General features: G+C 45.5%; 1 protein-coding gene across 1 annotated transcript; it reads left to right on the plus strand.

The window, feature by feature from the left end:
* Positions 1–17,140: 17,140 nt before the first annotated feature.
* Positions 17,141–86,910, plus strand: ccm2l (CCM2 like scaffold protein). The gene is made up of 10 exons (XM_070896184.1): positions 17,141–17,294; positions 21,218–21,391; positions 55,428–55,511; positions 57,784–57,967; positions 61,390–61,526; positions 61,617–61,752; positions 70,841–70,904; positions 71,020–71,167; positions 77,919–78,057; positions 86,139–86,910. The coding sequence occupies exons 1-10, from the start codon at positions 17,265–17,267 to the stop codon at positions 86,399–86,401; spliced, it is 1,359 nt and encodes a 452-aa protein (XP_070752285.1). The 5' UTR covers positions 17,141–17,264; the 3' UTR covers positions 86,402–86,910.
* The last annotated feature ends 45,976 nt before the right edge of the window (positions 86,911–132,886 follow it).

Genomic DNA, 132,886 nt, shown 5'->3' on the forward strand with positions numbered 1-132,886 from the left:
CTTGCTCCCTTGTAGGTTCTGTAACACACTGTTCTAAGAAACAATCCCGTATGCATTCTATGAATTCCTCCTCAAGGCTACCCCGTGCGATTTGATTTGACCAATCGATATGTAGGTTAAAATCCCCCATGATTACTGCCGTTCCTTTTTCACATGCCTCCTTTATTCCCTTGATTATTGTCCGCCCCACCGTGAAGTTAATATTTGGGGGCCTATAAACTACGCCCACCAGTGACTTTTTCCCCTTACTATCTCTAATCTCCACCAAACTTTGATTCAACATTTTGTTCATTAGAGCCAATATCATCTCTCACAACTGCCCTGATCTCATCCTTTATTAACAGAGCTACCCCACCTCCTTTCCCTTCTTGTCTATCTTTCTGAATTGTCAGATACCCCTGTATGTTTAATTCCCAGTCTTGGCCACCCTGCAACCACGCTTCTGTAATGGCCACCAAATCATACCCATTTGTAATGCTTTGTGCCGTCAACTCATTTACTTTATTTTGAATGCTGCATGCGTTTAGGTAGAGTGTTTTAATACTAGTTTTTAAACCATGATTTTTAGTTTTGACCCCTCCTGCAGCCCCTTTATATTCATACATATTGTCCCTTCCTATCATCTTGTGGTTTACACTTACCCCAGTGCTACTCTGCTCTGTTGCCTCCTGCCTTTTGCATTCTTTCTTGGGGTCCTGTTCATCTAAACTCTCACCCACTCTAACTAGCTCAGAGCCCTCTCCTGGGTTCCGAATACTCCTCGCATTGAGGCACCGAGCTTTCAGGCTTGCCTTTTTATTACACTTTGACCCTTTAGAATTTTGCTGAACAGTGGCCCTTTTTGTTTTTTGCCTTGGGTTTCTCTGCCCTCCATTTTTACTCAGCACCTTTCTGTCTTTTGCTTCTGTCTCCATTTTGTTTCCCTCTGTCTCCCTGCATTGGTTCTCATCCCCCTGCCATATTAGTTTAACTCCTTCCCAACAGCACTAGCAAACACTCCCCCTAGCCCATTGGTTCCGGTCCTGCCTAGGTGCAGACAGTCCGATTTGTACTGGTCCCACCTCCCCCAGAACTGGCTGGTTTCACACAAACACCTCACTATCTCTGTGTTGAGAATTTCCAGTTTTTCGATGCGTAATTCAAATCAACAGAGGTTACTGGGGATTCCCAGTGAAGAGCAGCTGTGACGTCAACAAGCTTTCCAAGCAGCCAATCAAAGGGCAATATTCGCACAGACAGCGAACCATGATGTGGATAAGCTCCTAAAATTTGTGCTTTTAAAAAATGTTGGAGAGAGCAAATCAAAGATTGGGGCTCTCACATGGGGAAAGGGCAAACCTGAAATAAAGATGGACAAACTTAAATTTTTTTTTAAATTTCTTTAAAAAATTAATTTTTCTCATAATGGGAAGATTTTACACGGCACAAAATCAGTTTTTCAGGGCACATAACCATTGTTTAGCCATCAATACATTGTTAAAACCCTAGTTACACCTAATCCCTTTGGGTCTAACCTTTAGTGGGGAATTTAACAACGTAATTACTGTGGAAGAGCCAATGTTTCCATCAGTTTCCGCGATTTGAGACATTTCATTGATTGCCGGCTCAGTGGGGAGGCGGGGGGCAGAGCACAGCCTGTGGAGGAGCAGGGAATGACAGACCGCAACATCAGGATTTCTACATTAGGCTGCGCATGTACTAAATCCTGAAGTTGTGGTCTGTTTCAAAGGTGAAATGATAGCGAACGCTGCCAGTTCGCCGTCATCGGGACCACAAATTATGGGCCAATAATTTTAATATATACAAATATCTAGATTCATTGTTTGTAACACATTCCTACTTAATACCATTGTGGAAGCACCGTCACCACAAGCACTGCTGCAGTTCAAGGAGAAGTCCGATCATCAACTTCTGATGCCTAATGGGGCTTTACCAACCTCTCCCATATCCGAGAACTAATATAAAATATATGAAAGATAATCAACTTGACTTTTTAGTCATTATTTCTTTCTATTTCGGTTGTTGGTGATTGCAATACAAATTCCCATACATAGTCCAATGGCATGTTATTACTTATATGCCTAACAATGCACAAAAACACTCCAGACTTCTGATGGACCAAGTTCACGTGCACTAGAGATACAACTGTACATCATAGGTTCAAACGGCACTGTCTTTTACTTCTACCACTGTCGTTGACATATATGAAACCTCGGTAAGTTTTATACAATACTGGCAAAAACTACTGCCATTTAAAATAAGAATGTAGAGAGGAAAGACAAGTACGTGTAAATAAGTCCATAATTAACAAAGGTAAGGCTATAATGAATATAGCTTATAAATGATCATAGAATCATTGAATAGTTACAGCACAGAAGGAAGTCACTTGGCCCATCGAGCCCATGCTGGCTTTCTGCAAGAGAAATTTAGCTAGTCCCACCACCCCCCGCCCTTTCCCTGTAGCACCGCAAATGTTTTTCTTTCAGGCACTTATCCAATTCCCTTTTGAAAGCCACGATTGAATCTGCCTCGATCACTCTTTCAGGCAGTGCATTCCAGATCCTAACCACTCGCTGCGTAAAAAGGTTTTTCCTCATGTCACCTTTGATTCTTTTGCCAATCACCTTAAATCTGTGTCCTCTGGTTCTCGACCCTTCCACCAATGGGAACAGTTTCTCCCTATCTACTCTGTCTAGACTGTTGTGTATGCAATAACAGTTAGACTGAGTATTATTTAACTCCAAGAGGTATGACCTTGGCTCTCCTTTATTAAGGCCCAAAGTGACTAATATACAAAATGGCTGGCATTTTATACTTGGGCTATGCATGCAGCCCAATGGCCTCCAACAGTGACGCCATCTAGTGGCTAGTGATCCCAAAAGTACATACATGACAATACCCCCCCACTGAGATATTAGCACAGTCTTTTACAAATTGAGATGGTCCAATGTTTTACGCTCCCGGATTGACCATCTCAGTTCAACTCCAGCCTTCGGTGAGTGTTCAGAGTCTGTTGTGACTTGTGGCTGGGTGGCTGACCTGATGGGAGTGGCAATGGCCATGTCAGAGATTGAAAGTCCATTTTCATTGAACATGTCAGTGATTGAAAGTCCCGATTCACTGATGACCACTAGTCCTCTGATGACTGGAGGTAGATTGGTTGACCGTCGATTGTCTCTTCCTCCGACTGTTCCGGTTCGTCTGTGTGCCGCAGCTTTGTCTGATCCATATGTTTCCTGCATGTTTGCCCATTTTTGAGCTTGACATTAAATACTCTGTTGCCCTCCTTGGCCATGACAGTACCAGCAATCCACTTGGGAGCCTGACCATAATTCAGAACATATACAGGATCATTTACAGAAATATTACGTGACACAGCTGCGCGATCGTGATATCCTTGCTCACTTTGTCTTCTATGTTCAACATGATTATTCAAGTCAGGGTGTACAAGAGATGGCTTGGTCTTAAGACCTCTCTTCATCATTAGTTCAGCAGGCGAAACCCCGGTAAGTGTGTGTGGTTTTGTCCTGTAACTAAGCAGTATGCATGACCGGCAGGTCTACAGTGACCCTTGGGTTACTCGCTTCATACTCTGCTTTATGATTTGGACAGCACATTCTGCTTGCCCATTGGATGCAGGTTTGAATGGTGCTGACCTTACATATTTGATACCATTGAGTTTCATGAACTCTTGAAACTCCTGACTGGTGAAGCACGATCCGTTGTCGCTAACAACGATGTCAGGCAGACCATGTGTCGTGAACATGACACTGAGATTCTCAATGGTAGCTGTGGATGTGTTGGATGACATGATTATACACCCTATCCTCTTCGAATATGCATCCACCACAACTAAAAACATCTTCCCCAGGAAGGGATCTGCAAAGTCTATGTGGATCCTGGACCATGGTTTGGACGGCCACGACCACAGACACAGCGGCGATTCCGCTGGTGCTTTGCTGAACTGCATGCAAGTGTTGCACTGATGCACAGATGAATCCAGCTCATAGTCAATTCCCAGCTGCCATACATGAGACCTGGCGATGGCTTTCATCATTACAATGCTGGGATGTGTGCTATGTAGCTCATGTACAAATTTCTCTCTCCCTTTCTTGGGCATAACAACACGATTGCCCCACAGTATACAATCCGACTGAATAGACAGTTCGTCTTTGCGACGAATGTAAGGTTTGTCTCCTCGCACATTTGCTTGAGTATGGCAGACCAATCACCTTTGAGGATGCAACTCTTCACCGCCGATAAAATCGGGTCCCGGCTGGTCCAGGTCTTAACTGGTTGAGCCGTGACAGGGGTTCCTTCACTCTGAAAAGCATCCATAACTAACAATAGGTCCGCCGGTTGTGGCGTTTCCACCTCCGGTGTGAGTAACGGCAGACGGCTCAAAGCATCGGCACAATTCTCGGTGCCAGGTCTATGGCAAATGACATAATTATAAGCGGATAATGTCAGCGCCCATCTCTGGATGTGGGATGAAGCATTTGTATTGATACCTTTGTTTTCAGAAAACAGTTAAATGAGCAGCTTGTGATCTGTCTCCAGTTCAAACAGGTACTGATGCATCTTTTTAACCCCATACACACAGGCTAGTGCTTCTTTCTCTAACATGCTGTAGGCTCTTTCTGCTTGAGACAAACTTTTTGAAGCATACGCGACTGGTTGAAGTTTACCCGTCACATTAGCCTATTGGAGTACGCAACCAATTCCATATGACGAAGCATCACAGGCCAATACTAACGTTTACATGGGTCATAATGTACTAACAGCTTGTTAGAGCAAAGCAGATTAGTGGCTTTCTCAAAAGCTCTGTCTTGAGACGCACCCTACACCCAGTTGTCGCCTTTTCTTAGCAGCATGTGCAGTGGTTCTAATAAGGTTCTCAATTTAGGTATGAACTTACCGAAGTAGTTGAGTAGATCCAGGAACGAACGCAGCTCCATCACATTCTGCTGCTTGGGTGCATTCTTGATGGCCTTGGTTTTCGCGTCCGTGGGCCTGATGCCGTCAGAAACAATTTTCCTCCCCAGGAATTTGACCTCTGCTGCCATGAAGATGCACTTCGAGCGTTTCGTCTGAGTCCCACTTTGATCAGACGATGTAGAACCTCTTCCAGATTGCTCAGATATTCCTCGGAGTCACGACCTGTGATCAGGATGTCATCTTGGAACACGACGGTTCTGGGAACAGACTTCAGTAGACTGTCCATGTTCCTCTGAAATATTGCAGCAGCCGAGCGAATTCAAAAGGACACCTGTGATAAATAAACAGTTCTTTATGTGTGTTAATGCACGTAAGTCTCTTCGACGTCTCGACCAGCTCCTGTGTCATGTAGGCCGACGTCATGTCCAGTTTGTTGAATGACTTCCCCCTCGGCTAGCGTTGCAAATAAGTCATCAGACTTCGGTAATGGGTACTGATCCTGTTTCTAAACCTTGTTGATCGTAGCCTTGCAATCTCCACAGATTCTGACTGTGCCATCACTTTTCAGCACAGGAACAATGGGTCTGGCCCATTCATTAAATTCAACCGGTGATATGATCACTTCACGGTGGAGTCTGTCCAGTTCGATTTCGACCTTCTCCTTCATCATATACGGAACTGCCCGAGCTTTATGATTGACGGGTCTTGCATCCAAGTCCACGTGGATCTGCACCTTGGCTCCCGTGAAGTTGCCGATGCCTGGTTCGAACAGCAAGGGGAACTTGCTCATACTTGGGCACATGTATCTTTCTCCAACGACAATGCCTTGATATCATTCAAATTGCATCTGATTTTTTTCAAACCAGTTCCTGTCGAACATCGTTGGCCCATTGCCTGGGATAATCCACAGCGGTAACTCATGAACCGTACCGTCATACGACACTTTAATTGCGGCACTGCCAATCACCATTATGAGTTCTTTGGTGTACATGCACAACTTGGCATTGACTGAACTCAGCCTGCGCCTCACAGCCTTAGTATCCCACAGCTTGTTGAATGCCCTCTGGCTCATTATCGATTGACTCGCACCCGTGTCCCGTTCCATCGATACCGGCACCCCATTAAATTTCACTTTGATCATTATCGGTTTTGTTGTGTATCTGTAAAGCATTTACTCCCATGTTCCGCCACCAGGGAGCTCATCCCCTGAAGTCCCAGGGGATCCCAGCATCCCTTGGGAGCACTGTATATAAGCCGGCCCCTAAGGCTTGTTCCTTTCTCTGGAGTGTCTTTTTTAAAGACTGAGGTCACTGTTACTTTAACCTCCCTGTGTGCAGCTTCATCTGTGTTAGGAACACAATAACTGGCAACAAGAATACGAATCCAACGCAAAGATGCAGCAAACTGTGGGCATCCTGGAGAAGTTCTCGGAGGGTGAGGACTGGGAAGCCTACGTCAAACGGCTAGACCAGTACTTTGTAGCCAACGAGCTGGACGGAGAAGGAAGCGCTGCAAAAAGGAGAGCGGTCCTCCCCACAGTCTGCGGGTCACCAACCTACAGACTCATGAAGAATCTTCTGGCTCCGGTGAAACCCACAGATAAGTCGTATGAGGAGCTGTGTACACTGGGTCGGGAGCATCTTAACCCGAGGGAGAGTGTGCTGATGGCGAGGTATCGGTTCTACATGTGCCAGCGATCTGAAGGTCAGGAAGTGGCGAGCTACGTCGCCGAGCTAAGGCGACTTGCAGGTCAATGTGAGTTTGATGGCTACCTGGAGCAAATGCTCAGAAACTTTTTTGTACTGAGCATTGGCCACGAGACCATCCTACGAAAACTTTTGACTGTAGAGACACCGACCCTCAGTAAGGCCATTGCAATAGCACAGGTGTTTATGTCCACCAGTGATAACACCAAACAAATCTCTCAGTACACAAGTGCTAGCAATGTTCATAAATTAACTGGAACTGTGTTTGCGAGCAGAAATGTACACGGCTGAACCTACGAGTCTGCAACTGCCAGCAGGCCTCAGGTGACCCAGATGACTCGGAGTCCTCAACAAAGGATGAATGCAAGGCAATTCACACCTTGTTGGCATTGTGGAGGCTTCCATTCAGCCTATTTATGCTGCTTCAAAGGGTATGTTTGCAAGAGCTGTGGAACAATGGGGCACCTCCAACGAGCTTGCAGACGAGCTGCAAGCTCTGCAAAACCTGCTATCCACCACGTGGCAGAGGAAGATCGGTCCAAGGTGGATCAAAGCAATTTCGAGCCTCAGAGAGAGGAGGCAAATGCTGAAGTACACGGGGTGCACACATTTTCAATGAAATGTCCACCTATAATGCTAAATGAAAAATTGAATGGCTTACCCGTAGCCATGGAACTGGACACTGACGCTAGCCAATCCACCATGAGTAAAAAGATGTTTGAGAGACTGTGGTGCAACAAGGCATTCAGACCAGCCCTGAGCCCCATCCACACGAAACTGAGAACATACACCAAAGAGCTTATCGCTGTCCTGGGCAGCGCCATGGTCAAGGTCACCTACGAGGGCACGGTGCATGAATTGCCATTCGGGATTGTCCCAGGCGATGGCCCCACGCTGCTTGGAAGGAGCTGGCTGGGCAAAATCCGCTGGAACTGACATGACATTTGAGCGCTATCACATGGCGATGAGGCCTCGTCTACCCAGGTTCTTAACAAATTTCCTTCCCTTTTTGAGCCAGGCATTGGAAACTTTTCCGGTGCGAAGGTGCGGATCCACTTGGTCCCAGGGGCACGACCCATTCACCACAAGGCGCGAGTGGTACCTCACATGATGAGGGAGAGAGTGGAAATCGAGCTGGACAGGCTACAACGCGAGGGCATCATCTTTCCAGTGAAATTCAGCGAGTGGGCCAGCCCGATTGTTCCAGTACTCAAAAGTGATGGCACGGTCAGGATTTGTGGCGATTATAAAGTAACTATTAATCGTTTCTCGCTACAGGACCAATACCCGCTATCTAAGGCAGATGACCTATTTGCGACACTGGCAGGAGGCAAGACGTTCACCAAGCTCGATCTGGCTTCGGCCTTCATGACGCAGGAGCTGGAGGAGTCTTCGAAGGGCCTCACCTGCATCAACACACACAAGGGACTGTTCATCTCCAACAGATGCCCGTTTGGAATTCGGTCGGTGCAGCGATCTTCCAGAGAAACATGGAGAGCCTACTCAAGTCGGTACCATTCACGGTGGTCTTTCAGGACGACATATTTGTCATAGGTCGGGACACCACCGAGCACCTACAAAACCTGGAGGAGGTCCTCCAGCGACTGGATCGTGTAGGGCTGTGGCTGAAGAGGTCGAAATGCATCTTCATGGCAACAGAAGTGGAGTTTTTGGGGAGAAAGATCGCGGCGGATGGCATTCGGCCCACAGGCGCCAAGACAGAGGCTATCAGGAACGCATCCAGGCCACAGAACGTCACGAAGCTACGGTCTTTCCTGGGACTCCTCAACTATTTTGGTAACTTCCTACCGCGGTTAAGCATCCTTTTAGAGCCCCTACATGTGTTACTGCGCAAAGGTGAGAACTGGATATGGGGAAAAAAACAAGTAATTGCTTTTGAGAAAGCCAGAAACATTTTATGCTCCAACAAGCTGCTTGTATTGTATAACCCGTGTAAAAGACTTGTGCTAGCATGTGACGCATCGTCGTACGGAGTCGGGTGTGTACTACAACAAGCTAATGTTGCAGGGAAGTTGCAACCTGTCACCTATGCTTCCAGGAGCTGGTCTAAGGCCGAGAGGGCTAACAGCATGATTGAGAAAGAAGCATTAGCGTGTGTGTTCGGGGTAAAGAAAATGCATCAGTGCCTGTTTGGCCTCAAATTTGAGCTGGAAACCGATCACAAGCCCCTCACATCCCTGTTCACTGAAAACAAGGGGATAAATACTAATGCCTCAGCCGGCATACAAAGGTGGGCACTCGCGCTATCAGTGTAAAACTATACCATCCGCCACAGGCCAGGCACCGAGAACTGTGCGGATGCTCTCAGTCGGCTACCATTGCCCACCACGGGGGTGGAAATGGCGCAGCCCGCAGACTTGTTGATGGTCGTGGAAGCGTTTGAAAATGATTAATCACCTGTCACGGCCCGCCAGATTAGGACTTGGACCAGCCAAGATCCTCTGCTGTCCCTAGTAAAAAAACTGTGTACTGCATGGGAGCTGGGCCAGCATCCCCGTTGAAATGCAAGAGCCATTCAAGCCGTTCCAGCGGCGAAAGGATGAGCTGTCTATTCAGGCAGACTGCCTGTTGTGGGATAACCGCATAGTGCTACCAAAAAAAGGGTAGGGAGACGTTCATCTCGGATCCCCACAGCACACACCCGAGTATAGTAATGTTGAAAGCGATAGCCAGATCCCACGTGTAGTGGCCCAGTATCGACACTGACTTAGAGTCCTGTGTACGGTAATGCAGCATATGTGCTCAGTTGAGCAAGGTACCCAGAGAGGCACCACTAAATTTGTGGTCCTGGCCCTCCAGACCATGGTCGAGGATCCATGTGGACTATGCGGGCCCGTTTCTCGGTAAAATGTTCCTGGTGGTGGTGGATGCTTTTTCAAAATGGATTGAATGTGAAATAATGTCGGGAAGCACCGCCACCGCCGCCATTGAAAGCCTGAGAGCCATGTTTTCCACCCATGACCTGCCTGACATACTGGTCACTGACAACGGGCCATGTTTCACCAGAGCCGAATTTAAAGAATTCATGACCCGCAATGGGATCAAACATGCCACCTCGGCCCCATTTAAATCAGCCTCCAATGGGAAGGCAGAGCGGGTAGTACAAACCATCAAACAGAGCCTTAAACGAGTCACAGAAGGCTCACTCCAAACCCGCCTGTCCTGAGTACTGCTCAGCTACTGCACGAGACCCCACTCGCTCACAGGGGTGCCCCCGGCTGAGCTGCTCATGAAAAGGACACTTAAAACCAGACTCTCGCTGGTTCACCCCAACCTGTATGATCATGTAGAGACCAGGCGGTTGCAACAAAATGTAAATGATGGTCGCGCCACTGTGTCACGGGAAATTGATCTGAATGACCCTGTGTATGTGCTAAACTATGGACATGGTCCCAAGTGGATCACGGGCACGGTGATAGCTAAAGAAGGGAATAGGATGTTTGTCGTCAAACTAGACAATGGACACATTTGCAGAAAGCACCTGGACCAAGCGAGGCTACGGTTCACAGACTGCCCTGAACAACCCATAGCAGACACCACCTTTTATGAGCCCACAACACACACCCAAAGGATCAACGACACCACGCCGGACCAGGAAATCGAACCCATCACGCCCAACAGCCCAGCAAGGCCAGGCTCACCTAGCAGCCCTGCAGGGCCAACAGCACGCCAGCCCAGCGAGGGCACAGCCAACACACCAGAACAGACATTTGTACCGAGGAGGTCCACCAGGGAAAGAAAAGCTCCCGACCGCCTCACCTTGTAAATAGTTTTCACTTTGACTTTGTGGGGTGGAGTGATGTTGTGTATCTGTAAAGCATGCACTCCCATGTTCCGCCACCAGGGAGCTCATGCCCTGAAGTCCCAAGGGATCCCTTGGGAACACTGTATATAAGCTGGCCCCTAAAGCCTGTTTCTCACTCTGGAGTGTCTTATTAAAGACTGAGGTCACTGTTACTTTAACCTCCCTGTGCGCAGCCTCTTCTGTGTTAGGAACACAATAGGTTTGCTCTTTGTTCGGACCGAGTACAGTCCATACAATTCCTCCTCTGGTATCTCGGATTGCATATCCGGATCCATGCTAGTCTGACCATCATCCTCCATGTGGTGTGTCGCAGCACGCTCATCTGCGGACACTTGCGCTGAAGATGCCCCACTCTCAGAGAGCCTTTGCAACTATATTGCTTAAATCAGTATTGCTAGTGCCAGTGATTTCTCCCACAACACCAACATGGAGAAATCGGATGCATTCCCGCTGGTGGACTTTGGGCAGCCACAGGTTTTGCGTACGCAGTTGGGTAGGCTCTGCCTTGTGCCGCTCTGCTGAACGCCGAATCAATCATATTTACTGTACTTGCCGAGTCTCGATTTTTCACTGATATCTGCTTTAGACTTCTATCCGTCGTCATGCATGACTGAGCAATTGTGATAGCCGTGTTCAAGTCCAACGTCTCCACCGCCAGTAGTTTATGCAGGATTACCTTGATAACAAAGAAGTCCCGCAGCATGTCTGCCAACACAGCCCCGAACTTGCATAGTCCCGGTAGACGTCTCAGGTTGGCAACAAATTCTGCTGCATTCTGACCCTCTGAGCGAACCTGCGTATAAAATCTGTATCTCGAGATGATGATGCCTTCGTCTGGCTTAAGGTTGTCCTGTACCAGTGTACACAATTCTTCATACGTCTTCTCTGTTGGACTCACAGGCAGAAATAGAGTCTTTATCAGACCATAAATTTTTGGACCGCAAACCGTGAGGAACACCGCCCGGCGCCGATCTGCGTCACCCACCTCCTCCATTTTGTTGGCCACGAAGAACTGGCTCAAACGGCTCACAAAGTCTGCCCAATCTTCTCCTTCCAGAAATCGCTCCAACAATCCAATTGTGCTCATTTTTGCATGCAAAGGTTCTTGTTGCCTCGTCGCCAAATGTTGTGTATGCAATAACTGTTAGACTGAGTACTGTTTAACTCCAAGAGGTATGACCTTGGCTCTGCTTTATTAAGGCCCAAAGTGACAAATATGCGTGCGTGCAGCCCAATGGCCTCCAACAGTGATGCCATCTAGTGGCTAGTGATCCCAAAAGTACATACATGACATAGACCTATCATGATTGTGAACACCTCTATGAAATCTCCTCTCAACCTTCTCTACTCTAAGGAGAAAAACCCCGGCTTCTCTAGTCTATCCACGTAACTGGAATCATTCTCGTAAATCCTTTCTGTGCTCTCTCGAAGGCCTTCACAGTATTCCTAAAGTGCGGTGCCCAGAATTGGACACAGTACTCCAGTTGAAGCCGAACCAGTGTGTTATAAAGGTTCATCATAACTTTCTTGGTTTTGTACTCTATGCCTCTGTTTATGAAACCCAGTATCCCGTATGCTTTTTTAACTGTTTTCTCAACCTGTCCTGCCACCTTCAACGATTTGTGCACATATACCTCCAGGTCTCTCTGTTCATGCACCCCTGTAGGATTGTACCCTTTAGGTATATTGCCTCTCCTCGTTCTTCCTTCCAACATGTATCACTTTGCACTTTTCTGCGTTAAATTATATCTGCCACGTGCCCGCCCATTCCACCAGCCTGTCTATGTCCTCTTGAAGTCTATCACTATCCTCCTCACTGTTCACTATACTTCCAAGTTTTGTGTCATCTGCAGACTTTGAAATTGTGCCCTGTACTTCCAAGTCCAAGTCATTAGTATATATTAAGGAATATAGTGGTCCTAGTACCGACCCCGGGGAAGATCGCTGTATATCTTCCTCCAGTCCGAGAAACAACCGTTCACCACTACTCACTGTTTCCTGTCACTTAACCAATTTTGTATCCATGTTGCCACTGTCCCTTTTATTTCACAGGCTTGAACTTTGCTGCCAAGGCTTTTATGTGGCACTTTATCAAACGCCGTTTGGAAGTCCATGAACTCCATGTCAACTGCATTGCCCTCATCAACCCTTTCTGATACCTCTTCAAAAAACTCAATCTAGTTAGTTAAACACGATTTGCCTTTAACAAACTTGTGCTGGCTTTCCTTAATTAATCTACACTTGTCCAAGTGACTATTAACTTTGTCCCTGATTATCATTTCTAAATAATCCCCACTACCGAGATTTAACTGACTGGCCTGTAGTTGCTGGGTTTATCCTTACATCCTTTTGTGGGTGTAAGGATAAACCCAAAGATAAATTATGTGATTTATTGTTGAGACAGACTTTTCTTAATCAAGATTACCAAAGTTATTGTTTTTAAAATAACCCTGAAGCTAGGAGAATTAACTATCACACAATACTGTTTTTAAACCAGCATTTCTGCTCCTTGGAAATAAATAAATATTCCAATTACTGTATCAACCCTTCTACTGTCCTCCCAATTAAGCTGATGTCTATTATTACTGGCGAGTAACACTAAAATACTAAGTCTAGAGCTAATAGGGTAATTGAAGTCTGCTAGTGTATTCTGTTTGAGCTGGGCGAGTGGAGCATCATGTATAGATCAAAGAATCAACGAGGAAAGTAGAAAGTAGCATTATCCAACAATCCTCTATGGGGTTTGGTGAGTCATTGACTGTTACGCTCAGTTTATTTTCAGCAACTTTTTTTTTCATCTCAACAACTTGATGACCACTTCTGTAACTGAAACCTATGTCTTCTATTCTCAAAAGATGACCTCAGTCTAATCATTAGCTTTGATTACCGTAATGTGCTACATCTGTGAATATTGGAGTTGATCTACAAAAGATTAATAAAACTCTTTCAGAATATTGACTTCAGCTTTTTCTTAGTTTCTTTGAAATAAATTATTTCCTCAGATGAGTCTAACCCTTGTCCCATGGTAAACAGTCCGCATTCTTGAAGTGTAGCTTATGTGATGAGATATCACTGGTAGAATACATGATCTTCACACAACTGTAGAGTCTGATATCCCTGCCAGAATTGTCAATCACTGCAAGGTTCTCTTTTGACAGTGCTGTCAAGCAATCATGATTGTAATGGACTATCAAAAAACAATCACCTGACAATGACTCCATGGAATACGAATGAGAACCTAAATACACAGGCCCTGAAAATCCACAGATGCTTGGGTCCTGCATCCCAGGATAAGTACCAGTATGCACCCACCTGGGATGGAATCCATTTCTAACCCTATCTGACTTTCCAGCGAGAGGGGAGATCCTCTGTTTTGTTTGGAAATGGCAGGTTCCCACACAGCAGGGGCACATCTGGACATCCATCAATTTTGAGGGACTGAAAAGACATTTAAGAGTGCCGGGTTCTCCTTCCTGCACCCACCCACCCCAGACAAAAGCTATAGGTGCATTGCATATAGGGGGCACTGTAACATATTAAGGAAAGTTGAAGATTTTTCTTTGGTGGTCCAGGCCTCAATCCTGGCCTGGACCCTGAGATGTGCTCCATAAGATCCAGTTGTTGGGAAGGTGCACCTGGTCTGACCAGTTGTACCTACAACGATCATATGGTGGGTCCCACTTAAGGCCAAGTTCATTGGAGTTCCAACATTCGGAGTCCCTGCCCCTTCTTAGATTGTTAGCCATATTTGGGAGTGGGCAGAGGTTCTGCCTCCAACAGGCCATAAAGGATACCTTTCCAATGGACTCCCGCTGAAGCTTCGACTGGAATGGCTGTAGACCTTTGGGCCCACATTGTCTAGACTCATGGAATTTTACTCTTCAGCCCATCGCACCTGTGCCAACTCTCTGAAAGGCTATCCACATACACCCATTACCCTGACCTGAACCCATATCCCTTAAAATGTTCTTTCGCAAATAATAATTCCTTTTAAAAGCTGTTTTGGATTCTGTTTCCAACATTTTTTCTAGTAGGGCATTCCTTATCCTAACAACCTTCTATGCTAAAAAAAACAAAAATTCTTATCCTATCCTTACATTCTTTTGATGATGATCTTAAATTTATACCCTCTAGTTAGAGAATCACCAATCGGTTGAAATAGTTTATTCTTAGCAAAACCTCTCATAATTTATAATATCTCTATTAGATCTCCTTTTCACCTTGTTTGTTGTAATGAAAAGAGGCTCTGTTGCTCTAGTCCCTCCTCATGACTAAAGCTTCTCATCCCTGGGATCAGCTTAATGAATCTCTTCTGCAACAGCAGTAGGCCTTTCAGCTCCTCAAGCCTGTTCCTCCATTCTATTGGATCATAGCGGATCAGTAGCTCAACTCCATTTGTCCACCTTTGTTCCATATCCCTTGATACCCTTACTTAATAAATATCTACCAATCTATATGGCCCTGATATCCTTCATAAAGTAAGGCACCCAAAACTAGAAATCATATTCTAACTGCAGTCTAAGTAATGGTTTATATAGGTTTAGTGTTACCCTTTTGCATTAGTACTTAATGCTCCTATTTATAGAATCGAGACTCGCAAAAGTTTTTTTATAGCTTTACCAACTTGTTCAGCCACTTCTAAAGATTTGTGTATCTGAATTCTTAAGTCTCTCTGCTCCTTGACACATTCTAAAGTTTTACCATTTAGTGTATATCTTCTCTCCTTATTCTCCTTCTCAAAATGCAGCACTTCACATTTCTCTATGTTAAATTTCTTCTGGCGTCTATCTACTAACTTGTCTATGTCCTCCTGAAGTCACTTACAGTCTTCTTCACAGTTAACCATCCTCCCTATTTTTGTGTATCTGCAATTTTTGATATTGTGTCCCCATAATCCAATTGCAGATTATTTATATACATTGAGAAGAACATTTGACCAACACTGACAGCTGGGGACAGCACTGTTAACATAATCCAGTGTGAAAACATTATTAACTACTATTCGCTGTTTTCCACTCTTTAGCCAACTTTCTATGTATTCTGCCATATTTCCTTCAATAACAGGTGCCATAATTTAGTCAATGTGGCACCTTATCTATTTCCTTTTGAAAATCCAAATGGCCAGTACCTTCATATACCATTCAAATCATCTTTAACTTATCTAATTCCTTCCCTTTTTTGCACATTGACTGTCTCCTGTCTTAGATTTTGAAACTATGGCTTCGATATTGGTGGCTTTACCATCCACAGCCGCCTGCTGCTGCCGACTGTCGCCTAGCTTTGCCTCCGGTCTCCCCTCTGTGTCAGTTTCCACTTGGGCTGGAGCGGGCAGGAGGGGAGTACCGCCGGGAACCGCCTGCTGACGGCTGCTGGTGGCCAAATAGCGCAAGTGTCCTCCCGCTCACCGAGCTGCCAAATTGGTGCAGGCGGGAGTCGGCGCCAGCAGGGGGAAGGACCACTGCATGGAGGCAGATCTAACCCCGACGGTAAGTATGAAGACCTGCAAAAAAAGGGTAGTGAACATTTTTTTAAAAAATTTTTACAGCGACTCACCTGGATGGGATCCCGTCTAGGTGTTCCGGTGTTTTTTTTTTGGTAATGGTTTTTACTTTTCAGAGTTCCCCCCTCCCTGGGCCCAACTCCATCCTCGGTGGCACTTGGGCGGCAAGCTCAATTTCCACCGAGATTGAGAGCATCCGCCCACTGCTGCCCAGATTGACAGCGTAAGCCATTATTTTGCCGCCGGGCGGTACTGCCACCCCTTTGGAGGAATCTTCCTGGCAAAGTACCGCCTAAGTGGACCATCAACAGTCCTTTGGGCGGCACTTGCGCAGGCCTTGGGTTTCACCAATTTCGGGCCCATTGTTTTTATTGCTTTCAAAATATATTTAGATCAATTCAATTTTGGTCACAAGGATAACAATTTAAATGGACTAAGGGCACGTTCTTGGAAACAGGATTGAGAATGTAGGAAAAAGTAAATGTCACATTTTTAATTAAGTATTTTTAATCAAAGATGAAGGGACAATTTCCAAACTTTACAGTCCCCTAAGCCCATGCAACCATGGCAGATGTCTAGAACTGTCATTTTTAAATAATGGTATTAACATGGTGACACCAAACCTTGGTGATTATTTTTGCACAAACGTGCCATTGGTAATTGGGTTGGATAAAAGATTTTGATCAACAAAATTCATTGAGGATGGGATAAACATTGAGCCCAACAAAAGTCTCAATCAAATATAAATCGGAAATTGTGAAATCAAAAGGATCTCCAAATGCTTTATTTATATCTGACATGTTACTGCAATGACTTTGCTGAGAAAATGGCTGACATTGGGAGTCATTTCCTGCTCTACTTTGTGTGCTATGGTAATGGAACAATACCAGTTAGTGGATAGGAGGGACTGAAAGGGCACATCCACAGGAAGTGACTATACAGCCCTTCTGGTGATGTAAGGAAATCAGTGCAGCATTTACAAATGGGTTCAAATGAATGTATCACTATTTTATGAAATATTCATTTATTATTTATTAATCTTACAAAAAGTCAGTGCTCATGTCAAAATAGAAATATATTTTTAGATGCATCTAACAATGCAGACATGGATATTGTATAATATTTGCTAGATTTGAATAGGCTGATGTATATTGTTATCAGTCCCAGGAGAGGAAGAACTGTTAAAAGTTTACATCAGAACTTATTTGGTGGAGTCAACCAAGAGTTTCTTGCGAGTAACAGCACAAGAACAAATCAAGAAACTTCAGGAGTTCAGAACAGATGTGAAAACACGATGGATGTAGAAATCAAGAAAGGAAAGAAGGTAAAAGTTTTCAAAATTTGACGTTAATCTTTCATAAATTCGTGCAAAAACTCATTATAACTGGAAACATTTTAAAGCTGTTGTGTACCAGATAAAATGCAGGATTTAGAAGTATACACACCCACAGTTTCCTTTAGGGAAACTCACATCCATCAAAGAGTAGGGAATGTACAAGCTTTTCAAACCTCTTTCAGAAGAGTGAATCAAAAAATATAATTATGCTGGGAAAATGTAACAATTAGGTGTTGTATTAACCCAATGTTATAATTCTTCCCATAGAAGAATAAAGACCTGCCATAGCTTCAGCACATAATGTGTGTGGGTCTTTTTCCGTTCAAACAATTGTTTGGATTATTTTAAGAAATGGCTGATATTTATGGTAATCAAATCTGCATGCAGTTACTCGGCGTAAGCAGCTTAAGTTAATGGTTTAAGAATTTTCTCTGTGCTGCAGAAGTTCCTTTGTATGTCACTGAAATGTTTTCACCGGACTGTAGCAGACAAAGGCAATAGTGATAGCAGTGATATTGTTCAGTTTTCTGGTGAAGTTTCTGTGTCGGCGATTATTCAGCCTATGCTGCTCTCTATTTGTTCAGCCTATGCTATATTGTAAGGGTAAAACAAATACCCAGTTTTACACTAGCTAAGATTTGCAACAATATATTCTTTTATAAATAAAAGATTCTGACTGGACGGCTTTGTTTGAAGTAAATAACACATTAACAGTGCAGTAAACCCGTGGTTTCTTCACTAGCCAAGAGGAAGGTAACTCCATGAAATTAGTACCAGCACTAATAACTAATAATCCAAAGAGTACCTTACTGGCTGTGATTCATGCTTTAAATCTTTTTTAGTTTTAAAATTGCCCATTTGTAGGGTGTCACTGTGGAGTCGTGTATACAATCAATTGTAGCTGTAGACTATTTTGGCATGCGAGGATCTCCCCTGAGCATTAGTATCCGCCACTGGAGAGGAATGGGAAGGTTGTTGTGGGTGCACTTATGATATGCCCAAGCGTGAACTATAGAAAATGGAGGCAATTTTCATCTGTTGGTGTTTTTTAATCAGTCTCGGTTTAATATCAACTAATTGCCCTCCTCTTTAAAAAGATAATCTGTTCTCCAAGTGGCATTGTAAGCTCCAGGCGACGACAGCCAGATGAAAAACATTTGTGCATCTCACAGTCCAGCTACTTACAAAGGGCCTAACAGCAGCCTGGCCTGTCTCCTAATGGAAAACCAATACAAATTAGCAAGAGAAATTATCGCATTAGTGAACCTTCTGGCTTATCACTTGAGATCTCTAGAAGACACGGGCTGTTGCTCTGCCAGTACATAAAAGGGAGAGTACAACCGCCCACAGGAATCAAGCTTTATTGAAGCTCTCATCTCTCATAACTACCCAAACCCAACAGGTGAGATAGGTGCACACACACCCTCCAGACTAGCATGGCTAGTGGGAAATCAGAACGCCAGGGAAAAGTAAACAATTTGAGATCTGGGTTAATGATACACAATGTAACCACAACATTGAGGCCAACAAACAAGTGAGTATTGGCTTCTGTAGTAAACATTGTGCATTGATTTCATAGAATGTTACAGTAAGTAATAGATCATTTAGCCTATCAAGTCTGCGTGAGGGCTTTATTCCATATGATCCACCTAGATTAATTGCACTCTCCTGCTTTAAAAAAGGACCTTGCATTTATATAATGTCTTTCACGACCTCAGGATGTCTCAAAGCAGTTTATCATCAATTAACTACTTTTGATGTGTAGTTACTGTTGTGATGCAGGAAACGGGGTAGCCAATTTGTGCACAACAAGGTCCCACAAACAGCAATATGACAATCTATTGTAGTGTTGTTGGTTAGGGATAAATGTTGGCAAGAACACCAAGGGCACTCTCTTACTCTTTGAATAGTGCCAATGGATCTTTTTTATCCCTCTGAGAGGTTTCATGTCACATCCGAAAGATGGCACCTCCGACACTGTTATACATGGACACTCCTGGATACACTGGGGGGAAAAAACTTCTTTTCACCACAAACATTTCCCACCCCAGACTATTTTTTGGATGATCAAAATCTCCTACAATTATAACTCTAATGTTAATACATGACTCTCTAATGTGTACACAGTTACTCACAGTTTTCTTTCCACTGTTTGCTGGTCAATAATATGCTCCCAGTAATTATTGCTCAAGCCAAAGAGGTTCTATTTAGACCAAGGGGCAGGGTGGGGGGGGGAAGAGGGTCATGGGAGCAGGGTTAAATTGGCAAAATTCTGAAACCCCAACCCCACCCCACTACGAATATGCCTATTTCCCCGATGGGTTAGGGGCGGCTGAGTAACCCGCTCGGGAGAGGCCGGTCAGTAATTATAATATGTTAATGAGGCTGCATTCCTGATATTTTAGCAACCCTTTAAATATAACGGCTGCAGGCCTGGTTTCCCAGGGCTCGACAAACCCGGCTGCTAACGGGCGGCAGAAGCTGCCCGATCCAGCAACTAAGTGCTTCTTCAGCATTGCTTGTGGGCCAGGAGGAGCACGAGTGCTTCACCATGGTCTCCCAGCCTCCCAAGCATACCTGCCATGATCACTCCCTCCCTGCGATCTCCAGACAACCGCCCTGTGATCTCTCCCTCGCCCCCACGATCTCTACCGCTCCCCCACCCCGTGATCGATCCACTCGACCCCACTTCCCCCGCCCCGCAATCGGCTGAACTCCCCTCCCCCCTCACCCCCCAGTACATGTCCACCCCTCCTTCCTCACTGCCATGCTCCCAGAAGACGCTAACGGAGCGCTAAAGGGTTTTCACCCGGGCACAGTAGCCAGAGCGCCCCCTCCCCCACCCCAGAATTGCCCCGGGGCTCTGCCGGCGAAAAGTGGTTTGCGCCATGGCCTGCGACTAGCGCATTAGCACAGTGCACGCACGCACGGCGATGACTTCATCCGCGCCAACTCCTTATCGGCCCACACCGACCCCTTTGTGCCCCTCAGGGAAAATTGCCCCGCGGGACGGGAGGTCGGCGTGGGGCTATGCCATCAACAGCTTCCCAGTGCGAAAAGCTGTGGTTCCTGTGACGCCCTGGCCGCCCTTAAAGGGGAGGTGGTAGAGCGGTAGTCTCCATCTTTTTTCTGTCGGCCGATTTTTCAGTCGGCCCGACAATGGTGGCTGCTAGTGTGCCCGGGCCACCAGCATGCAGACCGGCATCCCCTCTCGGGTGCCAGGCCACTGACACGGCCGACACTTCCCTGGTGGCCCAGTGGGCGCCACCAAAGAGGCTGCAGTATTCACAGCAGCCCTCCTCTTTAAAAGAAAGGGAGGGACGTTGTGACACATCAGCATGACGAGGCACTTCCTCATCGCGTCGCTCAGCGTCACGCCCTCCGAGCACCACGTGAACACTCCGTTAGCGCAACAAACATTTCTTTCACTCAAAGAGGCCAATTCCACAACTGGGCCAGTATTTCTTGCACCAGGGCAAAAAAAAAACATCGAATTGAAATTGACCACCCCAAACCCAGTGCGGGGCAATTTCGGCCCTTAACATTATTAAATGAAGAAGTATAAGAAACTTGATGCTTCAAATGTGGAATTGTTTTGCCACAAGCCCTGGTTGAAGCAAAGTCTATAAATTCTTGAAAAAGAGAAGTAGGTAATTGCTTGGAAAAGAGGAATATCAAAGGATATGGAAGCAAGCAGGCGAGTAAGATTAGAACATTCGCTCATGTGGTAAAAAAAAATACTGGCAAATTGCCTAGGTGTGACTGTAGTATTTTATGATTTTAGGGCACCTTGCTTAGAAGCTTTTATTGCATTTATTTCTGAATTCAGGCAAATCACCTCTTCAGACCCCGCTTGTAGGGATAACGAGAACAAACTTTTTATGATATTTGGTTCTTCATGTGACTTTCAGGGATTTGTGTCTCCTATCAAGAGGCTGGTGTTTCCTAAAGCCGACAAAAACAGGAGGCAGCAGGACAGAAGCAGTGTGTACAGGAGACCTCTCCATTCTATCCCTCTCTTCCCTCCGGAATACCTGATCGATCCTGAGATCCTGCTGCATGACTATCTGGAGAAAGAGGTCAAAGTAGGTTCAGTTCCATCACCTAATATCTCTTGGTCTTTCAGTCATTAAATAAGTTCAAAAGCAAAATACATTATTCTCTAATTAACAGTCTCTTAGGATTGAAAAATATATACAAAATGTTATGAGGAAAGGACATGTAACGGGGTTAGAGTAGACAGCTCCAGTTCCAGAACTAAAACTGGCAATGACCTGATTGGCTGAATGGCCTTTTTCTGTGATGTAATCTCGATGATTCAAAGTATGCAATTAAATCTGTAGTGATAATGTTATAAATGGCTGCCAAGTTTGCCTGATCCTCAGTGCAATCACTGTGACTAGGGATGGTTTTCTAGACCAATATGTTGAGGAACCAACTAGGGGGGAGGCCATCTTAGACTGGGTGTTGTGTAATGAGAGAGGATTAATTAGCAATCTCATTGTGCGAGGCCCCTTGGGGAAGAGTGACCATAATATGGTGGAATTCTGCATTAGGATGGAGAATGAAACAGTAATTTCAGAGACCATGGTCCAGAACTTAAAGAAGGGTAACTTTGAAGGTATGAGGCGTGAATTGGCTAGGATAGATTGGCGAATGATACTTAGGGGGTTGACTGTGGATGGGCAATGGCAGACATTTAGAGACCGCATGGATGAAGTACAACAATTGTACATTCCTGTCTGGCGTAAAAATAAAAAGGGGAAGGTGGCTCAACCGTGGCTATCTAGGGAAATCAGGGATAGTATTAAAGCCAAGGAAGTGGCATACAAATTGGCCAGAAATAGCAGCGAACCTGGGGACTGGGAGAAATTTAGAACTCAGCAGAGGAGGACAAAGGGTTTGATTAGGACAGGGAAAATGGAGTACGAGAAGAAGCTTGCAGGGAACATTAAGGCGGATTGCAAAAGTTTCTATAGGTATGTAAAGAGAAAAAGGTTGGTGAAGACAAACGTAGGTCCCCTGCAGTCAGAATCAGGGGAAGTCATAACGGGGAACAAAGAAATGGCGGATCAATTGAACAAGTACTTTGGTTCGGTATTCACTAAGGAGGATACAAACAACCTTCCGGATATAAAAGGGGTCAGAGGGTCTAGTAAGGAAGAGGAACTGAGGGAAATCTTTATTAGTCGGGAAATTGTGTTGGGGAAATTGATGGGATTGAAGGCCGATAAATCCCCAGGGCCTGATGGCCTGCATCCTAGAGTACTTAAGGAGGTGGCCTTGGAAATAGCGGATGCATTGACAGTCATTTTCCAACATTCCATTGACTCTGGATCAGTTCCTATGGAGTGGAGGGTAGCCAATGTAACCCCACTTTTTAAAAAAGGAGGGAGAGAGAAAACAGGGAATTATAGACCGGTCAGCCTGACCTCAGTAGTGGGTAAAATGATGGAATCAATTATTAAGGATGTCATAGCAGTGCATCTGGAAAATGGTGACATGATAGGTCGAAGTCAGCATGGATTTGTGAAAGGGAAATCATGCTTGACAAATCTTCTGGAATTTTTTGAGGATGTTTCCAGTAAAGTGGACAAAGGAGAACCAGTTGATGTGGTATATTTGGACTTTCAGAAGGCTTTCGACAAGGTCCCACACAAGAGATTAATGTGCAAAGTTAAAGCACATGGGATTGGGGGTAGTGTGCTGACGTGGATTGAGAACTGGTTGTCAGACAGGAAGCAAAGAGTAGGAGTAAACGGGTACTTTTCAGAATGGCAGGCAGTGACTAGTGGAGTGCCGCAAGGTTCTGTGCTGGGGCCCCAGCTGTTTACATTGTACATTAATGATTTAGACGAGGGGATTAAATGCAGTATCTCCAAATTTGCGGATGATACTAAGTTGGGTGGCAGTGTGAGCTGCGAGGAGGATGCTATTAGGCTGCAGAGTGACTTGGATAGGTTAGGTGAGTGGGCAAATGCATGGCAGATGAAGTATAATGTGGATAAATGTGAGGTTATCCACTTTGGTGGTAAAAACAGAGAGACAGACTATTATCTGAATGGTGACAGATTAGGAAAAGGGAAGGTGCAACGAGACCTGGGTGTCATGGTACATCAGTCATTGAAGGTTGGCATGCAGGTACAGCAGGCGGTTAAGAAAGCAAATGGCATGTTGGCCTTCATAGCGAGGGGATTTGAATACAGGGGCAGGGAGGTGTTGCTACAGTTGTACAGGGCCTTGGTGAGGCCACACCTGGAGTATTGTGTACAGTTTTGGTCTCCTAACTTGAGGAAGGACATTCTTGCTATTGAGGGAGTGCAGCGAAGGTTCACCAGACTGATTCCCGGGATGGCGGGACTGACCTATCAAGAAAGATTGGATCAATTGGGCTTGTATTCACTGGAGTTCAGAAGAATGAGAGGGGACCTCATAGAAACGTTTAAAATTCTGACGGGTTTAGACAGGTTAGATGCAGAAAGAATGTTCCCAATGTTGGGGAGGTCCAGAACCAGGGGTCACAGTCTGAGGATAAGGGGTAAGCCATTTAGGACCGAGATGAGGAGAAACTTCTTCACCCAGAGAGTGGTGAACCTGTGGAATTCTCTACCACAGAAAGTAGTTGAGGCCAATTCACTAAATATATTCAAAAGGGAGTTAGATGAAGTCCTTACTACTCGGGGGATCAAGGGTTATGGCGAGAAAGCAGGAAGGGGGTACTGAAGTTTCATGTTCAGCCATGAACTCATTGAATGGCGGTGCAGGCTAGAAGGGCTGAATGGCCTGCTCCTGCACCTATTTTCTATGTTTCTATGTTTCTATAGTCACTGTTTCTGGTTGCTAGGATATGGAATGTTGTAACAGAAACAGTGGTTGGAGCAGAATCTATAACACAATGGAGAAACGGATAATTATTTTATAAAAACAAAAATATAAACTTATATGAGGGGAATTGGATTAGGAGGATGCACTTTCAGAGAGCTGGATCAGGCACCAAGTGCAAATGGCCTACTTCCGTGCTATAAAATTCTATTTAGGGCTTGATTTTCGGTTGGTGTCTTCTTCGGGCGCGAAAGGCGGCGGGGCAGTAAATTTTGCAACGGGAAATGGTTTGTGATGGCAGCCCACGAGTTTGGTTGCTGTGCCCCGAGAGTGGAGTGGAGCACGAAGGGAGGGGTTCCACACCTCTGATAGGGCACGAGGCCGGGTGAGCAACTGAAAATCGGTTCGGGTTCGGGTTCAGAGTGCCATAAGAGAGGCCTCCCTGGGAACAAAAAACATCGGCATAAAAAACATTCCCGGTATATTGCTCCCCCCAAATAAAGATAAATCACAAAAATAAAACAAAAAAAACAATCACACTTACCTCATGCAGTCCTTCCTTCCCTCACCGCCACAGGTACAGCTCTGACCGCCAGCGTTCTCTGACGGGCTGACTACCGGGCACTATGTGGTCAGCGCGAAACAAATTTTGAGATCGGGACAATAGCAGGGGTGTCGCACACCAGCGCGACACTCCTGGGCGGTACTGCTCAGTGCCACCCCAAAACCGGCACCAAGTCTCCTGGCGGAGTGCCAGAAGCTGGCCACTCGGGCGATAATCATTTCCAGACCCATTAGCAGCTCTCCGGGGCACTAGCAGAGGCGCAATCCAAAAAAAATACAGCCCTACAATTCTGTTGTGTACATTTTCTTTTGAAAAAAAGCAGTTAACAATACTGAGCTGAAAGCTGTGTATATGGTGCGGTTTTCTATTGACAGGTGTGACATAGGGTGGGATTTGCTATTCAATTGTGTGGTATATGGTGGAGTTTGCTATTGAAAGGTGTATGGAAGTGTTACTTAGCTTTGCCTAGCTTTGCCTCACACCAGGACAATTGCTTGGCGCATCATCATCATAGGCAGTCCCTCAAAATCGAGGAAGACTTGCTTCCACTCTAAAAGTCAGTTCTCAGGTGGCTGTACAGTCCAATACGGGAATTACAGTCTCTGTCACAGGTGGGACAGACAGTCGTTGAGGGAAAGGGTGGGTGGGGAGTCTGGTTTTCCGGACGCTCCTTCCGCTGCCTGCGCTTGTTTTCTGCATGCTCTCGGCGACGAGACTCGAGGAGCTCGGCGCCCTCCTGGATGCTCTTCCGCTACTTTGGGCGGTCTTGGGCCAGGGACTCCCAGGTGTCGGTGGGGATGTTGCACTTTATCAAGGAGGCTTTGAGGGTGTCCTCGAAACGTTTCCTCTGCCCACCTGGGGCTCGCTTGCCGTGTAGGAGTTCCAAGTAGAGCGCTTGATTTGGGAGTCTCGTGTCAGGCATGCAGACGATGTGGCCTGCCCAGCGGAGCTGGTCGAGTGTGGTCAGTGCTTCGATGCTGGGGATGTTGACGTGATCGAGAACACTGACGTTGGTGCTTCTGTCCTCCCAGTGGATTTGCAGGATCTTGCGGAGGCAGCGCTGGTGGTACTTCTCCAGCTTGGCGGGCATTGAAACCGTTGACACGTACTCAATCTTGTTTGTTCCTGCTGAAGTATTCTAACTGTATTTAAATACTTGTGCAGCATTTTAATCAAGCTAAGATGGTTTAGATGTAATTTCTGGGTATGAACTGGTTTTAATATAAAACAGAAAGCTGTTTCCATAATGTAGCTGTAATGTGGGAGCAACAGGCTCCGAGTTAGAAAAGTAAAGAACTGATTAACCCAGGAGGCAACAGCACAGAATAAAATCACTTCTTCTGTGCCTCAGGCATTTGTCGACATTGAAGACACTATAACAATGTTGTCCAATAGACTGGGAATCTAGATGTGGCTGATTGCATTTTTGATTACTGAATAAAATATTAGTAATAGGCACCATCATTGGGCATGTAATCTCAATAGAATTACATAGGGGCCAAAATTGGTGGACATACCGCTGCATACCGCCCAAAATCGCGAAATTGATCAAAAAATACCTACATGCTGCCCACATACCGCCCGGTGGGAAATTCATCAGCGACATACCACCGGGTGGTATGCATACCGTGCACCCACACCAAGCACCCTACAGATTGACATTGGCAGCATACCGCCGACATACAACCGGAGCTGTACACCATGTGAAAAAGAGCGGATTTATGCCGATGGTATGTCGGCGCTATGTAAACTACAATGTTCCCCCTCCCCCACCCAGCAATCTATTCCTCCCCCCAACTATCTATTTCTCACCCCCCTCCCACCCCCTCACAGCAATCTAGTCCTTCCCCACCGCCCCCCCCCCCCCCCCGGAGATCTATCCCCCCCCCCCAGAGAGATCTAATTTTCCCCCCCAGAGATCTAATCCCCCCCCAGAGAGACCTAATCCTCCAGCAATCTAGTCCTCCCCCGAGAGATCTAATCCCCCAGAGATCTAATCCCCCAGAGAGATCTCATCCCACCCCCAGAGAGATCTAATCCCACCCCCAGAGATCTATTCCGTGCCCCCCCACCCCGAAAAATACGAAAATAAATAAATAAATAAATAACAATATAAGTATTATAAAAACATCAAAAACACTGCACAAAACAATTAAAAATCTAAACGTACCTCGAGACACTTACCTGTGATCCAACGTCGGCAGTCTCTGGGGCGGGGGGGAGGGGCGGTGCATTGCAGACGTCGATGGAATAGTGCGCATGTGTGAAACTTGGGATCCGAAGTGTCCCGAGTCCCAGACAACTTACCCTGCACCGCCAGAGTAGACCATCCATCTCACTCTGCTGACGCACTGCTCAGGACTGCCCAGACCAATGTTGCCAGCACTCTGCCCTAACGGCACCGGGCGGTGAAGATTGACTGACCACCGCGAGACCCCCAGCTGAGAATTGGGAATTGGGCGGTCCACCAAAGTCGGGCCCGTAGAATTTACAGCACAGAAACAAGCCATTCAACCTAACGACTGCTCCATACGAGCTCCCACTCTCATATTCATAGTCAATACTCGTATTCGCACAGTGTGTGCATGCGCATTTTAACCTTTTTGTGTGTTTGTTGATAAAATAGTAAGACAAAATGCAGAGTGTGCAGTTTCTATTTATAACCATGAATTCTATATTGCTGGTTTATTTTTTTTGAATTGCTTTCGACTCTTAATTTCTATCGTAGTGAATAACTGAATTTTACTTGTTCTAAAAATTGCAGGAGTTTCATATGCAAGAAAGTGGCACATTAGTAAGTAAATATTTTCTCAGAGAAGGGTATTAATTGGTATCTTGGTCGTTGTTTGTGTTGAGGGGAGAGAGGGAAGGCTTCTTTTCCCACGAGCGGGCCCACTGAAATAGAGGGTCGACGCTCGCCCCAGCCCACGTAGCAATTCTCGAAGTTAGCAGACAGAGATGGATGGCAAAGTATAACGATCTTTATTACGAACGTCCGGGAACATCCCTCATCACAGCCGCCTGTGAGTGGAGATGCTCCCCGAACAGCACAATCATACAACTTTTATACATTTCAAAAACCCCTCTGTTCCCGGACAAAACTTCCCTAGATTTCTAATTGGACTACCTTATCAGTACTACTCCGGATTGACAGGTCATGAGCTCTGACTGACAGGCCATGATCTCGTGACCATCTTAGACCCTTCCCAGAATGGTATCCTTAGGGTGGAATTTGTTATACATTTCCTTTGGTGCCATGAAGTCTATCTCGGGTCTCTTCTCACGTCCTTATCAGCGGTCTGTTTAAGTTCTCTCCTATTGACATTCCATGTTGGAATACTATCTGGTATCCCAACCCATAACAGTACCTTCTGGAGACTTGGTGCTGGAATGTACAAGGCATGAGAAGAAAGGTCTTTACCTCCTTATGGGCCAGTGCAGGAACCAGCACTTTAACCCTTGTCCCGCTGGTACCCCTAATGCCAAATTTTCCTCTTACATATCCCCTCTTTTGGTCCTATTTTCCGATAACTATCTCCCTGTAGGCGAGTTCCAGAAAGGTTCGTTCACCTGGGTGGCCATCTCCCAAGCTTCGGGACCTCCTGAAACCTTCCCACAGAGTTATATAAGGTAAGTCCTTCCAGTAGGACTGCTGAAATTTTCATCCCTTTTGGCCTTAATCATAGTGCGTGCCCTGACGTGTCGTTTGGCCTGGTTAATTCGTGCACATGTTAATCCAATCATGACCATCAGAACCAGGCCCTGTATTACTACGAGCACATGTGATATTATTCTTATTCATGGGTGAATTTGAATATTAAGTCCAATGTCCCACAGCTTTGAGTACCAGGGCTGATCAGCCAGCATTGCGTTAGCGTCTCTCTGTAAATTGTCTATTTCTTCCATCAGCCGGACATACTGTCGTCTTTGACTCTGGATTCCTTGCACCAAACGTAATTGTTTCTCATTTAGTTCCGGTATCTGTTTGCCTTGCGATTCCCATACCGCCTCTTCGTACCCTTCTCGGAGGGTATCCGTGATTGTTCCGTGGATGATTTCCGTTGTCTCGGGATGTATGTGATATCCGTCTATGTCTATTTCTCCCTTGGGTCTGAAGCAGAAGTTAGGACTAATGAGGACACAGGGGGTGACTCCTCCCCTGGTCTTAATGGTTAAGTTGGCTGCCCCCGTGCTCACGCACCACTCTCCGTTCCCTTGCGGGGCAGCGATGGTCTCAAGATCGTGTTCAAGAGGAGTAATACTCAGCATACATCCGTTTATCTGGTGGAATCCACAATCATCATTCGTCATTCGTGGCGTACCTCGACACAAAACCACTTGGTTATTTTTATAGCAGTCGGTTATGGCAGTGCCTTTGGTAATATTGTTAACTTTAATCGCCCATCTGGCAGGCTGATGGTAACGTAACCGAGTTTGGTTTCTCACTTCACCAATATTATCAATCTGGTATAAGGGGTCTCCCTTTGTTACATCATACTGTAGTATGGACAACACAAATCCAATCATATTCACCCGCCCAGTAATACATCTGAATTTCGGCACCCATGCGTGACTATTCCTTCGTACCTCGCATGTGTTATTCAATTTTTTATCTAGAGTCCAATTGTTAAGTATGATGTTCGGGAATCCAATCTGGTATGTCTCCATTCTGGAGTTGCTCCAAATTATGTTGTACCTCACTTAATATCCAGGCCCCATACCCGGAGCAAACTATCTCAGCCTGTAATTGTTTACTTATATCGTTCCCCATTGCGTGGATCAAATTTATTGTCTTGGCATGTTTCTGCAATGTATGGGCCACCTGTAACAGTTCCCCTTCCGCGCCATCTCCCAACCGCGCTTGTAGAGCTTGGTTATCCATGTCCCTCCCGAGCATACCCTTTAAGACTTGCGTCAAGGTATTGACCCTATCGTCTATCACATACAGGTCTATGGTATTCACTGTTGCAAGGCCCGCAGCGTAACCCGTGCCCAGCATTTCCAGTATTTCCCTTTTTGTCCGACCTCGTTCTATCCCCTTTCTGATATTGAATCTCATGGTTGTGGATTCCGGGCCTTCAAGGATTCTCTGAGTCAGATTCTGGTACAGACTTATAGTCTCATTCCCACAGAAGCTAGGAAGGATGATATCCGTGAGGTTTAGGACCACCGTAAGTAGCCGTTGCCGCGCCCCAAAATGTATCCTCCTCTTAGATTCCTTTATCACTAGTCCCCCTGTGACTCCCGTCTTTATCGACGGGCATGTGGGAGGGGGATGTGTGGTGGTACTATAAAGAGTTGTAGTTCCCAGAGTGGTTGTTGGAGCAACGGTGGTGGATCTATTCTGGACCCGGATGTCCCAACACCACTGATCGGTACCCACACACGGGGAGGCTGGGCATATTCTCCAACTGGTATCCCCTGGTTGAGGTCCCTCTGAGAATTGGGCAAAGACAGACGTGCACCTTATTTGTGCCCCCTCCCTGTAAGTACAACTTCCCCGTTTCTTCTCTAGCACGAAGCACACTGCGGTCTCGTTTACTATTACTGTTATGCCCTGGTTATTGGTCCACCCCCAATGTCGATTGACATCCGTGTTGAGTTGAGTTATGCCCATTAGTCCGATGCTACAATTTAAATCTACTGTTGTACCGGCTACCACCACTAAGGCTCTCGAATCACAGTTAATGGTTTCAGATGTTCTATAGTATAGGCCTTGGGGTCTGTAGCTTTCTTCGTCGGAGGACGTCCCGGCTCCAAGGAGGAATAGGATCCTGTAAAACACAACGTTTCCGGTGTTCACCGGACGGTTAAGATCCAAATCGTTTCAACTGGGTCCAGTGCTTCCATCTACCAATACCATCTATACAAGCGCATGTATCGCTGATCATGATCACTTGGTGGGGCCCGGTCCATTTTGGTGAGAGTCCGGGTCTTTCGGGATTCACCCTCACCATGACCTGGCTCCCTATGGTGGGTACCTGAACCCTTTGTTCCTTCGTATCCCTTTCTAAATCTTTAATGGCTTGTTGGTCCCTAGCTTGCGCTCGTAATCCATGCAGCTGTTTACATAGCTCCATGACGAACCTCCGTATCTTGTCCTTGTAGGGTCCTACGTCCTCACTCCCAGATACTAATACTTCTGGCAGTCTCATAGCTCTTCCTGTCATTAGCTCAAAGGGGGTCAGTCCGGTAGTTCGGCTCGGGGTGGCTCTTAATTTCATTAGGATTCATGGAAGTAACTCCACCCACCCCTTCCCGGTCTCCTCGATTGCCTTGGCCAATGCAGTTTTTAGGGTCCTATTCATCCGCTCTACTAATCCGGACGATTCCGAATGGTACAGGATGTGGAATTTTTGTTTAATCCCTCGCAGGTCACAGGCTTGTTTCATGACTTTCCCCGTAAAATATGTACCTTGATCTGAGTCCAACTGCAGTGACATCCCCCACCTGGGTATTATTTCCCCAGCCAGGATTTTAGCCACTGTATCGGCGGTGCAATTCCTGGTGGCAAAGGCTTCTACCCACTTTGTAAATTGATCTATTACTACCAGGCAGTACATTTTTCCCCTCTGGTTGAGCAGTGGCCCAGTAAAATCTTTTTGTAGGGCTTCCCAGGGTCCCTTTGGGCGGGTTTGGTGTCCCAGCCGGACCTTTATCTTTTTTCCCGGGTTGTATTTTGCGCAGGTTATACACCTCCTACAATAGTTTTCTACGTCTCTCCCCATTCCTTCCCACCACCAACATCGTGACATGGGGTTTATCATGCCGGTCCTACCGGTGTGGGTGTACCCATGGTAGAGACCCAATAGATTCTGTCGGAGACATTCCGGGGCCACCACATTGGCATCTCTCCTCCACACTCCATCCGCCCCCTTTCTCGCTCCGTTCTGTTCCCACCCTTTTATTTCTTGCGGGGTGGACTCTCCCTGTACCTTGAGTATGTTTATTTCTTCTGTTTGGGTGGTACATGAGCCTATTGGGGTTTTACTGGTCATGTCTACTTCAGCTGCCTGTCTGGCAGTTTCATCTGCCCAGGCATTTCCCTGCTGGTGCCTGTCTGTGATTTTTGATTTAATTTTTATTACTGCACATTCCTGAGGGAGGAGGGAAGCTTCTACCAATTCCTTGACTATCTCTTCATGCCTAATGGGTCCCCCTCCCGAAGTCAGAGTATCCCCGCCTCTTCCAAGCAGTCATGTAGTCGTGCACCACTCCGAAGTGTATATGTTGACCCTTTTTCCTGCTGCTAGTTTCAATGCTTTGGTGAGGGCTACCAATTCCGCTACCTGAGCCGATAGATTTCCCTCTAGGGCACCCTTTCCCCTGTCTTGCCCATTGCTGTCCACGATTGCCCACCCTGTCCGGGGGGTTCCGTTTACATATCGACAGGATCCATCCACATAAAGATCCATATCTGCCCTTTCGAGTGGGGTTTCCCTAATCTGGCTCCCTTTGCCCACCCTGTCCGGGGGGTTCCGTTTACATATCGACAGGATCCATCCACATAAAGATCCATATCTGCCCTTTCGAGTGGGGTTTCGCTAATCTGGCTCCCTTCTTCCTCACCTTCCGTGGGGTCACACTGGTGCTCTTTGCCTTCGGTGACTATCCATCCTGCGGGATTATTCCCGCTATCCTTTATTATAGTCAAGGCGCCATTTGGGGGCAAAAGCATTGCTTTCCAATTGGCGCGTCGTGCGTCGGATATCGTCCTTAGCCTCCCAGTGTTGAGCAACTCCACAAGGGTATGTGGTGTATGCAGGATAATTTCCCCCTTTCATTATGATAGGCTCGCTCGCCCTCACGGCCCATGCCGCACAATCAAGGGCTGCGACACATCGAGATAGCTCTGCGGCTACTGCTCCTTGTTTCGTGGCGTAGTATGCGACGGGTCTTTGTCTATTCCCGTGTTCCTGGGTTACCACTGCATTGTAGTGGGTCTCACTATTGTACATATACAGGTGGAAGGGCCTATTCTGATCCGGCAACCCCAAGGCGGGTGCACTCATGAGGACGTGATTAAGCTGTGTGAATGCCACCTCCTGGGGGCGGCCCCAGTCTACAGGCTCCTGGGAGGGTTTACCTCCTTTCACTAGATCCTGTATCGGCTGGGCCATTTCTGCATATTCTGGGATAAAGTTCCGGCAATAATTAAATAGCCCCAATATCTGTCGGACCCCTCTCACTGTCCCTGGTCTAGGCATAGTTCTAATAGCCTCCTTCCTATCAGCGGGCATCTGCCTGTTCCCTTGGGATACTACATATCCCAAATATGTAACCTCCCTTCTTCCGACCTGGGCTTTCCTAGGGTTAGCCTTCAACCCCGAGCGCTGTAAGGCCCCTAATACTGTAGTTAGGGCCACCAGGTGTTGTGTCTCAGTACCTGAGGCGATAAGAATATCGTCCACGTACTGTAGTACAGTGCTTCCTCCCCCTACATCCAGGGGTTCCAGGATCCCTGACAATGCCCTGTGAAATATTCCCGGGCTATTGTGAAACCCCTGGGGCACCCTTGTCCATGTATATTGTCTCCCCTTTATAGTGAAGGCAAACTTCTTCTGTGACTCCTCCTCTTGAGATATGGCCCAGAATCCGTTTGCTATGTCAAGTACCGTGAAGATTTTATGTTCTGGGTCCAGGCCGTTGAACACAGTAGAAGGGCTCGCCACAATCTGGTATTCCCTTGGGGTGACTTTGTTCAGGGCGATATAATCAACGGTGAACCTATAAGTCCCGTCGGGTTTCTTCACAGGCCACACCGGTGAATTAGTGGTGGCTGTTACTGGCTTCACCACCCCTTTCGCTTCTAACTCTTGGACTATTTGGTGGACTGCTGCATCGGCCTCGGGTTTTAAGGGGTATTGTTTATGGGCCTTATGCTCCGGCCCGGGAATATTGACCGAGTTCATCTGGGCTAGCCCGCAATCTTGTTTGTGCCGTTCCCACAGTGTCGGGTATAGTCGGCAGACACTGCCCCACACGCCCTTCGTTTCCCATTCGGGCTGTATTGGGACTATCCTTGCCACTCGCTGCTGCGGATGTCCCGGGCAATCGAACTTCTGTTCGGTCTAATGTTTTCCTCCCCATATAATTCGATTGCGCTGGGGGTCTATAAGTGCCCCTAGTTCCCTCAAAGTGTCTATCCCTAGTATGGTGCCTTCTGGGTTAGGGCAGCACCAGAATTGGGTGGGTATCATTATGCCCTGTATCTCTAGAGGTACTACTTCACTCAATGTTGCTTTTTTAAATCTCCCCCTTATTCCCTGAATATTGACCATGGTCTGGGTAAGGGGGAGGTCTAGGTTGGTTATGGATACCGACGCTCCCGTGTCTACTAGCATGTTGCACTGCCGGCCCCCTAACACTGCACTAATAAACATACGGGGATCTAACGTTGGCCATTCCAACCTTCCTTCGGGGGCCGGTAACCCCTAGCGGCCACCACTAGCCAGTTTGAGCAGGTTGAGGAGCTCTTCATTAGAGGGTGGCTCCGGCGGGGGCAATGTTTTTTGTTGGAGGATCTCCACCAGTTCCTCGCGGGTAATGGGCATCCCAGTTTGTTTCCCGGTTTGGGGGGTTTGTTTCCCAGGTTGCTGGGGACCCTTTCCTGCCTCCCCCCCTCCCGGTGCTCGGCATCTTCTTGCTATGTGTCCCAGTTTATTGCAATTATGACACCTGGGTCTAAACGTCCTCTTTCCGGCCTCCTTTCATGGGCATTCTCTGCTAAAATGTCCGTCCTGATGACATGTGTAACATGTCAAGGGGGCGGCGCGGAGGTCCCCATCCCCTTCCTTTCCTTCTGTTGCTAGTGCTGCTGCCATCATCTTTGACACCTTCTCCTTCTGCTCGGCCTTTAGCTCCTCTACATTCTGTGCCCACTCTAAGATCTCATCATAGTCATCCCCTATCTTGAATCCTAGTTTAATAATTTTTTGATGCGCCTTCCCCAGCCCATTCTTAAACATTTCTAGAAATGCCTCATCATCTTTCTCGGGGTCATTAGCACCGGAGTGGTCCTTATACTCGAGCCATTTCCACTCCCCATACTCTCCTGCAGTTTCGTTTGGCTTCTGGGTTATCTTTAATATTCTGCTCCAGTTAGTTCTTATAGGTCCCCAACATCCATCCATCCTGTGTTTTAGGTCTAATAACCGCTGTGACTTGGTCCGGTTCCCTATCGTCATCCAGCCACCATCTTGCACGCCTAGGGTAGCCCTGTGCCAATTTACACTACCTGTTTTGGCCTTTACCAAAGGTTAAGTTATGTCACCTAAGGTTAAGTTATGCGCATCGAACATTTCCTCAACCTTTTGCCAGAACTCTGTATTTCTGCTATTGGGTTTGGGTGTGGGTAGATCCTTTAATAGTGTCTGTCTCTCATGCGGGGTAAGGGGAACTCCTTGTATAGTGACGTGAGCGGGTTGCTGTCCGTGTGCAGGGGTGGTAGTCGTGCGTATGGGAGCTGCCTGTATGTATTCATTATATGCCGGGGGCTCTCTCTGCATTCCATCATCTGTAGTCTCTCCTACTGGTATTTCCTCCAGGGAGGGATACATTGGAGTGGTTATCGGGGCTACCTTTGGGTTGGGTATTGCTGATGCACACTGTAGGGGCTTACCGTTCTCCTTTACGACTCTAAGGTTGCTATTTTCGTGTTTAGTCTCTGAATCAGCTCAACATGGGTGTCTATTTCCATTACTAGTTCCCGGTAGCAGGTGAGGGTAATTGCCTGGGCCATTCTAACCTTGTTTTTGGTTTGATTATCCCACCATTTTTTCTGCCTATCAGGGGCATCCGTGGGCTGCCACCCTCTCCGCTTCATCCCTTCCATTAAGGTTGCATATTTGTTGCCTAGTAATTCTAATAGAGACCCTTCGGGTCCCTGGTTACACTCTCCCCTTTTCCCTTGTTTAAAGGCCTGGGTCCCCATTCCCTCACCAGCTCCATTTGTTCCTTTACTTGCCGAGTTACCCATCTTCTTCGGGCTATGAGGGTCTTGGGTACTCCCTTAAATTCGTGTTAGGTATGCAGGACATTATTTATATCTATATGTCTTCCCTTGCGTCGTACCCTCGCACTGCCGTGCTACCTCCACGCGCGCGTTTTAGGATACACCTTTTGACCCCCTTTCACCCCTAGATCGTCCTTGTCCTCCATCTCCGTCCCTCCGGGACTCACTACAGATGGTTCTTTTGTACGGATGTCCTTCCCTTGCGGTTTACAATGCCACAGCTCTAACTTGAAGGTGGTAAATTAAAACATACTCACCCCAACAGCTGGGTCATTGTTCCGTTTGGGAAGTCCGCACTCTGCTCGCAGCGCCAAATGTTGAGGGGAGAGAGGGAAGGCTTCTTTTCCCACGAGCGGGCCCACTGATATAGAGGGTCGACGCTCGTCCCAGCCCACGTAGCAATTCTCGAAGTTAGCAGACAGAGACGGATGGCAAAGTATAACGATCTTTATTACGAACGTCCGGGAACATCCCTCATCACAGCCCTGTGAGTGGGGATCCTCCCCGAACAGCACAATCATACAACTTTTATACATTTCAAAAACCCCTCTGTTCCCGGACAAGACCTCCCTAGATCTCTAATTGGACTACCTTATCAGCGCTACTTCCCTAATTGGACTACCTTATCAGTGCTACTTCTCTAATTGGACTACCTTATCAGTACTACTCCGGATTGACAGGTCATGAGCTCTGACTGACAGGCCATGATCTCGTGACCATCTTAGACCGTTCCCAGAATGGTATCTCTAGGGTGGAATTTGGTATACATTTCTTTTGGTGCCATGAAGTCTATCTCGGGTCTCTTCTCACGTCCTCATCAGCGGTCTGTTTAGGTTCTCTCCTATTGACATTCCATGTTGGAATACTATCCGGTATCCCAACCCATAACAGTACCTTCTGGAGCATTGGTGCTGGAATGTACAAGGCGTGAGAAGAAAGGTCTTTACCTCCTTATGGGCCAGTGCAGGAACCAGCACTTTAACCCTTGTCCCGCTGGTACCGCTAATGCCAAATTTTCCTCTTACATTTGTTAATACGTTAACATATGATTAACTGCAGACAAATCAAGCTGTGATAGTTATTTTAAGGATTGGCATAAAAATAAGCATTCCATTGCTGCAGTACAGGCAGTAAAACGATTGCAAAACTGGACGATTCCAGATATGTTTATCATTCAATAGGCTTCTGCCACATTCCCATAAGATGTTTTTGTCATATCCTGGGAATTATGGTAGAAATGGGCCCTGTATTATTAACCTGCTTTATTTTTTTATAGTCAAATAGTTTACAAACAGCAAGGTATAGCGAGGGTTAATGAGAAAACTGAAGGTTAAAACATTTAACATTTCCAGGAAGGACGTTAGCTGCATCTCCCTGTGAACCGATAACTGAAATCAGCTTATTGAGGCAGGAAGTTATGTTCCTCGCAGTCGGCATTGTGTTTTTTGTTTCAGTTTTCCTCTCGGAGAGATCAGTAAACCAATCGCAGCTTTCTTCACATAAATTGTCAGTCTCGACAAGGTAATCAGGGAAGATCAGATTTTGATTTTTCCTGCTACACCCCAATCCAAAATGCCATCCTCCACCTGCCTCCTTCCCCCTCCAAAAAAAAGTTACATGCATTAACAATGATCCAACTCTTCATTTATAATGTTTTATCACAATTACAACAAATATTCCAAAATATGTTATTTACATGGTCTTCTGATGATTAAAATGGAATCTGCCTGGTTTTAAATTATTATTGGAAAATTCATTTCTCGAAATAATCACCAGCAGATTTTTTTATGGATAGATCTGCAGCAATAAGAATAGCAAACTGTTAAATCTGTATTGATTAAGGACTCAGGTAACAACTGCATTGAGAGCAACTGTTAGCAGTAAACATGACCAAATCCCCAAATCCTATGTCCCTATGTATATAATAAAATTCATTATGTTACAGACAATAGAAGTGATTACAAGGTACTAATCTATGGGTAAATTCAACGATGCTGCTTTCCTGGTGTAGAGCACATCTCTCAGGATCACAGGTCACTGTTCTCTTAACATTATAAGGTCGATTCTATGTCATGCACTCCCATCGAGCGAGGCTCTGTACAGTGGGGGTGGAATTTCCTGTGTACTTGCACCAAACATGTAATCAGGGAGTAAAGCAAATCCTTGGCATACGTGTGCTAAGCATGTAATTATGCTATGCTCGAACTTCCTTGTTCTTTTACACCCATCAATCCTTGTGCTCGAATGCATCTTGATTCATTATAATGGCCACACCCCAGGCTACATGTGAATTTCCTGCAATCACGTTGGTTCAAAGCAGCTGTAAAATAAAGCTCAGAATTGTAAGCACAGCAGTAACTTTTCTGGGGGTTTATCATGATATTTTGAGCAATTTAAAAAATATTTATCCTCACTGAGACCTGCAATGTATTTCCCATCTGTTTGAATGAATGTCTATGGCATCAGTATAAGGCACATAAAAAATTGAGAAGCTTCCATGATTGCATATTCTTAAACATGCTGTGCTTGATGTGCATGAATGAAAGTTATAGTTTGAAACATTGGGCTCAATTTTCCCCAATGCAGTTTTTCGGCGTATTTCAAGAGTTATACCTGTTTTTTTTGGCCCCGACTACTCAAAAAAAAAAACTTGCAAGTTTCCCCGTTCAAATTTTTGAAATGGACACCGCGCAGCCTGTCCTTTAGCTTCGGGGGGGTGGAGCCTAATGTCTGCGCCGAAAAAAGGATGCGTGAAAAAAAAATGACGTTTTTTAGGTGACTGCTATAGGTGCACATGCCCAGTACATCTCCCGGTCTGCATTCAGCCATTTTTAAAGAGCCAGTTGTGTGTGCGAACTTTGAGTGCTGTGTGAGAAGTTTAATTCTCAGCAGAAAAATCGGAGCTGCAATATGCAACGCGACTCAAGGACCAAGAATTTCTCACAAGAGGAAGTGGAGGCACTAGTTACTGTAATTGAGGCCAGATGGCACGAGCTGGACACCAGCAGAGGTCACATAAAAGCTTCACCAAAAGAAATGAAGAAACACTGGAACCAACTTGCACAACATTACTGTGCAATGGTGACCACCCCGAGATCTGAGGGCCAGTGCAAAAAGAAGTAGCAGGACCTTGGTCAAGTAGTTAGTGTAAGTAATATTTTCAGTTATTCACTGGAATTGCAATTGTAAATGTGACCATCTGTATGCCCCACCCAGCAGAAAGACACCCTCTCTAAAAAGTTATATTTTCATCTTTGCAGAGGAAGGTGGCACAGAACAAAAGAGAGAAAACTCGAAGAGGAGGAGGCTCGGCAAATCTGCACCCACTGACATCCTTGCAAGACAGGATCGCTGCTTTGATGGGTCCTGCCTGGAGAAAAGCAACCACCACTGCACAAGCTAGGCCCACACTCGAGGGAGAGGGTAAGTCCTGCAAATTCCACAGTCTGGCTTTGCTAAAAGTCAGGTACTGCGCAGGCTAGCCATGCTTCAGTTTATGGGGATATCTCCGTCAGCTACGCTTCAGTTGATGCAATGTGCTATCATTCATCGTGCTCCTTCAAATCAGCCTGCTGCCTGCGCTGTGTGAGCCTACTCATGCCACACTGCCCCCTCCTCTGCTGCTAACCATTTGTCTGCTCTGTTATATTTTGCAGAACTTCAGGCCAACCTTGACGAGGCTGAAGCCGATGCAGAAGAAGATTTAGATGGGGAAGAGCCTGAAGAGGAGAACATCTTCCAATTCCACCTTCCAGACCAAGAGTATGGGGGTGAGGGGGAGGAGGAGGATGAAGCCCCCACCATTGTACACACTCTGGATAAGGTGCAGGTGCCACCCATTGAGGTGCCATCCTCTTTCCTGAGTGGTACGAGTGTTGGGACATTCCATGGTTTCGCACCGTCCGAGGCTGGGGGTTCTAGTGGGGTGGAGCAAGGCACACCCAGGGTGAGGAGGGGAAGGAGAGCTTGGCAGCGTTCTCCTGAGGTGCAGAATCTAACAGATGTGGTTCAGATGATGGCAATGAGTGCGGAGAGCATTGATCTTACGCGATCACCCCTGGACACCATCAGTGGGGTGGGTGATGAGGTATCAAGCCTGTCGGGAGAAGTAACAACACTCTCACGAGAAATGGGAACACTGTCCGGGCACATTAGGGAGGGAATGTTGCAGCTGATACACTGTCGGGGCACATGGGGGAGAGAATGTCGGAGTTAGCTGCTGCAATAAGGGAACACGCCCAGACCCGGCGGCCATTGAAGGAATCAAATGCCACTCACACTCCAATCCCCAGACCAGCCTCTGAAGAGGCTCAAGCCGGGCCTTCCACATTACCGCCTGCCCATGCCCCCCATCAAGAAGTGCGCATTACCCGAGATGCTCGAAGAATAAGTTTGGTACCAACCCGAGAAACGCTGTGCCACCGCCTGCGGGCAGGGGTGGAGTCACCAAGACCAAGCGCAGCGGGCGGTCTCAGAATAAGGTGGAGGAGAGATGGGTGCAGCCTTTCTTTACTGCTGTTGTTGTTGTTAGTATTGTTGTTACTGTTGTAACTGTTCTCAAATTAAAAGTTTTTTGTAAGTGATGTAAATTTAGAAGTTTAAAAGTTTGTAAGTGAATTTAAAGTTTTTAAGTGATCTTAAAGTTTGAATGTGACCTTAACTGAAAACTTTAAAGTTTGATACAAGAATATTTTTATTAAAGTTAAGTACAAACAAGTGTTACATTTTGAATAAAATATATTTTAAATTACAACCATTTCCATTATTTGTTCCATTATTAACACAACTTTTTGAACTAAAGAAGAATCCATTATTTGTTCGATTAACACAACACTACATTATGGAACAGATCCAACCAGTGAACATGGTCCATTTGGAATAGTCGTCGCTGAGCCTTCAGGCAGCAAAGCGTTCACGGATGAGCTGCTGGCGCAAGGCTCGAGCAATCGTTAAAAGGGGCACAACGGCCCGCCCTCCTCCGCTGTCGTGCTCCGGGTTGAGGTAGTTGCATGGCTTCCTCCTCGTCGTCATCTGCATGTTCTTCCTCATCATCGGCCACTCTCACCTCAGGTGGGTCTTCTACTATCAGCTGCTGCTGCCTCATGATGGCTAAGTTATGTAGCATGAAGCACACAACGGTGAACTGACTGACAATCTCAGGGCAGTATTGCAAGTAGCCTCTGGAATGGCCAAGGCATCAGAAACACTGCTTCAAGATGCCAATGGTCCTCTCTATTATGCAATGTGCGACATGTTGTATTCCCTGTCAGCTTCCGTCCGCGTTATGCATAGGGGCGTCATGAGCCAGGTGGCGAGGCCGTACCCTTTGGCTCCCAGTAGCCAGCTCTGCCCTTCTGGCTGCTGCTGAAACCTGGCAGATATAGCGCTCTTACGTAGGATGAACGCATCATGGATGCTCCCAGGGTATCTCGCATCAACTGCCATGATGCGATGCATGTCGTCACACACGAGCTGCACATTAATGGAGTCTAAGCCTTTTTTGTTCCTGTGCATCTCAGAATCCTCCAAAGGTGCCTGCAAGGCAATGTGGGTACAATCAATGCAGCCCTGTACCTTGGGGAAGCCAGCAATCCTGGATAAGCCCTCAGCCCTGTCATGCATTGCCTGGGCAGTCATGGGGAACTTTATGTAGTCATTCCCCTGCAGCAGTCACCTGACGAATGCAGAAATGTGTTGCACGTTGAGAAATGGTGCACAGATCCCCAGTTGTGGCCTGGAATGATCCAGATGCATAAAATGAAAGTGCAGCTGTAACCTTTATTTCAACGACAAAGCAGTCCTCCTGACGCTTCTAGGGTGCAGGTCTGCTTTTATTAACTCACAGATCTCGGTTACAACTTCTTTGTGGAAATGCGGCCTTCTGACACAGTCTGCATCATAGAAACATAGAAAATAGGTGCAGGAGTAGGCCATTCTGCCCTTTGAGCCTGCACCACCATTCAATAAGATCATGGCTGATCATTCCCTCAGTACCCCTTTCCTGCTTTTTCTCCATACCCCTTGATCCCTTTAGCCATAAGGGCCATATCTAACTCCCTCTTGAATATATCCAATGTACTGGCATCAACAACTCTCTGCAGTAGGGAATTCCACAGGTTAATAACTCTCTGAGTGAAGTAGTTTCTCCTCATCTCAGTCCTAAATGGCCTACCCCTTATCCTAAGACTGTGTCCCCTGGTTCTGGACTTCCCCATCATCGGGAACATTCTTCCCGCATCTAACCTGTCCAGTCCCGTCAGAATCTTGTAAGTTTCTATGAGATCCCCTCTCATCCTTCTAAATTCCAGTGTATAAAGGCCCAGTTGATCCAGTCTCTCCTCATATGTCAATCCCGCCATCCCGGGAATCAGTCTGGTGAACTTTTGCTGCACTCCCTCAATAGCAAGAATGTCCTTCCTCAGATTAGGAGACCAAAACTCAACACAATATTCCAGGTGAGGCCTCACCAAGGCCCTGTATAATTGCAGTAAGACCTCCCCTGCTCCTATACTCAAATCCCCTAGCTATGAAGGCCAACATACCATTTGCCTTCTTCACTGCCTGCTGTACCTGCATGCCAACTTTCAATGACTGATGAACCATGACACCCAGGTCTTGTTGCATCTCCCCATTTCCTAATCTGCCGCCATTCAGATAATACTCTGCCTTTGTGTTTCTGCCCCCAAAGTGGATAGTCTCACATTTATCCACATTATACTGCATCTGCCATGCATTTGCGCACTCACCTAACCTGTCCAAATCACCCTGCAGCCTTTTAGCGTCCTCCTCACAGCTCACACCGCCATCCAGTTTAGTGTCATCTGCAAACTTGAAGATATTACACTCAATTTCTTCATCTAAATCATTGATGTATATTGTAAAGAGCTGGGGTCCCAGCAATGAGCCCTGCGGCAACTCCACTAGTCACTGCCTGCCATTCTGAAAAGGACCCTTTATCCCGACTCTCTGCTTCCTGTCAGGTGCAGGTGTGAACGTCTGTCTCGATATACCCGACGTGGGTAAGGCCTCCTGCCCATCATCTTACATGCTCTGAGGTTCCTCATGCGATGATGTCTAATCAATCTTCTCTTCCGCAGCACAATCATGCAGAAGCCTTGCACGATGTGCGACATTGCCAATATTGCTCCCATAATTTAATTGTAGCTTTGCAAGAAACTCAAACCAGCAGGACAAAGCACTCACACCTTCTTTCCTCTCTCTCTCCCCAAGGTCGACGCCCTAGTATGGACCACACCCTGGTCTGCGCATGCATAATAGGCTTGATTAGAACGGGAAGCTAGGCATTCAAAGAAATATGGGGCAACGAAGTCTAATGCAATTCTTTAATTTTAGATTTTTTTCAAAGTACCGCCACACCACCGACCGAACGTCTCCTCACCGGGCTCCAGGGTCAGCCGGCAGAATCGCTCCCTCGTCTGGACACAGGGGCTCAGCGTCCATCCCCCCTTCCCCTGGGCTTCTTTTGAAGCTGCTGTATAGTCTAAGGGTTCTCATCCCTTCAGTTCAGCTTCCGCCCCACCCCACCTCGCCCAACCCCCCTCCTGAGCTTCTTTTGAAGTCGAGCCCCGAACCCCCTTGCCCGGGCGAGGGAGTGATTCTGCCGGCCGCGCTCCGATCCTCAAGCCTGGTGAGGAGACGTTCGGTGGTGGTGTGCTACTTTGAAAAAAAATCAAAAATGAAAGAATTGCATTAGACTTCCCTTTTCTCCTTTTTGACTTTGAAAAAATGAAGCTTGATGATGCATATTCTTTGTCTTCTTGACTCCCTCCAAAACTTTGCCTAAAAACAATGGCGTCTTTCTGCACCTATTTTTTAATGTTTTTCTTAAGTGCCCAGAAGGTTTTTTGGGAGTGGTCACAAACGCCGTCCTTGGAAAAATGTAAGTTGGCCAAACTTGCTTCAATGTGAAAAACTGGCACAGACATCAGGTTACACCCCCTATGATGCAAAAAAAAATTAACCTAAAAAAATCGTACCTAACTGAGTTATGCTGGCGCAGAAACTTTAGGGAAACTTGGATCTTTTAATTTACACCAAAAAAAGTGGCGCACGCCAAAAAAACGGCGCAGATAACTGGGGAAAATTTAGCCCCAATATTAATTTTTATACTTATAAAAATATATTGTGTGGGTTTGCCACTTACCTCGGACCTGATTGCAAATGCTGATTTCCACTTGTTTACATCTGTAGCGTATGTAGGCACCTTTAGTAATGACTCCACGAGGCAGGGTATGATACTTAAACTGTGTAGACCTGTAGTCCTTTATTTGCAGCTCCTGAGTGATGACAACAAGCTGTGAGTTCCCTTTTATACTGGGTTACCTGCCGTGTACAGGCAACCCCTAGGTCTCCAGCAGCAGCACCCTCTGGTGTACCGGTAAGGTGTGTGCAGTATAAGGGTACATTCAATGTGTCATAACAGTGTTACAGACATCACACAGTAAACAGGCATGCATATACAACAATACTCCCTACTTAGCATTTTTCATATCCTTATTGTCATGAGCAAGGGAGGTGATCAGTGGTGGGCTATGGGGGGGGGGGGGGGATAGCGGTGAGGGTTGTGTGGTTGCCAGGTGTGACCCCTGTGCTTGAGGCTGGCCTCGTACGTTTCCCCTCCCTCACACACAAACCAAGTGGGTGTCACTGTTGTGGGATCCCTCGGGGAGGTAGCCACGGCAGCAGTGGGTGGTGTGTATACACTGTGGTGTGGGTAGTTGTGGGGTGGTGGGCAGGGCCACAAGACTGGGTGGGCTCCTTGTCCACCAATTGGGATGAGGGTCAGGTCATCTCAAGGTTTTCCAAGGAAGCTGGAGGGTATTGGCTTCATGCTTCTGGTGTTGGCCCTGGTGGCCAGGGGCTGTAGGGCTGGTCTGGTGCAGGTTGCCATTGGTGGTGGCTGAGCTGCCCATTGACCACTGTCCCTGTAGTGGGTCTACTCCCACTGCCTGTGTGTGTATCCTGCAAGGGGCATCACATTCGTTCCAAAGGTCCAGGCTACATGGTCAGGTAGCCTGCTGGACCTGGGGGTCTCCCACAGGGGGATTCCATTGGCATCAGCATGGTCCCTGTAGGACCCAATGTCCTTTGGCAGTGTCCTACCGGTATACATGACACCTTGGCTCTGATCACACATAGTCGAGCCTGCATTATACATTCTAGCATTTGCATCTCTTTTGGGTGTCCTGGTTTCAACAGACATGGTTACATTAGGCATTTCACAACCCATTATTACATTGCATACATTTTCATACTTGCACCCTTTAATCACATCTTTAGCTTTAAAGTCCGTGTACTCAAATAGTTGAAACTTCCCCTTTAAATTTCTTTGGTTACCGGTCTCCTTTAAGGGAGCCTTCAAACCCGATTGGCCGCTCGGTGTTATGTGATGCTCCTCCATGCTCACTGGTGGCATGGCGGTGGCCATTTTGATTACAAGTGTTTCTCCTTGTGCTGCTGATGCTGCAGCCATTTCCTGGCTTTCTTGCAGGAGGGCTGTGGTGGTCTTTTCTTCCACAGGGCTACTCGCCTGATGTGGACCTGATTCATCCAATTCCTGCCCAGCAGCGTGGGACCATCGCTGGCTACAATCCACAGGGGGAGTTTGTTCAACATGCCGCCCTGGGAGACCTGGACGTCTACACTGCCAACGATTTGGATTTTTCCTTTGGTGTAGGTGAGCAGCTTTGCCTGGACAGGAGACAGTTTTGGTCGAGTGGCAGGATTCATCCAAATTTTTTCAAAGGTCATTTGGCTCATCACAGACTGGCTCGCCCCTGTGTTGATCTCCATGGAGACTGGGACCCCATCGATGTCCACTTCCATCATCCACGGAGAACTTCAGGTGGAGCAGGTAAAGATTCCATGCTCTTCTTCCAGGGTTTGAGCAGCTTCATCTTCATCTGTGTCGGAGCCCCGGTGATCAGCCAACTCATCAGAGACGCGGTGGGTATAGCCTTTTCTGCACATTCTCTGAAGGTGCCCTTTCTCTTTGCAGTCTTTGCATGCAGTCTTTGTAGTGGCACTGGTGGGCCCTGTGGTTTCCTCCACAGCGCCAGCTCGGGGCCATCCAGTTTGCCCCATTGTGGCGGACTCAGGGTTGCGGGACTCAGGGCAGCATTTCTGCCTTTAGAAGTATCCATGCGGTGCACTGCGCTCGCCAGTTTAGAGTCCTGGGTCAGTATTCGCCTGGAGTTGCTGGCCGAAACCATGTAAGCCTGGCTCACTTGAATTGCTTTCTGCAGGGTGACCGTGATGTCAGCCAAGAGCAATTTGTGTAGGAGGCCTTCGTGGCCGATTCCGATGACAAATATGTCCCTTAGTGCTTCATTAAGCTGGTCGCCAAAATCACATGGCGCAGCTAGTCTTCTTAAGTGTGCAGCATACTTGACAATTTCTTGGCCCTCAGGTCGCCGGTAAGTGTAGAACTGGTGCCTGACTGTGAGGATGCTTTCTTTCGGTTTTAGTTGTTCCTGTATGATTGTTACAAGTTGCTTCTAGCTCTTGGTGGTTGTCTTCTCCAGGGCTAGTAAGTCCCTGACGAGACCGTAAATGATGGGCCCACAACTGCTAAGTAGGATGGCCCTGCGTTTGTTCGGTAGTGTAGCCGGTGTGTCCCCGTACAGGTCGTTGGCTATAAAGAAGTGTTCCAATCTTTCCAAAAAAGCGTCCCAATTTTCCCCCTCTGTAAATTGCTGGAGGTTGCTGAGGTTAGACATGTTGAGCGTGTAGTTCGTGACCTCCTATTCCCATCGCCAGTTGTAGCGTATGTAGGCACCTTTAGTAATGACTCCACGAGGCAGGGTATGATACATAAACTGTGTAGACCTGTAGTCCTTTATTTGCAGCTCCTGAGTGCCGACAACAAGCTGTGAGTTCCCTTTTATACTGGGTTACCTGCCGTGTGCAGGCAACCCCTAGGTCTCCAGCAGCAGCACCCTCTGGCGTACCGGTAAGGTGTGTACAGTATAAGGGTACATTCAATGTGTCATAACAGTGTTACAGACATCACACAGTAAACAGGCATGCATACACAACAACATCCACTTTTACATTCCAGCATATGTTAATGATATTGGCAGGAAATATGGGTGTAAATAGATATTGGCAGAATGGGCACAAAAATGGGCATAATTTCAGGTGTAACTTCCCGATTAGGCCCCCACAGGAAATTCCATTTCAGAGAGTGCAACTTCAGTCTCAGAATATATATGATTGTCTGGACTCCTAAGTTTCATTACTGTTTGAGCTCACTCCAATGTTTATAATATTCTATGTTTAATCTTTCTGTCATATAAATCTATAAAGGTATGATAAATTCTTGGTTGCAATATAACCTAAATCTGTATTCATGGCCACTTTCCTTTGCATGCAATCAATAATGTTTCTTATCTATGTGGCATTCTGTGGATGGAGATCACATCAAACAGATGTAATTTTACTGACTTAGATAAAGGGAAAAAATCCGATTCAAAACTGGATAACATCATTCAATATTCTACACTATATACTGGACCCTTCCAGCGATTGCATGGGGTCAGCTTGGCTGATGTTATTGGAAGCCCGATGTGTTGTTCTAATTGAGAAACCAAGGTGAAAGACCAAGGCCAGTTGTACAAAATACTGTAATACCAAGGTCAAAAAATAGGGAAAAAAAGACCAGATAAATCAGGAAGTAATAATTGTTACATCAAACTTGTGTTTTAAAAGCCTGTAAAGGTTAGGAGGTAGGGAAAACTGAGGGTGGTAAGGCATTCCACAGTTCAGGGTTCCTGAGAAAGAATGAGTTCCAGTAGGCTACAGGGAGGGTTAACATGTAGGACAGCACATTTGGCGCCTCGTACGAGGAACAAGAGAGGAAACATCAGCAGAGCACTGACCAAAGATGTTGATAAAATAGAAAAACATAGAAACATAGAAAATAGGTGCAGGAGTAGGCCATTCGGCCCTTCGAGCCTGCACTACCGTCCAATATGATCATGGCTGATCATGTAACTTCAGTACCCCATTCCTGTTTTCTCTCCATACCCCTAAAGCTTGATCCCTTTAGCCGCAAGGGCCATATCTAACTCCCTTTTGAATATATCTAACAAACTGGCTTCAACAACTCTCTGTGGTAGAGAATGCCACAGGTTAACAACTCTCTGAGTGAAGAAGTTTCTCCTCATCTCGGTCCTAAATGGCTTACCCCTTATCCTTAGACTGTGACCCCTGGTTCTGGACTTCCCCAACATCGGGAATGTTCTTCCTGCATCTAACCTGGCCGATCCCATCAGAATTTTATATGTTTCTATGAAATCCCCTCTCATTCTTCTAAATTCCAATGAATATAAGCCTAGTCAATCCAACCTTTCTTCATCCGTGGAAATCTGTCTGGTGAACCTTCGCTGACTCCCTCAATAGCAAGAATGTCCTTTCTCAGATTAGGAGACCAAAACTGCATACAATACTCAAGGTCTGGTCTCATCAAGGCCCTGTACAACTGCAGTAAGACCTCCCTGCTACTATACTCAAATCCCCTCGCTATGAAGGCCAGCATGCCATTTGCCTTCTTTACTGCCTGCTGTACCTGCATGCCTTCCTTCAATGACTGATGTACCATGACAGCTAGGCCTTGTTGCACCTCCCCTTTTACTAATCTGTCACCATTCGGATAATAATCTGCCCTCCTGTTTTTGCAACCAAAGTGGATAACCTCACACTTATCCACATTATACTGCATCTGCAATGCATTTGCCCATTCAGCTAACCTGCCCTCGTCCCCCTGCAGCCTCCTAGCAACCTCCTCGCAGCTCGCACTGCCATCCAGCTTAGTATCATCTGCAAACTTGGAGATATTACATTCAATTCCTTCATCTAAATCATTAATGTATATTGTAAATAGCTGGGGTCCCAGCACTGAACCTTGCGGCACCCCACTAGTCACTGCCTACCATTCTGAAAAGGACCCGTTTATTCCCACTCTTTGCTTTCTGTCTGCCAATCAGTTCTCTATCCACGTCAATACATAGAAAAACATAGAAACATAGAAAATAGGTGCAGGAGTAGGCCATTCGGCCCTTCGAGCCTGCACCACCATTCAATATCATGGCTGATCATTCACCTCAGTATCCATTTCCTGCTTTCTCTCCATACCCATTGATCCCTTTAGCCCTCTTGAATATATCCAATGAACTGGCATCAACAACTCTCTGCGGCAGGGAATTCTGCAAGTTAACAACACTCTGAATGAAGAAATTTCTCCTAAATGGCTTACCCCTTATCCTTAAACTATGTCCCCTGGTTCTGGACTTCCCCAACATCGGGAACATTCTTCCTGCATCTAACCAGTCCAGTCCCGTTAGAATTTTATATGTTTCTATGAGATCCCCTCTCATCCTTCTAAACTCCAGTGAATACAGGCCCAGTCGATCCAGTCTCTCCTCATATATCAGTCCTGCCATCCTGGGAATCAGTCTGGTGAACCTTTGCTGCACTCCCTCAATAGCAAGAACGTCCTTCCTCAGAATAGGAGACCAAGACTGAACACAATATTCCAGGTGAGGCCTCACTAAGACCTCCCTGCTCCTATACTCAAATCCCCTAGCTATGAAGGCCAACATACCATTTGCCTTCTTCCCCAATACCATGTGCCTTAATTTTGCACACTAATCTCTTGTGTGGAACCTTGTCAAAAGCCTTTTGAAAGTCCAAATACACCACATCCACTGGTTCTCCCTTATCCACTTTACTAGTTACATCCTCAAAAAATTCTAGAAGATTTGTCAAGCATGATTTCCCTTTCATAAATCCATGCTGAATTGGACCGATCCTGTCACTGCTTTCCAAATATGCTGCTAGTACATCTTTAATAATTGATTCCAACATTTTCCCCACTACTGATGTCAGGCTAACCGGTCTATAATTCCCTGTTTTCTCTCTCCCTTTTTCTTTAAAAAGTGGGTTTACATTAGCTACCCTCCAATCCTTAGGAACTGAACCAGAGTCTACAGAATGTTGGAAAATGACTACCAATGCATCCACTATTTCTAGGGCCACTTCCTTACGTACTCTGGGATGCAGACTATCAGGCCCTGGGGATTTATTGGCCTTCAATTTCCCTAACACCATTTCCTGACTAATAAGGATTTCCCTCAGTTCCCCCATCTCGCTAGACCCTCGGTCCCCTAGTATTTTTGGGAGGTTATTCGTGTCTTCCTTAGTGAAGACAGAGCCAAAGTATTTGTTCAATTGGTCTGCCATTTCCTTGTTACACCTTATGAATTCCCCTGATTCTGACTGCAAGGGACCTACATTAGTCTTCACTAATCTTTTTCTCTTCACGTATCTATAGAAGCTTCAGCAGTCAGTTTTTATGTTCCCTGCAAGCTTACTCTCATACTCTATTTTCCCCTCCTAATTAAACCCTTAGTCCTCCTCTGCTGAATTCTAAATTTCTCCCAGTCCTCAGGTTTGCTGCTTTTTCTGGCCAATTTATAAGCCTCTTCCTTGGATTTAACACTTTCCCTAATTTCCCTTGTTAGCCATGGTTGAGCCACCTTCCCTTTTTTATTCTTATGCCACACAGGGATGTACAGTTGTTGTAGTTCATCCAGGTGATCTTTAAATATCTGTCATTGCCTATCCACCGTCAACCCTTTAAGTATCATTCACCAGTCTATCCTAGCCAATTCACATCTCATACCATCGAAGTTTCCTTTCTTTAAGTTCAGGACCCCAGTCTCTGAATTAACTGTGTCACTCTCCATCTTAATGAAGAATTCTACCATATTATGGTCACGCTTCCCCAAGGGGCCCCGCATGACCAGATTGCTAATTAATCCTCTCTCGTTACACAAGACCCAGTCTAGGATGGCCTGCTCTCTAGTTGGTTCCTCGACATATTGGTCTCGAAAACCATCCCTTATACACTCCAGGAAATCCTCCTCCACAGTATTGCTACCAGTTTGGTTAGCCCAATCAATATGCAGATTAAAGTCACCCATGATAACTGCAGTACCCTTATTGCATGCGTGCCTAATTTCTTGTTTGATGCTATCCCCAACCTCCCTATTACTGTTTGGTGATCTGTACACAACTCCTACTAATGTGTTCTGCCCTTTGGTGTTTCGCAGCTTTACCCATATAGATTCCACATCATCCACCCTAATGTCCTTCCTTATTATTGCGTTAATCTCCTCTTTAACCAGTAACGCTACCCCACTTCCTTTTGTCCTTCCAGTCTGTCCTTCCAGAATATTGAATACCCCTGGATGTTGAGTTCCCAGCCTTGGTTACCTTGGAGCCATGTCTCCATAGTCCCAATTACATCATATCCGTTAACAGCTATCTGCGCTGTCAATTCATCCACCTTATTACGAATGCTCCTCGCATTGAGACGCAGAGCCTTCAGGCTTGTTTTTTAAACATTCTTTGTCCTTTCAGAATTATTTTGTAATGTGGCCCTTGTTGACTTTTGCTCTTGATTTCTCTGCCCTCCAATCTTGCTTTTCTCCTTCCTACCTTTTGCTTCTGCCCCCTTTTTATTTCCCTCCGCCACCCTGCATAGATTCCCATCTCTCTGCCTTTTTAGTTTAAACCCTCCCCAACAGCACTAGCAAACACTTCCCCTAGGACATTGGTTCCAGTCCTGCCCAGTTTGTACTGGTCCCACCTCCACCAGAACCGGTTCCAATGTCCCAGGAATTTGAATCCCTCTCCTTGCACCATTCCTCAAGCCACGTATTTAGCTGAGCTATCCTGCAATTCCTACTCTGACTAGCACGTGGCACTGGTAGCAATCCTGAGATTACTACCTTTGAAGTCCTACTTTTTAATTTAACTCCTAGCTCCCTAAATTCAGCTTGTAGGACCTCATCCCATTTTTTACTTATATCGTTGGTATCTATATATACCATGACAGCTGGAGGTTTACCCTCTCCGTCCAGAATGCGCTGCAGCCACTCCAAGACATCCTTAACCCTTGTACCAGGGAGGCAACATACCATCCTGGAATCTCGTTTGCAGCTGCAGAAACGCCTACCTATTCCCCTTACAATAGAATCCCCTATCACTATCGCTCTCCCACTCTTTTTCCTGCCCTCCTGTGCAGCAGAGCCACCCCTGGTGTCATGGACTTGGCTGCTGCTGCTTTCCCCTGATGAGTCATCCCCCTGAACAGTACCAAAGCGGTGTATCTGTTTTGGAGGGAGATACCCGCAGGGGACCCCTGCACTACCTTCCTTCCATTGCTCTTCATGATGGTCACTCATTCCCTATCTGCCTGTGTAACCTTTACCTGCCGTGCGACCAACTCACTAAACGTGCTATTCATGAAATCCTCAGCATCACAGATGCTGCAGAGTGAATCCATGCGCAGCTCCAGTACTGCAATGCTGTCTGTCAGGAGCTGCAGCTGGATACACTTCCTGCACATGTAGTTGTCAGGGACACTGGAAGCGTCTCTGACTTCCCGCATAGCACAGGAGGAGCATGACATGGGTCTGGGCTCTCCTGCCATGACTTAACCCTTAAATTACTTCATTTGGCAACAATGCCAAAGGTTTCTTACTGCTAAGAACAAGAAAAAAGATAAAGAAAAAGAAAACTACTCACCACTCAACCAGCCAATCACTTACCCTCTTGGCTGTGACATCACCCTTCAATTACTTTTTACTTCTTTCTTACTTTTGACCCTGCTGCAGTTCGCCACTGCCCTTCCTCTGGCAGCTGCTCCCGAACTGCCGCCAACCCCGGACTGCCACTGGGCCTTTATAGGCTGCCAATGCTCCTTCTCCGACCGCTGCTCCTGAACTGCCGCCGACCCCGGACTGCCACTGGGCCTTTATAGGCTGCCAATGCTCCTTCTCCGACCGCTGCTCCTGAACTGCCGCCGACCCCGGACTGCCACTGGGCCTTTATAGGCTGCCAATGCTCCTCCTCCGACTGCTTCTCCTGAACTGCCGCCAACCCCGGAATGCCACTGGGCCTTTATAGGCTGCCGCTGCTCCACCTCCGGCTGCTACTTCCGAACTAGAAAGATTATAACACAGGTAGGTTGAAGACCAGAAGTGAAAGAAACAGTACATATCAGTTGGAGACCTGAAGATTACTCTGGTATAACTATAAAGCTCCTTGAAAGTATGCCTAAACCCGGAACTTGTGGGGCCCCTACAGGCGCGTGCAAACCTCGGACGCGCCCATAAGGGGTGCAAATTCAAAGCCATTATCTCTGTCATGTTGCTGATCACTCGTCCAACATGAAGATTTGGCAAATGAATGAGTAGTTGTAGACAATAGGCTAGAAATTGCTGTTGGTAATACTAAAGGATCAGATTCTTAAAACTTAATGTATATCATTACTCTGTCTGCTATTTTAACTAAGGCATTCACCCATTTATTTTAATCATCCACTAATGTGACTAACAGTCATTTCTAGCCTATTGGGAACACCTGCCCTTTTACCTCCACCCTTCCCACTGTCCAGGGCCCCAAACACTCCTTCCATGTGAAACAGCGATTTACTTGTACTTCTTTCAATTTAGTATATTGTATTCACTACTCACGATGCGGTCTCCTCTACACTGGGGAGACCAAACATAGATTGGGTGACCGCTTTGCAGAGCACCTCCGTTCAGTCCGCAAGTGTGAACCCAAATTTCTGGTCCCCTGTCACTTTAATTCCCCGCTCCACTCCCACTCTGACATCTCCATCCTCGGGCCCCTACACTGTTCCAATGCAGTTCAACGCAAGCTCGAGGAGCAACACCTCATCTTTCGTTTAGGCACTTTATATCCTTCTGGACTCAATATTGAGTTTAACAATTTCAGACCATAACCTGTGCTCATATTTTGCTCCCTTTCCTCCTTTTTTTAACCCCCCACCCCATCCCCACTGCCAATCTTTAGAAAGAAAAAATCTCTCTTTCCCATGGCAACAGGTAATTATACCACCATTAACACCTTATCTAGACTAGTCTTTTTCTAACTTTTGCCATTACCATCTCAAGTTGGCCCACCATCACTTTTGTCTCTCTAATCTCTCCTGTTTCCACCCTATCACAGACCTTCCCTTTTGTTCTTTCCTCCCCTCCCCCTTTCAGTGCTCCTTAAGAATCTGTTCATTTCAAACATTCGCCAGTTCTGACGAAGGGTCATCGACCTGAAATATTAACTCTGTTTCTCTCTCCACAGATGCTGTCTGACTCGCTGAGATTGTCAGCATTTTCTGTTTTTATTATGGCTCCTTATATAATCTCCTTTCATTTACCATTGTTAGCTGGGCAAGATACAAGGCAGTAACACTTTTGAAGGTCCACATGGTCACAAAAAAGACTAATGCTTAGTAATTTTATAAGTGCTATGCAAAATTCCATATCAACCATCCTTATGTGCCACCCCTACCCAATCCTTACCCTCTCAATTAGACGATCATTGTATCAAATTATGGGCTGTTTTGTGTTCTCAACTCTCGACCATTAAGGAGCAACTTGGTTTGCGACTGTCCAATGTAATTCCACTTAGAACTCTAAGAATCCTTACAGCAGGCAGAGAGTGATTTAATTCCCTGAATCTGATCTAGACTCGAACTGAAGGTCATAGAATCATAGAATCATAGAAATTTACAGCACGTAAGGAAGTCATTTCGGTCCATCGTGGCCACGCCAGCCGACCAAGAGCTAACCAACCTAATCCCACTTTCCAACTCTTGGTCCGTAGTCGTGTAGGTTACGGCACTTTAAGTGCACATCCAAGTATTTTTTAAATATGGTGAATGTTTCTGCCTCTACCACCCTTTCTGGCAGTTCCAGACCCTCACCACCCTCTGGGTGAAGAAATTTCCCCTCATATCGCCTTTAAACCTCCCCCCAATTACTTTAAATCTATGTCCCTTGGTTGATGACCTCTCAGCCAAGGGAAACAGGTCTTTCCTATCCACTCTATCCAGACCCCTCATAATTTTATATACCTCAATCAGGTGTTCCCTTAGCCTTCCCTGTTCCAAAGAAAACAGACCCAGCATCTCTAATCTTTCCTCATAGCCAAAATTCTCCAGTCCAGGTAACATTCTTGTAAATCTCCTCTGTACCCTGTCCAGTGCAATCACATCCTTCTTGTAATGTTGTGGCCAGAACTGCACAGTACTCCAGCTGCAGCCTAACCAGTATTTTATACAGTTCAAGCATAACCTCCTTGCTCTTATATTTCATGCCTCAACTAATAAAGGCAAGTATTCCATATGCCTTCTTAACCACCTTATCTACCTGGCCTGCTACCATCAGGGATCTGTGCACCTGCACTCCAAGGTCTCTTTGTTCCACTACACTTTTCAGTGTTATACCATTTAATGTGTATTCCCTTGCCTTGTTAGACCTCCCCCGATGCATTATCTCACATTTCTCCGGAGTGAATTCCATTTGCCACTGTTCTGCCCACCTGACCAGTACATTGATATCTTCCTGTAGTCCATATCTTTCTTCTTCATTATCAACTACACGGCCGATTTTAGTGTCATCTGCAAATTTCTTAATCATACCCCCTACATTTAAGTCCAAGTAATTGATAGGTCCAACGGTGAAAGGACTTTAATCAGTCATTGTGTGAGCCGGTTCCCCTAATTTAAGGACTTCTCGTTGGCTAGTTAAGGAATCCAGTAATTGTATACAACCAGGGACCAAAATTTGCAAGCTTCATCCTGTAAGATGTATTTCTTTTTCTTCAGTTCTTAGGTCACTTGACGTGGGTGTCATGTTCTTTAAATCCAGCGAGCAGAGCTGAAGTACTACAGCTTTTGGATACAGCAAGGGTAAGGAACAAATACTAGAGTATAATCAGAACTGCTCACATTATACTCTGGGGTGGGCAGTTATTTAGGCTGGAGGACCATTTAACAAGTTTTGGTTAGCTGTTGAGGGCCGCACACATAAAATGAAGTATGTTGACAACAGCTATCATTAAAATTGGTTATCGCATTTATTGTATAAAGAACCCTTCATGTCCTCTCCACACTTATTAAAAATAACAACATTTATTAACATGATAACAAACAATATACAGGTTTACGAGTCACATTGAAAAGTGTCTGTTTAGTCCAAATGGTCTAAATTAATTCTTATAGTGGAAAATGAGAGATCGACTCTGCATCTACTGGCAATTATAGACAATAAAGTATAAGGCACAATGAAGGATAAAATCATTTATACAACCTTTAAAAATTGCACATGAAAGTGCTACTTTGAAGCCTTTGAAACCTCTAAGAAATAATTTGGTGAATCAGAAAATGATTTATACCATAAATTGCACTCCAGATCAGCCATCAAATTGGGCGTATTATCATTGTCAACATGGTATCACTCCTGAGAAAAGCCTTTAGAGCTTGCGAACTTTGACTTGAGAATGGGCACAAGTAATGCACTATTATAGTACACATTTCTTCCCCAAGTGCTATGTATTACTGGGACAGGCCAATAACATAAATCTCTACATCCCTCTTTCAGCCATGATAATAAATTTAAATTGTTCAGAGTATGGGGGAAAAGGGCTTAAATTAAAAACAGTGAATGCAATGTGCAATATACCTGGGTCCATTTAGTTATGCCTCCACTATGCTAATTAAGTGGTATAATATTAAAATGAGAGAATAATTGTGCAAGAATTAATAACCCCACTAACAGTCATTGGTGAGAACAAAGGATTAAATTGGTAAATTTGAAAGAGGCCAACACATAGTGTTGATTATCACTCCCAATTCTACCCTCCCAATAGTTCATAAACATAAATTCAGTGCCGTGTAAAATAGTAAAATCTTCTGTTACTAAATGAATGAAATGATTGATCATTTGATGTTATATTAAAAGTCTACGTGGCTGTTCGGCAGAGCAGTTTGAGTCTGCGTGACCTCCAACGTGAGAGGTGTTCTCTTTTTGGTGTGTGGAGTGCGGGAGCCCGAGGCTTTGCCCGTTGTACTCTGGGTACTGGGAGAGGAAAGACGCACCGCGAGTCTCTTTCTTCGGTAAAAGAATCATCGAGACAAGCAGCTATGACTCAACTCAGACCAATGTGCAGCTCGAGCTCGAGCTCGCGATCATTTCTACCCTGTCCAGTGGGCCACATATGGCCACGGGCCGTATCTTGCCCCCCACCACTGTTATAAAGAGTTATATAAAGTACAGGTATTGCACAATCAATTCATCTTAAGAACCTTTTAAGGATGTTGGATACAGCCAAGGTCCCACAAAGAACAATGAGATATATGATCAGATAATCTGTTCTAGTCATGTCGGTTGAAGGATAAATGCTGACCAGGATACTGGAAGAACACCCATCCTCTTCTTCAAATAGTGCTACGGAATTTTTTATGTCCACGAAAGACAGCAGATGGGGGCTCACTTTAACATCTCATCCAAAAAGCATGACTTCTGACAATGCAGCACTCTCTTAGTATTGTATTGAAGTGTCAGCCTAGATTATGTATTCAAGTCCTTGAGTGCTCAAATCCTGGAGCTAGGCAAGTAAAATTGATTGAAGATTTGAAGATAGCACATTATTATATATCACTTCTGTATTTTAATAAAGACTGAGCTTTTAAATTGAAGCCTAGTGAAAAATTTATAACATTACATTGCTTCGTCAAGATAATATTGTCACTTGAAGAAAACCAGAGCTTACCGGTTCCTGTTTGAATCAAATGGATCGAGATAAAATAAGATGGTTAGAATTTTTAATGTTAACCAATTTTTTTGATACAAATTTTGATTTGGAAAAGAGATCCTTTCAGGTCATAGATCTTATTGATGTATTATTTACCAAAGTAAACATGGTTTATTTCATCAGCTCAAAAATTGGTTATTACAATTTCAGAATGTTAATGTTGTAATATACAGAAATTGCTTTTATATCCTCATGAGTAAAATTCTGCAAATTAATTTGATTAAGATAGTTTGTTTCTTTTATAGACTCAAAAAAGATGTTTTGTTTTTGGTTGTTAAGCAGATTGAATGTAAAATAACAGGTTTAAACAAAAGGGAAAAGAAAGTAATTCAGAATAATTGAAATATACAGAATCCTACCTTTGACAGCAACAGAAACAGCTGCCTTTGCAAACAACTGCAGAGCAGGACTCCATCCTGAGTTTGTCTGCACGCTGCCTCCTCTTGACCTGGAGGGACAATGAAGAGCTGATCCTGAGAATCCCAACCCATGAGATTGCTGCTGTATCTTATGTCAGGGATGATGCACTGCATCTACTCATTCTCAAAACAGGTACATTAATTTATCTCAGAACATTCAGTCCAAGTCATTAACAGTTTTCTAAAGTCTCGATCAGCGTTACATAGTATCAGTTCAGAAGTAGTTCTGTAAGATCTTAAGTATGTTGCTAACGTTTCAGAATTATGTGTCTAAAAATTATATTTGCGTGAAATGGTTAATGTCATGGTCAGAATATATTTTCCTCTGGGTGGTGCAGTGGTTACGACTTGGGTACAAATTCAGCCTAGACATGGGATAAGAGCCTCTTCTATTAGTTGGCTATAAGAGTCCAATGTGAAATGAATTTTGGCAATTGCAATCCAGTTCCTACAGTAAAAAACTGCCCATAATTTGGCATAATTGGCGATATAATTTAGAGAAGCCTCAAGATGTTCTGGTCTGGGGAAAAATATACTACCCTAGTACTATAGGGGTATTCTCTTCTGAAGTTATCGCTGAGGCACAGTATTAGAGCAGAATTTATTCCACATCTGCGTGGGCTATACAGCACAACAACAATTTGTAGTTATAATAGTGCCTTTAACATAGTAAATGTCCCAAGGCACTTCACAGGAATGTCATAAAACAAAATTTGACACTGAGCCACGTAAGGAGAAATTAGGGCAAATGACCAAAAGCTTGGTTAAAGAGTGAGGTTTTAAGGAGCATCTTAAAGGAGGAAAGAGAGGTAGAGAGGCGGAGAGGTTTAGGCAGGGAATTCCAGCGCTTAGGGCCTAGGCAGCTGAAGGCATGGCCACCAATGGTTGAACGTGTATAATCAGGGATGCTCAAGAGGGCAGAATTAAATGAGTGCAAACATCTCAAGGGCTGTGGGGCTGGAGGAGATTACAGTGACAGGGAGGAATAAGGTGTTGCTTAATCGGAAGCCAATGTGGGTCAGCGAGTGCAGGGGTGATGGGTGAGCAGGACTTGGTGCTAGTTAGGACAAGGGCAGCCGAATTTTGGATCACCTCTAGTTTACGTAGGGTAGAATGTGGGAGGCCAGCCAGGAGTGCAATGGAATAGTCAAGTCTAGAGGTAACAAAGGCATGGATGAGGGCTTCAGCATTGGATTAGTTGAGGCAACAGCGGAGACAGGCGATGCTACGGAGGTGGAAATAGGCGGTCTTAGTTATGCTGCGGATATGTGGTCGAAAGCTCATTTCAGGGTCAAATATGACACTAAGTTTGCCAACAGCCTGGTTCAGCCTCAGACAGAAGTTGGGGAGAGGGATGGAGTCAGTGGCTAGGGAACGGAGTTAGTGGTGGGGACTGAAAACAATGGCTTTGGTCTTCCCAATATTGAATTGAAGAAAATTTCTGCTCATCCAGAACTGGATGTCGGACAAGCAGTCTGACAATTGTGAGACCGTAGAGGGGTCGAGAGAAGTGGTATTGAGGTAGAGTTGGGTATCATCAGCGTACATGTGGAAACTGACGCTGTGTTTTTGGATGATGTTGCCATGGGGCAACATGTAGATGAGAAATAGGAGGGGTCCAAGGATAGATCCTTGGGGGACATCAATGATGCGGGGACAGGAAGAGAAGCTGTTGCCTGTGATTCTCTGGCTACGATTAGATAGATAAGAATGGAACCAGGCAAATGCAGCCCACCCAACTCGATGACGGTGGAAAGGTGTAGGAGAAGGATGGAGTGGTCAACCGTGTCAAAGGCTGCAGACAAGTCAAGAAAAACGAGGAGGGATAGTTTGACTTTATCACAGTCACAAAGGATGTAATTTGTGACTTTGATGAGAGCCGTTTCGGTACTGTGGCAGGCGCAGAAACCGGATTGGAGGGATTCAAACATAGAATTGCGGGAAAGATGGGCATGGATTTGGGAGGCAACAGCATGTTCAAGCACTTTGGAGAGGAAAGGAAGGTTTGGGATGGGGCGGTAGTTTGCAAGGACAGAGGCCACAAGGGTTGGTTTTTTTGAAGATGGGGTGATGACAGCAGATTTGAGGGAGAGCGGTACAGTACCCGAGAAGAGAGAACAATTAACAATGTCAGCTAACGTGGGAGCCAGAAAAGGAAGTTTGGTGGTCAGCAGTTTGGTGGGAATAGGGTCAAGGGAGCAGGAAGCGGGTCTCATGGACAGGATGAACTCGAAAAGGTCATGAGGGGAGATTGGAGAGAAGCTGGAGGAAGATGTGAGGGTTAGGGCAGGGGGGATCCTTCGAGGAAGTTTGGCCAGGTAGGCTAGGGGAAGGAGGGGAAGAGGCCGAGGCGGCCGAATGGATGGTCTCAATCTTCGAGACAAGAAGTCCATGAGCTCCTTACACTTATTGTCGGAGGTGAGGGTGAAGACTGGGGAGAAGGGTTTTAAAAGACGGTTAGCAGTGGAGAATAGAAGCCAGGGTTTATCTTTACATTCCAGAATGATTCTGGAATAGTGAACGATTTTGGCAGGCGAGAGCAGGACCCAATAGTGTTTTATGCAGTCCAGCCAGTTCTGGCGGTAAATGGCCAAACCAGTTGTCCGCCATATCCGTTCAATTCTGTGTCCCTTGGACTTAAGGGAGCAAAGATCAGGGGGAACAGCCAGGGTGAGAGAGAGTAATTGTTTTAACAGGGACTAGGGCGGTGGTGAGGGTGTGATTGAGTAGATCGGTGAATGGAGGGCCAAAGGCTGGACAGTTGGGAGTTGATAAGTGCAGTTGTAAGAGAGTCGGGAGAGAGTTTCTTTCGAGGGGCGGACGCAGAAGGAGGTAGGTTAAGTTCCGAATCAAATATCCAATTCAGTTCCCACAATACATTTCATGAAAGCTAAATTGTGTTCTATAAATTAAATATGATGCTAATTAATATGGTCCAGACAATGAAGCCATGTCTGCATATAATTTAGGTGCTTAATTTAGAATGTAAAGCAATAAACGTTTGCATTAATATTTGTATGAAGCATAATGCTCCCCGTGTGAAATTAAATTTAATAACACCTAGCACAATTTCAGTTCATATCACATACTACACCACCTTTCCAATTCAAGTCACATTATTTAATCATGTTTCCTTCACTTCGCACTATGAGGCTTGATGTCAGGGCAAAATAAACTTGCTGAAACTAGTTTTAAACTTCCCCTGCAGCTGTGCGATATAGAAAAACTCAGACTGCAGGATGTTTCATGGACATAACATATCTCAAGGTTAAGATAACATTAATAAATGACTTGAATTTTCCTCGAATAGCTGATGACATTATCTCAATCCCTTGATGTGGCGCTGCTTAGCAAACCGTACAATCCTGCTTTTATGTTACCCAATGCATATTAAAGGCAACAAATTGTTTCTCATGCCCTCTTCACTTCATTCACCAGATTATCTTTCGTTATCACACGTTAGCTTTGTGGCCCCTTTAACTATTTGAATAGTATACTAACGCCCATCATTTACATCTGGTTACATGAATATTATGATTATTTATTTCATGTCAGGTCTTGGAGTGGCTGCTGTAGCTGCTGGTGGCAGTTTGGAACGCAGACAAACAACAGGAACTATGCCTGATCCCCAGGAAGCTGTGCCCAGTTCAGAAACACACTGCAACCTAGTGATACTTGCAGTGGACAGTAGAGTGAGTTATTGTAATGACAGTTAAAACTCTTGACAGCAATTTTAACAGATGCACAGTGAAATTAATAATCTCCATTTGTTTTGTAACTAGGATTCAGCTGAAGAATATTGTGCTCTCATCTGTCAAGTATTTCGTATCATTTATGGAGATCAGACAATAGACTGTGTGGATCGAGCAGGACTTCATTATACGTCCACACCAGACAGACGGTGGCTAATGGAGAGAAGTATGTTTCAGGTTGAAAGCAATCATATTACCATCAAAGGCTTGTATCAAATATTTGTTTGTGCAATGTTGTTGACAGCAGCATCTTGTAACAATCCTAATATCTGCAGTATTGCCATCAAGTAAAAACCGTAATTGGCAATTTCTGTAGTGCTTGCAGATATGCATGCGGAACCACTAAAAGAACATTTATTGTCCTTTGAACTTCATTCGATCTCCATTTTAACGATAGCAGTACCTCTCGAGTTCTCAGCCTATCCATACAGGCCTCGAGTGTGACTTTTACATTACTGGACTGCACAGATCTGATCCTTTCCCCAATACAAACACACGAGGGGAGGTCTGCAGAGTAGCAAATTCATTTGTAACAGGAGTGACTGCACATCCCCAGTTATTCTGGTGTTACCAGTGGTTGTGAAGCACAGGGAAACCAGAACACGCCCCAACGCCAACCCTGATCCTGACCCTGACCTCACCCCTAGTCCAACTAACACCAAACCCTAACCCTAATGACTCTTAATAATAAAAACAGAAAATGCTGGAAGTACTCAGCAGGTCAGGCAGCATCTATGGACAGAGAAACAGAGTTAACTTTCAGGTCAATGAACCTGATGACCCTAACCTAATAAATATAACTGGGGTATTAGGGTACACAAATCTGTATCTTTTTTGTGTCTTTTGCCTCTCCCTAAGCAAGCAGTGCCCCGAGTGGTTAGATTGAGGGAAGTGTCAGATATGAATTGCATATAACAGTGACTACACTTCAAAAGCACTTAATTGAATGTAAAGAACTTTGGGATGTCCTGAGATCGTGAAAGGTGCTATATGAGGGTAAAATCGGTCTTGTGTGATAGCGAGCAATAGCAAATCAGCAGCCTGTTTTACATCCTGTCTGATTTTCTTTTCCAATGAAGTCACACATTTCTACCCCAATAAATGTTTTCTTTTAAATTATTTGGTTCAAGGGTCAAGTAGTGATAAGCTTTTGAAACACCTATAACACCCATTAAATTGTACCTGATATCTCTCCACAATACTGCAGATCACTTTCCAGTTTTGTGTGTGTGTGTCTGAGCTGACAATCATATTTCTGTCATTTCCAAAAGCATTTCAGATAATGAAACAGTCCATGCCTGCATGCAGCAAGACCTGGACAACATTCAGGCTTAGGCTAATAAGTGTCAAGTAACATTCGCGCCACACTAGTGCCAGGCAATGACTATCTCCAACAAGAGAGAGTCTAACCACCGCCTCTTAAGGCGGATTGCAAAAGTTTCTATAGGTATGTAAAGAGAAAAAGGTTGGTGAAGACAAACGTAGGTCCCCTGCAGTCAGAATCAGGGGAAGTCATAACGGGGAACAAAGAAATGGCGGATCAATTGAACAAGTACTTTGGTTCGGTATTCACTAAGGAGGATACAAACAACCTTCCGGATATAAAAGGGGTCAGAGGGTCTAGTAAGGAAGAGGAACTGAGGGAAATCTTTATTAGTCGGGAAATTGTGTTGGGGAAATTGATGGGATTGAAGGCAGATAAATCCCCAGGGCCTGATGGCCTGCATCCTAGAGTACTTAAGGAGGTGGCCTTGGAAATAGCGGATGCATTGACAGTCATTTTCCAACATTCCATTGACTCTGGATCAGTTCCTATGGAGTGGAGGGTAGCCAATGTAACCCCACTTTTTAAAAAAGGAGGGAGAGAGAAAACAGGGAATTATAGACCGGTCAGCCTGACCTCAGTAGTGGGTAAAATGATGGAATCAATTATTAAGGATGTCATAGCAGTGCATCTGGAAAATGGTGACATGATAGGTCCAAGTCAGCATGGATTTGTGAAAGGGAAATCATGCTTGACAAATCTTCTGGAATTTTTTGAGGATGTTTCCAGTAAAGTGGACAAAGGAGAACCAGTTGATGTGGTATATTTGGACTTTCAGAAGGCTTTCGACAAGGTCCCACACAAGAGATTAATGTGCAAAGTTAAAGCACATGGGATTGGGGGTAGTGTGCTGACGTGGATTGAGAACTGGTTGTCAGACAGGAAGCAAAGAGTAGGAGTAAACGGGTACTTTTCAGAATGGCAGGCAGTGACTAGTGGAGTGCCGCAAGGTTCTGTGCTGGGGCCCCAGCTGTTTACATTGTACATTAATGATTTAGACGAGGGGATTAAATGCAGTATCTCCAAATTTGCGGATGATACTAAGTTGGGTGGCAGTGTGAGCTGCGAGGAGGATGCTATTAGGCTGCAGAGTGACTTGGATAGGTTAGGTGAGTGGGCAAATGCATGGCAGATGAAGTATAATGTGGATAAATGTGAGGTTATCCACTTTGGTGGTAAAAACAGAGAGACAGACTATTATCTGAATGGTGACAGATTAGGAAAAGGGAAGGTGCAACGAGACCTGGGTGTCATGGTACATCAGTCATTGAAGGTTGGCATGCAGGTACAGCAGGCGGTTAAGAAAGCAAATGGCATGTTGGCCTTCATAGCGAGGGGATTTGAATACAGGGGCAGGGAGGTGTTGCTACAGTTGTACAGGGCCTTGGTGAGGCCACACCTGGAGTATTGTGTACAGTTTTGGTCTCCTAACTTGAGGAAGGACATTCTTGCTATTGAGGGAGTGCAGCGAAGGTTCACCAGACTGATTCCCGGGATGGCGGGACTGACCTATCAAGAAAGATTGGATCAATTGGGCTTGTATTCACTGGAGTTCAGAAGAATGAGAGGGGACCTCATAGAAACGTTTAAAATTCTGACGGGTTTAGACAGGTTAGATGCAGAAAGAATGTTCCCAATGTTGGGGAAGTCCAGAACCAGGGGTCACAGTCTGAGGATAAGGGGTAAGCCATTTAGGACCGAGCTGAGGAGAAACTTCTTCACCCAGAGAGTGGTGAACCTGTGGAATTCTCTACCACAGAAAGTAGTTGAGGCCAATTCACTAAATATATTCAAAAGGGAGTTAGATGAAGTCCTTACTACTCGGGGGATCAAGGGTTATGGCGAGAAAGCAGGAAGGGGGTACTGAAGTTTCATGTTCAGCCATGAACTCATTGAATGGCGGTGCAGGCTAGAAGGGCTGAATGGCCTGCTCCTGCACCTATTTTCTATGTTTCTTGACATTCAGTGGCATTACCATCGCTGAATCCCCCATCATCAACATCCTGGAGGTTACCATTGACCAGAAACTTAACTAAATCAGCTACACAGGGGCCGATTTTGATCAAGGCTTCCACCTGCCCAAGTGCCGCCGATGGCCATCGAGGTACCGGACAGTACTTTCAGCGGGATATTCATCACCGAGGTCCCTCGAAAGTCGGTGGGCGGCAAATGGACGACGTACACCGCCAACCTGGGCAGTAGCAGGTGGGAGGTCTCATTCTCGGCTGCAGAGCCGCTTGCCGCCCAAGTGTCACCAAGGATGGAGTTGGGCCCATGGAGGGTCGAAGATCTGAAAAAAAAAATCATCAGTAAAAAATTTAAAAAACTATCAGAAGACCTCCAGGGGACCCCATCCAGGTAAGTCGCTGTGGAAAAAAATATATAAAATGTTCATTAACCTTTTTTTCAGGATCTTCATGCTTACCATCAGGGACAGACCAGCCTCCTCGCTGTGGTCCACCCACGTTCTGGCGCCGACTCCCGCCCATGTCAATATGGAGCTCAGCGGGTGGGAGACCAGTTGTGCCACTTGGCCATCCGCTGACATCAGCGGGCGGTTCCTGGAGGCTCTCCCCTCCTGCCCGCTCCAGGCCACCTCGGAAGTGGCACGGGGCGGATCTGCAAGAGCAATGTTGGTGGCAGTGGGCAGCAGTCGGCGGCAGCGAGCGGTGAATTGATGAATTTCAGCCCCATAAATACTGTGGCAACAACAACAGGTCAGAGGCTGGGTATTCTGTGGCAAGTGACTCACTCCCTGACTCCCCAAAGCCTTTCCACCATCTACAAGGTACAAATCAGGAGTGTGATGGAATATTCTCCACTTGCCTTGATTAGTGCAACTCCGATAACACTGAAGAAGCTCAACACCATCCAGGACAAAGCAGCCCGTTTGATTGGCTCCTCATCCACCACCTTAAACATTCACTCCCTCCACCACCGGTGTACCGCGGCTGCAGTGTGTACCATCTACAAGGGGCAGTGCAGAAACTCGGAAAGGTTTCTTGGGCAGCACCTCCCAAACCCGCAACCTCTACCACCTAGAAGGACGAGGGCAGCAGGCGCACGAGAACACCACCACCTCCACGTTGCCCTTCAAGTCACACACCATCCTGACTTGGAAATATATCACCGTTCCTTCATCATCGCTGGGTCAAAATCCTGGAACTCCCTCCTTAATAGAACTATGGGAGCACCTTCAGCACTCGAACTACAATGGTTCTCAAGTGCAATTCGGGTTAGGCAATAAATAGTGACCTTGTCAGTGAAGCCCTCATCCTGTGAATGAATTTAAAAAAATCTCTGCTTGTGACAAATCTGGCTGGATACCAGTTTGGGCAAATGTCAGTTAAAAGTCAATTCTACAGATGTGTTTTTATGCAAATTCTTAAAATACAGTAAGATTAAATGCACGATTGTATCAGCTGAACTCTTTTGATGACAGATGCCAAACCTCTCTTATATTGAGATGCATAACTACTTTCATTTTATGCCAAAACTTTCCTGGGGATATTAACTGCAATCTGCAACTTATTAAATGCGTTGACTGACTTGTTCCCTCGTGGTTTTCAGTAATTCTTAGAATTATAGAATCATAGAATGGTTACAGAACAGAAGGAGGCCATTCGGCTCGTTGAGCCTGTGCCGGCTCTCTGCAAGAGTACTTCAGCTAGTTCCACTCCCCCGCCTTTCCCCATAACCCTACAATTTTTTTCCCTTCAGGTACTTATCCAATTCTCATTTAAAAAGCCACGATTGGATCTACCTCCTCCACCCTTTCAGGCAGTGCATTCCAGATCCTAATCACTCGTTGTGTAAAATAGTTATCTCTCATGTCGCCTTTGGTTCTTCTGCCAACCACCTTAAATCTGTGTCCTCTGGTTCTCGACCCTTCCACCAATGGAAACAGTTTCTCTCTATCTACTCTGTCCAGCTCCCACATGATTTTGAACACATCTAACAACTCTCTTCTCAACCCTCTCTGCTCTAAGGAGAACAACCCCAGCTTCTCCAGTCTATCCAGGTAACTAAAGTCCCTCATCCCTGGAACCATTCTTGTAAATCTTTTCAGCACACTCTCTGAGGCCTTCACATTCTTCCTAAAGTGCAGTGTCCAGAATACTCCAGTTGGGCCCGAACCAGTGTTTTATAAAGGTTCATCAAAACTTCTTTGCTTTTCTACTCTATGACTCTATTTATGAAGCCCAGGATTCTGTATGCTTTCTTAACCGCTTTCTCAACCTGCCCTGCCAACTTCAATGATTTGTGCACATATACCCCCAGGTCTCTCTGTTCATGCACCCCTTTAGAATTGTACCCTTTAGTTTATATTGCCTCTCCTCGTTCTTCCTACCAATATGCATCACTTTGCATGTTTCTGCATTAAATTTCATCTGCCACGTGTCCGCCCATTCCACTAGCCTGTCTATGCCCTCTTGAAGTCTTTCACTATCCTCCTCACTGTTCATTATACTTCCAAGTTTTATGTAATCTGCAAATTTTGAAATTGTGCCCTGTACTCCCAAGTCCAAGTCATTAATATATATCAAGAAAAGTAGTGGTCCGAGAACTGACACCTGGAGAACACCACTGTCTGAAAAACAACTGTTCACCATTACTCTCTGTGGGGGGGGGGGTTGTACTTGCCCTCCGGGGGGTGCTAATGGGGCGCAATGAGGTTATCGCCTGGGGAATGGGGTCGATAGCGCCTCCAGGGAAATTGACCCGGAGGTTCAGGGGGTGGTAGGCCATTAGTGCAGCGCCCCGCCCCGCCCCGCGATTTGCGCCCCGGGCTGGCGCACGCAGGGCAATGACATCATCACGTGTGTGCCCACCCCTCACTGCCCTATGCTGGCCCCTTTGTGCCCCACGGGGGAAATTGCCCCGCGGGCAGCGAGGATGGGGCCAGCCGATGTCACCGCCAGCTTTGCGGGTCGCGAACCTGGCGGCCATCCGCCGCCAGGGCATCCCTTAAAGGGGAGGCCAGTCGCACTATGGGCCGCCATAATTTTCGGTGACTCTTCTGTCGGCCCTACAATGGCGGTCCTTGCCTCGACCAAGCCGCAATCCTGCAGCCCGGCACTCGGTTATGGGTGCCGGGCTGTTGGCCCGGTCGAAGGCATCCCTGGTGGCCCAGTAGTGGCTGCCAAAGGGAGTGCAGAGGTCATTCTGCCGCATCACTGCTACGCAGAGCATCCATGTAGCGCTGACGTTGCCGGCGCTGCGCTGGAATCAGCACCATGCTACTGCCCTGGGAGCGCCCCTCCACAGACACGGAGCACCTCCGATATCGCTCCGCTTCCATTGAGGGTCGGAAGGGCCGAAGTCCGCGCCAGGGATGGAACTTCCAGGTTACCGCCTCCAAATGGGGTGCGGGGCAATTTCCCCCCCCCTCTGTTTCCTGTCACTTAGCCAATTTTGTGTCCATGCTGTCACTGTTTCTTTTATTCTATGGGCTTCAACTTTGCTGGCAAGCCTATTATGTGGCACTTTATCAAACGCCTTTTGGAAGTCCATGTACACCACATCAACCACATTGCCCTCTTCAACCCTCTCTGTTATCTCATCAAAAAAACTCAATCAAGTTAGTTAAACACAATTTGCCTTTAATAAATCTGTGCTGGCTTTCCTTAATTAATCCACGCTTGTCCAAGGTGACTGTTAATTTTGTCCTGAATATGACAAGTGATTATGAGTTGGCAGAAGAAGCATTTCAAAGATCCACAGAAGTACAATAACTGAACCTGTGCAACATTGTCATAAATCATTGTGAAATACGATCGTGAAAATAATTTGTCAAGAATCAATCATTTTCGGTGAACCCGCTCATGGGTTTATGGTCCAGTATGGGGCTTCCCACACTGTGCAAACAGATGCCCTCTTTCACTCACAGTTATTGTTACCATTGCTGTTCTGGTGTTTCCATAGCAACAGTTTTTCTTGTTGCTGTGATAATGCTAGATTTCAAAGTTCTCCATTCTGTGCCATTATACTGACTAGTGGCCTAGACAGTCAGCTGCAAGTATCTCGCAATGATTTGTGTCAATGCTGCACAGGTTCAGTTATTGTACTTCAGTGGATCTTTAAAACGCTTCTTCTGCCAATCCATAAACACTTGTCATATTTGAGCTCACTGTGTTGAATACGCTTGGCAAATCTGTTGTCAGCCATCCTGATAACATGTCCCGTCCAGCACAACTGTGATTTAATTAGCATTGTCCTAGTCCTCGTCAGTCAGCTGCAAGTATCTCTCAATGATTCGTGTCAATCCATTGTCCAATGCCATTGGATTCTGCATCTTTCAGCACCTCACAAGTGGGAAAGTAACTGTGCAGGACTTTGCCCGACATCGAGGAAGGTCCACAGATAGAATGGGACATTCAATTTATGACACGAGCATTCATGAATGTCCAATTGTTTCAGGGTTGTCAGCAGTTTAGGAACATAGGAAACCAGATCATATTCCAGAACTATTTCCCATTAAATTATGAATTTAAAAGGGGGTATTAGGATAACAAAGGCTGCATTTGATTTTGTTGCACTTTTTCCCCTTCCAAAGCAAACAGCATCTGCAATGGTGAGATTCATCGAATCTGAATCATATAAAAGTAATGTAGCATAACTGCAGAGACACGTCAGGGGTCACCTTCAGCTACAGCGGATGAAAAACAAATCCCCTTTGATCCCTTACCCAAAACGCTCTCACCCACAATTGCAAAACTGCCCTGAATACAATTGCACAACCCCACAGAAGAAATGGGATTCTGGTCCCAGGCTTGTTTTATTGCAGTGCAAGTGGATTGCTTCTCCTTAAAAAAATAGCGATAGAAAGATTTAATTCAAGTTAAAGTTTTAGATCTGTTAAAACAGAACAGGCACAAGTCTTTTTGAATGTTCGTACTTTACAAATGTTAAGTGTAGACTTTGCTGCAAGGCTATTATTTGCTTCACAGGTATCATGGATTTCTGTTCTCGTACAGCTACAAGTTTTATGGCCAATCTCTTGGACTGTAGACAAAATAGATTTTTTGTCATGTTGCTCCACTAGCAAACACCAGCGTATGTAATATTGTATTACAGGATTTATTGAACTTCTTTATCCAATCTTTTACCTAAGTGAGTTGCACAGAAATGGAATTATAAACTGTAAATAGTTGTCATTTTTACCTTCAGCTCGAAGTCTATTATATTCCCCTGTTCTGGTATACCCTACTCTTGGAGGTATTAACTAATGTATTAGTAAATCTTTTAAAATACAAGTTTAACTCAGTGTCTTGGTAAAATATCAGCAAATTGTACTTTGATAAGTACTTAAACATTAGTGTCTCACCCTGGTAAAATAACACTGTTGTATTAATCTGACATTTTACTGTGATTTTACAAATAAAGGTTGCAGGAGTTTTACTGGTTTAAAACAATGTTGTGGGTTAAAGAAAGTAACTGGGCTGCTGGGTAGGTTGTTTAGTTTCATAATGGATGACGTGCTCTTTGCAGGGAATTATTGACGTTCCTCTCAGATTGGCTGTTTCGTTGTTGGAGATGAATTGGTGGCCAAAGCCTTGGAAAACTTCACAAATTAGTAGCTTGCCTCTTCCACCCATCTATGTAACATATGCCAGTTAAGAAGCAAATGATTGTGAACAGAAGCAAGATATAAGACTGACAAGCTGAATATAATTACATTCAAAAAATATTTCGCTGCATTTGTTAATTATTCATTAAATGGGGAATCTATGGAACAAAAAAAAGAGATTTAGAAATCATCCATCAGACAAGAAACCTGTGTGTAAAGTGATTTTGGTGGAAATATATATTTGATTGATTACAAAATTCAGTTATAACTAGACACGATAATTTTCCTAACCTTGTGAAGAAGAGTAACTCGTTAAATGTTTCCATTCTGCTAACAATCTCCTTTTCACTGGTTCTTCAGGTGACAGTAGGCAAACTGTTGAGACATATGGCTATGAAGCAGATTTTAGCTGTTGCAGCTCTTTGTAAGTAGCCTTGAATCTGGAAGTACATTCTGAACAACACTTGAGTAATAGGTTGTAAAGCTTTCCTATTTTAGGCTGAATTGCTTCAAGTGTCTCTTTTTTTTTCTGAGCGCAGCGATGGATCACAGGATACATTTGATCCTTACTGCAGTGGCAGCTCGTCTCCTTCATGCAGAGAATCACAATTCAGTCAAGGCACAGCCGGCAGTGAGAGTGAGCAGAGCAGCACTGCAGCTGACCTGCTGCAGGATTATATGACAACTGTAAGTGAATACTCTATGCATCAAAAGTGGGACATTTCCAGCTATATTCCTCTAAAGTAACAGTATTCTTTTTACAGACATCATGTGCAGGAATGCTCAGCCTTTCTTTCTCACCTAATTCCAATTGTTTTATTTATTATCGTGTATTTATACCACAAAGACTACTCAAATATATCAAAGCTTTTGAATTGGTAAATTACTGTTCTTTTTTTTAAACCTTGCCCCCCCACGTCTTAAAACTGTATGGATCCCTGGGAGCAATAATCCTTAAACTGTCAGTCTTCATGCTTAACTGTAGGCAGTGAGTGTTGGCAGGCTTATTCAACGGCTGCTATGAATCTAACCCTGTCTTCATCCAAATCTTCCATGCCCACACAACATGCAGAAAAGAATTGCTGAATTGTGAGCACGATCAGGAACCTTGGCTGTTTTACCCCTTCCTGTCGCAAGGCACTGAGGCCGTGTTGATCTGCATCGCCGCCCTGGTTGAGGTTAACCAATTCAAAACAGATCATTCATCAATGCAGGGTCTTCCTGGCATTTATGCCCAGTGTTACACCACATTGCACCCTTATCCATTGAGACAACCAGGCAATTGATTTATATCTTCTGAACCACTATACGCCAGCTTATTGCATTTTTCCTCTTTGAACAGCATACCTACTCGCATCCTGCACTGTGCACGTCTCAGGCTGAGAGTGTGGCAGAGCTCTGTGAATGACACTCTGTAACCAGCCACAAGAGTAACAGGGAGCTTCCCTTCTCTCCATGTTAGGAAGCAACTGCCCTCAGTCAGAGCTTTCCAAATGAAACACTGAGATAGAAATTCACTGTGTAGGCTATTTCAAACTATTTCAAACCGCCCTTTGGCACAGCACTAAGTTTCCATGCTGCTAAAAAAAAACTTAATTAAAAAAAATTTAAAAGCACTACATCACTGCAAGGTAAATTGCTGAATATAAGAACTTAAGAATACAGAATGCCTCATTTCTTAGCCTCATTTCTGGAGCTGAACAGCGTGTCCAAGGTAGATTTTCAACATGCACTCAGGCAACGAGACCTGGGTGTCATGGTACATCAGTCATTGAAGGTTGGCATGCAGGTACAGCAGGCGGTTAAGAAAGCAAATGGCATGTTGGCCTTCATAGCGAGGGGATTTGAGTATAAGGGCAGGGAGGTGTTGCTACAATTGTACAGGGCCTTGGTGAGGCCACACCTGGAGTATTGTGTACAGTTTTGGTCTCCTAACCTGAGGAAGGACATTCTTGCTATTGAGGGAGTGCAGCGAAGGTTCACCAGACTGATTCCCGGGATGGCGGGACTGACCTATCAAGAAAGACTGGATCAACTGGGCTTGTATTCACTGGAGTTCAGAAGAATGAGAGGGGACCTCATAGAAACGTTTAAAATTCTGACGGGGTTAGACAGGTTAGATGCAGGAAGAATGTTCCCAATGTTGGGGAAGTCTAGAACCAGGGGACACAGTCTAAGGATAAGGGGGAAGCCATTTAGGACCGAGATGAGGAGGAATTTCTTCACCCAGAGAGTGGTGAACCTGTGGAATTCTCTACCACAGAAAGTTGTTGAGGCCAATTCACTAAATATATTCAAAAAGGAGTTAGATGAATTTCTTACTACTAGGGGAATCAAGGGGTATGGTGAGAAAGCAGGAATGGGGTACTGAAGTTGCATGTTCAGCCATGAACTCATTGAATGGCGGTGCAGGCTAGAAGGGCCGAATGGCCTACTCCTGCACCTATTTTCTATGTTTCTATGTTTCTATGTAAAACTGCCGATGCAGCCCAAATTTCATTTCCATTGAGTTCAATCGGATAATTTCTATAATGGGCAGCGATCTACAAGAGCAGCAAGTTGAAAATCCATCCCTTTATCGTCCTCAGTCAAGTCTATCATAATGTCTCTTCTTCACAATATACTTCACAATTATTTATTTGGTACTTCATTATTTTTCCTTCATAAAACATACACCATAAATGTGTCTGAGGACTTGTCAATTCAGTTTTTCAGGCACTGAATGACTTCCGAAACCTCCAATATGGTGGGCAGGAAGTGCATGTTCATTACGAGCCAGAAGTGCTCCACCAGCCATATTGGTAAAGGCCAAAACGTTGGTGTAAAGTGCCCACACCTGAAACAGGCATTGGATCTTTTGCCTGTGCAAATAAGGGGCCCAGTGTTGTTTAATGCCCCTACTGTAAGATTGGTTTGCTCTGAGGCAGCCAGTGACTTGAGAAAACCAGGCCTACATGCAGCCTAACAGACAGTCCTTAAAGGGACCGCCTATTAGGCCACAATCAAGTTAAGTTTTAAAAGAAAATGACCTGAATTTGGAGCCAGGATGAGCAGGAGTGCTATAGTCTTCATAGGCACTCTTCCTCAACTTTAAATAGTTTCTAATGTCTTTATTTATTTGAGGCATCTAGAATGAAGTGACATAGATATAAGATTAAATCAAACAAATTTAAGACAGAGAGTTGGAGAAACCTCGTTACACAGAGGGAAATGAGGCTGTGGATTGCACTACCAGAGTTAGTGATTGAAGCAGAGACAAGGGGGTAATTTTCAAGGGGGGTTCAGCAGGCACGATCAGTGGTGGTTCGGGTGGGAAAGTATTTTTTTTTACAGCAAGTCGGGACACTGCTGCCAACCTGCCACCATGCGCTTTTTCTAAATGTTGGGTCTGTCAATGCTGAGTAGACCCGACACACAGCGGCGGGGTGGTGGGTGAGGCAATTGAAATCATTAGTGGCTTGTTTACTTAACAATGCTTTTTTCCCAGCTTTTTGATTTTTGCCCACCGGTTTCCCACCGTGCCTAGACCTCGTCAGTGATGCTGAGGTGAGAGGTCACTTGCCATTGTTTCAGCTGATGAGTTGACAACTTCAAATGTCAAGTCAAAGCTCCCAACTGATTGAGAAATGTTCCTTTCGACACTGGCTTCTTTAAACTGCATTTCCACTACAGATTCAGAATGCTGAAAGTCTTTTACACAAGTCTCCATCCGGTCTGACCTCATTCCCTCTCCCACCATTGACAGATTACTTCTGTCATCTCTACTTCATTTGCCTTCTATTCTATCAGCAAGGGTACCCTTTATACTGTCTCATCTTGGTCCTCAGAATCCCACCACGATCAGCTCCGACACCAGCAGCACCATCCATACCAGCAGCACCAATAACAACACCAACCTTCTCCACAATCAACTGATGCTGCACATGCTGCCCGGGAAGCCAGCGATGGCCTCATCATGGCCAGATTTATTTCACTTGCCGTTGTACACCCTGGTTGCTACATAATGCACCAGGTTGGCACCACCCCACACCAATACCATAAAGCATCCCTACAATTCCCAAGCCATTACTTTCACACACATGCCCATTGTGGGGAGTACCGTTATGTCTCACCATTCACTGCAACTCACGAAGCCAAAGGTGCACACAAATCTGTCCAAGAACGCAAAGTGTTGAAAATAAAGATTTCAATGTTTGGCAACACATTAACAGAAACTTTACATGAACTTTGGCTAAAACACACAAGTGCTTACCCTTGTAAGGATGTACAGGAGTAGAGTAGGGAAGGCAGAGTGATGGAGATGTGATGAGTAGCACAGCAGGGTGAGATTGAGTGTGGCTTTGCAGTAACATTTTGTGATCTACTGATATCATTGAAAGGTTTGCACCACAGCACCTGGTCCTCCTGATGACTTCCCTGCTTGTGTCCTCCTGTGCAAAGCACAACCAGGCTGCATTGGTGTCCTGGGGAGGTCTCTTCCATCCAGAAGAGAACCTCCCTGCATGCTGTGACTCGCTCCATAAGCATATGGAAGGAATCATGGGAGAGCCTGGGTGCAGTGCTTATCAGTGTTTGCAGCACTTCAATGCTGCAGAACACTGACAGCAAAATGTCAAAATAAATTTAGGCATGGTCCATTTAAGGAAACCGGCTGATGACGCATCATCAACTAATGTCATCAGACCCACTTGCTTCAATTGACCGGGAAACGCGTTGGGCAGGCTTAACAAGCCCAATCAGGGGAAAATTATTCCACATAGTGGGCTAGAGCCAATAGCAAGACTGGGACCCGCCACCAACATCGCCCGCTACAGACATAAGAACATAAGAACTAGGAACAGGAGTAGGCCATACGGCCCCTCGAGCCTGCTCCGCCATTCAATAAGATCATGGCTGATATGTTCATGGACTTAGCTCCACTTCCCCGCCCGCTTCCCACTCTCCCTCTCACTCCCCGCATCCTTTAATATCCCACCCAGTCTAATCCCACTCTCCCTCTCACTCCCTGTACCCTTTAATATTCCACCCAGTCTAATCCCACTCTCCCTCTCACTCCCTGTACCCTTTAATATTCCACCCAGTCTAAACCCACTCTCCCCCTCACTCCCCACACCCTTTAGTATCCCACCCAGTGTAAACCCACTCTCCCCCTCACTCCCCACACCCTTTAATATCCCACCCAGTCTAAACCCACTCTCCCCCTCACTCCCCATACCCTTTAATATTCCACCCGAGGTTAGTAAAATCCAGCCCCATGTCAGCATTTAAGAATAAGCTAGACTGGTGGCTAAATATAAGAGGATATACGAACAGTGTGGGCACATAGGATTAGGACTACCACTCATATGGAGGAAAAACATCAACCTGGACTGGTTGGGCCTACAATGGGATTCAGGCATCCATGAGTCAGGGAGGGGAAAGCTGACCAGGGTTACCATTCCTGATCCCAACTTGAAATGTCCATGGATGGACATGAGGTAAGGACAGGATTAGTCATGTATTTGGTGCTCTATGCAGTTGAATAGCTTGCTAGCATTCATTATCTAGGGCAACATATGAATAGTGGCCAATGAGTGAGGTAATGGAGTGAGGTGAGGTCAACACCAGTAAGGTATCAAAACCTTTAGGAGGGAAGAGAGTTAATTACTTTTATATTTTAATAATTGCTTGGCTTATAGCTCTCTCTCACTTATGATTTGCTGTTCAGACTCCATTCCATTGTTGAGATTTGCTGCCCTTGTTCTCCCCCTTTCCAATTCTGAAGTTTGTTCCAAACTCTCCTCTTCCTTTCCACTACTGGGTTTGCAGCCCTGGTTCAAATCATACATACGTAATCCGAGTATTATAATCCGAGTCTTCTCTTGTTTCAAGATTCAGTGGCAGGAAGGGACTGTGATGCAAGCCAATAGTGTAGGGCAGGGATATTTACTACCATTGTTCTTATGTTAGAAATAAAATACAGTACAAATGTAATACCATTTGTTAGACAGCCATTTTATGGCACACATGATCGTCTGAAAGCTCAAAGACCTATTCTGTAACTGATGGACTACCTATCCTGACTGAGCAATGAAGTAAATTTATACCACTGTCAATAGCGTATGATAAAACCATTCTAATGTATTGGTTTATAAAAAAAATACTTTATCTGCCAAAAAGAATGTCAATATGTTCTGGAGACTGTGAAATGCTGTTCAGAATTACAGCCCAACATTTCACAGGACTAACCTTGCAAAAGACAGCTGTATATCTTTTACTTAAGCAAGTCTTGGATTAGTTCCAAATAACATTCCTTTCGTTTTTACTGATTCTGCAATGAAAGAGGATGCCTACATCATGTTAAGCAGCTGGAAACCCTGCCCTCTCAGTAAAACTGACCGACAACACCATCAGCAGAATCTACTAGTGAGAAAAATTCCTTTTGGATCATAATTTTGATGCATGGGAGAATTTTCATTTTAAAAAAATAGAATGAATCACATTTCAGCTGCATAATGTGTACCGATCTGGACAGCAAAGCTCGTCAGTGGATGGCAGTGGGAACAACAAACCATATATTTGGGCGGAGGGGAATAAGAACTTAAAGGATTATCTTGTTCTTAGCATATGGGCAGAGATTCAAATCAACAATTGGATCAACCTTAATACAATAGCAAAATGCTGTGGATGCTGGAAATCTGTAATAAAAACAGAAAATGCTGGAAATGCTCAGCAGGTCAGGCAGCATCTGTGGAGAGAGAAATAGAGTTAATGACCTGAAACGTCAACTTTATTTCTCTCTCCACAGATGCTGCCTGACCTGCTGAGCATTTCCAGCATTTTTTGTTTTAATTGGCAAAACCTTGTTGAGTTCAGCCATGGATATGCCCCACATCTAACAAATTGAAGGTGTTTGGTTCATCAACAGTGGCAACGGTAATAGTTTATTGCTCGATATATTTGTAAACAAACCTCCAATATCTTTCATTCCTTCTTCTCTGTCCGTCCTTTCATCTTTGCGAAAAAGAAGGTTCTTAAATCTTTCTATCTGTCATTGATCTCTGTCACAGTACAGGCTATTCCGTTTGTTGACTGATATTTTTGGCTGGAATAAAGAATGTATTCAGTCAAAATTAAGAGTTGCATATCTGGAACGCTGGGGATCTTTCTTTTATTATAAAACAGGCCCACGCTTGTTTGAATGCTATCATTGCTGTAGGGAAGTATCAATCCTTCTGAGAATTATTTATATCCTGTGTTATGATATTTCCCGAACATCTATGGAAGTAGGATGGTTTTGCATTCCATTCTTCAAATGTTCACTTCTTGTTAATGATATTTTCAGGGCAGTTTAAATGATATCTTCTCTGCACATATGCCCCAAATAACAGTAAAATGGAGTCATCCGAAACAATGTGATGAGTCATGCAGTTTCTCACAGATTATTTGTTTTTTTCAGCTGAGAACAAAATTGGCAGCACAAGAGATTCAGCAGTTTGCCTTGCTGCTCCATGAGTATCGAACTGGTGCTTCAGTTGAAGATTACTGTGCAGAGCTTCTTCAGCTTTATGGAGAAAAAAGAAAGTTCCTTCTTTTAGGTAAAAACGTTCCCCTGTGTGTATCATAGCTGGTGAAATGAATCTTAGACTGGAGTAGACTCATGAGAGATTCCTCTTCTGACAGAATAAATATATATTCAAGTGTATTTTAAATGTAGGACAGACACTGAAAGTGATGATTCATCAGTGAAACATGATATTCAGGCCGGAATTAAATAGCAATATTGTACTGTAGGAACAAGTAATTGGGATTTGGGTATGTATCGAGCATTTTTATATCTGATGCCTAAATTGTCACTTGAATTGTCCTGCATAATTAAAAGGGTCCAGCCACAGTTTGGTCTCCAATAGCAATCAAGCACAGCATTGGTTAAACCCATTTAATCCTTGATGTCCAACTAATAACTATTTTATTTCACTGTTTCTACATAGTCAAGGATAAGATGATAAATTAATCAGCACAAACAGAACAATAACTTTATTTTAGAATTACAATAACACAGTGTTAACTGTGTTCAATTTAGCACGGTATAACTCACTGCCCACGCTTTCCCACATGTAGTCGCAGCAGGTGCACTTCTTCACTACCAGTGCCTACTTGGAAAAATATCCCCTCAGTAACTCACCAATCTAATTACCAGTTCTTGTTTCTATTCTAAGACAAAATGGGTACCCTTCCGCGATATTTTAAAGAACGAGAGAGGAGAGAATAGATTTGCTGAGTTTAAAAGCTTGTTTCTGTGTTCTGAATTGAAGAGCTGCAGGTCTGGTTGGTTTAATGGTATTTTAACAGGCAGTGTCAAGTTGATCACACAATGAAAAATCTACTGGCTGACCAGAATGGTGGGAAGATCATTACGGTCTTGGTTCAGATTTTCCCTCTACTCTGGATTTTAGATTGCTGCCTTTTTATTGGAGGGAAGATGATGGCTTTCTTGATTTCTGTATTTATTAAATTAAAGTGAACATTTTGAACATGAAAAAATGTTGCTGATCTACAGTCCTCATTTTTGATCAATATTAATAATAGTATTGATAACAGAGATTGTACAAGCATTTAAATTAGCATATGGGACAGAGAGCTGATTAAAGTGAGACACAGGTATTAGGAACTAAAGAAACACTAACCAGCAAAATACAGTTCACATCACATCACCAAAATTCAGCAAAGGATAATTAATATTGGACAGATACAGGCTCTGTTCAGGTTTCATCATCATCATCATCATTGGCAGTCTCTCGGAATCGAGGAAGACTTGCTTCCACTCGTGAAGTGAGTTATTTGGTGGCTGAACAGTCCAGTACGAGAGCCACAGACCCTGTCACAGGTGGGACAGACATTCATCAAGGGAAGGGGTGGGTGGGACTGGTTTGCCGCAAGCTCCTTCCGCTGCCTACACTTGACCCCTTCATGCTCTCAGCGTCGAGATTCGAAGAGCTCAACACCCTCCCGGATGCACTTTTTCCACCTAGGACGGTCTTCGACCAGGGACTCCCAGGTGTCAGTGGTGATGTCGCACTTTATCAGGGAGGCTTTGAGGGTGTCCTTGTAATGTTTCCGCTGCCCACCTTTGGCTCCTTTGCCGTGAAGGGGCTCCGCATAGAGCATTTGCTTAGGGAGTCTCATGTCTGGCATGTGAACTATGTGGCCTGCCCAGCGAAGCTGATCGAGTGTGGTCAGTGCTTCAATGCTGGGAATGTTAGCCTGGACGAGGACACTGATGCTGGTGCGCCTGTCCTCCCAGGGGATTTTCAGGATCTTGCGGAGACATCGTTGGTGATAGATCTCCAGCGACTTGAGATGTCTTCTGTACATCGTCCATGCCTCTGATCCATACAGGAGGGTGGGCATTACTACAGCCCTGTAGACCATGAGCTTGGTGGTAGAGTTGAGGGCCTGTTCTTCGAGCACTCTTTTCCTCAGGCGGTCGAAGGCTGCACTGGCGCACTGGAGGCAATGTTGAATCTCCGCATTAATGTCTGCTTTTGTTGATAAAAGGCTCCCGAGGTATGGGAAATGGTCCACATTGTCGAGGGCTGCGCCATGAATCATGATGACTGGTGGGCAGAGCTGTGCAGTGAGGACAGGCTGGTGGAAGACCTTTGTCTTACGGATGTTTAACATAAGGCCCATGCTTTCGTATGCCTCAGTAAATACGTCGACTATATCCTGGAGTTCAGCCTCAGAATGTGCGCAGACGCAGCCATCTTAGACCTGACCTGGAGGCGGCGTAGGTTAACCAGCTTCCCACGGGTTCTGTAGTTTAGTTCCACTGTAGCGGGGAGCTTGTTGACTGTGAGGTGGAGCATGCCAGCAAGGAAGATTGAGAAGAGGGTTGGAGCGATATCGCAGACCTGTTTGACCCCAGTCCGGACATGGATTGGGTCTGTAATGGATCCATTGATAAGAATCACGGCCTGCATGTCGTCGTGGAGCAGGCGAAGGATGTTGACAAACTTTTGGGGGCATCTGAAACGGAGGAGGACGCTTCATAGACTCTCACGGTTGACAGTGTCAAAGGCCTTTGTAAGATCGAAAAAGGCAATGTTTAAGGGCTGGAGTTGCTCCCTGCATTTTTCAGCTTTGTACAGGGCATGAAAATGGTTTACAGTTTTGTAATGCTGCTCTGAGAGGCTCCAAATCTGTTGCATTGAGTTGCAGTACCATTTAAAATTTTACATCCCCCATCCAGAAACCATGAATTCTTGATGTTACTTGCTCATTTTCTTCCTAAAAATATAACCTAATTAATTTTTTTAAGTGTTCTACTTTTGCATAAGATAGAAACAAGTGAGAAAGGCCACTTGATTCATCCAGAAAGATCTTATAGCCACCCACCCTCCAATTCTCCCCATCATGGCATCCAACAGATTCTTAAATGAATTAGAGTTCTCGCCTCTGTAACCTTACTCAGAAATCCTTTTTTGGTTACTCTTTGCCTGATGAATTTCCTGGCATCACTCTGAAATGTGCCTTTCATTAGTTTGAAGATGTAAACCCGTGTCCTACTGACATAGTTAGTTTCAAGTAGTCTTCCATTATTGTACCTGTTACTGCCTTAACACCTTCTATAAGATTACCCCACAGTCATTTCCTTTCAAGGCTGCAAGGTGTATGTTTCTGTTATATATTTATGCTTTGGGTCACCAGACACCAGGGGGCGCCACTGTCGGAGGTCATCGGGCTGTACACGCACGTGCGCGGTCACTGGTAAATAAGCGCGAGTACCATGTCACGCGAGTTACTTTGGGCGCAAATAAAGTTGGATCAGGTTTATAGCTGAGGCAGTTTACAGTGACAAGTCTTTTGAGTCATTACATTCATTACATTTGGCGACGAGGTAACTTAAGAACCTTCGCATGTACAATGGGCACTATTGGAATTCTGGAGAGATTCGCGGAAGTCAAGGATTGGGCGGATTTTATCGAATGCCTGGATCAGTATTTTGTGACCAACAAAATAGAGGGAGAGGCTGACGCAGTTTGGCGCAGGACGGTTTTCCTCACCGTTTGTGGTCCAAAAATTTATGGCCTCATAAAGAATCTGCTCTCGCCTGCATGTTCAACGGACAAAGAATATGGGGATTTGTGTGCTTTGGTGTGTGACCAGCTTAAGCCAAAAGAGAGGATCATCATCTCACACTATCACTTCTACACGCATGTTCGTGCTGAGGGCCAGGATGTGTCAGGATTCGTCGCCGATCTGCGATGTCTTGCTGAGCCGTGTACGTTTGGGAATGTGTTGGAAGAGATGCTGTGAGATTTCTTCGTTATAGGCATCAACCATGATGTGATTTTCGGAAGTTATTGGCGGAAGAGAAGCTGGATTTGAGCAAGGCCATCGCACAGGCATGCATGGCGACTGATGATAATTTGAGGCAGATATCATCAAAGAGTCAGAGCTCCACGGCAAGTACTATAAACAAGATTGTGTTGTCGTCTGACAGAACTGCTTATGGCAGGGCCTACTCGACTGCTTATGTGAAATCTGTAGCTACTCAAAGTCCGCCAACTGGTACGAATCCGATTTCACCCTGTTGGCGTTGTGGTTGCAATCATCGGCCTCATCAGTTTCGGTTTAAACAGTACTCCTGTAATGGCTGTTCGAAAGTGGGGCACCTTCAGAGAATGTGCCCACAACTGAGCAAGCATGCTCATCACATTGCTGATGATAACCAGTCCAGTGCTGGCCCGGATACACAACTCGAGGAAGAAGTGTATGGTCTGTATGGTCTTGGGAAAGAGCCAGCCGATAATCGTTAATGTAAAGCTGAATGGCGTGCCTGTATCAATAGAGCTGGACACGGGTGCGAGTCAATTGATAATGAGCCAAAGGACATTTGACAAGCTGTGGGACACTGAGACTGTGAAGCCTCAGCTGAGTTCAGTCAATGCCAAGTTGCGTACGTACACTAAGGAATTCATACCGGTAATTGGCAGTGCAGTAGTCAAGGTGTCATATGATGGTGTGATTCATGATCTACCATTATGGATCGTCCCAGGTAATGGTCCAACGCTGTTCAGCAAGAATTGGCTCGAGAAAATCAAGTGGAATTGGAATGATATCAAAGCGTTGTCATCGGTGGATGACACTTCGTGTGCTCAAGTGTTGAAGAAGTTTCCTTCTTTGTTTGAACTGGGCATTGGTAATTTTACTGGAGCCAAGGTGCAGATTCACCTGGATTCTGATGCAAGGCCTGTCTATTATAAGGCTCGGTCCCTACATGATGAGGGAGAAGGTTGAAATTCAGCTTGACAGATTCCAACGTGAAGGGGTCATATCACGAGTCGAGTTTAACGAATGGACCAGTCCTATTGTTCTTGTGTTGAAGAGTGATGGCACTGTCAGGATTTATGGAGACTACAAGGTTATGATTAACCAATTTTTGAAACAGGATCAGTACCCGTTACTGAAGGCTGATGACCTGTTCGCCATGCTAGCTGGTGGAAAGTCATTCACTAAACTGGATCTGACGTCGGACTATATGACACAGGAGCTTGTCGACAATTCAAAGAAACTCACCTGCATCAACACCCATAAAGGACTGTTTGTCTACAACAGGTGTCCTTTTGGAATTCGTTCGGCTGCAGCCATATTTCAGAGGAATATGGAGAGTCTACTGAAGTCCATTCCTAGAACTGTCATGTTTCAAAATGACATTCTCGTCACAGGTCGTGACACTACTGAACATCTGAACAATCTTGAAGAAGTCCTACATCGTCTGAATAAAGTGGGATTCAGGCTGAAATGTTCGAGGTGTGTCTTCATGACATCTGAATTCCTGGGGAGGAAGATTGTTGCTGATGGCATCAGGCCTACTGATTCGCAAATCGAGGCCATCAAAAATGCACCCAAACCTCAGAATGTGACAGAGCTGTGTTCATTCCTTGAGCTACTCAACTACTTTGGTAATTTCTTACCCAGATTGAGCACTTTGTTAGAGCCACTGAACGTGCTATTCAGAAAAGGCGACAACTGGGTCTGGAGTGTGTCTCAAGATAGAGCCTTTGAGAAAGCTAAGAATCCGCTCTGTTCAAACAAGTTGCTTGTTCATTATGATCCATGTAAGTGTCTTGTATTGGCCTGTGATGCTTCATCATATGGGGTTGCCTGTTTACTCCAGCAAATAAATGAGTCGGGTAAGCTACAACCTGTTGCGTATGCTTCGAGAAGTTTGTCAAAGGCAGAAAAAGATTACAGCATGGTAGAAAAAGAAGCTTTGGCCTGTGTGTATGGGGTCAAAAAGATGCATCTGTACCTGTTTGGTCTGCGTTTTGAACTCGAAACGGATCACAAGCCACTCATTTCATTGTTTGCAGAAAACAAAGGGATTAATACCAATGCATCATCCCATATCCAGAGGTGGGCATTGACATTGTCTGCCTATGATTATGTTATTCATCATAGACCCGGCACTGAGAATTGTGCCGATACACTGAGTCATCTGCCGTTGTCCACACCTGAGGTGGAGATGCCTCAACCTGCAGATCTACTGTTAGTAATGGATGCTTTTGAGAGTGAAGGAACACTTGTCATTGCTCAACAAGTTAGGATCTGGACCAGCCATGACCCTATTTTATCAGTTGTGAAACATTGTGTCCTCAGTGGTGATTGGTCTGCAATACCTATGGAAATGTGTGATGAGACCAAACCTTACAACCGTCGCAAAGATGAACTGTCCATTCAGTCAGATTGTCTATTGTGGGGCAATCATGTTGTTATGCCTAAGAAAGGTAGAGAAAAATTTGTACGTGAACTACTAAGCACTCATCCTGGTATTGTCATGATGAAAGCCATTGCTAGGGCTCATGTATGGTGGCCTGGAATTGACTCTGATCTGGAATCATGTGTGCATCAGTGCAATATTTGCATGCAGCTAAGCAAAGTACCAGCGGAATCTCTGCTGAGTCTTTGGTCGTGGCCATCTAAACAATGGTCGAAGATCCACATCGATTTTACGGGCCCTTTCCTGGGAAAGATGTTTTTTGTTGTGGTGGATCGAGTGTATTATTATGTCATCCAGTACGTCTACAGCTACCATTGAGAGTCTTCGTGTCATGTTTGCTACTCATGGTTTGCCTGACATTGTTGTGAGCGACAACGGATCTTGCTTCACAAGTCTAGACTTTCAAGAGTTCATGAAACTCAATATATTAAACATGTGAGATCAGCCCCATTCAAACCTGCTTCTAATGGTCAAGCAGAGCATGCTGTTCAAACGATCAAGCAAAGTATGAAACGTGTAACTCAGGGTTCACTGCAGACTCGCTTGTCCTGTATACTGCTCAGTTACAGGACCAGATCTCATACACTTACTGGGGTCTCCCCTGCTGAACTACTAATGAAGAGAAGTCTCAAGACTAAGCTCTCTCTTGTTCATCCCGATTTGAATGATCGTGTTGAAAACAGACGTCAAAGTCAGCAAGGGTGTCATGATCGTGTTGCTGTGTCACGTGACATCTCGGTCAACGATCGGTTTATGTACTGAACTATGGTCAAGGTCCAAAGTGGATCGCCGGTACTGTTACAGCCAAGGAAGGTAACAGAGTGTTTATTGTCATGCTGAAGAATGGGCAAACATGCAAGAAACATGTTGATCAGATAAAACTGCGGCACACGGATGAACTGGAACCGCTTGAGGAAGATGCAGTCAGTGACCAACCAACCAATGTTCATTCATCAGAGGACTTTGCTGCCATTATTGAAACTGGACCTCCAGTCTCTGATGTGGCCCTTACCACTCCCATCAGATCGGTTACTCAGCCTTCAGTCACAACTGACTCAGAACGCTTGCCTAGAACTGAAGTTGAACTGAGACGATCAACTCATGAGCGGAAAGTCCCAGACCATCTTAATTTGTAAAAAGACTGATATTAAGGTCTTGAAAGGGGATGTTGTTATGTATTTATGCTTGGACACCAGACACCAGGGGGCGCCTCTGTCGGAGGTCATCAGGCTGTACGCGCGTGTGAGCGGTCACTGGTATATAAGCACGGGTACCATGTCTCGCGGGTCACTTTGGGCGCGAATAAAGTTGGATCAAGTTACACCTGAGGCAGTTTACAGTGACAAGTCTTTTGAGTCATTACATTCATTACAGTTTCCCCTGTCATTCCTCTTAACACAGTCCATTAATGCTAGGGATCAGGCCCATGGCTCTTCTCTGCACCAATGTTTGAACTATTCTTTTGTAAATCAGTGACCAGAACTAGATGCCGTTTTCAAGATGTGGCCTGACCAGAACACGATACTGGTTAAGTTTTGTACTGCTTGAAGATGGAATATTTTTCCTGCACTAAAGATAGGCTAACATTCTGTCACGTCATTTTATTTAAAAAAACATTAAAAATTGAAATGGCCATTTTAGAGCAGTATTAGGCATATTAAGTACCCTAAGTGGACTATCAGTCCAAGACGCCTTTCCCCCAATAGCTTGCTAAAGGCTTCTTGCTGAATCTCTGTTAATTCTTGCTAATGACAGTTTAGATTCAAGCCCTCTAACTTTCAAAGCGGTTATTTCCATGAGGGAAGAACTTAGCTTTGTGATACATTGGTCGTTTCTGCAGTCCTTGCAGGGGAAATGTTGAGCTAACTAATCAAGGTCTCTTTGTTGATTTAGGAATGCGGGCCTTCATACCTGATAAAGACACAAGCTACTTTGAGAGCTTTTTAGAAACCATTGGAATTAAAGATGGAAGAGGGATATTGACGGACAGCTTTGGAAGAATTAAGAGGAGCATGAGTGATACATCAGCATCTGCAGTCAGAAGTTATGACAGCTGGTCTGTGCCTTCAGAATCAGATGCCTTTGAAAGAATGATTTCAAATATTACACATGACATAGAAGCTTTAGGATGTGATGTGGAAGATGATTTACTGTGACCAACGTAAAGACATCCTATCACTTTGCTTAATTAGTCTAACTGATTGCTTTACTTGACAGTCGCTCCACACAACAAAGTGTGAAAGTTTGCATAAAGTTTGTGTTTCCTACTATTAAAATGTGTAGTATACTAAATGTTCAATATTTTCTAAATGTTTAATATTTTGACAAAGCTACAGCTGGAAAAATCACTGAACAATGTTATCATACTAATATTTAATACACTCACATCAAATTTCTCTCTCCGTCATCTTAACCAAGATCCTTTAGATGGGTCAATATCTTCATGAAAGTAGTAGAGAGAAGAATTTCACAGCTGAAGTAAGCATTCATATGATAACACGGCTCACGTCATTTCGAAGCTTATACAAATGGCAGATTTGTTTTTGGCTGGCCTCCACAAAATTATAAGATGTCATTATGTAAATTGAGTCTGAATTAGATTTCTATCTTCTTTAAAAGCTGAGAAAAATATCCAACATGTGAATAATAAATAAATTATATTTAATCTGTGTGCACCATATGGTTAAAGTTGTTATACACATTTTTTGTGTTAAAATGACTATAATGAAATGGATGGCGAATGCATTATATGTAATGAGTTGTTTTGAAGTTCTTTCTGCGATTTGCAACAATGCTGTCAGTGCCATAATGAGCACCTTTTTGCACTGAGCACAGGTGAAATCTCTGGTGAAAACTAAATTCAAACAAATTATGTATCTCCTGCAAATTGTCTCTGACATTTCCACTGACTCATTTTTTCTTTGTTCCTTTTTCTGTCTTTGTATTTCACGTCTCTCTCTCTTCCTTTCTGTGCTTCGTTCCTCTGTCTCCTCTCTCTTCTGTATGTCTCCCAATGTCTCTGTGTGGTTCTCACATATGTTCCATTACTGATGTACTATCCTCCACTGATGTGCTATCTCTTACCTTTGATAAAGCTGAGGCCAAATGGAGTGTGGAGGCTGGGATTGAGGTAGGCACTTGGGGTGAGCTAGACTAAGGTGCCTAAGGACAGAGGGGGTTCTGACCTGAAGCTTCAGTAAGGAATTTGGAGTGGACCAGGCAGTCTTGGTCCTCTAGTATTCCATGAGGGGGTGAGACCAAACTGGGGCCTGGCAGCATTTGGGGAGGGGACAAGGGATCTATCTTCAGTGGGTGAGAGCCAATGACCAGTCAGAAAATAAGAGAAGGGCTGGGACTTGATGGCACATGGCAGAAGTAGGGTAGGCCTAGCAGTATTTACTGAGAAGAGGAAATTTTGCTGGTTAGCGCTCACATTGGGAGTCCAACAGTACTCGGGGTGATTCTGGGAATATTGGAGGAAGGAGGTGCTGAGGGTCTGACAGCATGAGGATAGAAGATTAAGGCCTGGTAGAACTCATTGGTTGGGCAGTTTCGGATTTGGAAATATAGTAAGGAGAGAAATGAGGCACTTGCTTATTGTAACTTTTTCCCTGTTTTTTTGATTGAGTCAAATGTCCCATTTACAACCAATTATTATGATTCACTTAACAAATACTAGTGTTTTTTAATTAATGTGATGTTTGAACCTATCATGAATTACTTGCATCCTATTTTCCCTCGTGTGACAGACAAGCATCAGACACATATTTTTAAATATATGAGAATACTTAGATGCTAATATTGTAAATAAACTAAGGTTAGACTGAAATTAAAACAGGAAATGATGAAAATCAATCAGATTAATGTTTCAGTCCTGAGCTTTGATGAGAGTAACTTCTATTAGGAGTAACTTCTTCACATAAGACCTTAATTTGTAGAACAGACCTATAGCAGTGTTGTTGGCTCAGGTCCATCATTCAGCAGGAACATTCAGTAATTCTTGATTCAGCATGGAATGGATGAATGCCAGTTTGGCCACATCAGGCCTTGAAATGGAGCTGCACGTTGAACCTATTTAGAATGTCTGTACAGTCTATAGGAGTAATTTTGCAATCCCACAAGCTGTTCTCGTAGGATATGATAATCTGAAAATCAGGATTACAGCGCTGCAGCCCTATGTTTGATCCATTCCCTGTCAGCACGTCTCCAATGTTCCAATGTTCTTGGATTATTTATTTCTCCTTCCTCCCCTGATAGCGCTCACATGCCAGGGTACAGTTCCATAGGTGTCAACCATCTTCTGGTACATTATCTTACCTCATTCTTCACATCAGAGCACAGTAAATAAATATTGGCAGGCAATTTAACTGTGGAGTTGAGCTTAATTCTATTTTCACCCGATACCCATACACATACACTTTCCAGCAGAGGCATTGACTAGTGATCAGGAGCAAGAATTGGATTGAGTCTTCCCTTCCCTAGTCCCAGGTGCTGATGCCAACCATAAAATTTCTATTGGAACATCAACTGAGATTGGTTATCTCAGTACAGATTGGGGTTTGAACCTGGGACCTGCTTGGTCTGTGTGGCTCAATTCCATACAGGGCACCAAACATATTAACTGAACCAACTGCTGTACCATAATGCAACATGTCTGTGCGAATGCGCGAAAACCCAGAACTTGCGATATGCTTTGACAGATCTACCGAACTGACTGAGAAATCACTTTCGCTGGCGCAGATTTAGGCTATTTACCCAATTGCTGCCCACCAAATGCCCATGAAGCAGGCGTAGGGCCTGTTTCACCAGTGTAAGTGTTAACATGAATCTTAAATTACATTTTTTTAAATAAAAAATGGTGCACAAGCATTTAAAATTCCTGAATGCAAATTTTGGCCCAGATTAAATTGTTTAAAATGATTTTTCAAAAAATGTAATCGTTGTTGTATTGAAGGGACTTTTAATTGAACTTGAAAATTAGAACATTTATTTTTATTAGAGTTGTCTAACTTGTTTAATTATTTGGGGATTCCATTGGGGGATTCCGTTCAGAAGTGACTACAGTGGGATCCTCCATGTGATCCCAGGAATGCTTCCATACTGCCTGCATCCCTGGGATCCGTGGGCCTTTTGCTCCATTTCAAGATCTGATCTGGCCAAACTGGTATTCCTGCCTGGAAGCCCAGGGCGTGAACTTTCCGTAGCTGTGGAGCCAGGAGGCTTTCCTCATCCATAATTATCCTGTGATCAAACGTATACTGGACGCCCAATTTTCAAAGAATGCCTTTACTCCACATTGAAAACAGAAATCATATTTGTGATGTGACCTCTCCTGAAAAGTTGCAACCTGCTTTTGAAAGAGAGAAAGAACTTGCACTTATATAGCGCATTTCACGTCCTCAGGATGTCCCAAAGCGCTTTACAGCCAACTAATCACTTTTGAAGTGTAGCCACTGTTGTTATCTAGCCAAGTGTGGCAGCTAATCTGTGGACAACAAGGTCCCACAAACAACAATGAGGTAAATGACCAGCTAATCTGTTTTTGGTGGTATTGGTTGAGGGACAAATATTAGCCAGAGCACCAGGAGAACTTCCTTGCTCTTCTTCAAATAGTGCTTTGGGATCTTTTACATTCTCCTGCAGGCAGATTAGGGCCTCGATAACAGTGTGAAAGTCATAGCACATTAAAATAGAGTTCAGCAGAATGCATGGTAATGATGTAAACATCAAAAGGGCAATATTTGCATCAATAACTCTATCTTCCACAAGCACAAGAGGGCACTATATTAAATTAACAACATTCATGAAACTAATCTACTGAGTTTCAAAACTGACTCATGAAAATGTTACCTTAGTACCATATCCATGCCAGGGAGTCCCTCTTTGTTTAACCCCCTACAGTTGAGTAAAACAACAGAAACTTTGTACAAGAGGTTGAAGTTGCAATAATTAATTTGTGATGATTTAACTAGCTGAAAGGCTACAGTTGATTTGACAGTTTGATATCTAAGATTTTCTTAAAGTCAGTCTGTTTTTTTTAAACAATAATGTTGATAAATGCGCACCATCCTCCCCACTTGAATATTTTCGGCATTATTTTACATTTAAGATTCATTTGGAAGGAAAGAGGAGTCAAAATTGAAAGAAATATCAACTCAATCAATGTTTGTAAATATAGAAAAATTGGACCATTAATCAGCTGTCAGTGTTCTGAAGTCTTTGTGTTCTTGACTTGTGCTTGTGCTGTGAGAATGTCATAGGTATTGCTTGTGACAAAATATTACTCAGAGTTGAGTTATTCTTTAGAAAGTGAATTATTCAGGATAATCCTTTATATTAAATATATTTACAAAATCACAGGCCAAAATTTTCCAGGGTAGTAGTGGGCACGATCGATAGCGGGTGGGGTGGGAAAGTTGTTATTTTTAATAGCGGGATAGGAACCCGCTCTCATCTTACTCCTATGCGCCTTTCCCCTGGATCCATCTGTTATCCTGGAGCCGACCCAACCTGAGATTATTATTATGTAGCTTACTGGTACTTAAGAGCCTTCTTCACTTACTTTTTTAATTTCCCAGCATGACCACAGGATTCACGCAGCTCGGGAACTATGTCTGTCAACCTGAGGCAGGAGTTCCGTGGCTATTGCTCCAGTTGATTACTTGACAGCATCAAATGTACAGTAAAAGGTCTCACTTTGCTCAGGCAGAAGCTGTTGCTCAGTCTATTTCAAGCACAGATTCTGCAGGCTGCAAATGTTTCCAGCAAAAAGAATTGTTATGTATGTAAACATTGTAACTGTGTAAGACTTGCCACCAGAGGGTGCAACTGTTGGAGGCCCAAGGGTCACCTGCACACCTCGTGCAAGGGAGTATAAAAAGTTGTCTGCCATGCTGCTTAGGCACTCTGGAGTTGTATTAAAGAGACTAAGGTCACATCAGTTTTAGCTCACAGTACTCAGTCTTGTGGAGTTCTTCCATACTTAATAATTGGCGACGAGTAACAGATTACGACATTTCACGTGGTCATGGCTGCTGTTGGTAATTTAGAGAGATTTGTAAAGGGTGATGATTGGGCAGCCTTCGTTGAGCATCTCAACCTGTACTTCATCACCAATGAGCTGGATGGGGACGATAAAGCGATCAAGCGCAGGGCGATTCTCCTCACCATGTGTGGGTCCACAACATACAGCCTCATCAAGAATCTGTTAGCACCGGAGAAGTCAGCGGAGAAGACATATACAGAGTTGTGTACACTGGTTTGGAACCACCTCAAGCCAAAGGAGAGCGTCTTAAAGGCCAGGTATCGCTTCTACACGCACCACTGCTCCGAGGGCCAGGACATGGCGAATTATGTCACCGACCTGAGACGCCTTGCGGGAACTTGCGAATTTGCTGGATTTTTGGGGGAAATGCTGCGGGACTTTTTTGTGCTCGAAGCTCACCTGCAAGTACTGTGCATAAAATAACATCGCTAGCAGGCAGAACTGCATATGGCAGGGTCTACACAACTGCAGCTGCAAGACCTAGGATGACTCAGAGTCCGCCATCGGGCGTGCATGCAAATCCATTAGCACCATGTTGGCGCTGTGGGGGTAATCATCGAGCCCATCAATGTCGATTCAAGCACTATGTGTGCAAAGGCTGCAAAACAATGGGGTACCTCCAGCGAATGTGCAAGAGTCGGCAGAGGATGATTGATCCAGCATGGATCACGCAGAACAAACAAGAGAGGCAACTCAACCCGAGGAAGAAGTTTATGGGGTACACACCTTCATCACCAAGAGCCCCCCTATTATGCTGAAAGTCAAATTGAACGGTATTCCGGTATCAATGGAGTTGGACACGGGAGCAAGTCAGTCAATTATGAGTCAGAAAGCTTTTGAGAAACTGGGGGCAACAAGGCACAAAGGCCCAAACTGAGTCCGATTCAGACAAAACTGCGCACCTACCAGTCATTGGCAGTGCGGCATTTAAGGTATCGTACGATGGAGCTGTGCATGATATATCACTGTGGATTGTACCAGGCGATGGCCCAACCCTATTCGGTAGAAGCTGGCTGGCAAAGATTTGATGGACTGAGACAACATCAAAGCACTATCTTCAGTGGATGATGCACCGTGCCCCCAAATGCTGAGCAAGTTTCCGTCACTATTTAAACCAGGCATCTGCAACTTCACAGGTCAAGGTGCAGATCCATCAAGTCCCCAATGCAAGGCCCGAACATCACAAGGCTCCAGCAGTTCCATATATGATGAGGGAGAAAGTCGAGATCGAACTGGACAGACTTCAACGAGAGGGAATCATATCGCCAGTTGAGTTCAACGAGCGGGCCAGTCCGATTGTTCAGATGTTGCAAAGCGATGGCATGGTCAGAATCTGCGTAGCCTACAAAGTAACGATCAACAGAGTTTTGTTATAGGACCAGTACCCGCTATCCAAGGCGGATGACCTGTTCGCAACGTTAGCAGGGGGGAAGTCATTCACCAAGTTGGACCTAACCTCCGCCTACATGAAACAGGAGCTCGCTGAATCTTCGAAAAGATTGACTTGCATCAACACGCACAAAGGACTGTTTATATACCACAGGTGCCCTTTTGGGATTCGCTCGGCTGCTGCCATCTTCCAGAGGAACATGAAGAATCTGCTGAAATCTGTTCCGCACACCTTTGTGTTTCAAGGCGACATCCTGATCACCAGTCGTGACACCACAGAACACCTGCACAACCTGGAAGAGGTTCTAAGTTGACTAGACAGAGTGGGACTCAGGCTGAAATGCTCCAAGTGTGTTTTCCTGGTGCCAGAGGTCGAATTTTTGGGGAGAAAGATTGCGGCAGACGGCATCAGACCCACGGACTCAAAGACAGAGGCCATCAAGAATGCACCCAGACCACAGAATGTGACGGAGCTGCATTCGTTCCTGGGACTCCTCAACTATATTGCTAACTTTCTACCCAGGTTAAGCACTTTGCTGGAACCGTTGCACATGTTACTACGTAAGGGTGAAGACTGGGTTTGGGGTAAATCTCAAGAGACAGCCTTTGAGAAGGTCAGAAACCTACTTTGTTCTAATAAGTTACTTGTACTGTATGACCCGTGTAAACGATTAGTGCTAGCTTGTATTGCAACTTCGTACAGGGTTGGCTCTGTGTTACAACATACCAATGTATCGAGCAAACATCAACCAGTTGCATACACGTCTAGAAGTCTGTCTAAGGCTGAAAGAGCCCACAGTACGGTCGAGAAAGAGACATTAGGATGTGTATATGGGATTAAGAAAATGCACCAATACCTATTTGGACTTCGGTTTGAGCTTGAAACCGACCACAAACTGCTCATTTCGCTGTTTTCAGAAAACAAAGGTATAAACACCAATGTTTCGTCCCGCATCCAAAGATGGGCACTAACTTTGTCCGCCTATGACTACGTTATCCGCCACAGACCAGGCACAGAGAACTGTGCTGATGCCCTCAGTCGGCTACCATTGCCCACTACTGGGGTGGAAATGGCGCAGCCCGCAGACTTGCTTCTGGTCATGGATGCTTTTGAGAGCGAGGGATCACCCATCACTGCTCGTCAGATCAGGACCTGGACCAGCCAGAATCTTTTGCTATCACTTGGAAAAAGTTGCGTCCTCAATGGGAGCTCGTCAGCCATTCCCGGGGAAATTCAAGATGAAGTTAAGCCGTTTCACCGACGCAATGATGAAATGTCCATCCAGTTGGATTATCTCTTATGGGGTAATCACATGGTTTTTCCAAAAAAAGGCAGGGAAACGTTATACGTGACCTGCACAATACTCACCCAGGCATAGTCATGATGAAGGCTATAGCCAGGTCACATGTTTGGTGGCCCGACATTGACTCCAACTTAGAATCATGTGTACACCAGTGCAACACATGCTCACAACTGAGCAATGCACCAAGGGAGGCTCCATTGAGTCTGTGGTCATGGCCCTCCAAACCATAGTCCAGGATCCACGTAGATTTTGCTGGCCCCTTTCTCGGAAAGATGTTTTTAGTTGCAGTGGATGCTTATTCCAAATTGATTGAATGCGTAATCATGTCATCCAGCACATCCACTGCCACCATTGAAAGCCTCCGGGCTATGTTCGCCATCCATGGCTCGCCCAACGTCCTTGTCAGTGACAATGGACCGTATTTCACTAGCTCGGAATTCAACGAGTTTATGGCCCGCAATGGCATCAAGCATGTCAGGTCTGCCCCTTTTAAGCCCGCATCCAACGGTCAAGCAGAACGGGCAGTCCAAGCTATCAAGCAGAGCTTGAAACGTGTGACGGAAGGCTCCTTGCAGACCTGCTTATCTCGGGTTCTGCTCAGCTGCCGGACGTGACCCCACTCACTCACTGGGGTACCCCTGCAGAATTGTTATTGAAGAGAGCACTCAGAACCAGGCTCTCCCTAGTCCACCCGGATCGCAGTGATCATGTGGAAACCCGGCGTCACCGGCAAAATGATCGCGCGGCTGTATCACGTGACATTGATGTTAACGACCCTGTGTTTGTCCTGAATTACGGTCATGGTCCTAAATGGGTTGCTGGCACTGTCTTGGCCAAGGAGGGGAATAGAGTGTTTATAGTCAAACTATTGAATGAACAAACGTGCAGAAAGCTTTTGGATCAGACCAAACTGCGGTTCACCGACAACCAGGAACAACCTGAAGAGGACATCACCATCATCGATCCACCAACACACACCCAACCAGCAATTGACCTCGCTGTAAATCAAGAGGATGAACCCACCATTCCCAACAGTCCCATCAGACCAGCCGCGTCGCAGTGCAGCAATGGTCCGACCAACTCACCCATGCCAGAGTTTGAACTCAGAAGATCAACCAGGGAGCGTAGGGCCTGGATCGTCTCAACTTGTAAATAATTTGTATCAAAGACTTTGGGGGGGGCGGGGGGCAGTGAGGTTATGTATGTAAACATTGTAACTGTAAGACTTGCCACCAGAGGGCGCAACTGTTGGAGGCCCAAGAGTCACCTGCACACCTCGTGCAAGGAAGTATAAAAGGTTGTTTGCCATGCTGCTTAGGTAGTCTGGAGTTGTATTAAAAAGACTAAGGTCACATCAGTTTTAGTTCACTATACTCAGTCTTGTGGTGTTCTTCCATGCTTAACAAGAACTCTTTCACCATTGGCAGAATGCTTCTGTCATCTGTACTTCACCTGCCTTCTATTCCATCAACGTGGATGCCATTTATACTGCCTCACCTTGGTCCTGAGAATCGGACCATGCTCATCCCCAACATCAGCATTACCAGGCACACCAGCAGCACCAACAACAACACCAACCTTCTCCACAATCAACTGATGCTGCACAGGCCAAGGGGCATCAGCACCCGACCATGTTGCTGCCTGGGAGGCCAGGGGTGGCCTCACCATGGCCAGATTTAGTTAAATTTATGCTGTACACTCATGTGATACCACATGCTGCGCCAGGTTGGCACCACCCCACACCGACACCATAAAGCATCCCTACAATGACCAAGCCATTCCTTTCACACTGCACTGTCAGGGTACTGTTATGTCTCACCATTCACTACAACTCACTAAGTCACTTCCAAAGGTGAACGTAAATTGTCCAAGACCAGAAAGTGTTGAAACTTTACATAAACATTGCCTACCCCAACTGGCTACCCTTGTGTGTTGTTAGTTGGTATGATTGCATTACGATGCGGTTGAGTGTGAGGGGTGGCTAGTGAGATGGGAATGTGATAATGGAGATAGAGAGAGGGATGGGTGTATGTGCAAGGTAAGTTGGTGTGTGTAAGGATGTGCAGGAGCAGGGTAGGGAAGACAGAGTGATGGGGATGTGAAGGTTACTGCAGAAGATAAAGGTACGCGGAGTCAGCGAAAATATATTAGCATGGATAGAGAATTGGCTGGCTAACAGAAAGCAGAGAGTCGGGATAAATGGGTCCTTTTCAGGTTGGAAATCGGTGGTTAGTGGTGTGCCACAGGGATCGGTGCTGGGACCACAACTGTTTACAATATACATAGATGACCTGGAGGAGGGGACAGAGTGTAGTGTAACAAAATTTGCAGATGACACAAAGATTAGTGGGGAAGCGGGTTGTGTAGAGGACAGAGAGAGGCTGCAAAGAGATTTAGATAGGTTAAGCGAATGGGCGAAGGTTTGGCAGATGGAATACAATGTCGGAAAATGCGAGGTCATCCACCTTGGAAAAAAAACAGTAAAAGGAAATACTATTTGAATGGGGAGAAATTACAACATGCTGCGGTGCAGAGGGACCTGGGGATCCTTGTGCATGAATCCCAAAAAGTACAGGTGCAGCAGGTAATCAGGAATGTTGGCCTTCATTGCAAGAGGGATGGAGTACAAAAGCAGGGAGGTCCTGCTGCAACTGTACAGGGTATTGGTGAGGCCGCACCTGGAGTACTGCGTGCAGTTTTGGTCACCTTACTTAAGGAAGGATATACTAGCTTTGGAGGGGGTACAGAGATGATTCACTAGGCTGATTCCGGAGATGAGGGGGTTACCTTATGATGATAGATTGAGTAGACTGGGTCTTTACTCGTTGAAGTTCAGAAGGATGAGGGGTGATCTTATAGAAACATTTAAAATAATGAAAGGGATAGACAAGATAGAGGCAGAGAGGTTGTTTCCACTAGTCGGGGAGACTAGAACTAGGGGGCACAGCCTCAAAATACGCAGACCTCTGCCTCTGTGCAGTCAGTGTTTCCAGCACTCCAATACTGTAGTGCACTGACTGAACTCTGTTATATTAAACTTTAAATGTAATGTGGCAATGATCCCTTTAAGGATCCCAGCTGAAAACATCTCATGAATGACGTCACCAGTTCCATCTCATTGGGCCGGGTATCGCGCTGGGTGGTAAGGTAAGTTAATTTTCAACAAGCCAGCAGAGAGGTCACGACCTGCCACGGACACCAGCCACACCGGACCCGCCCAGGTAGGCAAGATTCTGGCCACAGTGATCAGTATTCTAACTCACTTTAATGCTTTGGTCTTGTATGTTTAGGTTAATATATAGTTCTTTACAATATAAAGAATTAATTAAGTTTTTCTTGTATTTTTCTAGAAATCTGGTTTCCAGTTAATTAGAAGAGCTGACATGAAGACAAGTCCCTGGCCTCACATGCAAGACATTGGGATGAAATTTGCGGTCAGAGGCATACCTCCAGAGTACGCCACCAACCTGAAAAGAATTCAGAACCTACCTGCTGGCTCCCGGGCTTCAGAGTCTAATTTAGCGTCCTGGGTCTGCAGGCGTGCGCCTGAGTAAAGGCCCACAGATCCCAGGGCCACAGGCGGGTCAGGAGCATCCCTTGGATCACGTGGGCCAGGCCAACCAACTGGAAAGGGGGATTCCAAATCCCCATAAGCTTGTGAGAAATCCAGAAATTAATAAATAATTAACACAACTGAAATAAAAATCCCTTTAATTAAGCACAAAATTAAAATTAAAATTTTTGAAAAATAATTTTAAACATTTTAATCCAGGCCAAAATTTATATAATTTAATGTTGCGTGTTTTTGTATGTTTTAATCATTTTTTTTTTAATTATTTAAAATTTATTTTAACCGTTCTGCTGCTAAAAGTAGGCCTTATGCTTGCTTTTACTGGGCGTAAGGATTTCTTGGGCATTTGCTGGGCAGTAGTTGGATAAATGTGTAGTGGACGCAGGCTCACTGAGTTTCATCAAGCGAGAGCTGGATTTGTTTCTAGCTCGGGCGGAGATCAGCTCTTACAGAAAGTAGGTACACCACCTCCAGTGCACCAGTGCAGCTTTTGGCCTCCTGAGGAAAAGATTGTTTGAAGACCAGGCCCTCAAAACTGCCACCAAGCTCATGGTCTACAGGGCTGTAGTAATACCTGCCCTCCTGTATGGCTCAGAGACATGGACCATGTACAGTAGACACCTCAAGTCGCTGGGGAAATACCACCAACGATGTCTCCGCAAGATCCTACAAATCCCCTGGGAGGACAGACGCACAAATATTAGCGTCCTCGACCAGGCCAACATCCCCAACATCCACACTTGATCAGCTCCGCTGGGCAGGCCACATTCTTCGCATGCCAGACACAAGACTCCCTAAGCAAGCGCTCTACTCGGAACTCCTTCACCGCAAACGAGCCAAAGGTGGGCAGAGGAAATGTTACAAGGACACCCTCAAAGCCTCCCTGATAAAGTGCAACGTCCCCACTGACACCTGGGAGACCCTGGCCAAAGACCGCTCTAAGTGGTGGAAGTCCATCCGGGAGGGCGCTGAGCACCTCGAGTCTCATCGCGGAGAGCATGCAGAAATCAAGCGCAGGCAGCGGAAAGAGCATGCAGCAAACCAGTCCCACCCACCCCTTCCCTCAATGACTATCTGTCCCACCTGTGACAGGGGCTGTGGTTCTCGTATTGGACTGTTCAGCCACCTAAGAACTCATTTTAAAAGTGGAAGCAAGTCTTCCTCGATTCCAAGGGACTGCCTATGATGATGATGACTGCAGGCAATTCAATGCCAGAGTTATCTCATGGACTAGTTTCGATCACCTAGATGGGTCGGAGAGGAATTTCCCAGATTTTTTTCCCAAAATTGGCCTGGATTTTTAATCTGTTTTTTTGCCTCTCCCAGGAGATGAAATGGTTTCGGGTGGGGTGGAGTGTATATGTTGTGATACATAATTGTGTGGAACAAGCTTGATGGACCAAATGGTCTTTACCTGTCCATCATTGTTTGTATGTTCGTAAATAGCCAAACTCTGCACCAGCTAAAGTGTTTTGGGGTCGCATGCGAAAAATCTGTCAAGGCGAACCTTGACAGATCGCAAGTTCTGGGTTTTCGTGCATGCACTGCGCATGTGGAAACCCAGAACTTGTGGGTGCTTGCCATCGGCACCATAATTTCAGGCTGATTGTAATATTCTATTCCTGTGCATGACTGTTATTGTCTGATCTGCTAGCATTTAAACAATAAGTCAGAGGATACTAAGGTGCATCCATATTTAATTAGGCCTGCCCCTTTAAGGCCACAATTGTTATAAATAGAAGATCTTGAAGTTAATTAAAGGTTAATTACTGATGGTGAGGGAAACCTGCTGATTGATAGGTACTTGTACATTTCTGGCTCCAGCTGAGAAGAAACCAGCATGAAATGATTGCCTTTCTTTTTTTTCCATATAACATGCATAGGTATATTTATATACACACAACTATATCTAATCTTATATATGCACTTCCTGTCAACGTTTTCCATTATAAATTCCAAGGTTTACTTTTATAATGGCCCTGAAAGTTCAATCTTACTGATAACCATTTGAGTAAAATATCTTAAGAGAATTTTGAGATAATTCCGATTGTTGTTCTCCGGCAGCTTGTACCACTCGCGCCTGTGAGTCAGAAGATTGTGGATCATCAGGACTTAATCACAATCTAGGATGAAAGTACAGGCTAGTGCTGTGCTGTTGGTGGTGCAATCAACTAGATGTTAAAGATAAACTAGATGTTAAGGATATGGTAGTGTTATGGTTATGATACTGGACAAACAATGCAAAGAATGCGAGTTCTTAACATTTATTGCCCCTCCTTAATTGCCTTTGAGAAGATAGTGGTGGCTGACCTTCTTGACAACTGGCTAGGCCACTTCAGATGGCAGTTAAAAGTCAAGCACATTACTGTACGACTGAAGTCACATATAAACCAGATTTCCTTCCCAAAAAGACATTAGTGATGAGTTTGATGGTCACTAGCTTTTTATTCCAGGTTTTAATTGAATTTAAATTCCACAGCTGCCATGGTGAGATTTGAACTCATATACTATCCAGATCATTAGTTCAGGCCAACTGGATTAGTAGTCCAGTAACATAACCACTATGCTACCATTCCCAGTAGAGGAAGAGTGTTCTTCTGGCCAATTTTTACTCCCCTAATTCTGTTTGTGCCTATATAATAACAGTATCATTGAGAGATATTAAAAGTGGCTGGATAAATTCAAGTCTTTATTATTGTTGAAAATTACATTAGTTCTATCCAGCAGCACCATCTTATGGTTAGCAACATTCCTGCTTTGAACATAATTTACAACAGTGACTTACTGGGGGTTATTCTAAGCGAACCCATTCGGTGAGAAACTGATTGGATCGGGTCAAACACCCCAGTCGATTCTACTCTCAATTGAAGTCAGATTCCTGCAGTGCATTATAAGTATTATATGGAGTAGCACACAAGAGTTCATTGGAGAGTCATTAAAATATTATTTAAATGGAAAAACACACTCGGGGAGCCGACATGGCTTTGTACTCAGAAAATTCATAACATCGTCTTGTTTGTTTGGCCTAATGTAGATTATCACCATTGAGCTGTACAAATAACTTGGGTTTATGTTGTAGATTATACTTTGGCCATAAATTGATAAGCTTTGTAGAAAAAGTGAACATAGCTTTAAATTAAACCTTGAAGCTAAAATGCAATGTTTGCTGATCAGCATAAGTAGTTAGATTGTGTGTTTAACAGTAGTCTTTTGTTAATGTTCTAATTCATGTAGTGAGTTGGAGCCGCACACAGCAATGAGTTAGTGAGGCTGATTGAATCGATTAGCTTGCTGATGAAAAGTGAAGGTTTTGATGGATAATTTAGCTACTCTGCAATACATATGAACACGTTAATTGAAAAATGATTGGTAATTAACAGTTTTCTGGAAATAGTGCAATGTCTCTCTCACTGATGCACTAACTGGCAGCACAATCACACAAAGTGAAGTGCTGCCATTTTTTTGCTGCACATGTGCAGTGCTGCTGCACTGGCTCTGGTCTCATTCCGTGAACATTTCTCAGTTTCGCCAGATTGATGATACATTGCTTTGTCGCATTATCACCCTGCATCACTAAACTGTAGGACATGTGTTCACCTTTAGGACTGCACACATCCAGAAAAGGTTGCAAACAGAGAGGAGAAACAACACAAATATAATGCGCAGGAGCTGGAGATTGCTGCTGGGGGACAGGTGAGGCCGCAAATAGCACTTCAGTTAAGCCAACCATCAGGGTTATGCAATGAACAGATAGCATATAAATAAAATCAGAAAATGCTGGAAACACTCAGCAGGTCAGGCAGCATCTGTGGAGAGAGAACCAGAGTTAACGTTTCAGGTCGAAGACCTTTCATCAGAACTGTTCAGATGCTGCCTTCGGATGCTGCCTGACCTGCTGAGTGTTTCCAATCTTTTCTATTTTTATTTCAGATTTTCAGTATCCACAGTACTTTGCTTTTGTTTTAGATGCATAGAAATCCTGTTTGCAATGCAGACTACCAATAGTTTTCTTCGGGAAAAATGGCAATGCAATTTAAGCCCCGATTTTAATCAGAGCGAGTTTGGGGTATCCAACTGGACAGCTGAGCCCTGTGTCATTTTAACTCCCAGGCCTTATTACCATATCATGGGTGGGCTGACCTCCCGATTGCCTAAGGAATTGCGTGCAATTTCCAGGGCGACTCCTGGCTATACTTAAAGCGACTGTGTTTAAATTGCTGCAAATAATTGGGAAACACGTTCTGGCAGCCAGGATGAGCAGAAAGGCTACCCCACGAGTCTCTCATGCCTCTCCAGAAGTTTTAATTGAGGAAGGAGGGAACAATTCTTCCCCTCAAGGCATGGATTGAGGTGGCTGAACGGTTCAGTGCCCCCTGCATCACCCAGGACCTGGTTTCAGTGTAGAAAGAGGTTCCATCACAAGAGCAGCACTGGTGAATACAGGTCTTAATGTTTCCACTTCTCTCAACAACACCTCACAACACTCTTTTTCATCCCCTCCCTCACCATTCCCAACAATTCCCTCCCTTCAATCACAAGGGTACTCCACAACACCTCACACTCACAACTTTCTTTTCTCTCTTCACTCCACACACTGACATCATTCTCTTCTCACATACAACTCCTCCCACCGCTCCTTCCACACTTCACATTCTCCAAACAACCCTTTACATTCAGCACCTCTCTTTCTTCATTCCAACACCTTGAGTCATCTTCACCTCTCAATACATCTACTATAAGCGCAAGCCGCACACATCTCCGCTTACTTTTACAACAGCCGCTCACTAACTCTACCTGTTATGTATGTAAACATTGTAACTGTGTAAGACTTGCCACCAGAGGGCGCAACTGTTGGAGGCCCATGGGTCACCTGCACACCTCGTGCAAGGGAGTATAAAAGGCTGTCTGCCATGCTGCTTAGGCACTCGAGTTGTATTAAAGAGACTAAGGTCACATCAGTTTGAGCTCATAATACTCAGTCTTGTGGAGTTCTTCCATACTTAACAATTGGCGACGAGTAAGGAGTAAGAGATTACAAACTTTCACACGGTCATCGCTGCCGTTGGTATTTTAGAGAGATTTGTAGAGGGTGATGATTGGGAAGCCTTCGTTGAGCAACTCGACCAGTACTTCGTGGCCAACGAGCTGGATGGGGACGATAAAGCGATCAAGTGCAGGGCGATTCTCCTCACCGTGTGTGGGTCCACAATATACGGCCTCATCAAGAATCTGCTAGCACCGGAGAAACCAGCGGAGAAGACATATACAGAGTTGTGTATGCTGGTTTGGAACCACCTCAAGCTGAAGGAGAGCATCTTAATGGCCAGGTATCACTTCTACACGCACCACCACTCTGAGGGCCAGGACGTAGCGAGTTATGTCGCCGACCTGAGACGCCTTGCGGGTACTTGTGAATTTACTGGATTTTTGGGGGAAATGCTGAAGGACTTTTTTGTGCTTGAACTTATGGCCGATGCCATTCTTCGCAAGCTGCTGTCCGCCGAATCCCTAGACCTGAGTAAGGTCATCACGATAGTCCAGGCATTCATATCCACGAGTGATAATACCAGACAGATATCTTCCCAGGATCGAAGCTCACCGGCAAGTACTGTGCATAAAATAATGTCGCTAGCAGACAGAACTGCATATGGCAGGGCCTACACGTCTGCAGCTGCAAGACCTAGGATGGCTCAGCATCCACCATTGGCATGAATGCAAATCCATTAGCACCATGTTGGCGCTGTGGGGGTAATCATCGAGCCCATCGAGAATTTTGATTCAAGCACTACGTGTGCAAAGGCTGCGAAACAATGGGGCACCTCCAACGAATGTGCAAAAGTGCTGCGACTCACCACGTGGCAGAGTCAGCAGAGGATGATCGATCCGGCACGGATCACACAGAACAAACGAGAGAGGTAACTCAACCCAAGGAAGAAGTATATGGGGTACACCTTTACCACCAAAAGCCCCTCTATCATGCTGAAAGTCAAATTGAACAGTATTCCAGTATCAATGGAGTTGGACACGGGGGTGAGTCAGTCAATTATGAGCCAGAAGGCTTTTGAGAAACTGTGGGGCAACAAGGCACAAAGGCCCAAACTGAGCCTGATTCAGACAAAGCTGCGCACCTACACCAAAGAGCTCATACCAGTCATTGGCAGTGCGGCAGTTAAGGTATCGTATGATGGAGCTGTGCATGATTTATCACTGTGGATTGTGCCAGGAGATGGCCCAATGTTATTCTGCAGAAGCTGGTTGGGAAAGATTCGATGGAACTGGAACGACATCAAAGCACTATCTTCAGTGGATGATGCACCGTGCCCCCAAGTGCTGAGCAAGTTTCCGTCACTATTTGAACCAGTTATCGGCAACTTCACAGGTGCCAAGGTGTAGATCCATCTAGTCGCCGATGCAAGGCCCGTTCATCACAAGGCTCCAGCGGTTCCATATATGATGAGGGAGAAAGTCGAGATCGAACTGGACAGACTTCAACGAGAGGGAATCATATCGCCAGTCGAGTGCAACGAGTGGGCCAGTCCGATTTTTCCGGTGTTAAAAAGCGATGGCATGGTCAGAATCTGCGGAGCCTACAAGGTAACGATCAACTGAGTCACGTTACAAGACCAGTACCCGCTACCCAAGGCGGATGACCTGTTTGCAATGTTAGCGGGGGGGGAAAGTCGTTCACCAGTGGGACCTAACCTCCGCTTACATGACACAGGAGCTGGCTGAATCTTCGAAAAGATTGACGTGCATCAACACGCACAAAGGATTGTTTATATACCACAGGTGCCCTTTTGGGATTCGCTCAGCTGCTGCCATCTTCCAGAGGAACATGGAGAATCTGTTGAAATCGGTTCCGCGCACCGTTGTGTTTCAAGACGGCATCCTAATCATCGGTCGTGACACCACTGAACATCTGCACAACCTGGAAGAGGTTCTAAGTCGACTAGACAGAGTGGGACTCAGGCTGAAATGCTCCAAGTGTGTTTTCCTAGCACCAGAGGTCAAATTTTTGGGGAGAAAGATTGCGGCAGACGGCTTCAGACCCACGGACTCAAAGACAGAGGCCATCAAGAATGCACCCAGACCACAGAATGTGATGGAGCTGTGTTCGTTCCTGGGACTCTTCAATTATTTTGGTAACTTTCTATCCGGGTTAAGCATTTCGCTGGAACCGTTACACATGTTGCTACATAAGGATGACGACTGGGTTTGGGGTAAATCTCAAGAGACAGCCTTTGAGAAGGCCAGAAACCTTCTTTGTTCTAATAAGTTACTTGTACTGTATGACCCGTGTAAACGATTAGTGCAAGCTTGTGATGCATCTTCATACGGAGTCGGCTGTGTGTTACAACAAACCAATGTATCGGGCAAACTTCAACTGGTTGCATATGCGTCTGGAATTCTGTCTAAGGCTGAAGAGCCTACAGTATGGTCGAGAAAAAGGCGTTAGCATGTGTATGTGGGGTTAAGAAATGCACCAATACCTATTTGGACTTCGATTTGAGCTTGAAAGCGACCACAAACCGCTCATTTCGCTGTTTTCAGAAAGCAAAGGTATAAACACCAATGCTTCGTCCCGTATCCAAAGATGGACACTAACATTGTTCGCCTATGTCTATGTTATCCTCCACAGACCAGGCACGGAGAACTGTGCTGATGCCCTCAGTCGGCTACCATTGCCCACAACCGGGGTGGAAATGGCGCAGCCCACAGACTTGCTTCTGGTCATGGATGCTTTTGAGAGCGAGGGGTCACCCGTCACCGCTCGCCAGATCAGGACCTGGACGAGCCAGGATCCTGTGCTATTACTCATAAAAAGCTGCATCCTCAATGGGAGCTGGTCGGTTGTTCCCGGGGAAATGCAAGATGAAATTAAGCTGTTTCACCGATGCAAAGATGAAATGTCCATCCAGTCGCATTGACTCATATGGGGTAATTGCGTGATTTTGCAAAAAAAAGGCAGGGAAACGTTTATACCCAGGCCTGGTCATGATGAAGGTTATAGCTAGGTCGCATGTTGGGTGGCCCGGCATTGACTCGGACTTAGAGTCATCCGTACACCAGTGCAACACGTGCTCACAATTGAGCAATGCACCAAGGGAGGCTCCATTGAGTCTGTGGTCATGGCCCTCCAAACAGTCATCCAGGACCCACGTAGATTTTGCTGGCATCTTTCTCGGAAAGATGTTTTTAGTTTTAGTGGATGCTTATTCTAAATAGATTGAATGCGTAATCATGTCATCCAGCACATCCACTGCCACCATTGAAAGTCTCCTGGCTATGTTCGCCACCCATGGCTTGCCCGATGTCCTTGTCAGTGACAATGGACCGTGTTTCACCAGCTCGGAATTCAGCATGTTTATGACCTGCAATGGCATCAAGCATGTCAGGTCTGCCCCGTTTAAGCCCACGTCTAACAGTCAAGCGGAACGGGCAGTCCAAACTATCAAGCAGAGCTTGAAATGCGTGACGGAAGGCTCCTTGCAGACCCGCTTATCTCGGGTTCTGCTCAGATACCGGACGCGACCCCACTCATTCACTGGGGTTCCCCCTGCAGAATTATTAATGAAGAGGGCACTCAAAACCAGGCTCTCCCTAGTCCACCCGGATCGCAGTGATCATGTGGAAAAGCCCGCGTCACCGGCAATACATGTACCACGATCGCGTGGCTGTAGCGCGTGACATTGATGTTAACGACCCTGTGTTTGTCCTGAATTATGGTCATGGTCCTAAATGGGTTGCTGGCACTGTCTTGGCGAAGGAGGGAAATAGAGTGTTTATAGTCAAACTTATTGAATGGGCAAACGTGCAGAAGGCATTTGGATCAGACCAAACTGCGTTTCACCGACAACCAGGAACAACCTGAAGAGGACATCACCATCACCGACCCAGCAACACACACCCAACAAGCAATCAACCTCGCTGTAAATCAAGAGGATGAACCCACCATTCCCAACAATCCTGTCAGACCAGCCGCGCCGCAGTGCAGCAATGGTCCGACCAACTCACCCATGCCAGAGTTTGAACTCAGACGATCAACCAGGGAGCGTAGGGCCTGGATCGTCTCAACTTGTAAATAATTTGTATCAAAGACTTTGGGGGGTGGGGGGGGGGAGTGATGTTATGTATGTAAACATTGCAACTGTGTAAGACTTGCCACCAGAGGGCGCAACTGTTGGAGGCCCATGGGTCACCTGCACACCTCGTGCAAGGGAGTATAAAAGGTTGTCTGCCATGCTGCTTAGGCACTCTGGAGTTGTATTAAAGAGACTAAGGTCATATCAGTTTTAGCTCACAGTCTTGTGGAGTTCTTTCATACTTAACACCACCCTCTCTTGATCCGAGGAGGGTTAAATACTGGGGGGAATGGAGGAGTGTCTGAGGATAAATGTGTTGTTATGGCTACCTGTGTACTTTGCAGAAACTTGCATGATCTTGTTTCTGTGATCAGCCACTGACTGCACATTTCCTTTTCTATTGATGGATACTGCCAACTGGTGATCTGGTGTCCTGATGACAGTGTGCGCATGTGGGGGAAACTGGACACTGCTACAAATCTCTGAGCTATCTCCTGCTGAGTATTGAAGCCAATGGGGAAGGTGATGTATTGTTTAGCTCTAAGGAAGATGGCAACGGTGACCTGCTTAATGCAGCTTTGTACTGCAGAGTGGGAGCTGCAGGTGATGTCCCCTACACAGGCGGGAAAGAGCCAGTGGTGAAAAAAGTCGAGGGTTGTGGTAACTTTGAGAGCCATTGGCAAAATATGCCCCTTGGTCCAGCAGGTAGCAGGTCCGCTTCAGGTGCCTGCAGATGTTCCCTATGACACAGACTAGAAGAGCTAGTGGTGGAAAAGGATGAGGGTTGTGGTAACTTTGAAAACCATTGAGACAGCCTGCCTGGAGAACTGAAGAGGACCTGCTCCTCGTCAGGTCCAGGAATGTTACTCTGGGGCCTGGACAACCTGTGTGTTTGTGTGGCCTTCCACGATCCTGGTGTCTTCTGGCTCCTGGCTCCCTGAAACTCCTGAGGTTGCTCACGTTCCTGAGGCCGTTGCTGCTCCTCTTCCTCCAACTGTTCCTCCATCCAGAAGTGATTGGCAATACTAGCACCCGTGATTTTAAAATGCGGTAAAAATAAAGTATGGAGAGGTGTGACCTGGAAGCTGGGGAATCTCCAGGAAAGCCGGATGGTGAAGATCAAATGACTCATTGTGCTGCAGCTGTGTGCCCCTTTTATACAGCATCAGTGGGTCTGCGAAAGACCAAACACACCAGGCTTTGCTGGGTGGGCCTCCTGTCTCAGCAAGTTAAAATCATGTTGTGGCGCTGCTGACATCATCGGGACATGACATTTTCATGGAAAGTAGGCCTTCACCTGCCTGGGGCAGGCTGCCATCCCAGAATAGTTTCCCAATCACCACCAGCACCCCACCTTTTTCCACCTTCCAGTTAAAATGGCATGGCTGTTGCTAACATGTGACACCCTCCTCCGCGTCAATTTAAATACCCACCTGCCCAGTTTATGCAGGGAGGGTTAAAGTCTGGCTTTAGTGTCCACTTGATTTAGTTAATAGCACTCTTGCCTGAGTCAGAAGGATGTGGGTTAAAATGTCATTCCAATTTAGGTTGCAACTTTGGTACAGTGTTGAGGGAGTGTTGCATTATCAGAGGTGCAGTTTTTCCAGATGATATTAAACTGATACTATATCTGCCTATTCAGGTAGACATTAATAGTGCTATAGTATTATTCAAAGAAGAGTATCCTAGCCAACATTCTCTCCTGAACCAACATCACCAAAACAGATTTAGAATTTTGCTGACTTTGCGAGCGGGTTTTCACCGCGATTTGACCCTCCGCTATGTGCAAATTGCTGCTATGTTTGCCTGCTTAGTAATAGAAAAAAGTAATTCATTGGCTGAAATTCACTTTGGGCCATCCTGAGGAATAGAAAGCTGCTTTATAAATGCAAGTGCTTTCTCTCTGTTTAAATGAAAATGTGATGGAGATGGAGATGGGGATGGGTAACAGTCAATATCTAGAAAGGCCACATCATCATCCAGTCAACTCCTTACAGAATCCTCAGAGGATATATTCTACCCAGGGACAGAGTCAGCATTATTCAGGGATAGGCATGCTAGCCACATAAACTGTTGTTTGGGATCATTCAAAAGGGAGTCCCTTAACCTGCAAAAGAGTAGGATGGACCAGGTGAATTAATTATTGGTTCAATTAGAAGATACCAGAAATAAAAGAAAAAACTGGATCGATATTTTTTTTAAATACAGTAAATGGAGATTGTACAAACGAGGAAAGGTACAGTTGATGGCGTGGTGAAGATTAGATAAATAAATGACAGTCGTGTAGAGCATGTGAATTTTGACAGGAGCTCTTGTGATCTGGCCAATTAGTCAGTGCCCAAATAATTTGTCATTCTCTGCATCCTCTAGTCACACTTGCTTTTTAAGGAGATTCAGCAAATGGAGCAGTCTTTAATGAAGGCTCCCAGTTACAAAAGAGTGATTTTTTTTTTGTTCCTTGTGATCTCAGTATTTGCGAACTTTCTTCATATCATTATCAATATCAATATTAAATCCTGTGGTAACTCTCAGATGTTACAATAAGGTTAGACTACTACTGCAAAGATGCTCCATGCTATTTCCTGTTACAATACACCATGAGCCTGAAATTGGTCGACGTACCGCCCAAAAATGCAATTTTTGTCAAAAAGCACTTACATACCGCCAGCAAACCGCTCAGCGGAATATTCATCATTGACATACCGCCGAGCGGTATGCACACCGTCCACCATGCAGGACCGCCCGCATACTGTCCCAAAAATCCAATTTTCATGGCATACTGCCGACATACCACCGGAGCTGCATACCATCCTAGAAAAGGTGGTTTTACACGATGTTAAGTGGGCGGGAATGGGCAGAGTGCTCGCAGCCACTATTTTGGAAATCAGGAACTGTCAGCTAAATCAGTACCTCTGAGGTGAACAGTGACTTTACAGTGCGATTCAGAATGGAAACGGTATTTTTATTGGTACTGAGTAACTTATTAATATAGAAGGCATTTTAGTTATATTTTTTGCAATGAAAAATATTGTGGAGATTTAAAATGAATGGGGCCGTACTATCTCAGCCTGTATTGCTGACCTGTCTAATGGAGGAACTAGATGTGAGAAGGTTTATAAATGAACGCTTTGCTTGAATGTGGAGAGCTGCGTTTTGGGACCCTGATGACTGTTGCCCCAAACGTTTATGTAAAAATCTCAAAAATATACAACAATTTTAAAACTTATAACTATAAAACAACTTTAACAACTTTAATAACAACTTTAACAAAACTTTTACAACCATAATAAACTTTTACAAATCAAACTTCAATTATTCAATGAACAAGTACAACAAAAGACCCTATACTGTATTGGGGGTCAGATATTTCAGGTGCATTAAATGGGGCCTCAGGAGAAGCTTGTGATGTGGAAGGCACGGCTTCAGGGCTAGAAGATGATGTCAGCTCCCAGCCCTCAGGTGCTATCGACCTGACTACTATAGAGTCTCTGACCATTCATGTATGACTTTCCATGGTTCCATGCCCTCTCTGATCATCGTTACCCTCCCTCCCAATCGCCCCCTCTTCCGGTCCTCTCTGATCACCGTTACCCTCCCTCCCGGTCACCTCCTTTCCCGGTCCTCTCCAATCACCACCGTTACCTTCCCATTCCATCGCCCCCTCTCCCAGTCCTCTCCGACCACCGTTACCCTTTCTTTCAATCGCCCCCTCTCTGGTCCTCTCCAATCACTGTTACCTTCCCTTACCATCAACCCCTCTCCTGTTCCTCTCCGAACATCATTACCCTCCCTCCCGATTGCCCCCTCTCCGGGTCCTCTTAAAGGATTACCAGAGAGGGGCTGCCTGATCTTTGAGGCGTTTTCTGCAATGAGCAGCCCGGGGACATCCATTAGTCCTCTGTAGCTCGCCGGTTCGATAATAATAAGACCCGAGGCCCAATAGTCGACATGTCTCGGGCTTTTCCATTCAGACACAAGGATCGTTCTCTGTGCCAACTCCGCCCTGTGCACATGCTTTTGGGTGTAAATAACTTTTTACCCTGAAGTCTTTTGCACTTATGTTGGTAGGACTGGCACATGTGTCCTGGTCAATGGATTCAAACTATACTCTCTGACACCTGAGAAAAGAATTGCCCTGGGTGCTGGGAATTGCCCTAGGTGCTGGGAATTGCCCTGGGTACCTGATGACAGATGCATCATCTGAATCTCATGGACAGCCACGAGACATTTCTCCTTCTTGAAACCCACTAAGGTCAGCATTCGCAAGGACAATGCATCTGGAGGCAGTGCAATTAACATTACTGATCCGCACTGGAATCGCACATTGCTTATGCATTTATTGAGCAGAAATGAGGTAGATAAGCTCATGCAGAGCAGATATGTGATGGTACCCAATAAAATAGGGAGGGCAGCAATACCAGGCAATCCACTTGGTTCCCATCTGTTGCTCAGACTTTAGAAATGAAAGGGCCTTCCTGTGCTGAGCACAGATGACTCATGAAAAAGCTTTGCAATTGACGTATGTCAACAGCAAAGACTGTGACGGTGCAAATATTTTTACATCAATTCACAACTTGTGGGACCGCAACTTGTGGGAATCATCTCGAATCTTCTATTAAGTTGTAGAGCATTTGTTGAATATACAGACATCTGTAATGTGTGCTGCTTTCATGACACAGAAAACTACTCACTGTCTCAGTAATAGAATAATGGCACTGGAGTGGTGTTCTTCAAAGTAGCAACTATCGAATAAAGAGAAAGACAGTGCGAAGCAAATGAGATAAAACAAACTAAACAGATAGCTAACATAGTGAGATGCCAACACTGCTAGTTCTCCACACGAAGATGTAAACAAACACTAGTGGGATTCTCTTTGTACTTTTATCCTTCTTAAGTGTAACTGCTTTCTCTGTATTTTTGGTACATTTTTCCTGTGGGTTTAATGTCAAATCATTTAGTCACAGAATACCACAGCACAAACACAGGGCATCAAGTCTGTGCCAGTTTGTTTTTCCCTGCATGAGCCATCTTGTCTAATACCATTCCCCTGCTCACTCCCCAATTTTATCTGTGCATTATTAAAAATAATGTTTAACATACCCACTTCTTGTCCAACAGCCTCACTTCCTGTTGTCATCATTTTTGGTCACTCTTTCACGTCAACATTTACCATTGCAAATTGCCATTTTATGTTGCGATATAAACCTGTCATGATGTAGTTGCAGGCTGTTGACCACTAGGTGTCCCTGTGGATTGAATCTCTGAAGTCTCTCTCCCAATTCCTTCACCATTTTGTATATAAAATAAACTTGGATTCATCAGCTAACTACAGACAACACCATGGGCAAATCACTAGTATCGTTTAATATTATCTTTTTCAAGCAACTATCTAATTCCCTTTCAAAATAATTTATGGACTCTGATTCAACTTTGGTTTCTGGCAGAGAATTACATTTAGGCCCCAAAATCCTATGGGTTGTGTTCATGTTAGTTACACTGGGATTATGCCTGGCAGCGCCCTCCAGCACTGTCCTCCACTAGGGACAGGCAAGCACAAGTCCCACTTCAAGCACATGTCTGACACTCGGCCACCAATGCCCAGGTACTCCCACAAACCTCGGCACATTCTGTTCGCCCTCCAATGTAAAAGGGAAAATCAGGATACTTTATTCTTGAAAAATTAAGAAGCCCTCAGGTGTTCAGGCTACTTGCCTGGCCTGGACCCCGCCGATGGGGCCCACATGTGCCTTTGTGGAGAGCAGTCTGCCTCCACTCACTTGGTGTACGAGCTGCCACAGAAACGCTGAGCCTGTGGCTTAGAAGTGAGAATGGGCAGTTTAGGAAGAGCTGCCCTTGGATCCATTCCCCTGGCGACATTGGCCATGTAATGGGCGGAGAGTGGTTCTGCCCCTTACAAAGCAGCCGGAAAACCCCTTAGAAACAGAGATGACTTGGCACAACTGGGTGCCTGCATTTTCCGGTATGTTCCACTGGACTTACAGTGGGAGACCAGCGCAACCCCTGAGGAATTTCGGCACCTTTGTATAAAGATATTGTATCCCATTTTTTTGCCACTTTCTTAAATTTGTGTCCACTCGTTACAGTATGTTATAATGAAAAATAACATAAAATCCAATAGCAGGACAGTTTACAGGCTGATTAAAAAGATTAGAGGGCATTAGTTTCAATGGCTAGATGTATATAGACAAACAGGCACAAAAGGCTAAGAATGGACAGATGGAATGGAAAATCTCCTGCTAAAGCAATGTGCATTATCATGTGTTTTGCCTGAAGGCTGCCTCAAAGATGATTGGGAATGTTTGGGTTTTAAAGCAGCTGGGGATATATGTTCTGATTGGCACTGTTCCCATAGGAACGTGTGACATACGTGCTCATACTAAATTCCTCTCTGCTCTTTTTTAACCACAGGCATTAAAACAAGTGCAGAGAATAATTTAGTGCAAGCATGTTAGGCACTCCTACGGAATGATGATGGTTGGAATGTATGCCTCGAGTTCCCCATTAACACACAGTAGACTTCAAAGAGAGCATAAAATTTCAAACAAGGCTTCCTGATTCTAAGGGGATTATAAGAGGTTATAATGAGATTATGACGCGTCTTCAGATTTCCAAATTTTTCTTACTTGTTGGATTATTAGCACATTATTTTAGTTGCTTTTTTTAACTAATAAAGGAATGTATCTACGATAGCATTGTTTTCCTTGGCACAGACAACAATATGAAATTATGATAGGCGTTCCTTAGATTGTATCAATATTTGCTTGGATTCCCCAGGAGAGTATTCGGTTTTCCAGCAGAGTGTCAATGTGTGCCGACTGGGAACACGCCATTATTTGCAGGGGATCCCCGGGAGTGTGTTAATATTTGAATGGATTTCCGAGAGTGGGGTTGCAGAGGATCTCTGGGAGCGTGTCAGTATAAACGGAGGGTCCATCACCCAGAAAACTTTGGAAACCAATACTATTGACTCCACCATGACAAATAAAGCAAACTAAAAATATGCAACTAATCTGAACACTGGAAATAAAATATTCTGCATTTTTACACACTCTTATTTTATATATAATTAGCATTAAAATAAAATCACTTTAAGACAGCTACCAACACAACTCCCTCCCTACTGAGTTAATGAAACAACTGAAGCAAAGTACAACTATTTAAATGGATCTGGTGTTGAAGAGCCTATGTTGAAATGGAATGTTAGCTATGAATTCCTTCCAGCAATTTATTCTAAATAGAACAGATTGGATTTCAGTAGTTGCAACACATAGCATTGACTAGGAAGGTATTACTGGTTTAATGCTCAAACCAGCCATTCCATGTTAGTGTACCAACAATACATTAATGCCCTATTGTTACTTCTCAAGTACACTATCATTAACATCCCAGAGTCACAGTGCGGGTTTTGTCCCCTACAGGGCACAACGGACATGATTTTTGCAGCGCAACAGCTGCAGGAAAAATGCAGAGAACAGTGCCAGCCCTTATACATGGCCGCCTTCGACCCTACAAAGGCCTTTGACACTGTCAACTGCGAGAATCTATGGAGCGTCCTCCTCCGTTTCGGAAATCCCCAAAAGTACGTCGCCATCCTTCGCCTGCTCCACGACGACATGCAAGCCATGATCCTTACCAACGGATCCATCACAGACCCAATCCACGTCCAGACCGGGGTCAAGCAGGGCTGTGTCATCACCCCAAACCTCTTCTCAATCTTCCTCGCTGCCATGCTCCACCTCACAGTTGACAAGCTCCCGGCTGGAGTGGAACTAAACTACAGAACCAGTGGGAAGCTGTTCAACCTTCGTCATCTCCAGGTCTGATCCAAGACCATCCCACACTCTGTCATCGAGCTACAGTACGCGGATGATGCCTGCGTCTGCCGACATACTGAGGCTGAACTCCAGGACATAGTCAACGTATTTACTGAGGCGTACGAAAACATGGGCCTTACGCTAAACATCAGTAAGACAAAGGTCCTCCACCAGCTTGTCCTCAAGATCCACGGCGTGGCCCTGGATAACGTGGACCACATCCCTTATCTTGGAAGCCTCCTATCAACAAGAGCAGGCATTGACGATGAGATCCAACACCACCTCCAATGTGCCAGTGCAGCCTTCGGCCGCCTGAGGAAAAGAGTGTTTGAAGACCAGGCCCTCAAAACTTCACCAAGCTCATGGTCTACAGGGCTGTAGTAATACCTGCCCTCCTGTATGGCTCAGAAACATGGACCATGTACAGTAGACACCTCACGTCGCTTGAGAAATACCACCAACGATGTCAACGCAAGATCCTACAAATCCTCTGGGAGGACAGATGCACCAACGTTGGCGTCCTTGACCAGGCCAACATCCCCAGCATTGAAGCACTGACCACACTTGATCAGCTCCGCTGGGCAGGCTACATAGTTCATATGCCAGACACGAGACTCCCAAAGCAAGCGCTCTACTTGGAACTCCTTCATGGCAAACAAGCCAAAGGTGGGCAGCGGAAACGTTACAAGGACACCTTCAAAGCCTCCCTGATAAAGTGCAACATTCCCACTGACACCTGGGAGTCCCTGGCTAAAGACCGCCCCAAGTGGAGGAAGTGCATCCGGGAGGGCGCTAAGCACCTTGAGTCTCATCGCCGAGAGCATGCAGAAATCAAGCGCAGGCAGCAGAAAGAGCGTGCGACAAACTGTCCCACCCTCCCTTACCCTCAACAACTATTTGTCCCACCTATGACAGAGACTGTGATTCTCGTATTGGATTGTTCAGCCACCTAAGAACTCATGTTAAGAGTCGAAGCAAGTCTTCCTCGATTCAGGGGGACTGCCTATGATGATGAGACAGTATAATTGCTTAGTCTGATCAGCTGGGCATTTCGTTGTTTAAATACAGTCCGCAAGCTCAACTGTGGCTATGCCACAAGTATTTTGTTCATGCAATCCAGTTTACTTCACACCAATAAACAATTCTATAGGGTAAATCTGCGATTTAAATGGGATTTCAGAGCAAATCAGAGCAAGACTTTCCTCAAGAGAATCACCCTGTGCTTTGTTCTTGGTGTTAGATTGTGACCCTTACGCCAGATTTATGCTGCATTGACAGTACATTGATACAAGTATCACTCTGCACCAATAGTTCGAGTCTAAATTTTGAACTTTGTGAGGTGCATTTTCCCCTGTTGACACTCAGTAATTTTGAAAGTTGTCAAATCCCGAATCTCTATGTCTTCCACCAATAATTTGGTTGATTAAATTTTACTATCTTGTTTGCACTGTCTGCTCTTCTCAATTGCATGTTATGCTTTTGGATTCGTTTTTATCTTTTTCTTGTTCAACGGTTTAATGTAAGTAGACCATTACAATACATTCCAATCAAAAATCTGCACGACCTTGCTTTCTGCCCTCAAAGATTGTGAACCTGGAAATGGCTGATTTTCACAATCGTGATACTGCCACTGCATTACCGTAACCGAACGCCACACTCCTGCAGCCACTTTGGAGAGAAGGACCAGGGATCAGCGCACTGCACACCACTTTCACTCATTAATGGAAAAATTGCACACAGCACACTGATCTCAAGATTGAACACAATATTCCAACTGAGGCCTAATCAGTGATTTATCAAGCGGGTCAGGCAGAATTTGCCTTTAACAAATCTGTGTTAGGTGTCAGTTATTAACCCATGTTTTTCCAAGTGACAATTCATTTTGTCCCAGATTATGGGCTTTAGAAGTTTCCCCACCAGTGACATTAGGCTGACTGACCTGTAGTTACTGGCTTTATCCCTCTCCCTTTTGTTGAACCGGGCTGTAACATTTGTAACCTTCCAACCCTCTGACACCACTCCCACATCCAAAGAGGATTTAAAGATTATGTCCCGAGCTCCCACTATATCTATTCTGACTTCCCTCAACAACCTAGGATGCATCCCGTCTGAACCAGATGACATTTCTACTTTGACGCTGCCAATCTTTTTAGTACCTCCTCCTTTATCAATTTTTATCCAGACTAATTTCTCTACACCTTCCCCATTTACTGAGACATTTATTGGCAGCATCCTCTTTTGCGAAAACAGTTGCAAAGTATTTACTTAGCACCTTAGCACTGTTCTCATGCATGCTCTTTGCCCCCATTTTCTTTTTCAGTTCTCTTCTGCCATTTCTGCATTATGCTTGATTCCCTACTGTACTGTGAACCTAACATTTATCATAAGGCTCATTTTATTCCTTCATTTTAATCTCAATTTCTTAAGTTATCCATGGAGCTCTAGCTTTGGATGCAGTTCATTTCCCCCTCATAAGTACATGTTCAGTTTGTGCCCATACGATCTCCTCCTTGAGGTAACACTATCATTTTACCCGTCAATCTGTATTTCCAACCTACTTGGGATCCATTTTCAACTTACTGAAATTAGCCCTCTTCTTGATTATCTTCACCTTTGATTCTTCCTTGTCCCTTTCCACACTCTAAACCTACTGATATTGTGATCACTGTTTCCCAAATGCTCTCCCACCGAAACATATTCCACTTACCTCACTTCATTCTCCAGAACTAGATCCAGCACCACTTTCTTCCCCATTGGGATGGAAATGTACTGATTAGGAAAGTTCTCCTGTAGGCATTTCAGGAAGTCCTGTCCCTCCTTACCCTTTACACAACTTTATTTGTCCAGCCTACATTAAGATAATTGAAGTATCCCATTATTATTGCTCTATTATTTTTACATCTTTATGAAATTTGCTTCCACTCCAACCCATTATTTGGTGGTCTATATTATACACCCAGTGGCATAACAGCTCTTTTTCTGCACCTTAACTCTAAGTTTGCTGGGTCAATTAACATATTTTCAAGACTCGGATCAGATTGTTGTTTGGTAAGGTAATCATCAGATATGGAGCAAAGGCAGTTAAATGGAATTTAGTTACAGATCAGCCATGATCTAATTAAATGGCTCATCATCATCATAGGCAGTCCCGGAGTCGACTTGCTTCCACACTAAAAAATGAGTTCTCAGGTGACTGAAGAGTCCAATGCGGGACCTACAGTCTCTGTCAAATGGTGGTTGAAGGAACTGGTGGGATGCCCGGGTTGCCACGCGCTCCTTCCGCTGTCGACGCTTGGCTTCAGCTTGCTCTTGGCGAAGAGACTTGGAATGGATTTGCAGGATCTTGCGGAGGCAGCGTTGATGGTACTTCTCCAGTGTTTTGAGGTGCCTGCTGTCTCTGTCTCTGAGCCATATAGGAGGGTGGGTATCAGCACTGCTCTGTAGACCATGAGCTTGGTGCCAGGTTTGAGGTCCTGGTCTTCAAACACTCTCTTCCTCAGGCGACCGAAGGCTGCAAAACATAAAAACAAATAGTAAAAGCTTTTACCAATATATAAAACGGAAGAGAGTGACTAAAGTAAATGTTGGTCCCTTAGAAGATGAGAAGGGGGATTTAATAATGGGAAATGTGAAAATGGCTGAGATCTTAAATAATTATTTTGCTTCGGTCTTCACAGTGGAAGACACAAAAACCATGCTAAAAATTGCTGGTCATGGGAATGTGGAAAGGGAGGACCTTGAGACAATCACTATCACTAGGGAGGTAGTGCTGGACAGGCTAATGGGACTCAAGGTAGACAAGTCCCCTGGTCCTGAAGAAATGAATCCCAGGGTATTAAAAGAGATGGCGGAAGTTATAGCAGATGCATTCTTTCTCATCTACCAAAATTCTCTGGACTCTGGGGAGGTACCATCGGATTGGAAAGCAGCTAATGTAACGCCTCTGTTTAAAAAAGGGGACAGATAAAAGGCAGGTAACTATAGGCCGGTTAGTTTAACATCTGTAGTGGGGAAAATGCTTGAAGCTATCATTAAGGAAGAAATAGCGAGACATCGATATAGGAATAGTGCAATCAAGCAGACGCAACATGGATTCATGAAGGAGAAATAATGTTTAACTAATTCACTGGAATTCTTTGAGGATATAACGAGTATGGTGCATAGAGGTGTACCGATGGATGTGGTGTATTTAGATTTCCAAAAGGCATTCGATAAGGTGCCACACAAAAGGTTACTGCAGAAGATAAAAGTACGCGGAGTCAGAAGAAATGTATTAGCATGGATCGAGAATTGGCTGGCTAACAGAAAGTAGAGAGTCGGGATAAATGGGTCCTTTTCGGGTTGGAAATCAGTGGTTAGTGGTGTGCCACAGGGATCGGTGCTGGGACCACAACTGTTTACAATGTACATAGATGACCTGGAAGAGGGGACAGAGTGCAGTGTAACAAAATTTGCAGATGACACAAAGATTAGTGGGAAAGCGGGTTGTGTAGTAAAGGACACAGAGAGATTTAGATAGGTTAAGCGAATGGGCTAAGGTTTGGCAGATGGAATACAACGTCAGAAAATGTGAGGTCATCCACCTTGGAAAAAAAAACAGTAAAAGGGAATATTATTTGAATGTGGAGAAATTACAACATGTTGCAGTGCAGAGGGACCTGGGGGTCCTTGTGCATGAATCCCAAAAAGTAAGTTTGCAGGTGCAGCAGGTAATCAGGAAGGCAAATGGAATGTTGGCCTTCATTGCGAGAGGGATGGAGTACAAAAGCAGGGAGGTCCTGCTGCAACTGTACAGGGTATTGGTGAGGCCGCACCTGGAGTACTGTGTGCAGTTTTGGTCAGCTTACTTAAGGAAAGATATACTAGCTTTGGAGGGGGTACAGAGACGATTCACTAGGCTGATTCCGGAGATGAGGGGGTTACCTTATGATGATAGATTGAGTAGACTGGGTCTTTACTCGTTGGAGTTCAGAAGGATGAGGGGTAATCTTATAGAAACATTTAAAATAATGAAAGGGATAGACAAGATCGAGGCAGAGAGGTTGTTTCTACTGGTCGGGGAGTCTAGAACAAGGAGGCACAGCTTCAAAATACGGGGGTGCCAATTTAAAACCAAGTTGAGAAGGAATTTCTTCTCCCAGAGGGTTGGGAATCTGTGGAATTCTCTGCCCAAAGAAGCAGTTGAGGCTAGCTCATTGAATGTATTCAAATCACAGATAGATAGATTTTTAACTAATAAGGGAATTAAGGGTTATGGGGGCAGGCGGGTAAGTGGAGCTGAGTCCACGGCCAGATCAGCCATGATCTTTTTGAATGGCGGAGCAGGCTCGAGGGGCTAGATGGCCTACTCCTGTTCCTAATTCTTATGTTCTTATGTTCTGCACTGGCACACTGAAGGCGGAGTTGGACCCGTCGTCGTCGATGTCTGCCCTTGTTGACAGTCGGCTACCAAGGTATGGAAAATCGTCCACGTTGTCCAAGGTCTCGTCGTGTACTTTGATAACTGGGGGGCAGTGCTGTGTGGCGGGGGCAGGTTGGTAGAGGACTTACAGATGTTTAGTATAAGGCCCACACTCTCGTATGCCTCGGTGAAGGTGCTGACGATGGCTTGGTGTTCGGCCGCCGAGTGTGCGCAGACGCAGGCGTCGTCTGCGTGCTGTAGTTCGATGACAGGAGGATGGGTCAACCTTGGATCTAGCCTGGAGGTGGCGGAGGTTGAACAGATTCCCGTTTGTCCAGTCCAGCGCGGAGCTTGCTGAGGGTGACATGGAACATTGCAGTAAAGAAGATCAAGAAGAGCGTTAGTGCGATGACACAGCCTTGCTTGACCCCGATCCGAACGCGGAATGGTTCTGTGGTGGATCCGTTGGTTAGGATCATGGCTTGCATGTCATCGTGGGGCAGGCGGAGGATGGTGACAAACTTTTGAGGGCAGCCGAATCTGATGAGGACGCTCCATAATCCTTCACAGTTGACAGTGTCGAAGGCTTTTATGGGGTCAAAGAAGGTCATGTACAAGGGTTGGTGCTGTTCCCTGCATTTTTCTTGTATCTGCCGCGAGGTGAAGATCATGTCCATTATGCCCCTTAGTGGGCAAAATCCGCATTGCGATTCTAGGAGGAGTTCTTCATCCACAGGGAGAAGGCGATTCAGGAGAATTCTTGCGATGACTTTCCCGGTAGTCGACAGCAGGGAGATTCCTCTGTAGTTACCGCAGTCAGACTTGTCACCTTTCTTGAAGATGGTCACGATTACAGCGTCTCTGAGATCTCCTGGCATGATCTCCTCCTTGCAGATAAGAGAGATGAGGTCACCAGTAGTGCTTCTCCGCCATATTTTAGTGCTTCGGCGGGGATTCCATCTGCTCCTGATGACTTGTTCTTCAGATGTCAGATGGTCTTTTCAACATCGTGTCATGCTGGGGTTGTGCATGATATGATGGCGGGTGGCATGCTGTGGGATGGAGTCGCCTACGCTCACGTTGAAGACAGTGGGTGGTCGGAGGACAGCGGGAGCCCTGAAGTCGGAGGACAGCGGGAGGTCGGAGGACAGTGGGAGCCCAGAAGTCGGAGGACAGTGGGAGGTCAGAGGACAGTGGGAGCCCAGAGGTCGGAGGACAGCAAGAACCCTGAGGTCGAAGGACAGCGGGAGGTTGGAGGACAGTGGGAGCCCAGAGGTTGGAAGACAGCGAGAACCCAGAGGTCGGAGGACAGTGGGAGATTGGAGGACAGTGGGAGCCCAGAGGTTAGAGGACAGTGGGAGGTCGGAGGACAGCGAGAGCCCTGAGGTTGGAGGACAGTGGGAGGTCGGAGGACAGCGAGAGCCCAGAGTTCAGAGGACAACGTGAGCCCAGAGGTCAGAGGACAGCGAGAGCCCAGAGGTCGCAAGACAGCGGGACGTTGGAGGACAGCAGCAGGGTCATGGCCCAGGAGCAGCACAGCATGGGCCAACAGCGAGTTTGTGCGACCGCCATTGCGTCATACGAAACCCAGGGACAGAGGTCCTGCAGGAAGGAGGAAGGAGGATAGTCGGAGTATGCGTGTCTGTATACGAACTGGGGCCATACAGCACAGCCTGGTCTCCAGACGTCTCGGATCCCTGTGCCACTGAACCAAGACCTTGCTCTGTCAAGCCCGTGTGGTAGCTGATGTGCAATGACCACCCCACGTTAAAAGAATTTACACACCGGCACCTTCCACACTTTAAGATGAAGTTCGGGACCTGGAATGTCAGGACCCTCATGGACAATCCTAACAGCAACAGACCGGAACGCCACACCACCATCGTTGCCCGGGAACTCGGGCGCTTCGACATTGATATCGCCGCCCTATGCGAGACCCGGCGGGCAGGGGAAGGCCAGCTCAAAGAACAAGGTGGTGGCTACACCTTCTTCTGGAAAGGCAAACCAGAAGCAGAATGCTGCCTCCATGGGGTTGGCTTTGCCATAAAAAACGAGTTAGTGGGCCGTTTCAGAGACTCCCTCTGCGAGATAAACGAACGCTTCATGACTCTTCGGCTCACCCTAGCCCAGAACCAGTGCGTTACAGTCTTCAGCACATACACCCCAACACTGGACGCTACAGACATGACCAAAGAGGAATTCTACTCCAGCCTCAAACAATCCCTGTCCCGAGTCCCAACGAGCGACAAGCTGATCCTCCTTGACGACTTCAATGCCAGAGTCGGAAAAGGCACTGACCTCTAGGGAGGTGTGATCGGCAGAGAGGGAGTAGGGAAAGCCAACTCCAACGGCACCCTCCTCCTGACGAAATGCTTAGAATATGGTCTCATCATAACCAATGCCCTGTTCCATCAGAAGGACAAATATAAAACTTCATGGCAATATCCTCGCTCTAAGCACTGGCATCTGCTAGACTACGTCATCGTCCGAGCGAGGGACCGTAAAGATGTGCGCATCATCCGCGCCATGACAGGAGCTGAAGACTGCTGGACGGACCGTCTAATTCGCTCTGTCATCACCATCAACATTGTCCCAAAACAGCGATGGCAACAGAAACAATGCCACAGGAAAATCAAAGCAGTGCACTCAAAGATCTTGCTAAGAAAGCCCTATTCAGCCAGTGTCTTGTTACCAACCTGACAACCCCCAGTGACACAGAGACGCAGAGTGTCCACAGTGCCTTGTCTGCCCTCAAGGCTTCCATAATCAGCACCAGCGAAGAGACGCTCGGTCACTCAACCAGGAAACACTAAGACTGGTTCGATGAGAACAATTAGGAGATCCAGATGCTGATATGCCGCAAGCGCAAGGCATTCTTGGACTGGAAGCAGTAACACAACTCAAGGGCAAGAAAGCAGCTCTACAGATGTCTGAAGGCCGAGGTCCAACAGAAAAACCTTGACCTAAAGAACAGATGGTGGGTGGAGAAAGCTCAAGAAATCCAGCAGCTAGCCGACAACCACGACGTGCGAGGATTCTTCAGCACAATCAAGACAATCTACGGCCCAAGTACCCAAGGCCCTTCCCTACTACTGGCCAAGGAGAGGTGCTCATCAAGAACAGAGAGGCAGTCTGTGCCCGCTGGAAGGAGCACTTCGAGGATCTCCTTAACCGAAATGGCTCAAGGCACTGAATGACCGACTCCCGTTCCTATGTACCAAACAGTTCCCAGCTCTTAAAATGCATCTTTACATTTTTATCATGCAAACTCCACCTAGCAGTTATAAGTTATCCTTACATTTATTCACTGTCCAAATTCATTTGTATTTCATCCAAATCCCTTTGCCAGTTTGCTCCTTTTTTGAAGCAAATGATTCTTTCCTCTCTCGATAAGACAAGATTAGATCATCACATAATGTACAGATTTCACACAAACTGCCAAATAAAAATTATTCTTTTTAAGATGGCGTTAGCTTACTCAGTAGGTAACGATCTTGAGCCCTTCAAGTTGTAGGTGCATGACCCATTCCAAGGAAATTTTTTTTAAAGTATACAACAGTGTGTACATAGAAACATAGAAACATAGAAAATAGGTGCAGGAGTCGGCCATTCGGCCCTTCTAGCCTGCACCGCCATTCAATGAGTTCATGGCTGAACATGCAACTTCAGTACCCCATACCTGCTTTCTCGCCATATCCCTTGATCCCCCTAGTAGTAAGAAATTCATCTAACTCCTTTTTGAATATATTTGGTGAATTGGCCTCAACAACTTTCTGTGGTAGAGAATTCCACAGGTTCACCACTCTCTGGGTGAAGAAGTTTCTCCTCATCTCGGTCCTAAATGGCTTACCCCTTATCCTTAGACTGTGACCCCTGGTTCTGGACTTCCCTAACATTGGGAACATTCTTCCTGCATCTAACCTGTCTAAACCCATCAGAATTTTAAACGTTTCTATGAGGTCCCCTCTCATTCTTCTGAACTCCAGTGAATACAAGCCCAATTGATCCAGTCTTTCTTGATAGGTCAGTCCCACCATCCCGGGAATCAGTCTGGTGAACCTTTGCTGCACTCCCTCAACAGCAAGAATGTCCTTCCTGAGGTTGGGAGACCAAAACTGTACACAATACTCCAGGTGTGACCTCACCAAGGCCCTGTACAACTGTAGCAACACCTACCTGCCCCTGTACTCAAATCCCCTCGCTATGAAGGCCAACATGCCATTTGCTTTCTTAACCGCCTGCTGTACCTGCATGCCAACCTTCATGCCAACCTGACTATGCTAATGCTCTATGGCCTAGAAATTCATCTCGGACGTTGGCGCAAAACGGGCGGTATCAGACCAACCACCCAATATACGCAGCGCCCGATATTCAGTTTATTGATTGCAGTGGAATTAAGTATCAGGCACTGCATATAATGGGTGGCCAATCCGATACCAGCCATTTTTGCACGACCATCCATGATGAATTTCTAGGCCCATATCCATAACAAGCATCTATCACACTTCAGCTGAACAATTTAGAAAGAAAATAAAGCTATAAAGAAACCCACGTATTTCCTGCTGGTTTTTCTGACCTTGGTAACCTGGCCTCTTCCCAAAGGCAGGTGCTGGCAATTTACAAGCAGCTGCCAATCTCTCAACAATGAATTACACCGAATTTTACAGTGCAGAGACAGGCCATTCGGCCAGTCTATGCCGCTGTTTAAGCTCCACATGAGCCTACTCCCACCTTGCTTTATCTAACCCAATCAACATATCCTTCTATTCCTTTCTCCCTCATGCACTTATTGAGCTTTCCAATTAACTGCATCTATGCGAATCACCGCAACCACTCCCTGTGGTAGCGAGTTCCACATTCTCACCAGTCTCTGGGTAAAGACGTTTCTCCTGAATTCCCTATTAACTCCCTATAAATGGAAACACCTTCTCTACACCTACCCTATCAAACACCTTCATAATCTTAAAGCTTTCCATAAGGTCACATCTCACTCTTCACTTTTCTAAAAAAAAAAGAGCCCCAGCTTGCTTTCCTGGTAGTTGTACTTTCCCAGTTCTGGTGTCATCTTTGTAAATCATTTTTGCACTTTATATACTTTTTGCACAATGGAGACCAGAACTATGCACAGTATCAAAGTGAGATCCAACCAAGATTCGATATGTTTATCATAACTTCTCTGCTTTTGAATTCCATTCCTCTAGAAATGAACCCCAGTGCTTTCTTTGTACTTTTTATGCCTTTGCTAACCGTATTCAGATCTGTTTTTCCTGCTCATCTGCTACACCATTGGTAACGGCTCTTCCAGCCAGTCTGCTCCTGCCATCGGCAACTCCTGTCATGTATTTAACCAGCATTGTAACCCATGTATAATCTGACCTAAGTTGTACACTGTGAGAACACTGACCACAAGGTGGTGAACTTGTGGGAGACACTCCTAACCTAGACCTTCAGATATAAAAGGGGAAGCTCCACCCACTTCCTGCACTTGAGTGCTATGGAATAAAGGACAGGTCACAGACTGACCTTCTCTCAAGCATGGGCCTCGTGTGCATTTATACTGTATAGTAAGGACGTATTAATGGCGACAAGAAACTGGGATTTAAACCATGCGAGCATGGCCACTAGCAGAACAGATGAGAGGTACTGTGTTAAGGAATGGTTGGGACAGAGATTCAACATTGTTAAAGCAGCACACAGTTCTCCAGGCAGACAAGGGCAAGTCGGGCATGCCCCAACATGTAGTCGAACCCAGAGGGGGTGTTCGACAGAGACAATGGCAAGCTGAATGGCGATTCACGCCATTGCAAGGGACAATGCGGCCAGTAATGGGGCCATCAACGCCTGTTAATGGCGCACTCAAGGACAATAACAGATGCAGTCAGGGACGATCGACTGGCAAGAGACCTTTTGTTTCAAACAGCAGCTCATGCTGGAGGCATGGAGGCACACACTCAGCCGGAGTTTGCAAAGATGAGCAAAATACCTGCAGAAATTGCAGAAATGAAAGCTAGGGGAAATCGCTGGAAGCTGAAGTTCAGCGAGCTCATGTGGAGCACGTATACAGTTCATACACCAAGATGCCACCGATAATGATGAAAGTGCTCCTCAATGGCATCCCAGTATCAATGGAGCTAGACACGGGGGCCAGCCAGTCCCTGATGGGTATCAAACTGTTCGAAAAGTTGTGGGCGTCCAAGGCCAGGAGGCCAAAATTATCACCGATTGACGCACAGCTACGGACATACACAAAGGAGATCATTCCGGTGCTCGGCAGCGCCACGGTAGTCGTGACCCACAAAGATTCGGAGAACAGGTTGCCACTCTGGGTTGTCCCGGGGGACGGTCCCACACTACTGGGGAGGAGTTGGCTTGCTGTCATGAACTGGAAATGGGGCGATGTCAATGCAATTTCCTCTGTGGAGCGAGTATCATGCTCACAGATACTGGACAAATTTGACTCATTATTTCAACCCGGCATTGGCACTTTCATGGGGGCAAAGGTAGTGATTCACATAAACCTGGACGCCAGGCCAGTACACCACAAGGCCAGAGCGGTGCCGTACGTGATGCAGGAAAAGATAGAAGGCGAAATGGACCGCCTGCTGAAGGAAGGCATCATCTTGCCAGTCGAATTCAGTGACTGGGCGAGCCCGATTGTGCCAGTGCTCAAGGCGGATGGGTTGGTCAGGATATGTGGCGATTACAAGGCCACCATCAATCGGGTGTCACTCCAAGACCAGTACCCGCTACTGAGAGCGGAGGACCTCTTTGCGACGCTATCCGGTGGAAAACTTTTTTCAAAATTGGACCTGACCTCAGCTTACATGACCCAGGAGCTGGTGAGTGAGTCGAAGAAGCTGACCACCATCACGACACACAAGGGGTTGTTTGAGTACAACAGATGTCCGTTCGGGATTCGCTCGGCCGCCGCGATCTTTCAACGAAATATGGAAAGCCTCCTCAAGTCGATTCCAGGGATGGTGGTTTTTCAGGATGACCTCCTCATTACGGGTTACGATACTGAAGAACACCTCCACAACCTGGAGGAGGTGCTACGCAGACTGGACCAGGTAGGGCTGCGACTGAAAAAGGCGAAATGCGTCTTCCTAGCTCTAGAGGTAGAATTCCTGGGGATGAGGGTAGCAGCAGACGGGATCAGCCCTACTGCGTCCAAGACGGAAGCGATCCAGAGAGCACCCAGACCCCGTAACACGACGGAGCTGCGTTCATTCCTGGGGCTCCTGAACTATTTTGGTAACTTTCTTCCCAAATTGAACACGCTGCTAGAGCCGCTACACGTGCTCCTACGCAAAGGTCGCGAATGGGTCTGGGGGGACAGCCAGGAAAGGGCTTTTAATAGAGCATGCAATTTGTTATGTTCCAACAATCTGTTAACGCTATATGACCCATGTAAGAAACTTGTGTTAACGTGCGATGCGTCGTCCTATGGTGTCGGGTGTGTGTTGCAGCATGTCAAGTGCCAAGGGTCAGTTACAGCCGGTAGCTTATGCCTCCAGAGGTCTGTCCCAGGCAGAAAGGGGCTACGTGATGGTAGAAAAGGAGGCGCTCGCATGTGTATATGCGGTAAAGAAAATGCACCAGTACCTGTTTGGCAGGAAATTTGAGCTGGAGACAGATCACAAACCCCTAACGCCCTTTTGGCCGACAACAAGGCCATAAATGCAAACACATCGGCCCGCATACAGAGGTGGGCACTCACGTTAGCCGCCTATGACTACACAATTCGGCACAGACCGGGTACCGAAAACTGCGCCGATGCACTCAGCAGGCTCCCACTAGCCACCACTGAGGGGGCTACCGAGCATGCTGCTGAGATGGTCATGGCTGTTGAAGATTTCGGAAGCAAAGGCTCACCCGTGACAGCCCGTCAGATTAAAGTCTGGACAAATAGAGACCCGCTATTGTCTCTAGTCAAGAAATGTGTCCTGAATGGGGACTGGGCAGCCACGTACAGGGCATGCCCTGAGAAATTTTAACCATTTCACAGGCGCAAGGATGAACTCTCGATTCAGGCCGATTGCCTACTGTGGGGAAACTGCGTAGTCATGCCCCAGATGGGCAGAGAGGTGTTCATCAGAGCACTCCACAATGGGCACCCGGGCATTGTCACGATGAAGGCAATTGCCAGGTCACACGTTTGGTGGCCAGGGATAGACGCAGATCTGGAACTTTGTGTTTGCAGGTGCAACACGTGTGCCCAGCTGGGCAATGCGCCCAGGGAAGCCCCCCTTAACCCCGGCCATGGCCCGCCAAGCCTTGGTCACGCATCCATGTGGACTACGCAGGTCCTATCATGGGAAAAATGTTTTTGGTTGTAGTAGACGCCTACTCCAAATGGATCGAGTGTGATATTTTAAATTCAAGCACATCGTCTGCCACGGTAGAAAGTCTACGGGCAATGTTCGCCGCCCACGGTCTACCAGACATCTTGGTCAGCGACAATGGCCCGTGCTTCACAATCACTGAATTCCAGGACTTCATGGCAGGCAATGGAATTAACCATGTTAGAACGGCACCGTTCAAGCCGGCCTCAAATGGCCAGGCAGAACGAGCAGTGCAGATAATCAAACAGGGGATGCTCAGATTCCAAGGGGGTTCCCTACAAACCCGCTTATCACGCCTCCTGTTGGCCTACAGATCCCGACCACACTCGCCCACAGGGGTTCCACCCGCAGAGCTGTTAATGAAAAGGACGCTCAAAACCCGGTTATCCCTTATACACCCCACCATGAAAGAAATTGTCGAGAGCAGGCGCCAGTCACAATATGACTACCATGACAGGAATGCGAGGGCGCGCTGTATTGATGTAAATGACCCTGTTTTTGTCCTCAACTACGCTGCAGGGCCCAAATGGCTCGCAGGCACTGTGGTTGCCAAAGAGGGAAATAGGATTCTGGTAGTTAAACTTACCAATGGACAAATCTGCAGCAAACATGTGGATCAAACAAAAAGGAGGTTCAGCAACCCCATAGAAGAAACAGAGGAAGAACACGATGTAGAGTTCACTCCACCACAGCTGACCGAACACAGGAACCAAAGGGAGGAGAGCCCAGTCACTGTGGGCAGTCCGGACAGGCCTGAGGCACCGCAAACAGGCCAGCGCCCAACAACCGGAGCCCCAACTCAGGCGCTCTACAAGAGAGCGTAAACCACCAGAGAGACTCAACCTGTGATCCCAATAAGACTTTGGGGGGGGCGGAGGTGATGTCATGTATTCAACCAGCATTGTAACCCATGTATAATCTGACCTAAGTTGTACACTGTAAGAACACTGGTGGTGAACTTGTGGGAGATACTCCTAACCTAGACCTTCAGATATAAAAGGGGAAGCTCCACCCACTTCCTGCACTTGAGTGCTATGGAATAAAGGACAGATCACAGACTGACCTTCTCTCAAGCATGGGCCTCGTGTGCATTTATACTGTATAGTAAGGACGTATTAACTCCATTCTTAGAATCCTCTGCCTTGCCACCTTCCTCACTGCTTTTAAAAATCTCAAAACCCTCCTCTTCAACTTTGCCTTCAGGCAACGCCCGCCACCCCCCCCCCCCCCCCCCGCCACCCCCGCCCAGCCCCCACCATCTCTATTTTACTCTCCTGTTCAAGTTCACATTTCCTCCTCAATGTGAAGCACTCTGAGATATTTTCCAGCAAGTGAGAATCTGCTGGGGCTTTAGCTTTTCACTATATTTCTAAATGATTTAGATGAAGAAATAGAGAGCTGTATATCTACATTTGCTGATGACATGAAGTTAGGTGATACAATAAATAGTGTAGATGGGAGCAGAAAGTTGCAACAGGACATTGATAGATTAAGTGAGTGGGCAAAACTGTAGCAGATGGAGTTCAGTGTTGGCAAGTGTGAAGTCATCAACTTTGGACCGAAGAAAGATAGACCTCCAAAGGGAATAAGGCATGGGATAAAAATAATGCTGGAAATCTCAGCAGGTCAGGCAACATCTGTGGAGAGAAAGCAGAGTTAACGTTTCATGTTTTTCTAAATCCTGGCATTATCATTTGAATTTGGACCATCATCCCTTGTGTCTCTCTAATCTCTCCTGTCTTCCACCCTATCACAGACCTTCCCTTTTGTTCTTTCTTCCCCTCCCTCTTTCAGTGCTTGTTAAAAATCTGTTCTTTCTGAACACTCTCCAGTTCTGACAAGGTGTCACCGACCCAAAATGTTAACTCTGCTTCCTCTGACATTTCCAGCACTTTCTGTTTTTATTCCAGATTCCAGCATCCGCAGTGTTTTTGTATTTCGGATAAAAACTAGTTGTGCCCGCCTTCTGTCGCATAACTGACGGCATGCTTTCAGTACACAGCCGACTGGGAATCAAGACTCAACACATATTAGGTCTTGGGCCTTATTCAAATAATTGGGCAGGTTTCTGGTGCCTATTGCATCTCCAGAGGCAGCTTACCTTTGTGGGTGGATTGAAATGGCCGGCTTTCCATACTGGCAGTGGGCCTCAGGACTTTCCTAGAAGAAGGGTATGAGAGGTGGCACAATCGCAGCCTGGCAGAGACCCACAGTAGTGTGTGGAGCCGGTCTGTAGGAGCATTCCTGCTCACCCCCGGCTCCGTATAAAGGTAAGTTTTTAAATAACGTTCTTGGCTTTTTTTCCTGCAACTTTCAGTGGTCCTTTTTAAGAGCTGCTGGCTAGGCCACGGTAGAACTGCAAAAACGAATCGGCGCAGTGTCGACTTATCTTAATAAATTTCACAAACAGGTCCCGAAATGGGCGCTGGAGTCTCATTTCAATATTGAATTGAGGTCCACGCTCGTTTCAGGCGGCCATCAGGGCTGCCTATAAAAAGGTCCTGTTGGCTGCCCAGTGGCCCCCACAAAAACACAGATCGGGACTGGGCCTTCTCCCTGCTACCTTCATCATTGTTGCACTCTTTTTATGACGGTAAAATGGGCGCAACAAAATTGAATTTCTGCCCTTTGTCTTTCCATTTTAAAATTGTCCAGTAATGTGGAGACTCGGTTGCGTTTCTACATTAATTATTTTTTCTTCTATAGTTTCTGAGGGCAAATTTCTGTGATCCATCCAGTGTACTTCTGCCATAATTTCAGTGGGAGTGCACTGGAAGGGCCATTAGGTAGGCTGGGACCAGGGTACGCTGGATCCCAGCCTCGCAACAGGGACTGTGGGTGTGGAGCCTCTGCCCACCACTAACCCGGCCAATGGTGGAAGAGGGGTTGAGGCCAAGGGCAAGGACTCCCTTCAGGGCGTGACTCTTGTGTTCCCAGTTCTCCAAGGACCTGGCATAATGTTGGTGGAGCTATGCCTGGTGACATCAGGCATACCCTTACTGACAACTGGTGGAAGTGGAGCCCACCTGGAGATGCAGGCCAGAATTGTGGTCTGGTCCTTGGAAATGAAGTTCAATTTTAAAAATATATATTTAGACACAGGCCCTTTACAAAGGGGACAACTGAATGCAGTCTCCTTGTGTTTCCAGAGGGGGAGTCTTGACTTCTCCCCCAGGCCACAATTTGTGGCTTCTGGTGTGTTCAGTTGTCATAGATGTACCCCTAGTAGCAACCCCCCCAGTGAGATGATAATTACAGGACATCCCCATGACCTGCAAACATTGGTAGGATCAACAGCTGAGCTCAAGCATGCTGATTCCAGCACGTTGCACACAATGCCACCTTCGTACCCCCAATGGATTTTTGGTTACACTTTTCCCAGCAGGCACACGAGTCAATCTATTTAAATCAATACATGAAAATCAAGGGTTACTGGCCCACAATATCTTGACCAATGCTTCTAGCGAGCATCGCTCTACATTGTGAATGACCAACCAGGAAATTGGCCCTGCCACGTCTAAATTCAAGAGTTGTTACATAGAGCTTGTTAGAAATAGCCAAGGTAAGGCTATTTCTGGTCAATTTAATAATCAGGTTCGACTATAAACCAGTCTGGTGGGTATATTGGGCTACATTTTACACTTTTGTACAACTCGCCCAAAAATGGGCGTTATTTCCGGCGTGGGCAGTAAAAATACGTTTCCAGATCGCCGGCTTGTCGCCCATTCTCAAAGCCGCTAGTCTCCATTTTTGAAAATGGGCGTGATCACGAGCGATATGAAATAGGCGTTAGCATTAAATTTCTCTGACCTTCTGCCGTAAAGTGTCGTCGTCCTTAGCAACGGCATGGCAACACTTAATTCCCGCGAGGTCAAGGGTCATCATGACATGCGCATAAGAGGAGACAGAGAGAGAGAGGAGGCTGAGAGAGAGTGAAGGCATGTGTGGGTGTGGTGTGGCTGCTTTGGGAGGAAGGAGGGAGAGAGGGAGAGTTTTGAGCTTTAGAGCAAATTGGGGGAAAAAATTAGCTGTTAGCAACCAGATATTTGCCCGAATCTGGTGCCTATAATGGAGGGAGAGGAGCAGATGACACAGCATACTGTGGAGACTGACACTGGCGAGAACAGTGAGCTGGGAGAGGAGCACATTGGAGGGCGCAAAAGAGCCAGGAGGTTCTCGGACAAGGCAAATGCCTCCCTCCTGCAGGAGGTCGCGTTAAGCTGGGGTGATTTGACCCAGGGAGGGCGTGGGAAGCCCACCCCAAAGCCCTACCAGAAGATATGGGCCGAGATAGCCGAGGTGGTCTCGTCGGCGACCAACGAGGTGCGTGAGGACAACCAATGCCGCAAACGATGGAACGATCTTATTGGATCCGGAAGAATAAGTATTACATTTATTTACATGTACTTATGTATTTATATAATTTGATTTGTAAGAGTCATGAGTGACTATAATCATACGTGAGGTCTTTCACTTTTATTGGGAATGTTGTACTCAAAGCCGGCGTCCATGGTCTGCGTCTTTAGGTAAAGAATGAGAATTATCATAACCGACAGATGTAATCATGATTATTATGTGTTGTATCAGCCCAAAGCAGAAGGGGCAGCAGAAGCAGTGCTGCAAAAAAGTCAATGCCGGGGCACTTAAGGACCCAGCTAAGAGAGCCCT

This window comes from Pristiophorus japonicus, chromosome 12 (assembly GCF_044704955.1).
Source record: "Pristiophorus japonicus isolate sPriJap1 chromosome 12, sPriJap1.hap1, whole genome shotgun sequence".
NCBI lineage: Eukaryota > Metazoa > Chordata > Chondrichthyes > Pristiophoridae > Pristiophorus > Pristiophorus japonicus.

What these genes read in the sequence shown, in the direction of transcription:
- ccm2l (XM_070896184.1), top strand. Translation starts at nt 17,265, where the DNA reads ATGGATGTAGAAATCAAGAAAGGAAAGAAG. An exon ending in AAATCAAGAAAGGAAAGAAG is followed by an intron (nt 17,295 to 21,217) that starts GTAAAAGTTTTC and finishes TGTGACTTTCAG; the next exon opens with GGATTTGTGTCTCCTATCAA. An exon ending in AAGAAAGTTCCTTCTTTTAG is followed by an intron (nt 78,058 to 86,138) that starts GTAAAAACGTTC and finishes TTGTTGATTTAG; the next exon opens with GAATGCGGGCCTTCATACCT.